The sequence below is a fragment of the Pleurodeles waltl genome, chromosome 3_1 (assembly GCF_031143425.1).
Source record: "Pleurodeles waltl isolate 20211129_DDA chromosome 3_1, aPleWal1.hap1.20221129, whole genome shotgun sequence".
Lineage (NCBI taxonomy): Eukaryota > Metazoa > Chordata > Amphibia > Caudata > Salamandridae > Pleurodeles > Pleurodeles waltl.
In genome coordinates this window covers 1,379,112,376-1,379,256,554 of record NC_090440.1, presented here as the reverse complement: position 1 = coordinate 1,379,256,554, position 144,179 = coordinate 1,379,112,376, and positions in this window count along the sequence as shown.

The following is a 144,179-nucleotide window of genomic DNA, read 5'->3' as shown; positions in this document are numbered from 1 at the left end:
CCTGGCGGGGATGGGGGGCATGTTGGGCATGGCGGGGGGCATGGCGGGGATGGGGGGCATGTTGGGCATGGCGGGGGGGCATGGCGGGGGGCCTGGCGGGGATGGGGGGCATGTTGGGCCTGGCGGGGGGCCTGGCGGGGATGGGGGGCATGTTGGGCATGGCGGGGGGCATGGCGGGAGGCCTGGCGGGGATGGGGGGCATGTTGGGCATGGCGGGGGGCATGGCGGGGATGGGGGGCATGTTGGGCATGGCGGGGGGCATGGCGGGGGGCCTGGCGGGGATGGGGGGCGTTGGGCCACTGGAAAGGAAAATGCTGAGAAACTTGAACGTGGTATTTCTCCCTCCCTGTACGTGTCACATAGGTCCGCGCCCATGAGAAGATCGGGATTTGGCGTGCCATCGCCAAGGAAGTCCGGGCCCTGGGGGTCCACCATCGACGGGGCACCCACTGCCGCAAGAGGTGGGAGGACATCCGCCGCGGGACCAAGAAGACCGCCGAGTCTCTGCTGGGGATGGCCTCCCAACGTAGGCGGGGTGCCTGCCGTCAACTGAGCCCCCTGATGTTCCGGATCCTGGCGGTGGCCTACCCTGAATTGGATGGGCGCGTGAGGGCAGCACAGCAGACACAAGGGGGTGAGTACAAGCATTATCTACTCTGTTGTCGCGCAGTGGAGGTGTCTGGGTGGGGGAGGAGGGCTGGGGGTCCCCCTAGGCCAGGGCGATATCTGTAGGCTGGGCACCCCCGTAAGCCCCTGTGTCCCCAGCCACCACCCTCAGTAGTTTGTCAGTACAGCCATCCCTGGGCCGTGTCATCCATGGGTGCAGTTGTCAACTCTAGGCGTGTAGGGCATGTTCCACGGAATGCGTAGCGTACCCCAAGTGCGCAACTTAGTGCAGGGGGCATCTGTGTCTGTCATGTCCGCTAACTGTACCGGAGATCCATGTACTCAATATCCCTTTATTTCTCTCTCCCCCCCCCCTTTTTGTTTGTCTTTCTGTGCTTGTGTGCATCAGCATCATCAGGCGGAGGAGAAGTGGCATCGGGGCAGGAGGGAGCTGCATCTCACATGGCCCAGGAGGGCCATGCCACAGAGTCAGACTGGACCAGTGAGACGGAGGGCGAGGGGAGCTCCACGACGGGGACGACTGGACCCTGCAGCGACACGGACACGTCCTCGGAAGGGGGCTCCCTTGCGGGGGTGGCACCATCCGTGCCCCCCGCCATTACAGGTACAGCCGCCACCCAGCGCACCATCTCCGCCCTCCCAGCAGCCCCTCAGCGTTCGCCCCGTGCCCGCTCTGCCAGGAAGCCGGGCATCTCCTTCGCCCCAGGCACCTCAGGCCCTGCCCCTGTTACCCCCGCTGCCCTCAGTGAGGAGGTCATTGACCTCCTCCGAACGCTCATTGTTGGGCAGACTACCCTTTTGAATGCCATCCAGGGGGTGGAGAGGGAGGTTCATCGCAGCAATGCGTACCTGGAGGGCATTCATTCGGGTCAGGCTGCCCATCAGCGATCGTTCCAGGCTCTGGCCTCAGCACTGACGGCAGCCATTGTCCCTGTCTCCTGCCTGCCTCTACTAACTCCCTCCTCCCAGTCTCCTGTTCCTCTGCCTGTCCCACCCACACCATCAGACCAGCCTGCACACACCTCAACACCCAAGAGAAGCTCATCCAAACATAAGCACCACAGATCACGCAGACATTCACACACGCAACATTCCGATGCAGACATGCCAACAGTCACTACCACCTCTGTGACCCCCACCTCCTCGTCTCCCTCCTCCCTCCCTGTGACGTCTACACTCACACCTCCATTCACCTCACCATCAGCCAATGTTTCCATCACCAGCACACCCTCCACTCCAGTCCGCACACGTGCAGTCACCACCCCCACTGCCATTTACACGTCCCCTGTGTCCTCTCCCACTGTGTCTGTCACCCCCTCTTCCACACCACACAAACGCAGACACCCACCCACCCAACAGCCATCCACCTCACGACAGCCTATCCCTCCTGCACCTGCACCCAAAGACAGCAAACGTGACTCACCTACAACCACATCCTCTCCCTCCACTCCCATTCCCACTGTACCTACCACTCTCCATTGTCCCAAGAAGCTCTTCCTCGCCACTACTAACTTCTTTCCTGACCCTGAGCCCCCCCCTCCTTCTCGTCGGGGTAAGAAGAGCACCTCAGCCACCACCAGCCCTGCAGCCCCCTTGACAAGGGTGCAGGGGTATTGGAGCCCGCCAGCCCGCATGTCTGGATCTTCGCCCAGCAGCAAGGGGACAGCCAGCCCACCCCCTGGGAAGAGGAGCAGAAGGCGGAAGGGTCGCCGCAGGAGCCCGCCTTCTACATCCCCCCCGGACACCACCCAGAGACAGTCACCAGCCACAGCTCCAAAGGGAGGAAAGGGCCACAGGCCCACGACTAAGGAGGGCAAGGGCAGCAAGTCGGAGAGGTCAGGCAGCAGGCCTGCTGCCCAGGAGGAGCCCACAACCCCCATAGCCGCTGCCCCGGGAGGAACCGGCACAGCTGCCCCGGGAGAGCCCACCACCCCCATAGCCGCTGCCCAGGGAGGACCCAGCCCAGCTGGCCAGGAGGGCCCCACCACCCACAGCCCAGGTGGGCAGTGAAGGAGCACCATCCCCGCTGCCCAGGAGGGCACCACCAGGCAATTAGCAGTTGGCCATAGACCGGCCGCCGTCTCAAGAACCGCTGAACTGGGCCCCGCCGTCTCAAGAACCGCTGAACTGGGCCCTTCAGGGCAAGAACCGCTGAACTGGGCCCCGCCGTCTCAAGAACCGCTGAACTGGGCCACGCCGTCTCAAGAACCGCTGAACTGGGCCCTTCAGGGCAAGAACCGCTGAACTGGGCCCCGCCGTCTCAAGAACCGCTGAACTGGGCCCCGCCGTCTCAAGAACCGCTGAACTGGGCCCCGCCGTCTCAAGAACCGCTGAACTGGGCCCCGCCGTCTCAAGAACCGCTGAACTGGGCCCTTCAGGGCAAGAACCGCTGAACTGGGCCCCGCCGTCTCAAGAACCACTGAACTGGGCCCTTCAGGGCAAGAACCGCTGAACTGGGCCCCGCCGTCTCAAGAACCGCTGAACTGGGCCCCGCCGTCTCAAGAACTGCTGAACTGGGCCCTTCAGGGCAAGAACCGCTGAACTGGGCCCCGCCATCTCAAGAACCGCTGAACTGGGCCCCGCCGTCTCAAGAACCGCTGAACTGGGCCCTTCAGGGCAAGGACCGCTGAACTGGGCCCTACAAGGCAAGGAGCGCTGAACTGGGCCCTTCAAGGCAAGGAGCGCTGAACTGGGCCCCGCCGTCTCAAGAACCGCTGAACTGGGCCCCGCCGTCTCAAGAACCGCTGAACTGGGCCCCGCCGTCTCAAGAACCGCTGAACTGGGCCCCGCCGTCTCAAGAACCGCTGAACTGGGCCCTTCAGGGCAAGGACCGCTGAACTGGGCCCTACAAGGCAAGGAGCGCTGAACTGGGCCCTTCAAGGCAAGGAGCGCTGAACTGGGCCCCGCCGTCTCAAGAACCGCTGAACTGGGCCCCGCCGTCTCAAGAACCGCTGAACTGGGCCCTTCAGGGCAAGAACCGCTGAACTGGGCCCCGCCGTCTCAAGAACCGCTGAACTGGGCCCTTCAGGGCAAGAACCGCTGAACTGGGCCCCGCCGTCTCAAGAACCGCTGAACTGGGCCCCGCCGTCTCAAGAACCGCTGAACTGGGCCCCGCCGTCTCAAGAACCGCTGAACTGGGCCCCGCCGTCTCAAGAACCGCTGAACTGGGCCCTTCAGGGCAAGGACCGCTGAACTGGGCCCTACAAGGCAAGGAGCGCTGAACTGGGCCCTTCAAGGCAAGGAGCGCTGAACTGGGCCCCGCCGTCTCAAGAACCGCTGAACTGGGCCCTTCAGGGCAAGAACCGCTGGCCCTTTGGCAGACGTGGCAGGGCAGGATCTATCTCGGGCAGGGCTGCAGGATGTCCTCTGGCCAACTTGCCTCCTCCAGTGGCAGTGGGGTCTGTTATGGACTGTATGGACTGTGGCTTTGCTCTCCCCAGGATGGCCCAGTGGGCAGGCCACCCACTGTATGGACTGTATGGACTGTGGCTTTGCTCTCCCCAGGATGGCCCAGTGGGCAGGCCACCCACTGTATGGACTGTATGGACTGTGGCTTTGCTCTCCCCAGGATGGCCCAGTGGGCAGGCCACCCACTGTATGGACTGTATGGACTGTGGCTTTGCTCTCCCCAGGATGGCCCAGTGGGCAGGCCACCCACTGTATGGACTGTATGGACTGTGGCTTTGCTCTCCCCAGGATGGCCCAGTGGGCAGGCCACCCACTGTATGGACTGTTTGGACTGTGGCTTTGCTCTCCCCAGGATGGGCCAGTGGTCATGGAGTCCCCTCGTGGATCTGGCGCCGTGTACTCAAGTGGCTGAGGTGCCCCCCCTTCCCTTCCCCCTGAGGTGCCTGTCCTATTTTCTTTCTGATGCCCCTGCAGTGTTCTCTCCGTGGAGTTCTTGTCGTGGGACTGGGCCTTGCCCCTTTGCACAGGACCCCTGTGATCCACGGACAGTGGTTGGACTACATTTAGTAGCTGTATATATTTTGTACATAGTTTATTTATTTATTGGGATTACTGGTGTACATATTTCAATATATCTGCCCGTTTATGATCTCTTCTTTTGGTCTTTGCATTATTTCGGAGGGGGGTGGTTTGTGGGTTGTGACAGTGATCTGTGGGAATGCATTGATGTGTGTGTTGTAGTGGGTGTGGGTGGGTGGGTGTGTGCCGGTAATCTTTCCCCTCCCCTGTGTCGTAGGTGCCGTACTCACCGATGTCTTCCGCGCCGCCGGGCGTGCTCCTGGTATATGAGCAGGAATAGGAGTGCGGGGATGACCTGCAACTCTGGCTCCATACTGCCGGAATCTCGCGTGGAGTGCGTAGAGGTGAGCGTTTTCCCGTTCGTAGTCTGTTTCCGCCGTGTTCTTATCGGCGGTGCTCCCGCCCCGGAAAAGGTGGCAGATTGGTGGGTCGTAATAGGGTGGGCGGTACTTTGTCTGCCGCCGGGCTGTTGGCGGGAACCGCCGCGCTGTTTGTTTGTACCGCTGTGGCGGTCGGAGTGTTAAGTTGGCGGGCTGTGTTGGCGGTTCCCGCCAGGGTCAGAATTGCATATTTTAGACCGCCGGCCTGTTGGCGGCTTGGCCGCCGCTTTATCACCGACCGCCAGGGTCAGAATGAGGGCCTTTATCTGTCAAGTCGATTGTTCATAGACTGTATGTCGTTATCATCTTTTTATGACAGAACACTGTTGGGGACAGATGGTGACAGTGTGAGAAGGTCTCCGGACGTCTAAAGAGGACAGTGTTTGAAAGGATGGGGCGCAGGTTGTTACAGAGTTGTACTGTTTTGTTATTTGTTGTTTCTTTTGTGTTCTTTCATTTTCTTCCTTATGGGAGGGGGTCTGTGGGGTAATGTTAAATCATTTGCTTAAGTTTATCAGTTAATCCTTGTCCATGTGGAGTAAAACATGGGGGGGATGTAGAGAGTAAGCGGGGAGCCATGCGGGCTCTCCCTGTTTGTACAACGTGCTCTGCGTGTCCGGGAGGGGCACGGAGCACAAGTATAAAATAAAGAGAGAGCTGCGGTGACGCAGTCTCATGTGTGTCAGCAAGCAAGCATGGTCTCCGAGTGCTAATTGTTAGGGCACCCCAACACAATTACACAGAGGAAGAAAGTGCCAAAAAAACATCATTTTTAAACATAAGCAGAAAATATGAAGCCACGCTCTGGCCCCAAACTGATGACTTGAAAAAAACTGGTCTTCTACCGAAGGAAACATTTTATGAAGGGCCACCGGTGAGCAGTATGCCATTTGTCGTTAAAGAAACAACAACCTTTTAACATTTGCCACCCTTTAGTTAACCAGTCATCCCCAGAAAACCGACACTGCCTAGCCTCTGCAATTTTTTCTAAGAAATCAGTTAAATGTTTCTGATCCCCTGGATAGCCTGTGCCAGTTCCCTATACTGATAAGTCTGGACCTAAAATCGCGTGCAGCACAAGATGAGTCTCCTGAAAAGGATCCTGATACTGAGATCTCAAAAAATGAGCAATCTGCTGGAATCGAAAAAAGAATCTCTTTCAGGAATCCTCAAACCATGCACTGATCTCTTGCCATGTCATCCATTTAACTATTCCTCTAACAGAAAATGTCCCAGCTCACAAAACCCACAAAGGTGGCAATATCTAATTTGAGGGGGATATAATAACATGCTCACATACCTGACTTCATAAAGATTCAAAAGTATATAGCTGATACAGTACGATTCAAATGATAGAATGCTGTCAAGCGAGCACTCCAACCCTATATTAGCTTGTATATATATATATATATATATATATATATATATATATATGTACATATATATATATATATATATTGTATATATATTTTTTTTTTTTAAATATTATTTTTGGGGTAATTTTGGGATCGTGATAAAAACCGGGATCCGAGTTCCAACATACTGAATCATTGCCTCCACAAAAAAAAACAATCTAGTGCATTCTCTCACTAAGGTGTCTAGAAAAGTTGTCTCCTATTACGTCTGAATATGGGGAAAGGCAAGCCCACCCTGTGCTATCTCAAACTGAAGTACGGAGTACTTGATCCTAGCTGCTTTCATATTCCACACAAACTGTCTAAACAGTGTGTCAAGCTCACTGAAATAACATTTACTGACTCTAATGGGAATATTTGAAAATAAAAACAATAATAATGGAAGGATAGACAATTTATTGAGGGCCACTTTGCCTATCAATGTCAGGGGAAGAAGAGTCCCGTTTTCTAGTAGTCCCTTAATTTTATGAAGCATTGGAACATAATTTTAATTGAAACAGCTGAGAAAAATTGTTTGTCACATATATCCCTAAATACCGAATAGGGGCTTGTCAATGAACCTGTGACTGAGGAGAGACAGGAAGACTGCTGACAGGAGTGTTGAAAAGAAGCAGCTCCCTTTTCTATTGATTCATTTTGTAGCCCCCTATATTTTGAAACTGCTCATACTTATCCAAAGGTATCTGAACGTTCATCGTCTCATCTTTAAATATAGCATGATATAATCTGTAAAAGTTTTCAGTTTTGTCTTCCAGAAATGGGGGCCTCAATAGTGTAATTAGCCCTGAACCTGATTGCCAGATGTTCTACAAAATAAGTAAATAGAATAGGAGAAAGTGGGCATCCTTGCAACGTCCCCCTATTGATGTCAACTAGTCCCACTAGCTGAGAATAAACAAATACCTTGACTGGGGCTCCTCCTTATATATTCACAAGAATATTGGTGAATTGAGAAGGAAAACCAAATTTCTCAAGAGAGGATAAAAAGTGCGTGTCAATTTACTAGATCGAAAGTCTTTATGGCATCCACCATAATGATTACTGCCCTGGTGTGATTGGCTGAAAAGTAATCCAATGCTTCTACTAAAAAGCTTAGTTTTTCTGGGGGTTGGATCACGGTTGCCACAGGGTGCAAATTCATGGCAACCAGTGTAGTTTTCTGCAAAGCAGGAGGGGTATAGTGGGCAATTATCCTCCTGCTAGGGGTCGGGCCAGGATTTTTGTTCTTGTTTTTCTTTTGGGTGAGTCATTTCTGAAGGAATATGGGGGGTAAAGGGGAGCTAGGATTCACTCTTAGAAGAAATGAGCAGATTTGACTATGATATTGTATGGGTGGGTGTAAGTGATGCCTGGCTATTTATTGAGAAAGAAAAAGGTACCATGACTATGGAATGATGCAGGGTTGCGGTCAAATTGAAAAATCATTGCCTATAATGGGATGTGAAATTAGACTTTTGTCTGGTAATATAAATGAAAGACAGAAATATGGGGGAGCGTTAAGCTGGCTGGTGGCCTTTCGCCCAGATGTTATATTTATGCAAGAAACGAATCGAAAGACTAATCACTCAAAAATCCATAATCCCAAGAAATGCTCACTAGCTTGTTTTTCTTCCGCAGGGCTTGCTGTTAGTGGGGGTGGCCATTTTGCTAGTTAGAGGGCTCGACTGGCAGGTCAGTGAAGTGATCAGGGACCCAAAGGGTAGGTGATTATGGTTGAAGACTGTAGTTAACCGTGTTTCACTAAACTTGGTGAATTACTATGACCCGGTGTATGATGAATCAACCTCATTGTTACAGATTTATTAGGCTGCTGTGGGTGTTGTCGGGTCTTTGATTTTAGGTGGCTATTTTACTTTCATTCAGGATATAGTTAGATAAATTGTAAAAACAAGTGAAATCCAATACTAAAAAGATTTTAGATGCAATTAAGCATGATTTTGCTTTAGTGTATCCTTGGAGGCATGATCATCCTGGCATCTCTCAATATATCTGTTTTTCACAATGATATCATTCCGCTTTCCGAATAGTTTTCTTTTTGGTCTTTCATGATCTAAAGAGACTTAGGGGGTCATTACAACATTGGCGGTAAAAGCCGGTTACTGCCGTGCAGAAGACCGCCAACACACCGCCGCGGCTGCGGAATTCCTCCACGGTCATTATGACCCACAGCTGGGAATCCGCCAAAATCCAGACACCCACACAAGTCCGCCACAACAAAGGTCAGTGATAAACTGGTGATAACAAAGCCGACACCGTCACACCAATAGGAATACGCCCACATTATCACGACCCACAAATCCACACGGTATTCCATTGGCGGTACACACCGCCGCGCTCAAAATACACACACTTTTACAAAACACTTCGAAATACACACACCTGCTACACATGCACACACACCACTCCCACACAACCAATACAATATAAAACACAAACCCACATCACCCACAAACCCTTACGTCAACAATTGCGAGTGAGGGCCAGAGGGAGACACCACCATCTACAAACTAGCATCCACAGGCACTCCACACCATCACTCACACAACATCCACGCACCACACACAACACACCTCTAAATATCACCCCACACATCACAACACACACCACCCCAAACATCACCCACACCACCCCATGGCACCGCAAAGACACCCCAGGTTCTCTGAGGATGAGCTCAGGGTCATGGTGGAGGAAATCATCCGGGTAGAACCACAGCTATCGGATCACAGGTGCAGCACACCACCATAGCTAGGAAGATAGAGCTATGGCGAAGAATCGTGGACAGGGTCAATGCAGTGGGACAGCACCCAAGAACTAGGGATGACATCAGGAAGAGGTGGAACGACCTACAGGGGAAGGTGCGTTCCGTGGTCTCAAGACACCACATCACGGTTCAGAGGACTGGCGGTGGACCACCACCTCCTCCCCCACAACTAACAACATGGGAGGAGAAGGTCTTGGCTATACTGCATCCTGGGAGCCTCGCAGGAGTAGCTGGAGGAATGGACTCTGGTAAGTCAAATCTTAACTATTACACCTCCACCCACCTGCATTTTATCACATACCCTCGCCCTCACCCCCATCACTCCAACTCCTCACGTATGTCCCAATATCACAAACCACACATCCCAAACTCAAGCGCTGCATGTAACACCAAAGCATGGACATCCATCACCAATGCATGGCCACTACACATACCCATACACCCCCCTAAACCATTATCACACAAGGTCCTACACAGGAATGCAAGCACTGGGGTACATGGTCACCCATCCATGGCACACCATGGCACACACAGATGCAATAATCATGCCTTTACACCCCTGCAGGACCCCTACCCAACGTCACCGGACAGGAGGGTCCAGATATGTCCACTCCACCCACAGAAGAGGCCCACAGTGATAACAGCAGCTCTGTCCAACTGGATCTAGATGACCAGCCCGGCCCATCTGGGACCTCGGGACAGTTGGTTCCCCTCACACTGGCACAGGCCACTACAGAGCTTGCCCCCTCTGGAAACACCAGCGCAGCACCCACCCAGCAGGCCCATACCTTTGTCCCCAGGACACGTCAATCAGCAGTGTGTCCACCACTACAGGGGACCCAGGCTAACCCACCACCCCAACAACACCAGGGACCTGGAGGCAGTGGCAGTGGGCACACGGTTCAGGGGATGGAGACCCAGGAACACAGGGGACCTGGGGGGGCTGCTGTGCGACAGGGGGGAGGACAGGCCCAGGGAACCCACTCTCCATGAGGCCCTCTCCAACATCATGGGAGCCTACCACCATTCCCAGGAGACGATGGCAACGGTACTGGCACCTCCGCCGGCGCTAGTGGACAGGAGGCACCGCCACAGGACCATCACACCAGCACCCCACCCCCTGCAGATGGAGAACCACCCCGCAACCGGTCCCTGAGATCCAGGACAAGACAGAGAATAATGCCAAGACCCCCGCCTAGAAATGAGACCCCCCTGATTGTCATCCTTCTGTCCCACTTTGTCACCCTATCCATACTTAAACTGCCCCAGCTCCACTTCCTATGCCCCTTTGGACAATACACCTGTGAGACTAATAGACTGGACTCTGCCATGGACATTCCTCCACCATCACCCCTGACCATTTTACAACTCCCTCCACTATTGAGCACTTAAATAAACACCCTTAAATCAAAAAACAATCTGGAGTCAGTCTGTGCTTTCGAAAATGTGTATTTGCAATAACAGTGGAAAAATGCTATATCAAATGTAATATCAACATACCTATGTCACACAGCTCTAGTCCATGCGGAAACAAAGCAGATGTCACACAGTGGGACCCACATCTGTGAAATCGTAAGGAAAGTGATAACTCTGTGACCATACATTGGGTGAATATGACAGACAGATGAGAGGTAGTAGAATTAAATCAGATGTAGCAGGCTGTGTTGTCTTCTTACCTGTGTCTCACTGGAAGTATTGCAGGATCACCGTGTTCCTGTTGTCTATGTCCTCTTCTTCTGCTTCCTCGTCTTCACTGTCCACAGACTCCACAGCTGCCACAACACCTCCATCTGGACCATCCTCCTGCAGAAAAGGCACCTGTTGTCGCAAAGCCAAGTTGTGAAGCATACAGCAGGCCACAATGATCTGGCACACCTTCTTTGGTGAGTAGAATAGGGAACCACCTGTCATATGGAGGCACCGGAACCTGGCCTTCAGGAGGCCGAAGGTCCTCTCTATAACCCTCCTAGTTCGCCCATGGGCCTCATTGTAGCATTCCTCTGCCCTTGTCCTGGGATTCCTCACTGGGGTCAGTAGCCAAGACAGGTTGGGGTAACCAGAGTCACCTGCAAATGGCGAGGGACAACTGTTAGACACACACTATCTCATAGGGACATCCCCAGACAACTATTCACACTGTATTGGGTCCATGTCCTCACTTAATAGCCACACACGGTGCCTCTGGAGTTGCCCCATCACATAAGGGATGCTGCTATTTCTCAAGATGTAAGCGTCATGCACTGAGCCAGGGAATTTGGCATTCACCTGGGAGATATACTGGTCTGCCAAACACACCATCTGCACATTCATCGAATGGTAACTCTTCCGGTTTCTGTACACCTGTTCACTCCTGCAGAGGGGACCAAGGCCACATGTGTCCCATCAATGGCACCTATGATGTTGGGGATATGTCCCAGGGCATAGAAATCACCTTTCACTGTAGGCAAATCCTCCACCTGAGGGAAAACGATGTAGCTCTACATGTGTTTCAACAGGGCAGACAACACTCTGGACAACACGTTGGAAAACATAGGCTGGGACATCCCTGATGCAATGGCCACTGTAGTTTGAAATGACCCACTTGCTAGAAAATGCTACTCTATGGTCCTCCAGACAAACAGGTAAGTACACTGTGATTATGCTGTATGGGCAATGCCTGTGTGGAGTGGTGTGGATGAAAGATAGGGGGGGGGTGAGAATGAGGCGTGCATGAAACGACGGTGAGTGCATGTGCGTCATGGCAAGGGTAGGGATGCGGGCCAATTACTGTGACGGTGGGAACGGTAATAACTTACCTTTTTCTCCAGTACTATTCCTGTAGGTCAGCGCCCACCAGAAGAAGGACATTTGGCGTGCCATCGCCAAGGAAGTCCGGACCCTGGGGGGTCTACCACAGACGGAGTACCCACTGCCGGAAAAGATGGGAGGACATTCGCAGCTGGAGCAAGAAGACGGCAGAGGCCCAGCTGGAGATGGCCTCCCAATGTGGGAGGGGTGCCCATCGCACCACGACCCCCCTGATGTTCAGGATCCTGGCGGTGGCTTATCCGGAGTTGAATGGGCGCTTGAGGGCATCACAGCAGCCACAAGGGGGTGAGTACACTCTCATTCTGCTGATTCAGCGCGCATTGTAGGTGTCTGGGTGGGGGAGGTGGGCTGTGGGTTCCCCTAGGCCAGGGCGAGTTTAGTAGTCAAGGTCCCTTCTTAAGGCAGGCCCTGTGGCACCCAACCCCACCTGTGTACAGTGCTAACTACACCTAGTCAAGCTCCTGTGACATCCATGTTTGCAGCAATCGGGCATAGCCTTGTAACCCATGTCCCTGGGATTGAATAGGGAACTCCAAGTGCGTGGCGTAGTGCAGGGGGCTTCTGTGTCTGTAGTGTCCGCCAACGGTAGCGGTATTGCATGCACTTAACATGTCTTTCTTCTGTCTCCCCCCCCTTTTTGTGGTCTCCCTGTTCTTGTGTGCATTAGCATCATCAGGAGGAGGAGCAGTGGCACCGGAGCAGGAGGGAGCTGCAACCTACATGGCCCTGGAGGGCGACACTACAGAGTCTGAATTTACCAGTGGGACGGAGGGCGAGGGGAGCTCCATGGTGGGGACAGGAGCTGACACCAGTGATACAGACTCCTCCTCTGATGGGAGCTCCCTTGCGGTGGCGGGCCCATCTGTGACCCCCGCATCTACAGGTACAGCCGCCACCCCCCCTACTAGCACCCCCCTCCCAGCAGCCCCTCAGCGTGTGTCCCGTTCCCGCTCACCCAGGAGGGTGGGCATCTCCTTCGCCCCAGGCACCTCAGCCCCTGCCCCTGTCACCCCTGCTGCCCTCAGTGAGGAGGCCATTGACCTCCTCAGGTCCCTCACTGTTGGGCAGTCTACCATTTTGAATGCCATCCAGGGTGTAGAGAGGCAGTTGCAACAAACCAATGCATACCTGGAGGGCATTCACTCTGGTCAGGCAGCCCATCAGCGAGATTTCCAGACTCTGGCCTCTGCACTGATGGCAGCCATTGTCCCTGTCTCTAGCCCCCCCCTCCAACTTCCTCCACCCAGACCCAAACCCCTGTACCTCAGCCTATCCCAAGCACAACATCAGACCGGCATGCACACACCTCAACACACAAGGGAAGCTCTGGCAAACATAAGCACCACACATCCCACAGGCACTCACGCAAGAATCACACACATGCAGACACACCAACATCCACTGCCTCCACTGTGTCCCCCTCCTCCTCGTCTCCCTCCTTCCTCCCTGTCTCATCTCCACTCACACCTGCATGCACTACATCCTCAGCCACTACCTCCATCACCAGCACAACCACCACCACACCCTGCTCACGTGCAGTCACCACCCCAACTACAATTCACACGTCCCTTGTGTCCTCTCCCAGTGTGTCTGTGAGGCCACCTCCCAAGGTACACAAACGCAGCCACCCAACAGCCATCCACCTCAAGACAGCCTCCAGCCCATGCACCTTCACCCAAAGTCACCAAACGTACACCTCCTACAACCACTACCTCTTCCTCCACTCCCAAACTCCCTCCATCTACCCATCCCAGTGTTCCTAAGAAACTTTTCCTGTCCAACCTTGACCTCTTTCCCTCACCTCCCCCACCCCTTCAGTCTCATAGGGCCCGACTCTCCAGGTCCCAACCCAGCACCTCAGCCACAACATCTGCGGGACCAGTGGTGCCAGTAGCAACCGGCTTCTGGAGTGCGCAAGGTAGCAGGGCAGCCAGTGTGGCAAGGAGCCAGAGCACGGACAGTTCCCCACCTGTAAAGCATAAAAAGTTGGCCAGTGCCCGGCGGGAGAGGGGAAAGAAACCAGCCACCAAAGCCGCTCCCAGGGGTACAGTTGGGGGTGTGGAGTCAGCTGCGCCACCATCCAAGGTGGGGAAGGGGCACAGTAAAACCAGCAAGTCAGGGAAGATTTGCACGGCGGACAAGACCGCCACCAGCCCCGCTGCCCAGGACACCGCCATCACCAGCCCCGCTGCCCAGGACCCCGCTGCCAGCAGCACCGCTGCCCAGGACCCCGCCGCCATCAGCCCCGCTGCCCAGGACACCGCCGCCAGCAGCACCGCTGCCCAGGACACCGCTGCCAGCAGCACCGCAGGCCAGTGAGCGCCAATGATTCCGACACTACTGAGGCCGCCACAGGCAGGATGAAGCACTCTGGGCACAAAGCCCCCTCCAGAACCAGTGGAGAACAGCATCCACTACCCCAGTCCTTGGCAGGATGTAGCACTCTGGGCACAAAGCCCCCTCCAGAACCAGTGGAGTATCACATCCACTCACACAGTCCTTGGCAGAATGAAGCACTCTGGGCACATAGCCCCCTCCAGAACCAGTGGAGTATCACATCCACTCACACAGTCCTTGGCAGGATGAAGCACTCTGGGCACAAAGACCCCTCCAGAAACCAGTGGAGAATGTTATCCACTTGAGAGACTGTGGCTTTGCACTCCCCAGGATTGAACAGTGGGCAAACCACCCACTGTAGAGACTTGAGAGACTGTGGCTTTTCACTCCCCAGGATATAGCAGTGGGCAAACCACCCACTGTAGAGACTTGAGAGACTGTGGCTTTGAACTCCCCAGGATTGAACAGTGGGCAAACCACCCACTGTAGAGACTTGAGAGACTGTGGCTTTGCACTCCCCAGGATATAGCAGTGAGCAAACCACCCATTGTAGAGACTTGAGAGACTGTGGCTTTGCACTTCCCAGGATTGAACAGTGGGCAAACCACCCACTGTAGAGACTTGAGAGACCGTGGCTTTGCACTCCCCAGGATTGAACAGTGGGCGTGAAGCCCCCTCGTGGATCTGGCGTCGTGCACTCATCCAGCTGGGGTGTCCCCCCTTCCCTTCCCCCTGAGGTGCCTGTTTTATTTCTATCTGATGCCCCAGCAGTGTTCTCTCCGTCTTGTTCGGGTATTGAGTGTAGGCCTCGCCCATGCCTTTTGGGCCCAGTGGTCCACGGACTATGATAGTGGAATACCTTGGACTTGGATTCTTGGTGTATATATTTCTTTATGGTGTGAATATCTTAATATATGTATGTATTTTTTATTACTGTCTTCGAATATATTACAATAATTCGACTCATTTCCTTTTGTCCTTGCATTCTTCCAGAGGGGTGTGGGGGGTGTAACTGTGATGTATCATGATGTATTAGTGTGTGAGTTGTCATGGGTGAGGGTGAGGGTGGGAGTGTTGCGTGTTGAGTATGTGTGTGTCACTGTTTTTCCCTCCCCCCTCCCCTGTGTCATAGGTGCAGTACCCACCGTGGTCTTCGCCGCCGGTGTTCGTGCTCCTGGTAGAGGAGCAGGAAGATAAAGGCTGGAAGAATCTGAAGTTCCGGTTCCATGGCGTCCTGGTTCCTCGTGGGATGTGTAGAGGTGAGCGTTTGCCCTTCCAAGTCCTGTTTCCGCCGTGTTTTTGTTTACAGTGTATCCGCACCGGAAAAGGTGGAGGATGTGGCTTGTAATAATGTGGGGGGTACATTGTCTTCCGTCTGTCTGTTACCGGTTACCGTCGTGGTGTTTGTTTGTACCGCCTTGGCGGTCGGAGTGTTAAAGTGGCTGTCTATGTTGGCGGTTTCCGCCACGGTCGTAATTCCATTTTTGTTCCGCCGGCCTGTTGGTGGTTTTACCGCCGCTTTAACACTGACCGCCAGGGTTGTAATGACCACCTTAATTCTGATGTTTGAGGTAACTCCTTCTCTGACCATTCGGTGGTCTTACGATTAAGCTGGACACTTTAAGGGATGAGAAGTCTAGGTGGCAGCTGGATTGGTCTCTTTTAGCTGATCAGGCATGGTTCACTGACATGGGCCGTTTTATCACAGATTATTTTTAATAAATAGGGGCACAGCTTAGATTATTTCCATTTGGGAGGCTTTTAAGGCAGCATCAAAAGCCCACATAATCACCTACCAGAGTTGCCAACATAAAAACCGTAAAAAGTAAGTTACCCTGCTTCGATCAGCTGTAGATCTAGCCAAGCAGACCAAAAATGTAAGGCCTCAGTGTTTACTGCCCTGTTCTACAGAACAGAATCTAAAAAAAGCCAACTAAAAGTTGAGGGACTATTTTATACTGGAGGAAATTAAGAGCTCAAGGGCATACTATCAGAGATTATGTGAGGAGAATCAGCAGTTTGGTAAATTTCTGGCATGGTCTTCTCAGGTCAGACAGGAAGCATCAATGGTCAGGAAACAAATAAGTTCAGTAATAGGTGAAATAGTTCCGATAAGGTTAGGGTCTCTGAATTCTTTCTGCAACACTATAAGAGTTTGTATGAGACTACTTATCAAACCACCCAATCCCATTTATCGAACTATTTTTCATCAATTGGATTCCCTCGATGGTCTAATTCTCAGGCTGAAAAGCTTGTTTCTTCGATCTCCATTAAGAAGATGTAGAAAGCCCTTGCTAGTATGCCATATGGAAAGGCAGTCGGAAACAATGGCTTTCCACTGGAATTTTATAAAGCTTTTGCTAAGGATCTTGTACCTTTTTTGACTGATTTGTTAAAGAAGGGGGCAAGTTATTGGGTTTATTTAAGGAATCTATCATAGTCAGGTTTTTAAAAAAAAGGCAAGGCGCTTCGGAAGTGCCATGGCAGGACTTCCTCTTCCGTTTCTAACTAAAACCGATGACTGTGTACCTCAGTATCTAACACATCTGTCTGAGGTCATGCAAGCACTGCTTATTTTCATTGCTAACAAATGCTCTAAAAAGGTCTCATTCTTCTGTTTGACATTGCCCAAATCATATGAATTTTTGTAATCCTTTTAAAACAGTGTTGTTTGAACTAGCCTTAAAAATCATTTGTATTTAAAAAGGTTTATTGTCACCTAGTGGTCTTTTGCCTCTGGATGTTCACTGTGTTTAGGACAGTGGCTCCCAACCTGTGGTCCGCGGACCCTCAGGGGTCCGTGACACATTCCCAGGGGGTCCGCAGGCCTGGGCTGGGAGGAAGGCACTTCTCCAGCTGGGGCCTCTGACAAACACAGCGTGCGTGTTTTCATATTTATTACTTCCTTTGTTGAGCATTTTTTAACACACTGCAAAGCTCCTTGTACTACAAAAATAAAACCGTCAAGCTAACTCAAATGATTAATGTATCTGCTGGAGAGAGATGGGAGTTTTGTGCAGTGGCAGTTTTGACTCAAAGGTAGCGCAGAAGGTTAATATTCCTGCTGCAAAGAACGTGTATCATGCAAAGAACAGTATTTTATGTGCATGGCACAGTGGGTTTCTGCTTTTGTCACAGAGCTTATTTTGTTACTGTGCAGTTCATAAACGTAATATAGTACAGTGAGCTGCATGCAAACCGCATGGCACAAATTAGAAAGTTGTTTTTTCCTAGTCTTTCATTTTCTGCTAAAAAAGGTTTGCTTTGTAGAAATATATTCTCATTGCTAACACAGTGCTTCATTTGTGCTTGTTTTTTGCGGTGCTGAGCACCAGCACTTATTTTTGAGGGCCGGGGCTTATTCTTCTGCCTCAAGCATTTGCTGCGAGCAAAAGACACATATGGGAAAGACGGAGGAAAGGAAAAACGAAAAAGCATCACAAAGGGAAAAAGTAGAAAGCTGCTAGAGTGAGCTGAAGTGGCAGCGAGTGGTTTTATATGGATTGAAGAGGCCTGAGATGGCTTCAGGCTTACGCTGCCTCTGTATTCCGTGTTCCCACATTTAATTGCAGCAGCCACGTGTTTAAGAGGAGGGCTTTGGGCACCAGCACGTCTTTATTTACAAATTAAGCACTGTGCTAACGTCATCACTAATCACTGTGCTGTGTTCTGAATCCAAGGTTTGTGCTTCTCTGGACCAAGCACTCTTAGAAAATGCCTACCAGTGTGGATGGTGGATGACATGTGAATCCTACACCTTGTAGTCCCCTATAAAGTGCCCTGACACCCTACAGTGGTATGAGAGGTGCTATAAAACAAATGAAGTACATGTGACACAGAGGATAGGATGAGATGAGAGGCCCTTATGGTTTACTTTTTTCCCCTTCACTTATTTATGTGAAAAAGCTGTCTCAGATCTTGCATACCTAAAAAATAAAAACAGAAATCCCTCCGGAAATGTAGAATCTGACCTGAGGATTCACCTTTCCTAAATAAAACCAAACATTGAAAAGGTAGTTGCCGAAATGCAGCGCCAACCTTCCCAATAAAATCTTTTGATTTTGGCATATTTTTTCAATATAAAATAATGTTATCTTTAGTAATCTGAGTATTTGTTTGGTGTGTACTTGGTAACTTTTTTGTGAATTACTGTTTTAATGTTTGAAAATTAAATCGTACAAACTGCTGGGGGTCCCTGGTTTCCAGTAATAATTCATTGGGGGTCCTCAGGAGTCAAAAGGTTGGGAACCACTGGTTTAGTTGATTGCTTTTGTTGTGCAGAATTTATTTATTTTCAATTCCTTGTTACTGTTACTGCAAATATAGGTCACATGACGCTAATTTGTATGGAATCTAATGGAGCATTAGTGATGACTAAACAAATGCTTTTGTGCTAAAACTAACAATAAAATCGCATACTTTATACTGGACTCTGAAGTCGCACCTTGAATAACTTAGTTGATCCTTAATAAATCAGACGAATGATAATAATGGGATGCATTATCCACTGCTGTACATTATAATGACATTGCAAGTCGCCAAGGAGTTCAGTGACCATATAAAGGAATGAGGCTAATGGTTAAGGGTCTTTAAAAGGTAATGGAACTCCGAGGTGACTTGCAATATCTTTTAATGTACAGCAGAGGATATTTTATTCCACATAACACATGGTCAAAACATAATTCTTCCAGCAAACCGCTCAAATGCTTGGTGTCTTGCTTTTTTATCTGAAAGAGATAATATTGTTGCAGACGAAGAATAAAAGCTTACTTTCTAGTGGGAGAATAAACACACCAAAAAGCAGTTAGTAATTTGCTACAAAAAATATATTAGGATTGGTTCAATGTAAGACAAATGTAAAACACTGTAGCTTAGATTGTGTAGAGAAACGTGCGAAAACAAAGATCATAAGAATAAAAGCTGGTTCTCTTTTCCATTGTTTAAACTGCAGCAGTAAGATATTATAAATAAAGAGGAAACAAGACTGTAGGAGAAGCTAACAGCTCTAGCAACCCAGAGTGATTGCTCAGTCCCTATGAACTGCTCCGTTAAGATGTGTGCAAGGGTAACAGAGGCAGCAAACTGTAATTTGCCTGGTAGATTGGTTTGGGGGTGCTCAAGTGATCCCACACACGCAACTGTGCAGGATGCACCTTCTGGCTAGTGCTGCACCTGGGCAAATACAGCAGTAAAGAGTTCAGAGAGGAGGTGAAGATCTGATGTAGCAAAAGGGGAAGGTTCACATGCAATTGGCACATAAAGAAAATGGCTCTTGCCTAAAATAGTAGATTAGTGGTCGTGAATGGGCAGTTAAAGGGTTCCTTTGTGGAGTGGAGTGTACCACGGAACTGTAAAGAAGAAATAAAAGTTAATTGAATTTGGACATTGTAATTTGTCAGCTTCCCTTAACTGCTGCCGTAAATCACGAACTCACTGGTGTGGAGAACCTGCTATCCTGTTCAAGTCTGTGAGATTTTCCTCCAGAGGTACCTCGCGGCATCAAGAATATCCAAGACTTGATAAATGACTCAATGAGTCGGGAAAGGGCTACCATTATATTCCCTGTTAATACTGTAGAACGAAATATCCCCAAATTCGCCCAAATCAATGTTACAGAAGACATCACAAACAATGCATTTTGTAGTTCTATGAGATCAGGTAACTCTTTACATACTGTTCAGGTAGGGCTACTGTTATTTTTCATTATGCATTGATTTATTTAAATGTTTTCTACAGCAGTGCCTTGTGACAGGAGCCACTTTGCAGCACCAGTGTGGCAGACTATGTGAAATATTTGCCTATCTCATAACTCTAAAATATGGGATTATATAAGCAATTGGTTAGGATCAACTCAAGTTTGTATGCTTACAATCTTCCTTGGTGTTAGTGTTCCAGTCTTCATTGTGCTGTACCTCTGGGCGAGTGGACAGGGGTTATCCAGGGAACTTCGATGAGAGGATGAGAATGCCTTTTTTTAAAATGTTTTCCCTGATTAAAGTCAGATAATAACAGTTCCTGAGATCTGCTGGCAGCGAATTGGACATTGTAATGTGTCAGCTGCCCTTAACTAAATCATAAGGTTCTCGCAAATTACATTTTATTAAAGGCTCCATCTAGTGTTAAAAAATCCTGAATCTCGAACAATCAGCAACAACAAGCATTCTAGAATATGGCTTTGTTTGCTTGGGTCTAGCAATGCATTATGACATTCACTGGCAGGACCTCTTAAGTTAGAGTCATGCTGCACACATCACAGAAAACAAGATGGCGGGTCTCAAATGATGCTGGAAATGGAACATGGCATTTATGGCAGATATTTAGGATAACAGAGGTTTTTAAGCAGTGTTAATGAATGACTCTCAGACGAGACATGAACCTGCTGGTCTAGAAGTACGGAGTTTAAGAATGCCTCTTGAACCATGAAAAAGGCAGCGGCAATGCACGAGGCTGTACTACACGTCCTAGGGCCCTAGGGGCACATGTACGTACCATTTTTCCTGATGCACAGAGCCCGATTCGCAGAATGTATGTACAAACCCTATTTTGCGATTCAGTAATCTATTTACTGAATCGCAAAATAGGTTTGCGAGTCCCAATTAGGAAGGGGCATTCCCTTCCTAATTGCAAGTCGCAGAGCGATGTAGCATTGTTTTGTGACCGTGAATGCGGTCACAAAACAATCACAGTTAGCACCAGTTTCAAACTGGTGCTAACCTATTCGCAAAGGGGCTGGCTCTTTGTGAATCGCAGCAAAAATATTTTTTCAGAGTGCCTGCTCTGAAAAAATGAAAAGAAAACTTTTCTTTTTCTTTTTTTAAATGCAGCTCGTTTTCCTTTAAGGAAAACGGGCTGCATTTAAAAAAGAAAAAACTTCTTTATTTAAAAGCAGTCACAGACATGGTGGCCTGCTGTCTCCAGCTGGCCATCATCCCTGTGAGGGCTGCCATTCCCAATGGGGTAGCAAATTGTGACCTACCTCATGAATGTTCATGAGGTAGGTCATTTGCAACCCCATTGGGAATTGCAAACAGTGTCAATGACACTGTTGTACATCAGGTTTTGCGAGTTGCAAAGTGCGAGTCTCTAAGACTCGCAATTTGCGAGTCGCAAAACCTAATCTTCATACATGTGGCCCCTAGTGTATGAAAGGTGGCCAGTGATATTTACCACATTTACAGATGCAAATCAAAACATGTCCCATAGGTAACATGTGGTGGACACCAAACAGCCATTGCAAATCAAAATAAATCCATATGAATTCATTTCTTGGTTTTCTGGGACACTGACCCTGTAAAGATGCGTGATAGCACATCTTCACATCTTGCAAAATAGACATTTGCTTCAAGACCTCACTTTTCTATATTTGAGGGGTAACTTTAAGAATTTAGGACCATTGCATAACAAGGAATATGGCCCTTCCACTCACATATTTAGGGTGCAATAGGCCCCTCACACAAACTGCAAAGGTCCCTTCTGAGCGAATGAAGCTGCGTGGTTGTTCCTAGATGCTATGATATTTGAAAGGGCTTAAATCAAAGAATACAGGGAAACATTTGGGTATAATGTGGACTCTGTGTTAATATAACTTTGTAAACTAAAGGGCATATTTAAGAGCCCTTGGCACCACCACACCGTCACTCTGTTTGCGCTATGCACTGCAGCGTATTTACAAGGTGGTGTTAAGCCACTTTTTGTGGCTTAATGCCACATTATAATTACGGCCCCTTCACACGCAGCACTTTGCTTGCCAGGGGCGTGCAATGGGTGCTGTTGTGGGTGTGCCACAGCAACACCCATTGCATTTTCAGCAACACCCATTACATTTTGAAGCTGCCCCAGGTTTATGAGTTTTCATAAACCTGAGACAGCGCCCAAATCTAACGCCACTGCAGCACACATAGAAAGAGCAAAACGCCATTTAAGATTATTTTTGTGCAGGAAGGTGTTCCTTCCTGTACAAAAACAATTACCCCCTCAACGCAGCCATCCTTGCACTATGGTGCAAGGGTTGCTGCGTTGGTGCACAGCAGCACATTTAGCTCCGGCATAGGGGAAACAAAGGGGTGAGTTGTATTCTAGTAAATACAGCGCATCCCTACATTTTCAAAATGACAGTGCGCGACGCTGCCAAATTTGGCACAGCGACGCGCACCGTCATTTTCTCTTAAGTCTGGCCCTAAATCTGCTGGGGATGATTTGCAGCGCTCTGTTTGTGACTTCCCAAAGTGATACTTATAAATGTTAATAGAAGTAAATGCGATCATTCTTAATCAAGAGTTTATGATGATTGACTTAGAGAAGATGTTACTATACACCTTTGAAGGTTTCTTCTCAGAAAACATTGTTCTTTCTTGGAGTGATCTGCTGTGTTTGCCAAAAGTCGGTCTAAAGAATACCGCAAACTGTCTTATCATTTAAAAATTGCAGTCAACTTCACTGTATGCTTTTATTAGTTGCTGGAGAAGGGCCTTTGACTCTGGGATTTCTGGGGTTCAAGAAGGTAAAACACAATTACATTGATTTAGCATTTCTTCCACGTTCTAAAGGTTATGGAATCTCATTTACTAAGTGGGTTTCCTGATTTAAACCAGTCTTAAGGCAGGTAATGGTCCCAACACATGATCTTTACACTGACTTGAGATAGTCTTATGTTTGTCTTAAATCAAGGGAAACCCATTGCAACTATGGTCCAACTGTTTTGTAGTTTTGTAGCAGGGCTAAAACTAATTGAAAATAATCTATATATGCATATGGCTAAGTCCATACAGATGTGGAATGGTGAGCAAAATTATTATGGACAGAGATGCGGCACGAGTAGTTTACCTGTAGCTGAGATTAATTAAAGCATTCCATCCATCACTTTTTTGTTTTCTTAACTGCGATCCCCTAATTGGGATGAGGATGCCCAGATGTGGATCCCGTGCAGACTGTGCCACTAGAACCAAGCTAAATCCGACTGGGGATCCCTAAAAGGGCAAAAACGATCTTTGGTCGCTTGTGTTCTGGTTCTGAGAGGACCTGGTCTTTTAATCCAGGCTGGGTTGTTCCTAATGGAGCAGGGCCAAGACTGGTGTGCATATGGCTGGGTACATACTCAAGTGGCATGGTATGCAAAATAATGTTAGATTGCTATGAGACCCTGAGGAACCAGCAGTGACTGTGATTAATTCAAGCATTCCTTCCATCACTTTTTGTACACTTTAGTCTTAGCTGAAGAAAGACACAGAGATTCAGAGAAAAAAGCCTGTTCAAATGAAGTAGTTCAAATCAGTGAGAGGTGGTTAATTGGAGTGAGATGCAGGTGCTTAACCAACTGAGGGATACAGCTGTAGCTGCAAAGGTAAATCCCCTATCGCTTTTCTGACTATAGGGGCAGGTGCACTTTTTGGTTCAAGACTTACTCTTGACTAGGCATGTGCATATGTTTATGATATAAACATAACTTTGAGTATATCCCAATTATTTGGCTACTCATCAGGTCAGTAATTTCCTGTTATCCTTATGCTGCACACTTAGCTTTCTCTTGAGGGTTGAGTGGAGCAAAAATGTCTTGCAGGATCTGTGAAACTGGATGTATGTGCTGTGCTAGCATCATTCACCATACAACTTATAGAAACTAAACAGTTGCAAGGAAAAGATACACAAGATCATTTATATTCAGGAACAGATGGTGAGATGAGAACAATAGTGATAGTCTCAATTTTCACTAGGAAGGCCACCCCTGTAGTTCAAGCAGGCATTATACAGGGATGCAAGAACAGACAATACAACTTTGCTTACATCTGCTTTTGGAAAGGATGTGTCAGACATTGTTATTTAGGTCCGGCTAATTATTGCTTCAGTGGCACGTCAAACCTCGAGTTATCAATATTTAAGAGCATCAACAGTGTATGAAGTAGGATCAATTGGAACACAAGCTCTTGAATCCTTGCTTCTTGGCTCACAAGGCATAGTAGATGGAGTGACTCCCACAAAAATAGGAGTCATATTTGTTTGGGCAGTGGCAAACACAAACTTTCCATTACCACTGGTACCATTTCCACCCTCTTCCCTAGCTTCATTGCTTGGGGGTGCAAGTTCGAACAGGAACACATTCAAAAGACTATCTCCAAAATCACTGTCAGTGATTTCACGCATGTCATTTAGTTCCTTTTGTTTTCCTTCTTTCTGTTTCTTATCCTTTTTCTTTTCCTTCTCTCTCTCAAGTACTTCACTTGAATATAGTCCAATTCCCTCTGTCATGTCAGCTCTCCACCTTTTCTATTCAGCATCCTATCTAGCATCCAGGAGGTATCCACAGATTTCTGGGCTCTACCCTGATATCTCTCTATCTCTGGCATGAGCAGCACATTGCCAAGCAATAAGTGCTTCGTATTGTGCAGGTCAAGGAGACGGTTTCATCTCATACAATAACCTCCTCAGATTCTCAATAATTCTCAAATTGAATGTGCCATATCGTGAAAACCTCAATGCACCTTCTTTTACTGTGATCTTGTGTCACTTGACTAAGTCAAACACATGTATGGAGCCCTATGTTAATTGCCATATAATGACCTGCGGTATCTTCAGGAGGTGCCTCTTTTCCCTCCCTCTCTACTACGTATCTGGCCATCTTCTCTAAACAAATCTTGCATAAATTCGAAACATTTTATTTTTCCCCAATCAAATCTAAATAATCACAATAGAATTTCATTTCAAATCAAAACAATGTTGTATCCACAATCCCTTCTTCCATAACGATGACCAATCTCAGTGCGATCTCTTATAACATCTTCAACCTATAGCGAGGCAGCAACACACCAACCGACCTATACCAGAGCGGCACAATGTAATGTCAATAATGCTTCTCGCAGCAGTTAACCCTCCTTTACCATCTTCACACATGCACTCTCTTCAACATTGCACACGTTTAACAAAATACAGTACAATAACCTTTGCCTACTCCACTAAAGAATCAGCAGTTTTGATAGAGCGTTCTGTCCTAATAAATTACCTGTATCTGGACGCTCTTAGGTCGATGAATCTTTTGACCAAGTGGGGCTCTCTTCACCCGAGAGTAATCAATTTAATCAAATCAATAATCAATAACGAACATAAGCGATGCCCTGATCAACATAACACTTCACAATTAATCCAGAAAACATTTCGGCGAACCATGACCTTTCGGCCATGAATAACCACACCAGTTTATTCAAAGTTAGTGAATTTATTTCCCTATATTAACAAAGCTAGCACGATATAAATGTGTCTCAACACCAAATGATATATGTAAATGAACATTAATAGCTGTCCATAACGGCGAAAAAGATGCAATCTATGCAGCATTTGAATAACAATGCATTCGATGATAGCAACGCAAACCACTAAAACTATAATCTGCAATGGGCTAATTGCATACATTAGTCAGCATAACAAGGTCTCAAATTGCATCGTGCAACAAATGAATCCTCATCTAACCTCAAATTAGCATCTGCATGTGGGGTTTCATGCAAAAACAATTTAGCAACATTGATTTGGAAAACTCCTAACTAGGGCTCTTACCAAAAATCAGCAGTTGGTTACCTAAAAAGAAACACAATGCAATTGTACATTTTCCTTTCATATTTACCAAATTCAATCAGCATTCAAGGAAGTCTTCGTCTCACAGGTACCGGTTTCGATCAGCATGGGACGGGGCAAAGGGGCAGGGTGGACGGGGCAATTGCCTCACAGCGGCAAGATAAAGGACAAAACTACTACTTTATGCAAAGGGGCAAATCGAAGTTAAAGTCTCTAGGGCGAGAATTACTTAAAGTCTCTTTCTCTCGATTAGAGAAAGCATCAAAGTCTCATTCAAAATGACGTCGAACATCAATTGGCATCGTAGAAGATGGCATAATGACGAGGTCGGCAAGATGGGCCATAATGGCTGCAATGTCCTGCAAATGGCGGGTAATGGCTAATGTCCGATGGGTAATGTCCGTAATGGCTAATGGCCGTAATGGCGGGTAATGTCTGCTTTCTTCTTGTGCACCAGGTTTAAATAAACAACAGTTCAAATCCAGTAGGGTCTTCCATTGGAGGGTTCATAGGTTGGCTTCAAATTGTCCAATCAAAAACAACAATTCACAAGCTTCTACCTAGGCATACATTATCCTTGGAGTCGGGAACGTAAGTTGCAACATATTTTTCCAATTAACTCACTTTCAGAGCTTCCATTGTCTGCACCTGCAGATTGACCTTGGAGCAAAGAAGAAGATGCCAGGCTGGCACGAAACCTTAAAGATAAGCATGTGAACCGATCTCACTGGAAAAGTACAGCTTCAAGCAAGAATACACGTTTTATTAGCACATTAGAAAAACACGAGCATCTAAGCCGTGAGACAAGGCAACTAGGCCGAAGCCTCCACTAAAGTTATGCTAAGTTAAAACATTTCAAACAAGCAAATCATGGCACACGTTTACGGTTGTGTCAAATTAGTACAATTCTAATACATCACGTTATATAAAGCACGCTTATAAATGTTGGCGAACTACTCTGAGGGCACATTTGTCCCCGTACAATCTTTATTAGTTCGGTTAAAGTCACACTTGATTATTGCGGCACTACGTTTATGCGCTAATAAATGTAAAACCTTCGTTTCAGCGTCATCAATCCCTCCTCTGATGACTATTTGTCATCACACAAAACCATTCCCACAAATTTTATTCCATTAAAATTCTGTCAGTTCTCTTTGCCTTTTAGTTCCCCTTGTTCTTGCCTTGTATTCTTCTGCTTTTCTTTTCATCATTTTCTCTTCCTTCCTTCTCTTAATTCTTGCCATTATCATTAGTATTCCCCTCTTTATTCCCCAAATCCCAAACATACAAATTAGTACTATTATTATTCCCTCTATTATTTTTAGTAATATTCCATTCCAAATTCCACCAATCCAATTTCCCACTGAAGCAACTCCCTTTCCAACCTTCTCCCAAACTCCTGGTTCTTTCAATTCCTTCAAGTCTGCACTCTCTTTTGTTATATTTGCAAGCATTGTTTTAATCTTCACACTGTTGTCTGGTATATACGTGCAACAGTGATGCGCACCAAGCATTTTGCAAACGCCGCCATCCTTTGCTAAAAGAATGTCTAGGGCAAGCCTGTTTTGAAGAGTCATAGCTCTTTCTGCTGCAAGTTCAGCATCCATCAGGATTATAGCACCTGAAAACTTTGTCAACATGTTATCCACTATAGTAGACAACTTTCTTATTTTGATGGAATTCAACACAACTCCCAATGAAGGAATCATGGCTCCAAATATATCTCCTACCACAGCAGCTGCGGTCTCTCTTTTCTGGATACGATGAGATCCAGGCGTCTTTGGAATCACCGATAGGTCATCCAGTTGATAAACCTTTGGGAACACTATACCCAAATAACATCTCCCCCACCATCCCTTTGGAAGACGATAATAGGCATTATGCCCGCAAATGTAATATACCCCAGGTATGACAGGGTCAAGTCCGTTCAGCATGAATGTCCATTTGGCCTTAAAGATAAACGTATGTTTACATTCACTCGCTCCCACAAAAATGTTATCATAATAAGACTCACCACGATATATACAAAATTTCCCTACATGCCAAGCGTCTAAAGCTATTTTCCCTTGTGTTTTTATTGCGGCAAAAGCATAATTATCTACTGAAGTCCTCTTACTTAGCTCTTTTTCTAATTTCGCATTCATTTGTGCCCTTCTATCATCTGTGCGATCTAAAAAGCTAATTTCTACTGCAGAGAGCGAGCAGGTAATGTTTTCCCTATGAGCGTGAGCTGTTTCAAAAGGTTGCATTGGCTCGAAAAATTCCCTAATTATTTTAGCATCCCAATCTTTAGCAATCTGGCTTAGTTGCGTTATTATAGGAACATATGCAAAGGTAACATCATAATTTGAGTAAAAATACTGTATGTTAGTTTGACCATAAAATCTAGAAGTTACTAAACTACATGTAATCCCATATGTAAGAGGCATGTGGTGATAAGTCACCCCTTCCGTTACCGATGTCGGTATCTGTGTACACACATAACAATCTTTCGCATCCATAGTCTCAACATATTCTGTTAGTAGGCGACAGAAAACATTATACGAAAGTTCCTTCTTATCATGCAAGTGTCTCTCATCTAATTCTAGTCTTTTCAATGCGGTTAGTTCAGTGACAGTAACAGGAGCAGAAGTAGAAGCATACATTTTCTCATTCTCACCCTTACCACGCGTTGCAAGCACTATTGCCATTATTATTAGTACACATGCAGTTATCAAGCCTATACACGCATATTTACAATATTTCACTCTACTGTTTTGTGTAGCGTACTTAGTCATGATCTGTATAGAATCAGAGAGCTAGAAGCACTTATAAAGAAACAATTTAGCAATTAGTTACAAAGCTGAACGAGCGCAATGTTCACACAGTTTTCTTCTGGAGCCCAGTCACTTATCGGTTAGCAGCATTTGTCTCAATTCGGCAATAACTCAGTCTTTTATCAGTTAGCAACGTTGTCTCAAATCGGGTTTAAGAGTCAATCAGGTTATCAAAGTCTTATCAAGTTAGCAAATGTCTCATCCGGTTTAGCAATGTCTCAGCTGGTTGTATCACGTTAGATTATAGCAAGCAATGTCATTTATCAGTTTTTCAGTCAATAGTGTCCATAAAACTTTTCTTTTCTATTGGTATCTCTTCTTCTTCGTTCTCGAGGCTAAGAGATACAAATTCGTCGGTCCAATCGTCATTGACTACATATGCCCATTCTGGACCGGAATATCTCCTGTTTGGTATCCTTTTCCTTTTCAATTTTGCATCTCTCTTTGATTCTGCCTCACTGGTACTTTCCTCTTTGGCCAAATCTTTTTCTTCACTTGATGTTGGTACCACGACAGACACTTCCTTTCTTTTCTCTTTCACTCTTGGCCCTTCACTGTCGTTCAACGTTTCTCTAGTTCTTACTTTTACTGGTGATATACTTGGTCTTCTCTTTGCACTGTGTCCACTTGATGGACCTGCGATCTCTTCTGAAGAAGTTTGAACAGTTTCGTTCTGTTCTGCCTTGTCCCCTCCTTCTGGGGAGTCAATCAGGTTTTCCTTTTCTTTTTCTGTACCGTCTGCTTCTGGGAAAGCCCTCCTCTGATCAGGCTCTCCTGCTTCTCCACCTCTTTCGAGCCCTTTGTCACCGTTACTTTCTTCAAGCTCTTTGTCACTTTCAGCTGCTTCAGGCTCTTTGTTACCTTCAGCTGCTTCGTCGCTGTCTGAGGTTTCTCCTTGGTCTTCCCCAAGTGAATCGGTTGTTTCGTCCTCAGAGAATATTTCTCTCTCCTCTATTTCTGCCTGTTCGCTTCTAGTTCTGTTCTGCTCTGTCTCAGCGCTCGGCACCTTGTTATCAGGTACTGGCAGTTTCAGCGCTTCAACTTCCTCATCTGTGGGACACAACACTTTCTTTGTATGACTGGCGTGGATCCAGTTGGGAACTCCCGTGTACTTCACAGCGGTAGTGGTCGTCAGGATCACTTGGAAAGGGCCTTTCCAACGGGGTTCCAGACACGACTTCCTCACATGCTTCTTTATCACGACCCAGTCACCTGCTTTCAGTGTGTGTCCTGGACCTTGGATCGGTGACAAGGTGGTTGCTTCCACCTGGTGAGAGAAAGAGCGAACCACGTCAGCCAGACCTTTGCAGTAGTCTAACACCATATCATCTGTAATATTCAAAAGCGCGTTTGCGGGAACTGCAGGAAGTCTCATGGCCCTGCCCATGAGAATTTCGTGCGGGGACAATCCAGTCTTTCTGTCAGGAGTGTTTCTCATTGACATTAACACCAAAGGCAATGCGTCAGGCCATTTCAAATTTGTCGATGCACATATTTTCGCCATTCTTGATTTCAGTGTACCATTCATTTGTTCCACCAGTCCTGAGGCTTCAGGGCGATAGCTACAATGCAGTTTTTGCTCAATGTTCAGCACTGCGCAAAGTAACTTTATCACCTCGTTATTGAAGTGACTTCCCCTATCTGATTCTAAAGAGATCGGGAATCCGAAACGTGGTATCAACTCCCTCAACAATAGTTTTGCAACTGTAAGGCTGTCATTTCTACGTGTGGGGTATGCTTCAATCCAGTGACTAAAAATGCACACAATCACCAACACATACTTCAGACCTCCATGCACAGGCATCTCAATAAAGTCCATCTGCATTCTGCTGAACGGGCCACCCGCCCTGCCAATGTGGCTCACGTTCACAACCGTTCCCTTTCCTGGGTTCATCTGCTGACAAATGACACAACGATGGCAAACTGCTTCTGCAACTTGACGGAATCTGGGGTTAAACCAATCAGTTTTGAACAATCTTATCATGGCATCTCTCCCTAGGTGAGCTTGCCCATGATAGATCCGCGCTAGCTGCGATAAGAGACTATTTGGTAAAACAAATTTTCCTTCATTTGAAACCCACAACTCATCTGGTCTCCTTGTACATTGTGACTTAATCCAGGAAACTCTTTCATCCTCCCTGACGCTATTCTGTAATGCTTTTAGCTCATCCATTGTATCCACGACCTTCAAGGCAAATGCTTCAGCTGGTTCGAGCTCTGGCTCACTTATCAAATTCCATTCATCCCTGAGCAATATACTGTTCAAGGCACAAAATCTTGCGACCTGATCCGAATATGCATTTCCCAGGGAAACATAGTCCTGTCCTTTTGTATGAGCACTACACTTTACCACTGCAATTTCGGCTGGCATCTGAATGGCGTGTAACAATTCCCTTATTCTCTCCCCGTTTTTCACTGGGGACCCTGAAGAGGTCAAGAAACCTCTCTGTGACCATAGTTGCCCAAAGTCGTGCACAATTCCAAACCCGTACTGACTGTCAGTGTAAATGGTAACCTTCATCAATGTAGACAGTTGGCATGCTCTTGTAAGGGCTACAAGCTCTGCTACTTGTGCGGAATAGACTCCTTGAAGCCAGGACGCTTCCAAGACACCTGTTACAGTACATACAGCATATCCTGCTTTCAATATTCCCAATGCATCTCTTAAACATGACCCATCAACAAAAACAATTTGGTCATTTTCATCAAGCTTAGTATCCTTAATGTCAGGTCGGGGTTTTGTGCAAAATTCAGTCACCTGAAGGCAGTCGTGCTCGACGTCTTCAGTGTTCTCAATTTCAGCATTTTCACCGGGAAGCAAGGTTGCTGGATTCAAAGTAGTGCACCTTTTCAGCTGCACATTCGGTGAGCCCAGAATTATTGTTTCATACCTTGTGAGTCTTGCTCCAGTCATGTGTTGCGTTTGGGAGCGGGTCAAAAGTATCTCAACTGAGTGAGGGACCATGACTGTTAATGGGTGTCCCATCACTATTCCTTCACTCTGAGTGAGGCTGATACCAACTGCTGCTACGGCGCGCAAACACCCTGGCAGTGCTGCTGCGACCGGATCCAAAGTAGCTGAAAAATACGCTACTGGTCTGTTTATGCCACCATGGGCTTGGGTCAAGACAGACAAAGAACATGCATCACGTTCATGACAAAACAATGTGAAAGGCTTTGTGTAATCAGGCATACCTAAAGCTGGAGCCATGCACATGCATTCTTTCAATTCAATAAAAGCATTCATCTCATCTCCTTTCAGCTCAATTTCATCCAAGGCATCCTTCTGGGTCAGTTTCAGTAAAGGCTTTGCTAGAGTTGAGAAGTTGGGAATCCACTGGCGACAGTAGCTCACCATCCCCAAAAACTTCCTCACCTCCCTCCTCGTCTTTGGTGGACTCATTTGAAGTACACTTGTTATTCTTTCCTTCATTATTCTCCGTGACCCTTTCTCTATTTGATGACCCAAATATTTCACCTTCTTCTGACAGAACTGCAACTTTGAAGGAGACACCTTGTGTCCATTCCTTCCCAAATGGTTCAGTAGGGCAATGGTGTCGGCTGTGCAGCCACTTTCTGTCTTAGATGCAATCAGTAAGTCATCAATGTACTGTACTAGGGTTGACTCGAATGGCAATTCTAACGCTTCCAAGTCTTTCTTTAGAATCTGATTGAAAATTGACGGTGACTCAGAAAACCCTTGAGGAATTCGACACCAACTGTAAACTCTGTCTAAGAATTTGAAACAAAAGAGAAATTGGCTGTCCTCATGAAGAGGCACCGAAAAGAATGCTTGTGACAAGTCGATGACTGAGAACCACTCGGCATCGCAAGGGACTTGAAACATTATCACAGCTGGATTCGGTACTACAGGGCAGCCTTTAATTATGATGTCATTTATTTTCCTCAAGTCCTGCACTATTCGGACCTTTCCACTCGGCTTTATTAGTCCCATGATTGGTGAATTACATGGACTGCTTAACACTTCTTTCAGTACTCCCTGTTTTACAAACTCGTCAATGAGTTGGGCGACTTTCATGAGGGTGTCTTGTGCCATGTGGTATTGTGGGGTCTGGGGAAAGGTTACATTGGGTTTTACGGTCACTTTCACTGGTTCCACTCCTTTCGCCAATCCCACCTCTTTTCCTGTCATATCCCACACTTCCTTTCCGACTGTTTCTCGTAATTCAGCTGGAATATCTTCTTCAGTTATCATCGGAAAAAGGTTAATCAGAGAATATTCTTCATCGACAGTTTCCATCTCATCCCCTTCTACACTGTCCTCTTCTTCCCCATCACTACTCGTCTGAATTCTAATTCCATCGTTCGAACACATAATCGAACATCCCAATTTGCACAATAGGTCTCTCCCTAACAGTGCTATCGGGCTTGAGTCACATACCACAAAACTATGTGACCCTTGATAGTTACCAATTCTGACTTGTACTGGATCTGTGATTGGGTTCGTCAGGTGCCTGTTTGCTACTCCCACTACTTGAACTGTTCTCCCTGAGAGTGGCAAATTTGGTACTTCAATGCTCCTAACAGTTGAACGTGTGGCTCCTGTGTCAACCAAGAATGAAACACGATGACCCATAACTCTTCCTTCCACATATGGACCCTTTTGATCAACTTCCAAGGATGCTGCAAGCACACAATTTCCCTCCTCATCTGAACTTTCACTCTCCCATACATTGTTTATTCCATTCTCACTGTGTAATGGGAACTGTTGTACTGTGCCATTTGTATTCATCACCTGACCCGAGACCTGTGGAGGAACCATCACTTGCTGCTGACTCATTGGTGCCAAAGGTATTTGCATTTGCTGATTAGGTACCATGGGAAACTGCTGTTGCATTGGCTGCATTTGCGTCATCTGCATACGGGGCATCTGAATCTGCTGCGGCTGCACGGGCTGTAATCCCTGCAGCTGATTTATGGTCTGGAAATTTGGGTTTGGACCTCTCATTTTCGGTCCCCTCATTGTCTGGAATGCATTGACATCATTGTTTTGCTGACCAACACCTGCACCTTCCTGCACCACCATCGGGCACTCGCGTTTCCAATGCCCGACGATTCCGCACACGTGACACGGCATCACCCTTTTCATTGCCTGCACACCATTCGGAATCGCAACAGTGTTCAAATCCGGACCATTACTCCCAAAGCCTCCTCTGCCTCTGCCTCTCGCCTGTGGCTGAAACACCATATTTCCCTGCGGCTGCGGCTGCGGTATCTGCTGTTGAAACCCTTGCAACCCTTGCAAACCTGTCTGAGCTGCTTTAAGTTGCATCATCATCACTTTCTCTTTCAACCTTTTCTGTTTCACTTCAATTTCGTCGCTACAGTATTTCGCATAATTCAACACCTCATCAATAGGTTTCGACTGCCAACAAATCAAATGCGTCTTTATCATCTGACTTATCTCTGGTCTTAGCCCTTCCACAAATCTAAACACAAAATGAAGCATGTCCTTCGCCTCTATTGTTTCCGTGCCACTGTAGTTCTTGAACGCCTTCAACAACCTCTCATAGTAACCATGAATCGACTCTTTAGCCTCTTGGGCAGTTCGATCAATCTTCTGCCAATCCACATTTTTCGCGGCAACCTTCGTCTTCAAATGCTCAATCACCTTATAGTACAAGCTCATTACCATAGGTGATGGTGCACCCGTATCCCTGTCTCTCTCTGGTTCACTTGTCGGCCAACATACAGCCCTTTTGCAGTCTTCCCACAAATCTGCCGGAACCACAATCTCAAAGAGGGTGTTCAGGTCTTCCCAAAGACATTTTGCAAGCTTCACAAACCTATCAGTCTGTTGATACCATTCAATCGGTTTCTCTCTCAGTTTGGGAAAATCATCCGTAAAAGACTGAATGTCGCTTCTGTGCCACGGTACATGTATTAATTTTCCCCCTGCTGTCTCCCTCATTGGTAACATGGTTATTGCATCACTACTCTGTGATCTTTTCTCGTTGTGCTCTGGGACACTGTCTTTCCTCTTTTCCTTTTTCTTTGCCCATCTGCTTTCCCATTTGTCTAAGCACCTCCACACTTGTGCACTCTGCAGCAATTCTCTAAGGTGCGTTTTCATGCCTGCTGACCTCATATGTTCAAAGTCTGTGGTCCCGAAATCCAATCTATAGCTCCTGCTCAAGTGTTTTGTCTTGTCTATCTCAACCCCGTTTTTGTCAGCTATTTCTTGCAACCTTCTATGTACCTTGTTCACTTCTCTCGTAATCCTAGGACATAGATACCTCAGCTCTTCTTCCGAGTAGGACTCTAACCTATTCAAACCCATAGTCCCTTCCACCAATTCTTCTGCTTCCATGTTCAACCTTACCCTATTCAGATAGTCTTCTCCCTTCCCACTGGCTGAGCTTTGTGTGGAATTCAGACTGTTGAACCACTGTGTCAGCTGTTGCGCATTCAACCCCATCAGCGTAGCATTCACATCGACTGCCATTGATGGTTGCGGCAACTTTTCAGTGTTCGATGATAGCGGTATCATCAGTGGGGGACTCGACCTCACCACTGTTGACTGAGCACATATGGGACTAAACTCCATCAAGGACCCAGATCCAGTTGGCTGAGCCGCTATCGGAGTTGTCTCTGGAGTGTTTTCTATGCACCTCCTTTCCGACCCATTCTGCACCACTGATCCTTGACCGCTCATACCTGAGTTAGGCTGAATGTACAAAGGTACCGGTGGACCTACAGTAATGGGTAGGGATATCGCATCTGGGTTCTGTCCATTCCCCAGGTTCTGAGGCATGTTCATTCCCACACTATGGGTCATCATTGCCGGCATGCTCGTCTGACTCCCCGTCATCTGAGCATGTGCGGTTCCCCCCTGCATCTGCTTTTGAGGCATCAAAAACTGGGTTGATTCAGCTTGTGCCAATGTTGGGTTGCGACCATTCTGTACTCCCATTACGGTTGGATCTAGAATCATTCCCGTACTGTTGTCACTGCTGTAGTACCTTGGGACCTGTGGCTGATAATTTTCTGCTGTTTTCAATATAGGCACATCTGGATATATTCTCCTAACCTGCGGTATCTGCGGGGTGAACAGTAAACTCGGGGTTTCATTATTCTGTACCGGTGCCGGAGGGGCAGAACTGGTACTTGGACCTTGTTCACTCTCTACATAAGGTGGTGGACGGTCGTTCAGCAATTGCATGATGAACTCCTCATCCTCTAACTCGTCTTCTTCTCTATCTTTGGAACACCTCCTGTTTGTTTTACAGGTAGCTTTCTTGCCTGTCGCCTCTTCTTCCTTAGCAATTGCGGGAAACAATTTTATCCCCTGCAATATATCTGACCTCCACACCTTCTGTGCATTATCCCACCTAGCGTCCGCTAGTGCCTTTTCTACCTTTCTTATCCTGGTCTCGAACTTCTTTTGCTGTTGCTGTCTAGCCATTAGTTCCCAAATCGCTAGAGCCTCAAACTGTGCTGGCCTTGGAGGTACCTTCATGTCGTACATCGCGAATCTCAAATTCTCTAGGATCCTTATACTGAATGTCCCATGGATTGGGAACGCTACGCTCCCATGTCTCTCTGTCAGCTTTTGCCATTGCTTTAGCCAGAGGCACGGAGCTACCCCCCTTTCCTCCATTACAATGTAAGCTCGTGTACCTTCGGGTGGCGTCTCCTCTCCTACGCTCGCTTTAATGTAAGACTCCCCCTTCATCGCACTCTTTAATGCTTTCAAAAATTTCATTTTCTCGTCTTTAATTTCACAAAATTTGTAATCAATAAGTGACTTTAATTCCCGGAATACTCTTCGCTTGCCTTTCCCCTTCCAATCGAGCCCCACGGACTGCGTCCAATCCGTGCGTGACCCTTCTCTGCAACCAACCTATCCCAGCGCGGCTCCTAGTGACGTCACACTCACACACTCTGCGGCTGACAAAGCCTCACGGCTTGTCCTCCTTCACTCAGCTCCTCTCGTAACAACTTCTAGCATGTATCGCGAGCAACCAAATAATAATAAAACAGATCTGTCGGTTTACTACAGGAAGGGTAACACAATCGCTTCAGGACCTTAGGGATTTTTCACTAGCCTCGGCAGTTATTCCATCTTTCTCGGTCCCCACTTTCGCAAGCAAATTCTGACCCGCAGACTCTGCTCTCAACTTGTCAGTGATCTATTCTAGTGCACTTAGAATTTGTCAAAGCCCGAAGTCGAAGTTTTCTTTCACTCCCTTAACACACGTACCGACTCGTTGACCACGCCCGGTCAACCTATTAAACCGACCAGACCACAACATAAAACAAGTGTCTCATACACTTTTCAACATACTCCGGAGTCTCTTGACCTCGCAGGGCCCGTCTCAACAACAACAACCACGTGGACCTTTTTCTGCACAAAGCGCCACATACACATGAAGTTCGACGACTTCCCTACTCTCACACTCGGAGTCGCACCTCCGCTATTCTCTAAAATCCTCGCAACCTTTTCAAACAATCTGCGGCAATAAGCTGTGCAAGCGCAAAATCCTAACTTCACTCATACCGTCACTAGTACCGCCAACGCCGATTTCACACCTCCATTCTCTCCATTCGCAAGCTCCGAGATCCCGGGAAAGTCGCGGGGGACTTAGGGCATCATCATTCTCTCAATCTGTTTTACCCAAGAAAAATCTAATTCAACACCATATACTTCTCGAGTGGGGTCCCAAAGGGCGAAACCGTCACCTCTCGAGTGGGGTCCCAAAGGGCAAAACCGTTACCTCTCGAATGGGGTCCCAAAGGGCGTAACCGTTACCTCTCGAATGGGGTCCCAAAGGGCGTAACCGTTACCTCTCGAATGGGGTCCCAAAGGGCGTAACCGTCCTCTGCTACCATCTACTGATAGAGCGTTCTGTCCTAATAAATTACCTGTATCTGGACGCTCTTAGGTCGATGAATCTTTTGACCAAGTGGGGCTCTCTTCACCCGAGAGTAATAAATTTAATCAAATCAATAATCAATAACGAACATAAGCGTTGCCCTGATCAACATAACACTTCACAATTAATCCAGAAAACATTTCAGCGAACCATGACCTTTCGGCCATGAATAACCACACCAGTTTATTCAAAGTTAGTGAATTTATTTCCCTATATTAACAAAGCTAGCACGATATAAATGTGTCTCAACACCAAATGATATATGTAAATGAACATTAATAGCTGTCCATAACGGCGAAAAAGATGCAATCTATGCAGCATTTGAATAACAATGCATTCGATGATAGCAACGCAAACCACTAAAACTATCATCTGCAATGGGCTAATTGCATACATTAGTCAGCATAACAAGGTCTCAAATTGCATCGTGCAACAAATGAATCCTCATCTAACCTCAAATTAGCATCTGCATGTGGGGTTTCATGCAAAAACAATTTAGCAACATTGATTTGGAAAACTCCTAACTAGGGCTCTTACCAAAAATCAGCAGTTGGTTACCTAAAAAGAAACACAATGCAATTGTACATTTTCCTTTCATATTTACCAAATTCAATCAGCATTCAAGGAAGTCTTCGTCTCACAGGTACCGGTTTCGATCAGCATGGGACGGGGCAAAGGGGCAGGGTGGACGGGGCAATTGCCTCACAGCGGCAAGATAAAGGACAAAACTACTACTTTATGCAAAAGGGCAAATCGAAGTTAAAGTCTCTAGGGCGAGAATTACATAAAGTCTCTTTCTCTCGATTAGAGAAAGCATCAAAGTCTCATTCAAAATGACGTCGAACATCAATTGGCATCGTAGAAGATGGCAAAATGACGAGGTCAGCAAGATGGGCCATAATGGCTGCAATGTCCTGCAAATGGCGGGTAATGGCTAATGTCCGATGGGTAATGTCCGTAATGGCTAATGGCCGTAATGGCGGGTAATGTCTGCTTTCTTCTTGTGCACCAGGTTTAAATAAACAACAGTTCAAATCCAGTAGGGTCTTCCATTGGAGGGTTCATAGGTTGGCTTCAAATTGTCCAATCAAAAACAACAATTCACAAGCTTCTACCTAGGCATACATTATCCTTGGAGTCGGGAACGTAAGTTGCAACATATTTTTCCAATTAACTCACTTTCAGAGCTTCCATTGTCTGCACCTGCAGATTGACCTTGGAGCAAAGAAGAAGATGCCAGGCTGGCACGAAACCTTAAAGATAAGCATGTGAACCGATCTCACTGGAAAAGTACAGCTTCAAGCAAGAATACACGTTTTATTAGCACATTAGAAAAACACGAGCATCTAAGCCGTGAGACAAGGCAACTAGGCCGAAGCCTCCACTAAAGTTATGCTAAGTTAAAACATTTCAAACAAGCAAATCATGGCACACGTTTACGGTTGTGTCAAATTAGTACAATTCTAATACATCACGTTATATAAAGCACGCTTATAAATGTTGGCGAACTACTCTGAGGGCACATTTGTCCCCGTACAATCTTTATTAGTTCGGTTAAAGTCACACTTGATTATTGCGGCACTACGTTTATGCGCTAATAAATGTAAAACCTTTGTTTCTGCATCATCAGTTTCCAATCACACAAGAATTTTTCCAAGCACTTCGAATGAAACCTCGACCTGCAGGGTATCATCCAGATTAGCATAAATTCACTCCGCGCATTAAGATCCACTATACCAATTGTCTCACATTCATACAAAGATAAGTCCTTATCTTAACTGTGCGTCGATGATGTCTCAAGATGAACACAACAAAACTTAGCATACAATCACAACTTGAGGTCTTATGTACCTTTTAATACTATCCTGGAGTTTTAGGCCATCTCAGACCCAATAACCTCTTCAACCCCTTTACAAATCACCACACCCAAACAACATTCAAAATATCTCCACAAGACGCCATCCAAATCCAACAAACATTGTAAACTAAATAGGAACCACTGCAATACACAACCCTATTGATACCCACAACTCCATTGCCAATACAAATCGCATCCAAATCTCCACAACTCTGCTGGTCCTTCAAGATCTGGACATGGGCACTAGGGACTGGGCTCTGATGACTAAGTAATCTAGAAAACAGGGTTCTAGCTCTCCTTGCTTTGGAGCCCTAACCATCACCAATCTGTTACCATCTGTTTAAGCATGGGGCCCATTCACTAATTTTCTAGGTCTGATTAATTTTTTAGGAGTTCTGAAGGGTAAAGCTAGACACATCAATATATTTTAATCAATTTACAGTGTAATCCATTTGGCCACACATTGAATCTCTGACATGAAATTAAAGCTCAAAAGATTTATTACAAATTCAAAACCAGACTTATGTAAATGAGTCTCAAAAATACTTTATAAGTACAGAATCACCAAAGGAAAGTTATGGCGTCAAATCAAATTAAATCGTGCAAGTATAAGGCATACAAAATATCTGTAGCGGCAATACAAAACATTTAAAACAACACTTGATGCTCTGAATCCAACCTTTGATTTTCCTGCCTAACCGCTGAATCTGAATGAATCTAACTATTCTAATAAAGCAAAGGGAAACACAAGAATTCTCCAAATTATGGAAATATGAAATAAATTAAAAGTGTCAGCATCACAGAAACATCAGTAGACGTTCTGCAGAAGAAAGATCTGCATAGCATAAAGCCACATCAGCCAAAGCAAAATAATATAGGTCTGTACCTCTCTGAGTCTCAAAGGGTCTGCTGTAGTCAAAGGGTAAAAGGAAACTGAATTTCTAACTAACTAAACACTAGGGGTTGGTGGAGCTCACAGAGTTCCGCCGAGTTGGTTTAAAACTCTGTGTAACTCCGTAGAGTTCCGTGAGCAGCAGATTGCTGCCTGCCCTAGTGGCACCCTGGCCTGAATGTGCTTGATCTCGGAAGAGCTAAGCAGGGTTGGGTCTGGTTAGCTAGGCCCAATCCTGCTTAGCGCTTCCGAGATCGGGCGCATTCAGGCCAGGGAAGTAGGCAGCGAAAGCTGTAGTTTCAGCCTCTTGTGCACCGGCCTGCCCTGTGTGCACTGCAGAGGCCTGAGCAAGCTTGTGCACAAGAGACCTGAAACAGCTGCTTTCGCTGCCTATGACCCTGGCCTAAATTCAGGCCAGGGCCTTAGGCAGTGAAAGCTGCCGTTTCAGGCCTCTTGTGCAGCAGTGTGCATAGAAGAGAACAAACAAAATGAGCACTTACCTTGGTCTTCCCAGGCTCGTCATTGCCAGCATCCTGGCTCTCTGCCTCCTTCTGCCCTCCTGCTCCCGGGCTGCTGGCGGAGGGAGGCCTGGATCTAGAGCTTGTACCGGCAGCAGCTCCATGCTGCTGACATCGGGCTGAGTGTGCACTGCAGCGCTTGCAATGTGTGACCCATAACTGGGCTGCAGTACGCACGTGGTGATCCCTGTTGCCGGAGCTAGCGGAGTTTTGGGTCGAACTCCATGCGGAGTGCCAACAACTCTGTTAGCTTCACCAGCGGAGCGGAGCTCACTACCCTTCCCTGCTAAACTCCACTTTAATCGCGGCAAAACTTTCAGTAGCTCACATCATTAGCAGCTGACATGCATTGTCATCGTGCACTGTCTGTACACAGATGAAATTTGAGACTACCATTAGCTTTTTTCACCTCTCGGATCAAGCATCAGAATGACCTTGGATCCCTCTCATGTCCAGGAATCCAGAGGAAGTTCTTCTTCTAGGCTCCTCGTTAAGACTCGTCGTCCTTGGCAACCTGTCTTCCCATATCTCTAGAACTAAGATTAACAACAAACTCTTTGTTAGCTGTACCTGTGCAGACACACCTGCAAATAAAGAAATATCCAACAAGAGGAAAACTCCACATTGAAGATGAAGCACAGAAAAACATTTCAGGCCTTACCTTCAGCCAACTTAACAAAAAATTCAACGCACATTTGAATAAATGAGTATACATGCATTTCTCATAAACTCAATAAATGAGGAATAACTATGAGAATATCGTTTTAAGAGATCATACTACCAACACATTTGAATACAATTTCATATATATGTATTACACATGACTTTTCTACATTTCTGCTTGTAGATAAACTTTGAGTATATGGCTTTTCAGTGCACCACATTTACAAGAACACATTTAAGAACACGTTATATGTGTCACTGAGTATATTTTCATGTCACTTCTAGGATGAATAATGGCACGGCCAAGACCCATGTGCACAAATCACTCCTTCCTGAACTGTCTTTGCAGTAGGATCTTTTGCCAGGTGCTGCACTTGGTGCTGAAGACGTCTTTCTGCAGACAAATTAGTCCATAGCCGCCTAGTTTCTTCTCCTAGGCGCTAGGACTCACCATCATCCTGTTTGGTGCCAGTTTCAGCCATCACTGGATCAAAGAAAGCTTGGAGCTCCTTCTGGCCACCAACTCTCAGCCTGTCCTCATCTTGAATTCATCCTGAAGGTAAACCGTCATTCTGAAGGTAAACCCCATCCATCATCCTGAAGGTAAACCCCAGCTGCACTAAGCACAGCCTAGTGCAGCTGGAGATTTGTTGAGGTAGGTTGTTGCATACCAAGACACCTTTTAAACATAACGGTCGGTATGACTGACCTAGTTTACCTCTGGTATGTGTTTTTTTGTTTTTTATCTGGGAGCACCTGTTAACACAGGGCTGCAACCTGAGCAGCCCTTTTTCAATTTTATATGTGTTAGTACTTCTCCACTTTGGTGCCTGTCCTCTTGATCAAACTATGTGATCTTCACAAACCCTTGTCCCTACTCTTGTCCTTCCACATCTGCCAAAATTGGGAGTACTTTGAAAGAGGGTTAATGCTGATAGTAATTAACATATTAAAAAAGAGCCATTGCCGAAACCAGCAGGCATGGCTTTCTAACTTTGCATTCACATACCATCATGTCTGCAGGCATCAATTTACTTATTGCATGTGTGTATGTTCCCAGTACACACATATGGACTTGCAGTATTGTTAGTCTGTGCATTCACTATAAGAAATCCAGACCCTTGGCTTTGCTAATGCTTGTTACCATGGGTATTGAAGTGCAAAGCACTTATTCTGGAATACCTCACCTCTTCTTCATTACTCTCCACTTGGCCTGAATTTCACAAATATTTGTTTGGGCAGGGTAAAAAGTGGTTTGTGGGTTGATGTTAGTTCAGTAATGAATTAGTGAATGTGAATGAGCATGTTATAACACTAATGGTATATGTATGGCATGATACATTGTCCCCCTGTCTCTTTTCTCCCCACTCTCTGTCAAGTTTATTTGAGGTTCAACCCACAGCCCTGCAAAGTCTAGTTATCTGACTGATTAGTTGTCTGACTGATTCTTTACAGTACAATGTCGTATGAGCCACGTTTTCTGCTCACCAAATGTGTCCATCTTCGAGGTGAGGTGAGACACGCTTTGGCACCCAAGATCTGAAGCTTGCAAAACGTGGGACTCTTTACATTGTTCTTCCATATGAGTACCTCTAAATATCTCCACTTTGCACTTAGTTGTTTTCTTGGTGGCTATTTAGTCATGTGATCAGTACTAGAAACTCTTGTATTTGAGGCACATCTTCCCTTAGGGAGCTTGTCTCCATTGCCGGTGTGAGGGGGCGATCAGCTTGTTGATACGCTCTGCGACGTTACCCAAACGTGAGTGAGCTTTCCTCCACAGATCTTTGTGGTTAGCCAAAATTCATATTGACTTGATGGGGAGCTGAAGTTGGAACTGGGATGGGCACCACACGATAAACCACAGCATCAAAGATAACATGGAGTTTGCTCAGTAAGAAACTGTAGATGAATGATGGCAGAGTGCTTAGCTTGCCAACCAGGTCTGGCAGACTTAAGCAATTTTAATTTAGAAATGTGACTTTATTTTATACTTCTTGATTAAACACTATATAATATTTTATTAATTAAAATTATGACAAAAATTGTCTTGACAGGAGACTATGGCAAGAAAATGATAGGGAAAGAGGGAGTCCAGAGTACTAAGATGGAATTGGTGTGAGTGATAACCGACAAAACAGAGCAGGAGGCTGGAGGAGGGCGTGATTGCCTGGTTCACCAGAATAGACCCAACTGGTATAGTGCTGTTACAGAGGTAGACTAAATCTCCTGCTGAGGACCTTTGTGATCCTCAATGGATTGTGACCGAAAGTGCACCAAAGGTTTTCAGATTGCAAGGCGCGCTCCTAGGTCGACCTCCAGGCCAGACCCTTCTACTTACTGCTACCCAAAAAACTTTCTTTCCACCTTTCACTCAGGTGAAATACACAATACGTGGCAGACTACCTAAAACCTTTACCGTGGTAAGAGTGAAGGTACATGGAACCTAAGTCTGAATTTGCCACTTCCACTTCCTGAAATAACAAGACACCTTTCATTCTCAGCTAGCAGTAAAGATTCAGAGCAATGTTCTTTTATATATGTAACTTTCATGAGAAATGAGATCTGTAGATAATGAGGCGATTCTACCCTCGTAGCAGATAATGTGCATCAATGAATGCCAAATGATGAGTCATGGGATGGATTGGACAGCCTTAGGTTAACTTAGCATTTTTTAATGTTTGGGTAATCAATCATTTGGGATGTGTGTTTCTACACGTTTCAGAGAGTGTTATTTAATTATCTGATGCTTTAAATAGCTCAACCTTCATTACATTTTGGCAGGTCAAACCTTCCGAAATTTTAGTAGGGAAATGTTTACGGTATTTAACATACTATGTGGAATTTGGAGTGTTAAACACCAAAATCTGCATGTGATTCCATGGAAACTAGTAATAGGCACCTGACACTTAACCTACCCTGGGGTATCTGTCTTTATGAGGTGCAATAAATAGCACCTTAACTCATAATCAGTCAATGAATGGACTAAAAAGGAAAAAGAACAAGGCAGCAGGCCTTTTTCATCTATGCAACAGGATCTGGAACAATCTCTCAGTATTAATGAGGGCTGCTCTAAGTGGCCCCATTTTAGGAAAGAGTTGAAGATGTATCTCTTTAACTGCCGGGTGCCTGGGGCGAGCTGGTCTCGTCCTCGCACACGGTTCCTGTGTGCCGGGGACGAGACCAGCTCGTCCTGCAACCGGCCCACAGGGGGAGCGCTAGCGGTGGGCCTCCCTCCCACACTCCCCAGTCGGGGATGGAAGAGGAATCGCTTCCCCTTCCACCCCCGACCCTCCCCAGTGACGGCTGATGATGTCAGCACGTGATCGATGCTGACCTCATCAGAGGTCACCTCCCATCGCACTGGAAGCATGCTTCCAGTGTGATGCGGAAGAGAAATGCTCCGCATTTCCCTTCCACTCGGGAGGAGGGGGCCGGCAGAGGCATGAAAGGAAAGGAAAGGCCTTTCCTTCCTTTCATGTCTCTGCAAGCATTCCTGCTGCCCTATCGTGATGCGATCGTGCAGCAGAAATGCCCACTAGACACCAGGGAATTATTTTTTCATGATACTGACACATAAGGGGAGGGGCCCCTTGGGCAAGGGCTGCTCCCCAGGGGGCTAAATTATTTATAGGCCATTTCTGCCCCCCTTGGGTGCAGATTGGACTAATATAATTAGGCCGATCTGCCCCCGGGGTGGGGGGCAGAAAACCCCTAGACACCAGGGTTAATTATTTTTTTATTTTTTTATTTTATTTTTTTATATGTGGGGAGCAACCCCATTGGCAAGATCTGCCCCCAGGGGGGACAGAAACCACTAGACACCAGGGAATGTATTTTTTTCATGCTTACGCATAAGGGAAGCGGCCCCTTGGGCAAGGGCCACTCCCCAGGGGGGGGCAAAATATTTTTAGGCCTTTTCTGACCCCCCCGGGGCAGATCGACCTATTATAATTAGGCTGATCTGCCCCCAGGGGGGCAGAAACCCCTAGACACCAGGGAAATACTTTTGTTTATGTTTACTTTTGTTTTTTATACATGGGCAGTGACCGCTTAGGCAAGGGTCGCTCCCCTGGGGGCCAAATTGTATTTAGGCCATTTCTGCCCCATCAGCCTATTTTTGTTAGGCCAATCTGCTCCCAAAGGGGGCAGAAACCACTAGACACCAGGGATTTTTATTTTTTTGTGTCAATTTCACGCAAGGGGAGCGACCTCTTAGGCAAGGGTCGTTCCTCTGGGGGGCAAATTTATTTTCGGCCATTTCTGCTCCCTTTGGGGGCAGATCGGCCTATTTCTATTAGGCCGATCTGCCCCTCGGGGGCAGAAACCACTTAGGCACCAGGGATTGGTGTGTGTGTATGTGTGTGTTCTGTTTGGGGGTCAGCCCATTGGGAAGGGTCACTCCCCATGGGGGCACATTACTGTTGGCCATATCTGCCCCCCTTGGGGGCAGATCGGCCTATTTTTGGAAGGCCCACCGGAGACCAGGGAAGAATTTTTATTTTTTCAAAATTAGAGGGTGGGGGTATGGCCAAACCCCGACCCAAATAAATGGGGCCAAAGTTGTTCTTCCCACCAGTGGGCAGATGGGGCAATTACCCCTAATCCACACCCCAGGGGGGCAGAAAGTCTACTAGATGCCACAGAATAAAAAATAAAAAAATTGTGGGGTGGTGGCTACCAACCAGTATGGGCCTGGTTATGTCCCCACCCCAACTGACGGGGGTAACAGTCTTTCAGCTCTCCCCCCATACACTAAAACATCTTATCCCACGGCAAGCAAGAGGACACCCTGGTTTACCCTGGATCTCAAATTTTTTAATTTTTCTTTTCTCCTTCTTCCACAGGCCTTCTGTTCTTCAAGGAATCTCCATGGTTTCCCAGCTCTGTAGTTCAGCTCTGCTCCTACGCTGGACAATGGAGAAGAAGGCAGTTGAATCATTTGTATAAAGTATAAATTTTCTTAATTATCGTTTCAAATAGTTTTGAACTCTGTGTATCCTTACCATTTTGGATTCCAGACTAGATAACTATAACTAACATGGGAATCTGTTGGCTGCCCAAGACTGTTTGAATAACATAATTTAACCGCCATCTTCCTTCTATGGCAGATGTGTTGTGTTTATGGAGTTGCTGAAAGCTATGATTATCTCTCTATATGATCTTCCCTAATTATTTCAACTCATCCAGTCATCAAAATACTAACCCACTTCCCCCAAGTTGTGAGGTTAATTATGTTATTATTTATAACCACCATCAATACATCTAACGCTTGGTAGACGCTGTAGTGTAAGCCACGAAGTTGCAGGGGGATGTTAAAAAAAAGCTAATTTGCCCACATTATCCCACTTATAACAACCAGAAAATGACATCATAGTGCAGACAATAACTTACAACCCAAGGGCAGTTAGTGTGTACTTTTTCATAACATATGCCCCACAGATAATCAATCTACTGATCCGACAAAACCATCGGCCAAATGAACCTCCTGCAGAGACTTGAATGTTCATTACACTTTTTTAGCAAATGACTCCATCTGTACACTGAGTTGATTTACTTTTCCTCTCCGTCTAGCAGATCTTTTAGCTTCGAGTTGCCAGATGAGACTTCTTTTGGTGGGTCACTCTATCAGGCATGACTTGGCCATTGTCAGTGACAACACATTCAATGCTAAGGCCTTTGGGTTGAAGCCCTTAGTAGACTTTGTTATAAAGTTCTTTCTGAATGTTCGTAGCAATAGGTGATGATTCCATGCTGTACTGCTGATAAATGGCTTGAAAATCATCACCAGCGGTGAAACCAAGGGCTAGCCTTCACTTAACCACTGTGAACCACCGTGCAGTGATGCACATGTGATGCACATGTACTCTGTGGTTCGAAAGCCGGTCCTCATGTCTTTCCTCAGGTGGGTGGACTGAACACCACTCTCCTTCAATGCTTTACCAACCAATTCAGGTACTTGATGGTGCAGTGCTGGCACTGCAAGAGTTGAACAACAAGTCTGACTTGGAACCTTCCATTTTGGACGGAAGGTCTCTACAAATTGCAGAATTACCTATTTCTGCCAAACAAAATTGGAGGAGGTAAACCACTGATGTTTTGTCTGGCTTCTCAAGGTGTAAATGCACAAGACTATAGGTTCGGTGGTACTGTGACTCCTTTCTGACCACAGACTTGACAAGAGATTGTTGTGTTTGTTTTTTACTTTGTCTGATCCCACTGCAGGTGACCTGAGGGGGGCAGGTGTGCTGCATGGGCGCTTTGGGGTGACTTCATCTATATTTCCCTTTTGCCATGGTGAGGTTGCTGCAGGTGATGACTTCACAGTAAGAGCAAAAAGGTTTCTGAACATGATGTCATCATTTTCTTCTTCACTACCACTACCTCTGTCTATGTGTTTGAGTTCTTCTTCTCTTTTGGCATCAGATGCTGTTCCCCCCTCAATTGCCTGTTGGTTTTTCAGATAGGCCAGTTGCTCCTGGTACCATACTGTCCACCTGGCTTACTATGACACAGTAGGTTTAAGAAAATTGTGCTATGTACGGTGTGTTTGTCTCCTCACTGGCTGCTTTTTTGGCACAAGCCTGCTTCTTTGGGCACTCTTCTTTACTTCTTCTATTCTTGGTCAGCCGCATAAGCAGAACACCTAGCAGAGAGGTCTCTGGTTTAAGCTAACTCTGAGTTCTGTCCATCTCAGTGGTGTTTCATTCTTCATCTCTGTGTTTTCTCATTCACCTATAAAACATAAGAAGGAAGGTATTGAGATTTGGCCACAGACATTATCCCTACAAAATGGGAGTCACCAATATGGCAAGTAAAGAAGGAGGCACGGAGAACAATGACAAATATTTGACACATGACATGCACACATACACACACACACACACTAATTTTAAATGTTGCTGAAAACACAACAATCACCGATCTCACATAAACACACACACAAAGAGATACAAAATGGTGGACAATCACATGGATTAGAAGATAGTTGAGAACAAAAGAAAATGCCTAGAACCACTGGCATGTACATCTTCGGCAACCCTACCCCAACCATCACCAGACACCTGCAGACAAAAAATAGCCTAAAATTGGCATGAATACAGGGCCATCCACAAGCCTCTAAAATAATAGAACATATCACCAACATACAGCAGTGAGATTAATACATTAAAAAAACATTCAAGATTTATGACTAGGCCCTACACAGCAAACATCTACAGCATAATGACAAATGTTGACAAGATGTACAAAACTACAAAGCAAAGGAGGAAAGATATATATACACACCTCCATCGTCCAAAAATGTCCAATGCCCTTACATGGCTCTCCCTTTATCCCACATGGGCCTGCCTGCACCACTTACTCTAAACCACCCAGCAACATTGGCATAATGAAAATGACACCCAGGCCTAGTGTAAACTAAACTATTCTGTGTATTGCAAGAGAGATGGTGCCTTTTTTGATGTATGTATGCATGTAGTTATGTATATAAGTTAATGGAATTTCTATAGTGTAAATCTAACCAAAAGGCAGCAGAACACTGTACATGGTCCAAGTCAAACATAAAGTGAACCGGTAATAAGAAAGGAAGATGGATTGTGGGTGGTTAATGCACTGTGATGTAGTGTTCTTTAAAGAGGTGAGAGACCTTTAACTCTTTCCAAAATTAGATTGCATTCGGCCGGTCCTGATGGATATGGAGACATTGCTCCAGATCATGGGTGCCTAAAAGGCAAAGGCCTGCTGTCTCGTTTTTTCTTTTATACATGTCTTGAATGTAGTATAATGGTGTCCTGGCTGTGGATGTGCTGAGAATGGCCAGAGATGATGAGCTTATCTGCAGCCTCTGTTCCTTACTGCGGTGCAGGGTTGATGACAAATTGACGCTGAGGGACGATGGGTGGAAAATCCAGACTCGCTGTAATGATGGATCGGTGGTGAAACAGGTGCTGCGTCGATTCTGCAGGCATTGCGTCAATTTTTCATCTGTGAGGTAGGCACTACGTTGATTCTGCAGTGGTTGCATTGATTTTTCCCACAGTGAGACAGGCACTGCATCCATTCTGCAGGCGTTGCATTGAATTTTCACTTGCGAGACAGGGGCTTCTTTGATTCTTCCAGGGCAGCGAGTTAATGCATGAAATTTACCAGTAGATCAAATAGCCCAATCATGGATACACCAATCACCAATACAATTTAGACAGAGAGCACTTGCACTTTAGCGCTGGTCAGCAGTGGTAAAGTGCCCAGAGTCCTAAAGCCAGCAAAAACAAAATTAAGTACAGGATCAAAAAAGGAGGTCAGAAGCAAGAAGACAGGGGGAAACCACGCCAAGAGCTGTCAGTTCTAACACCACCATCCAGATGCAAAAGCACAGGGGCTTCAGAAGTCGCTTTCTGGAAGAAACTATTTGACTTTCTGTAGAAGTGTGGTTCACAGCAGGCCGTCTGTGTTTTCTTTTTGGACAATGTGTTCTTTGGGGGTGAGGTTGGTGTTCAGTGTGAATCCATGTGAGATTTCAAGTGGTAAGCTATCTGGGATATATGATGTCAAGAGCACATCATCCACGTAGAGTTGTAATTTCAGATCTCCCACTACGGTGGTTCTTCCAGATATTGAAGTAGAAGACAGTATTGAGGTCTCCAACAATTCCAGGGACAACAGGAAAGGCAATGATGACAGAGGGCAGCTTTGCCTTGTGCAGTGTCAAATTGGTATCTGGTTCAAAAGAAAGCCATTACAAAGGACCTTGGCTGCTGGAGCTGCATATAGACAGTGGACCATCCTTAGGAAACTGGGACCAATGCAGAAACACTGCAAGGTATGAAAAAGATAGGGCCACTCCACCTGGTCAAGCACATTTTTGGCATCAAAAGAGAGCAACAATTTGGCATTGATATCCGCCCTCCTCTGCCATTTGGGGCCAGATTGGAGTGCAGGCTATACAAGGGGGTGGACAATATGTGGCTTCTGTATGCAGGCCCGAAATGTCATGAGATCTCCATAATCCTATTCTCCTGGAAATGTACACAATGTGGAAATCGACATAAGAGCTCCTCTGAGAGGATGGGGTCACCACCTCAAAGCCCCACTGTGGCATAACCCGGCCATTGAATAACAATTAATTGTAAGCCTTTCAGTTAGAAAGACTGGCACCTTAAAGGCATTCTTACAGTGGATCATGTCATAACTGATGGAGCTGTGACACCCTTTCCGGTCCTCTCAACCATATTCGACATGCACAAATCCCATTTTTGGAGGTATCTACAGCTGCAACACTGCTTTTTATCAATGTTGGAGACACAAAAGGCTCCATTTAGTGTCTTTGTTACATTCTTACTTGGTTTGCTGGGGCCACTTTAGGAAACTGATCAAAGGACTCTACGACCTACTTACTAACAGACAATTCTTAGCCCCACTGAAGCACGTCCTCTTATTACGGTGACAACAACCGCTTGGCATCTCCTATTCCCCAATGGAATGGATGCACTGCATGGCTGACCATGACAGAGAACTTCAAAATTCACAGAAGAAATGCAGTTATTTTAAAATTCTCCATGACTGGCACTGGTCACCAGAACGTCTCATTTGGGTGAAATTGGCACTCTCCTCTGACTGTTGAAGATGTGCCTTTTCTCACAGAGACATTCAGCACATTTAATGGTCCTGCGAATACGTTCAGTGCTTTTGGATGCAGGCATTGCAAATCCTCACAAACATGTTCACCTTGGGCCAGGCACCTACAGCTGCCCTCATTCTGTTACAGGACACTCGGGAATCTCCCTGATAACCAGGCACAGGAAACGATGGTTGCTACGGCTTTGGCAACAGCCGAGGAGTGTGTCCTCCTGAATTGGTCCGGGTCCTCGGTCCCTCCCTGGAGGCCTAGATGGATAGCATGGGGCAGATGGCAGCATGTGAACACTTGATTTGCAGATTGAATGACCAATCACAGATTTTTTTGGACATATGGGGCTTTGTTTTACATTCTTCTCACCAAGGATATCTTAGGCTCTCCATGTTTTTTCAGAAGGCGTCTGTTGACTAGCCACTTAACATAGACATCAAAGCAGATATACTACATCCTGGTATGCCGTACATTTAACCCCCTTACCCCCATAAGACCTGGTTAGGCTTCACCACCTCCCTCTATGTGATGTTTAGCTGACTTTGTCTTCTGCACTGTTGGTTTTGGGTGTTCCGATTAGACTGATCAATTAGTTAGCAAGGGTATGTCATTAGTCACTCCAAATCTGCTTAGTTGATGTTACACTACTGTCAAGCTGTCTCTTTTTTTCTCTTTGCATGATACAAAAAAATGCATGTGATGATTTGCTGGAAACTTTATTCTGACTGGTGTATCAATAAAAATAAAACACAAAACACAGGGTGGATACAAGTGACTTGGCATTGGGTGAAAGTTGCAGTTCGATGCAGTCAAGATTCATGTCATTGAGCCAAGTTTGTACTGTACCTTGTTGATATTGGTAAATAACAGAAATTCTGTCTTTCTAATGTTGAGCTTCTGGTAGACTCTGGACATCCAGGTGTGGATGGTCTGAAAGCAGTGTTTGAGAAGTTGTATATCTGAAGCACAGGAGACTGTCAAATATAGTTCTGTATCATTGTCATACCGGTGAGTCTTGATGCTGTTATCTGCGAGTAGAGCACCAGGCAATTCCATGTAAAGGATGAAGATGACAGAAGACAGGATCGAACGCTGGGGGACTCCAGAGGTGATAGGGTTCCTTTGTGACGTGGACTTGGTCACGTTGACAAACTGGTAAGACAACCAGTGAAGGACATTGCTGGTAAATTCTATTTGAGAGTCCAGGGTGGCAATGAGGGTGGGCTGGTTGACTGTCTCGAAGGGAGCTGAGACATCCAGCAATATCAAGATGCAGGGGTCCTCTTCATATGTGGTCACATATGCATTGTATACAATGTGTAAGGTAGTGGGCTCCATGCTGCAGCATGATCTAAAGCTAGACTGATGGTCAGACAAGAGATAGTTAAGATTAATGTGATCTATGAGTTGAACATACACTGATTTTTCAGTGATCTTGCTGATGAATGGTAGGTGAGTAATGGGACAGTAATTGACTGGGTCATCAGAGCCTAATGTAGGTTTCATTAGAAGTAAGAACATATACCTATTTTGAGCGCTTCTGGGAGTGAGGCATTGACAATGGTTAGCAGGGGTATGAGAGCATCCCCAAAGAGAACTTGGATGAAGGGCAATGTTAAGACATCGTCTACATATTGAGGGAGTTGACTATGTCAGCAAGCTACAGGAGAGATAAGGCTTTGAAGACTGACCATAGAGGGATTCTTCTGGAAAGGGTGAGGATAACAGATAAAGCAGGCTCTGTGTCATCTATGTGCCATCAGCTCATCTGTATTGTCTATATTTGTACACTGAAGAATACGTTAATTGCATTGCACTGTTCTGTGGAGTGAGGAATAAGTGGGTCTAGCAAAGGGATTGATGCAGTGTTTGTCTTGAACTGTGTTTTGCTACAGTTGGCGACTTCACTGATCAATGGATGGATATATCAGTTGGGCACAAAAACGGTGTTTAGTTGGGCTAAGTGAAAATTAACATTGCCCTATGAACAAAGCTGATGCATGTGCTCTTCGAGGAAAGGCCTATTGTTTTAGTGTTTCGTATTTATTGCCTTAGTATACTAGCAGTGCAAGATATTTTGTTTTGTGAACACTAATCCTGTTAAGATTAGATGGAACACACTAATGAAGCTCCCATGCATACCTTAATACCCTCTTCATCATGAGGCAGAAGGTAGAATCCGATCAGCTATTGCTGCCCTGTTGAAGAAAAAGGTTTTCAGTCCCAAGGTTAGCTCCTGCACTTTTTCAATTATGCCCATCAAAAAGCCTGCCAAAGAAATGTATTGTTGTGTGCAAGATGTGTGAGCCATGAAGGCAGTTGTGTTGCCCTGTTTGACTTTCATACCAAACGCAGATAACTTATTTCAGGCCTTTTGCCAACAGCCAACTGCTTTTCTGTTGTTAATGAATGTTCTCCCTTCTTCTCTATTCCGCCGAATCTGAAAAGCCAGTTTCCTTTTGAGTTCTCATTCAGTGGCCCCCAAATGGCGTGAACCTGGCTTCCACAAGGAGCATTCAGTCACTTCCACAAGCACTTAAGAAAGATTTAGATACTTTGGACTTCCTGTGTAGTTCTACCATGATTTAGTATGTTGATGGCTTATCGGTAGTGTCTGATTATGTGGACAAATGCAAATGTGACTCACTCAACACAACTGCTAAACTACTAGCTGAGAGTGTGCACAAATCCCCTGGAGAAAAATGACATATTTTTGCCTTATGTTTAATAAAGAATCCTACATAAAAGGATACTCCTCAACCTTTGTCCTGGTACATGAAAGCAGAAAAAAACTTTGAGTCCCTGAAAAATGCATAGATCCGGGTGGAGTTAATGGAGTTCTGCTATGCAGAAATCCACAAAGTGCTGAAAAAACTCTGCCATACTCAGCAGAGTTTCACGAGCAGTGGAGTGTGGCAAGTAGCGCAGCTTCCACTGATTTTTGGTGCCAGGAGTTGTCCTGCACTGTAAAATCAGTGTGAACGGCACAACGTGCAGTGCAAGAGGGTGCTGCTTCTTTCTGCAACTTCAGTAGATTTTCTACCCGAGCGGCAGCTTCCTCATTGCGAGCGGCAGGTTTCTCAATGTGAGCGGTAGCAAGGTGTCACGACCACCTGCATCAAGAAATCTCACTGTGAGGTGGTCTTGCGTGTGATTTTTCTCTCTCTCGCTCGGCAAGCTAAAGTTGTCGAGCCACGAGAGAGTAAAAACTCCGGTCTACACCGCTCCATGGAGTTTTTCAGAATTCCGTGCTCTGTATGGAGCTCGGAAGCTCCACGAACTTCGCCCGCGGAGCGGAATTCATAGCCCGCCCCTAAAAAACATTGTTTTTTGCCCTTGCTTAGGGCTGACCTGATTTCACAAAGCCCTAACTCTTCCCTCTCATAAAATGGACACCTTTGCCCTCAGGATGTTGACAAAAAGAATCCAATTGCTGATTATTCTTCTGCTCCTTTTGCTGTTGTTGTAGAGGTTCCTCGATGCCTGTTCACTGTAGTGGTGACTGTCAATCTTGTTGAAATCCCATTGTTGCTGTACTTCCTGGGGTGATTGTTCTGTGATGAACCACTGAGACACAACACCTTTCAATGCCAAAATTGTCAAGGTAAAATATTGTAGCTTTATGCATCACATATAACCTTGGTTTAGTACCATGTGCCAAACCTAGCCTCATTGTTTCCTAAACCCCTAGATGCAGAACCACCAGGCCTTCTACTCTCCACTGCTGATGTCACAAAACCTTGACTAGATCCCACAGATGCACCTTTGATTACCTTTGATATCATATTTTATGTTGATGGCTGTCTTAGAAGTGATGAAGGAAAGCTAGGTGTAGGACATACTGTCTTCACCTTACATGAAATACTTGTTTACTACGCTTACACTCTTCCCAAGTTGCAGAAGTACTTGCTTTTACCGTACTTGTATCCCATCTATATAGAGAAGTGTCACAATTTTTACTGACTTAAAATATGCTTTCAGAGTTGTTCTTGATTTGAGCTTCTATAGTTACTAAGGTTCTTCTTCACTTTTGTAAGTACTCCTATTTAGAATGGATCCTACACAAATGTATTATTTAATGGTCTCCAAGGAAGTAGCAATTTTTAAGTGTGTTGCCCACCAATCTACCTAAGCTGTAGTTCCTGATGTAAATTCTCTTGTTTATAATACTGCTAAAAATGGTCTAGCTCCCATTTCTGATGTGACTCCATATGTATCTTAAACTGCTGTACCCCCTACACCCACATTATTGGATTTTGCCATACATAGAGACTATGAGTGACCAGATATTGTGTAATTTGCCCATGGGCAATTATGTGAAATTTCTGAAAAATTACCCAAAATTATGCAAAATGCATTTGTAGCACTATATTTTAGCACAAAATGCATCCTCTTCTATAAGCATTGAGTTGTTTGCCGACATATGTGGTTGCTCAGTAAAATTGTGCAAAATTGAGGGTGTGTGTATTTAATATACTGATGTTAGTATCTTATACCCACTATGTTTTCTGTTCATGCTATCTTTGTTCACTGGGTGTGACTATCTTGAAGGAGAAGGAAAACACTCTTGGGTACATGCGATGTACAATTTGAAAAATAGCTTTCTGAGCCAAAACTGTTCCAATTGTTACTTAAGAAGATCATGTTCCAGTTCTCTGATGATCTCAGCTATGCACCTACTTGTGTCCTTGGCGAAAACAGTATTGTGTGATAAATACTAGAAACGTTTTATATTTATGTCTTGCCTTCCCTCAGGGAGACTTTCTCCATTGAGGTGTTGCCATGCTTTTTGACTTAAAAGACTACTCATTTTTGCAATAAACACTTTTCAGAAGCAGCTCAGACAACAGATGGAATTTTCTTGGACAACATGCAGGACTAAACTGAAATGTAATTGTGAAGTTTTGACAGTGAAGGATTGAACATCAAAGATGATGATATTCAAAAGTAACTCAAGTTTAATTAAAAATATAGTACTGCAAATACGGCACTACAATTCAATCAATTTCACCGACCAAGGGAATTCCACTACAATTTGAACTTTCAATGATGGCGTGGAAATTTCTCCCTAGAAACAGGTATCTCCATCATTTGTACATCCACTCTGGGCACGAACTCTCTTGCTAAAATGTTATCTATGCTTGTGTTAAATGGTCGAACTACTACTATTGAACTGCGTAATGGAAATGTATTTTTAAAGACATAGTAAATTGTGAATGCCCAGGTCATTTGTGCCAACTATAACGCTCTGGGTGTCCTACAATATGTTAAGATACCGAATGTATCTTCCTTAAAAGTTGGATACTCTTTCTATCTGGAGGTCTTTCACAAGACTAATTCCTCCACAATTGTTGGTGAACTCACAATGTACAAAGAGCAGTGGTGCAGCTACCAGTATGGCCCGAGTTAGCACTTCACTACGACAGACATGATGGTAGAAATAGGTTTCTCTTGGGTGGATGTCTTCCAATGGGCCAATGCCTAGTTGGAGAAAAGGAAACTGATGTGTTATGTCTCATCTGATCCCCTCTAAATCAGGTTGCCCACCTTCAAGATTAGTGTACATAAAATCAGAGGTTGACCAAGCTAATATGTTGAAAGACTCAACCTAGACAATGCAGATGTATTTCTGTAGTAGAACAAGCAATACTTCTACACCCCAGTGGCGCCTTACACAGAAGATGTAGATAAAATATGGCACCTCTGCTGTTGGCAGTGCTTTGTCACACTACAATCCGTATGACTTTGACACTGTGACACACTTGATTCCTTACATATGGCGTGAGATGCCTGAGATATATGCACGGCATTCTAGAAGAGATCACTGTGTTTTGTTGTTGCATATGGCTGATTGCCACATGATGGTTTTTACATCAGAGTGCTATTATTCCCATTGTTGGAGTGATGAGTGTTGGGGGAAACAACAATGCTGGACCACTCACAATTTCTCTTTACACCTCAATAAACAATCAGCCGGACAATCCACACTGAAATGCATTCTTCTGCCGCCAACATATGGGAAGCAGATACCAGAATAATCACTGGCATACTCATATGCTAATCTCCATTTTTAGGATTCGCTGAAAGGCAGTTTTATGTGTCTGTTAGCAACATACATATTGTATCCAATACAAACTTAAAATGGGTTTTGGGTCTGCCCCCAGTTCATGATTTGATGACTTGCTTGCCTATGTCAACCCCCTCATCCTAACTGGATGGCTTTCCTACCTATTTTTGTTTTTGTCTTGTCCAAATAACATTTCGGTTTCATATGCTTTGATTAGACAAATGATATATTTTCACTGCCAGTGTCAGCACTTTGCATTGCACTGCATGATAAACTGTTTTATTGCACTGTCTCTCAGTATTCTCTCTGCCTCCCCTGCTCCCCCTTTTTCTCACCCAGCCCTCGCCTTATTTATGATAAAGTTTTCTCCTCCCTCTCCATGCCAACTTATCCCACCCTCCCAAACCCCCTGTGCCCTGTCTGGACACTATCAGTGGGCAGCCATCTTTGCATATCTTTTACAACATTCCAAGATGACTGCTTTGATCTGTACACACATTTATGGAAGACATATTGGGATGCATTTTTCTTAAAGCAAAACAAAACATTCCAAGAAGGCCACCATGCATGCACATCAAAAAGCATTTCAATACAAAAAAACATTAACAAAGCCAAGAGGTCTATGACCAAAATCTCAGGTGAGATTCATTGTGCTGTTTAATCCTAATGGTTGTAAAATTGTGTTCCCTTGTCTTAAAGTGTCTGATTTATGGTGATTGAAATGTAAGTATCCTTGTCTGATGAAGAGTATCGGACAGTACAATGTGCACAAAATCATTGGCACAGGAAAATCAGCAGCACTGCTTCCTGGCATTCTCTTGGACAAACTTTTCTTGTGCTTGAAATGTGTGACGGGCAAGTGCTTAATTTGTAAAAAAAAAAAAATAATAATAAGTGCCAGGGCCCTTGCCCCACTTGTTACCCCTACCAGAGCTGTCAGTGACAGCGCCAACACACTTCTCATCATCACACTTTAAAAGTGTGACAATTCCAGGCCCTCAAAGCTATAAAAACAGCATGCGACATAGGTACTAGTCATTTTATTGTGTATTGAATTAATAAGCAGCTGTTGTACTCACCTCCAAGTTTGACTGACAGCACCACCATGTGTTAGACTGTCATTAGTGCCGGTGTTGATAATTAAGTGCCTGTGCCAAGCACAGGCTCAAATTAAGCCCTGCCAAGGGCCAGCCAACTTGTTTTCCAATTCATGTCATGCTTGCACGCTAAGCAGGGTGCTAATTATTAGCACCTGTGTGGGTGACCATCAGGATATTTATAGTTTAGCACTGGGAGGTAGGCCAAGCTCCCCACCATTCAATACCTTACAGGTACCAGCCACTACAGCTTGATCTCACAGCGACTCCTTACCAGTGGTCAAATTGGTTCCGTTAGCTGGAAGATTCAATCAGACACTACTACATTGGTGAAAATGCCCGTTTTCCCCTTCCAGAAAACGTTGTGATACAGGTAGTTGGTTGTACCCACTTGTAAACATGACATTTGATCAAGTCAACAAAAAACTAGTGATCAGCAATTTACAACTTGTCTCAGAAGGAGCCTTTCTGTGTAATAAACAGGTAGTCCAGGGGGTCAGACTTTGGAACTCTCTGAACCCAGGCCTCAGAGCTGACCCAAACTGCAACATCTTCAGGAGAGATATGAAAACTGCACTGTTGCTGAGTGCATTGAAGTAACCTGCTCACTTCCGGGCTGGTGACCGAGCAATAATGGACCAGGATCCTCCTTTTCACAGACTGTACTTAACTCTCCCTTTTGTCATCTAACACAGTGCTCTCATGTACCACTTCACTGAATATATATATATATATATATATATATACACTCAAGTAAACAGAAGAGAAGAAGTTGCAGAAATGGCAGATTGCAACCTCCTTCAAGATCATGGAACTGGAGACACTGGTTCCATGTGCAGGCTGGATAGGGGGGGAACTACCACACAAGGTGCATAAATAAATAATATATCACCGCAAAAAAACAGAAGGTCTTAATCTTCATTTCTAAAGCTTCGAGTATCACAATGCTGAAACAGAAACGCCATCTTATTAGCCCCAAGTGCGAGTTTCTGTCTTTTCTTCCAGAAGCTCATTAATCGCAGGTCACCGCTCAACAAGAGAGCTCAGGCACTTGAATTCTGCAGGCCCTCATTAGGCACCGAGCTGAACAGTATGTGTGAAATTAACAATCACCTGAGTACCTCTATAATTTCATAATTATTAGGCCTAATGGGTTATGCGCTGCCAAATGCTTTTAACCCGTTGTGGAGAGGCTGGCGAAACAGGCGGGGTGGAAATATTTTCTTTCAGACCCAGGTGCAGTGGAGTTGTCTCAGCTGGGCAGATTTTGAGAAGGAAGCAGGGAAAGAAAATGTTTTGTAATGCAGCTTTTGTTTTTTTAACATATGGTTTGCTTTGCGTGATTAATGCACTGTCCCTAAAAAAGGCTGTCTGAGAAGTGCAGCGGCTGGAAAGGAGGGAGAGACAAATTGGCTTTTCCAGAGCTAAAATAAATGTTGCAAAAAATAAAAGAAATGTAAGTGCAAATTGCGTCGATGCATTTTGAAACTTCACGTTTTTGGTACATAGATTTGTTAGAGGTTGCGGTGTTGTGATAAATGACAGGAGTTTGTCTTTCAGCGCCTTCTCAAGAGGCAAATTCGAACTGTCAGTCTTCGACTACTTCCCATGAGGTATTAGATCTCGCTGGTATGGAAAGAGGAAGAGTTCGAGTTTGAGATGGAGGGGCAAGAAGAAAGGCCTCAGGTGTGCAGAGATTTCCTTTTGGAATGTTCATACTTCACTGGAAGAGTGTGGGCATCTGGTTGGCTTGTGGAGATGGAGGCATGTTGAGAGCTAGCTAAGGCTGTGTCTGTGCAGTGGTTGGCCTCTTTTAGAGATGGTGGCCAGTGGTCAATCCTTGGCAGGGCAGGCTTTAGCGCTGGTGGCACCCGGTGCAGTAATCTTTTTTGCCACCCCTCACCCCATGACCAACTCCTCGGACTCCCTCACTACCACCCAGCAAAAGTGCCCCTCATCTCTTCATAGTCCCTCTAACACACATTTCATTTGTTTTAAAGTGCTGGTAAAGGCTGGCTTTATTAACCCACCCAGCTATCCACATAAAACATAGTTCTGTTCTTTACAACAAGCATATTAACCCTCTGCCTACTTTATGGAGAGTCAAAACTACCACTGGACAAAACTCCCATCTTTCTGTCTAGCAAGAATATTAATCACAAGATTTATCTTGGCATTTTAATTGCTTCGTGGAGGTTGGACGCACATGGAACTTTTCATCAGATGCTTTTTAATCGCAAGTTTTGTAAGTCAGTTTTAAGCACAGCGCCCCCCCAGAGGTCAGCGCCCCCCATCCAGGTCAGCAGCCGGTGCGGCTGCACCGGTCGCACCGCCCTAAAGCCGGCCTTGATCCTCGGCTTCTGACAGGTCTTCCCTGTTCGGGTCTGCCACAAGAGGCATGGCTGGCCAATTGTCTGAAAAACAACAAAGGCTTCCAAGCACAGAAAGAAAACTCCCCATGAATCAAGGCCATTGCTTTTTGCTTCTGTGAGACAAACTCAGGTTGTGCATTTGTTTCTGAGAAGCAACTAAAAATGTCGAGAAGGTCACCTCCACATGGTGGCCCATTCGGCATTTATTTTTGTCAAAAGTGTCAGAAGAAGCAGTTTAGTCAGAAATGATCTACCAATCAAGTAGACAACTTTAAATAGAGTAGATGATCCTCCATCAGATTCACAAAGGCAGACCCTTCCCACCTCAACCCGAATGACCACTAAGGTCTAATTAAACCCAGGAGAGTCTTCTTTGAAAGGAATACGTCTTGGTAGGGATGGTGTGAGGTGTCAATTTCAGGCTAAAGAAGGTTCAACCGTCCTTGGGACCTTGTTTCTTCCACTATAAATTAGATAGTGCCCCTTTTATTTGGGAGTGGGAAATTGTGGCTGTAGGGATGTACCTTTCTCTTTCCAATATTTTTGGAAGATGAGTAAAAGCAAAACACTCAGGAAGAAAGGTGGGTGTAGAGGTATTGACAGGACAGGGGCTGCTTGAACTTATAATAATACTTATGACTGCAGGGCACAGAACATGTCCATAGGTCACTGGTCCTTAACAGGACAGGAATGATTATTTACTTTATTTTTTCTTATTTGGCAAAGGGTTCATTTCTGTTTCAAATATGTACGCTATCACTCTGTAAAACGAACAATATGAAAAACAATAACAATTCAAAATAAAAAAACAACACAACTTTTTGAAGGACAAGCAAAAGTGCATCAAAGTTAAGGTGAAGCAAAAAGTGAAATTTCTATATTTTATTAAATTTAGAGTTACTGTGTAGATGACTGCAAGTGATGGATTTCCAGAATCCAAATATTCTTGGAAGAAGACACAGAGACCCAATGTTATGTGAAACCATCTCAAAGGATATTCTAGGACCCTTTTTTGTTCAGCTCCTTCTGATGCATTTACAGAATAAAGGCGATGTGGGTCGAGCAGACCTTTACAGGCCTCTGCACCTAAGTCGAAGTGGATCTAGATGCACACTGCATGTCAGTACAGACCATGGAGTATGGGATGGATATCTTGAATGCAAGCAATACCTTCCAGTTGAGGCTTCTTGTTTGGCTCTATCTAAAGTAAAATGACAAGTGCACGTGGAAGATCCACTTCTCTGTTGCCTGTGTAATAGTGTAATGGAAAGGATACTGAAAGTTTAAAGATAGTGAAGATAAAACCTGAAATTCACATGCACTAGTTTGCCCTCAGGCCTGCCCCTTCTCTGGGTTCTCTCCTTGAATTAACCGACTGGCTGCCCTCCTGTGCCTGGCTTGGCACCTTTGCAGAGGTTCACACCTTCATTCAAACATGCTGTGGTGTGCTGGAAGTTTAACTCACAGTATCCGCTGATCCTGGGTTTCCAATTCTGAATGAACTGATAATATGACAAATAGCCGGCTTGTGGTTTTGATCAAGTTTTCATTCCCGTACCCGCACAATCAGCGGATGTTTACCTCCATTATAGGTGAGCGGGCCGATGATGACTCGGGCAAGGCTCGAGCCACGGTTCTGGTGACTCTGGCTCCACCAATCGTCCTTTAGAACTCTCTGGCAAAAAGAGGGCGGATCTTTTGTTTTTTGTTTTTTCTCCTTTACACCTACTGCATCCCTCTCATACTTATTTGCTTATTTCCATATTTTATTTTACTGATCACACTAAAGACAGCAGAGGGTCAGGAAAGCGCTCCAGGAGGGTATTTGATTCCCCAATGTTATCATCAGGAGTTGGCGGGTGGAGGTCTGGACGGAGACATAGGCCCTCATTATGAACACAGGGGTAAAACCGCTGTGTTCATGCTGGTGGTCAAAACACTGACCGCCAGCGTACCAGGATCTCCGACGGCCGCATAAAAACCATTCCTGTGGGCCAGCAGCTGCACCCGTCTCGCAGATCACTGCCCAAAAATCAGGCAGTGATCTGCGCGATGGGACGCTGCACCAGGGCCCCTGCACTGCCCATGCCAAGTGCATGGCAGTGCAGGGGCCCCCAGGGGTGCCCCGGTGCACCCCTCCCGCCAGCCTTTCCCTGGTGGGGAAACCTGCCAGGGAAAGGCTGGTGGCTGAGCAAACATTATCCGATGGGCAGCACCACTGCCCTGTCGGATAATGTTTCCAACCCCCGCCAGGCTGCCTGACGGAGGCAGCCTGGCGGTGAGTGAGGGCTGCCGATGGCAGCTCTCATGGGTTACATTATATGGCGGTGTGGCCCGCCATGCCTGCTGGTGGTTTTACCCGCCACCGCCGGCATGGCGGGCCACACCGCCACGTTCGTAATGACCGCCATAGTTAAAGGTATCAGGAATTCGGCAGCTTTGTCCGTTCTTCCTAATCCAGACGTACTGCTGCAACAGCTATGTGCAGAGATTCACAACATGCAAGGTCATTTGTGAGAAGAGTGAAATTGTGTGTTTGTTCCTGTGTATGTGACATTTCATACTTGTCAGGTCATCTCCTGGGTGAACCACTAGACCCGTGTATCAGGGTAAGAGGTGATGGGGGGGGCAGGGCCCTAACGCCAGGCTCTGCGGTCCCTGACGCGCAGGGGAGGGGTCAACCCTGCAGGGGGCCCTAATACTTGAACAGGGCCCACATTCAGCCCAAGGCCACTGAATATCTGTCAGATATGGGAGACTCGGCAGACCCTCATCCCAGACTGGGGTGGGGGACATCATTCTGTGTTACACCACTGCAGGAGCGAGAGAGAGCTGCAGTGTTTATGTCCAGCGGGATCTAATAAGGGAAACTTTGTAATGCATTCAGTGACGTAAAGCGTTAGGCATTGTTTGCAAAGGTGAAAAATGTTTTCAAATGGCTAAAATTCAGGTTCCAAAATACGGAATCAAGCAGGCCATTCCCACATATTTACCCGGGCTGAACTGGGTCATCCTGGGCAAATCACTCTATCCGTTCCTTTGCCGCGCTCGATTCTGGTCTGCATCAAAACTGAGGGACGTTACAAAGAGAGGTAAGACAACATGTAAGCGCGCTGTTCAAACATGTACAATATCACTCGCACTCACTCAACCAGGAAGAACTTTGATTAACGAAGTACAGTTGTAAGACGCAAATTCATATAGGATGCACCAATTCACAGCACTAATATTTGTGTAATGAGCAACAAAATATTTAGTTGGTGTGGCTTTAACAATATTTTTTACAAACTAAATAAAAACATATGATGCTGGTCAATTACTTTACGTTTTACCAGAAAGGCACCCAATTTAATTAAAAAAGGCTTGACTGTGCTATAAACCGTAACTGTCTGAGGAAACGGTTCATTATTCCTCAATCCTTTAATGCACTATGCATGACTAAATAAAGAATGACACTAGAACTGAAACCGCATACAAAAATTGGTTATGATAATTGCTGTTTCAACAGTAAATGGACATTTTGCTTTTCTCTATGAGTTTGCGAAATTTGCGCAGTATGCATTCACATAATTATGCAAACTATTAGGGAAATTATACCAAATGACGTCTGATTTAGGTGAACTGCAAAATCAGTGTTTGAGTGAAGTTTTAACACAAAAATGTCCCCTTGCTGGCATTTTGGACTTGAGGACACATTTCACAATTGAACAATAATGCAAAACCACAAGTGCCACAAACATCAGCCACTAGCATCCTGGTTGCTTATTTAGTTCCTATGTGGTGGGGTTATATTCTCGTAAAAACAATAATTATTATTTTCTAGTATTTTTTCACGTTTGGCACAGTTATGGGATAGACGTAATTAACGTGACGAGTACAGAGGATCACAGGGCAGCATGTCGCTAAAGGCTCAGTTCACTTGTGGTTTCATTTCCGTTCACAATTTGCGCATCAACTACTTTTTGATATTGCGGATTAGTGGGTCATCATCCAGTATATTGTGTTCGTGACTTGTAACACCACTTTTGTAATTGCGCATGCATCATTGAATAACAACAGGCATGTGGCATGTTTTTTGTTTTCTTTTTTGTATTTGTGCAAATATCATTGAATAACACAATTTGATGGATTTACACGTTTGTTGCATTTTTTTACAGTTCCTCTGATGAAGGGTTTTACCCGAAATGCATTGGGATTCAGTGCTTAATTTGTGGTTGTTGTTTCCCGGGGTGAGCACCGGCACTTATTTGTGAGGGCCGGGGCTTATTCTTCTGCCTCAAGCATTTGCTGCGAGCAAAAGACACACATGGGAAAGACCGAAGAAGGAAAAACTAAAAAGCGTCATAAAGGGAGAAAGTAGACAGTTGCAGGATGAGCTGAAGGGGCAGGGGTGGTCGTAAATGGATTGAAGAGGCCCGAGATGGCTTCAGGATTACGCTGCTTCAGTATTCAGTGCTGGCAGATTTAATTACAGCAGCCTCGTGTTTAAGAGAAGGGCTTTGAGCACTGGCACCTCTTTATTTAGAAATTAAGCACTGATTGGGAATCATTGTATAAGTATTCAAATTTGTTTTTCAGATGAAGAAGGATTGTTGAATGGATTTCACAACTGACACCATCAATAAAGCATCGAAGGAATGAGGATTGAGGTTTCAAGACTGTTGCATCAAGACTACTTCTGACATGTTGATTGAGCCAATCCGGCCCCAGAGTGCCTGTTGGGACCAGAGCACATTGTGTTGGTCCTAGCTTTTGTTTTGGGGTGATATTCTTGCCACGAACAACACATTATGTGATGTAGCATAATAGCAATATTTTGAGAATTTTATGTGACAAAAGTAGCACGAAATTACAAAAACTATGTATGATTAAGCCGACATAATAGAAATATCTCCTGAGCATACTTTTTTCCTGTTAAGATTTACCTGAATGCACCAACTAGAATGTCCAATACGTTGACCATTTTAGCGCTTTTTTGTCCCAGCCGAGTAGTAAAAGAGAATAAAAGTACTGCTTATAAACCGTATCTAATATGCCCTAATTCAGAGCACTCATGTTTCACAGGTCCATACTGAGTAGCTCAGCCAATCCAGTAACTTTCTTTGAATTCTTGAGCTTGGGGTTCTATTTTTATAATGGCTTAAAAATGACTACAAATCCCAGCACGCAACAACAAATCGGACTGGAATAGTTGCTCACACATGGAACCAGATATTTTGAGGGCTATGATTCCCATTTGTTATTACATTCCACATTCATGTTTAACGTTCATATCTAGTGTCAATAATATGTATGTAAACTATTGTAACCATAAATCAAAATCAACATTAAGAGCAGATTGCATAACAAAGCACATGAGATAATTCACTTGTACTAAGGCTAAGGTGTTAAGAAGGTGTGGGCCTGATGCAGGCCTAACGATCAGTGAATGAAGACAGGTGTTTACTGCCTGTTGGCCTCCAGAGGGAGCCTGGAGTCCCTTTGCACAGACAGTGGTAAGTTCCCTTTTTTTGTATGCAAATTCATTTTTCCATTGTTTTCAGGACAATTTTTGGTGGCTAGTCTGGTGCATAGCCTCTTAGAGCCAAAAACATCTGCCTTGGCTCTGCCTTGGTTCTCCCCATTATTTCTCTGGCTTATAACCAGGGGCGTCGTCATCAAATTGCCAGGGGTAGCGAAAGCGACATCATATGCCATTGACATTTACTTTCACTCACACATACATGCTTACACATTCACACACTCTCTCTCACATAAACATTCTCACTCGCAAGCATGCATACAACATACATATAAAATCATTTTTATTTACCTTAGCTGCCAGATAATGTTATATTCCAGCGAATTGCACTCTATATTTATGACACAAATAGTGAATATTTTTTTTCACTATTCATTTACTAAACAAAACTGACAGAAAACAAAGACAGCGGAGCTTCAACCGATATCCACGACTGTGTTCCAGGCACTGATTTTGCCACCTCTGAGACCTGGGATCGCAAAGGCGGTACCAGGGGTCGCCAGAGGCAAGTCAGAGGTCACACCAGCGACCCCTGGTGACCCCTAAATGAAGTGCATGCTTTTAACCACATTCAGTGCTGGAAGCTGCATCATGCAGCTACAATATGTATTATAATTAGAATACTCCAAGCCACCAAGTAGGCCACAGTGGTGCTAGTCTGTGGCATTCCTACATGCCACCAGTTTATCACATCCGACAACCTCGCCGTTGGCCTACAGCCTGGTAGGCAGTGTTCGGCAATGTAGGCCTCTTTTCATTGGTCAGAACTGTACAGAGGATACAACAGCAGAATGCTTTAGAACAGGGATGTCCAATAAAGGTCCAGAAGGATGTAATGCTGCCAGATTTTCGAAGTGATAAATACAGACTATGAAACTGTGTTCCATTTAGAATGTACATTTATCTGACGTGCTAATTCTGAACATTTGGCATAGCCACTGCTTAATTTGTGCTTCTTTCCGGTGCTGAGCACCAGCACTTATTTTTGAGGACCAGAGCTTATTCTACTCCCTAAAGCATTTGTTGCGAGCAAAATACACATTTGGGAAAGACGGAGGAAGAGAAAAACAAAAAAGCGTCACAATGTGAGAAAGCAGAAAGCTGTCGCGTGTTTCAGAGGAGAGCTCTGAGCACCGGCACGTTTTTATTTACAAATTAAGCACTGGGCATAGACCGGGCCATATGCTGGGCGACACTGAGATAAAACAGCATGTTAGGGGTAGCTTAGGCTTTAGGGCTAGGATATTGATTTGTTAGAGTCTAGACAAATCTAGAGCCCATATTTATGGGCTTTGCGGCATAGAGCAGAGCAGAAATCACCTTGCTGTGCTGCCCCCTGTCACCTGGAATGGGCAAGAATGTGCCATACTTATCCAGTAAGACACATTCCTGCCCTTTCCCCCTGCGCTGGCACCCTTGTGGCAGCATAGCGCCAACAAAGACACCCGGGTTCCTGCATTGTAGGCAGGATTGTATTTGTCAGGGCTTGAGTAGGGAGTAGACAAAGGTACAAGGCGTCGACCCTCTTTTTTTACAGGGTGGACGCCGTCTACCCTGCAAAGAATGTGGGCCCCACAGAAAGATTCTAAGCTTGTCCCTGTGTAGGCTTTGTAATCCTCTGGACACTTTCAGCAGCACATGCACCTTGCCTGCTTTTCTTCCAAACAGAGACATGCAGGTGAGGAAGGGGCTTGTCTGTTTCCAACTGGGCCCATAACAAGGGCCAAAGTTAAGGGGCCATCAGGGCTCCTTTTGTTGAAGTATCCTGGCTGGGAGCTTTGGGGAGCCTCACACCTAAAATCAATGGAGAGGAAACAAAGGCACACAGCCCATCTCTTCACAGGTACTTGAGAGGGATGATTTTGACTTTGTTCAGTCTCTGTATATAAGAGGTATGCATGTGCTGTGTGTTGGTATCTCCCAGTATTTACACAAATAAAGATTTAAATACCACTATTTTGTTTTATTTCTTTTATAGCGCGTAAGCGCTACGCATCCCAAATGCAGGGTGTAAGAGTGCCTTACATCACACATACATATTATGCATTGACAATAAATCATATGTTTGTAAATTAATGTACAGGATGTGTTACATAAGACAGCAAGGGTCACAAGGTGTAGGAGTGAGTCCTTCAAAGCTCACTGTGACCAACAATTTAAGAACTGCAAGTAACAAAAGGATCTCTGGGTTAAAGCAATAACTAACTTAACCAGTTACATAAAATAAAAAATCTGTTATGTTACATAATGTGATTTGCAGGAAACATATTAACTCTCTATGCTAGTTTGATTCAAAACTGGGACTATGCAAAACACAGATATCTATCTCCAGCAAATGTGTGAACCACCAGAGTCATCTTACCATTATTATTAGTCCCTGAGATTTTGTTACCACATAAAGATCTCGGCAGCAGGCACCTCAGACCCATAAGATATTTTAAAATGCACACTTTGCACCTGACTAAGCAGAACATTTACTGACACATTTCTCCTTGTTTCCAATTTCTTTTTGGCAGAGTTTTAAAAAATAAATGTAAAAGTTGAGGCCAAGATTATGTGTTGAGGTTGCTTCACTTTTTTGGCACTACTCCGATTCAAAATCTTGTTTGTTAAATATTGTAATGTGCTCAAATGTACTCATGTTAGACCTGATAAACATAAGTGCGAAGTCTTAAGATCTGATGCCACTTCGTGTGATGTCAGTTCCTGAGAGGTCATGGGTTGTGATGCTTCTCCCTGTGATTCCACGTGCGATGTCACATGCTGTGATGTCCCGTGCCAAGATGTCACTTTCATACCGTCTAACTTAGTTAGTCCCCAACTTCTTTTTTCAGGACATGTTCCCTGGTTTATGTGCATGAAGGAACACTTTCTGCAAACAAAAACAACCCTGAGAACCCTTTTCCTATTTCTATGCAGAATGCAGCACACATTGAAAGAGGAAAAATGAGTAGAAATAAACAGATTTCTCCTTGTTACGCCTCTCCTGGGGAGGCATATCTTTTTTGGTGCATTCCTAGGTTTAGAAGTTCTTGTAACTCTGGGACACCTATCGAAATGCCTCCCTGGTGCTGAGTAATGTAACACAGCAATTTGCGCTGTGTTACATTACTCAAGATTTATGAAGCCATGTAGGCCACACAAGGTGGCCTTTTGTGGCTTCATAAATCTCGCTTTAGGAGTCTAGGGCTCTCTTTACTACTACATGCAGCATGTATGGATAAGGATACCTATAGCTTGGGGGTGTCCAATACAGATCGAGGATGTTGACATTCGCAAAACCTTCTGTATAACAAAGTTGCTGGTTATCTTGATAATTGTATATAGATAGGACACATCTGGGCGTATGTTGGACACCTCTGCTCCATCAGAGGATTGCAGTCTAGACACTTTAATGAGACAACGCAAGATTTTTCTTCTACGGTTCAGATAGAGAGGACAGGCAGTTTGACAGTCATCTACAAACGTTAATTTTGATTTTCCATATATCACTGCATGCCATTAATCTAGAGTTAACCTCATGAACAGGACTGAATTTTAATGTTTGAGGGAAGCACAGGAGTGCGTAATGCCTCACAGTGAATTTTAGAAAGCGGGGCATGTTCCATTTTGAAATGGACGCATCATACCGTTGGCAAACCTTTTGTATTAAACTTTATTCATGTTCCACTGATCTGTGGAATTCTGAACAACTATGCCAACAAGCCTTTGAAAGCTATCCTACTTCGCAATCACCCATTTCATCATCTCCAATGACTGTGCTTCAAGTAATCCTACTACACCTGTATGGATACTTCAAACACGCTAATGCCAATGGATACTCAGCAGGAATTGCACCTGAAGGGAATAACGTTTAATAACAAACTCTGACATCATAGTTTTAAGCTGGAGGGTTAATCCTTTGCCCGTACAAATAGTTCACCAAGGTATTAAAATTCCAGGTAATAATGCACTACGTGCCACCCCTCCCCCACCCAACCCCCTAATTGTTGCTGGGCAAAGTAGGACAAACCTGTCAAACCTTAGGACTCGGAAGGCGCCAGCAGGCCCTTTCCCCAACACAGGTCATACACCACCGACAAGACAATTAATTCGTAGGAAGAAGTATTTATTTAAATACTTTTGTTTAAGATCAAAATATCATTAATCAACTTTAAAATCATGAAAACATCTTATTCAAATTACTCTATTAATCGTTTTCACTGCACATCCTAAATCTACACGGATATATATATATTTTACATTTTTGTAACCATACAATTTTGACAGGATCCCTTCCTGTCCTGAACCTCCTTTGGACCACACAGGGACTGGTCGTCACCTGTATCCCTAGGGGGGGGCGGTACCCCTGCTTCCTCTGTTCCTTGCCCCCATGCTCAGGGTTCCGCCCCCTCTCCAAACACCAATCAGCCAAGGGGTGTACCGGGGCGGCCCAGGGCATGAGCCCCGTGACCACCCCAGTAATCTGGGCTCCCTACCTGCACATCCTAAATCTACACGGATATATATATATTTTACATTTTTGTAACCATACAATTTTGACAGGATCCCTTCCTGTCCTGAACCTCCTTTGGACCACACAGGGACTGGTCGTCACCTGTATCCCTAGGGGGGGCGGTACCCCTGCTTCCTCTGTTCCTTTCCCCCATGCTCAGGGTTCCGCCCCCTCTCCAAACACCAATCAGCCAAGGGGTGTATCGGGGCGGCCCAGGGCATGAGCCCCGTGACCACCCCAGTAATCTGGGCTCCCTACCCCCAATCTGGTGTGTCCATCCGCAGGTTGAGCCCAGGACTTCAGGATCCTATCTCTGTTGTTATACCGGGGCCCCACCCTTGGGGTCCCCTCTGTTGCTTCAGGTTACTTTAGTCTCTCTTCTTCCGCCACGAGGGCGACCAGGGCCCTAAAGGTCCTTCGCCCTCCCCACCAGAGAAGAGGCACCTAGCAAAGAACCACATATCGGCTATGAATTGGTCAGTACCAGCATCAGACAAATGAACCAGGTCCCTGTGAAACATTTCCAGTCCTTTTAATTGTCTATGAGGAATGTTCCACAAACGGCCTGGACCAGGGCAGAGTTTTGACATCTCTGTATTGAGTCTCCTAACGGACACATTGATTGTCCTTGGCTTAATTCCTGGACCCCATTTTTTCCGTGCCCGAACGTCCGGGCTGCCGCGCCAATAAGAAGAAGGCCGAGCCTTCAGTGGGGGTGCTTTTAAGCCCCCCACTGGCATGCGGCGGCCCAGTCCGGTTCGGCCCGCACGTCAGCCCAACGTTCCTCCTAAGAGGTATTTCCGCTCCCACGTCTCGCGAGGCGTGAGAGCGGAAGCCTCGGCCAGCCTGCGCACAACTAGTGCGAGGGTTAGGCCCCGGCGTCCCCGACCCCTAAGGGGTCGCGCTCCCCCCATGTTGGGGGGGCGCTCTTCCATAGTGCGGGGAAATGCGTAGTTTTTCTGATAAAAGTGAAACTTGGAGTGAGAACAGTAATTATGCATGCTTCCACATGATCGCTTTCCAGAGGAAAAACTAGGATTCTTTGGTATTTACCACAGCTGGTAAGAACTGTATCCCAGGGTTCCAGTTCTTACCACGTACAGTAAATATCCCAGCCTTTACCCTCACATCTAATCATGACGTAAAACGTCAAACCATTTAGGAACAAAGAGAAATACCTGATTTAATTCTTTAAGACACCATTGGTTCTACACTCGCCCGCCATATTTCTGAGAAAGCAATACACTTGTGTTTATGGGTAAAACAAATATTGACCAGCATGTGTTTGCCCTTTCTAATGAATAAAGGGTTGCCTGCAACTAAGAAAGTAGCAGCACAATAACTCTATGGCAAACAATATATTGGTATAACTGAGCAAACGTCATCCTATTAATGTGTTGGAGAATGACTTTACGACATTCTCGAGACAGCCCTGTGCTTTCACCAACCACCCAGAGGCGAGATATGCCGAGATCAAACTACCTGCAATGAGAAATGGAGAAAGGCAAATTCGACTTCACTGTCGCCAATCATTAATACACTTCTTAAAAGGCAATTCAAGAGGAAAAGACAGACAGAAAACATTTATCTTGTGGTCAGCCATGATAATTGAAAACTCCACAACGAATCCAAGGTTGATTGGGAGAGATCGTTTACCTGGGGTGCATCATTAGAGAAAAGATTTTGCGTTCACAATCTTAGTATATATGTTTCCCTAGTGCACACACTGACGCTATGCAAACTAGTTTCTAGCCGTTTGTTGCAATAAAAGAGACAACAATAGAAGCCTCAGCCGATGCTAACCTCTAAAGGTGACCTTGGCCGACTGTATATTGACATTAAAGTTCATATGAAGCCAGTACAGCCCACACAGTATGGTTCTAAATACTCATTGAGACAGACACCTGTAAGCAAGATCACAGCAGCACTTTGCGTTAATTTGACCAGCAAAAGAAAAAAAATAATAATAAAGCGTGTTACATTAGTAGAGACTCGACCCACAAGAAAGGATCAAGTGTTTGTTGTGATCGCACCAACTTTATTGGCTGGGGCGTAGCTTGGCCTGTAAGATTGTGGCGGTGCGAGCTTCAGATTTCCCAGCAATCATGCTGGCACATGATGTTAAAATACATTATATGATAAGCAGGGCGCACAGAGGCGCTTAGGGAGCAGTGAAAAGGGAGTATTTGTAGGGTACGAAGTGAGAGAAAGCACGTTATTTTGTGAAATAACCAACATTTTTGAAGTCTTTACAAACAGAGAGGGAGAGAATGCGTGTGCGTTTGTATCTGTGCGTGTAAAAATTCCTGGTGAAATCTGACAGACACCCCATCACAACCAACTGAAAAACACTTGTACCCAACTATTTATTACAAAATATATTTATTGGGGGTGCGTAGCACCCTGAAAGCTACGCCCAGGATTATTGGGTTCGTACCAGAGAGGCCGTTTTAGCTCCAAAAGGAAATACACCCCTTTTCAGAGAAAAAGAAAACTGGCAGGTGTCTCTCACGCCTCCTCTGATTAGTAATGCTCTAAAAGATGGTGGGTATTTGGAGTCAGATAAGCCTAATAGAGGATACATTATCTGCAGGTAATGTTAATTGGAACCCCACCCATATCCCTTATTTCAGTACACTCAAACAGTTGTTGATATTTACCCGTCATACTGGTATGCATTTTTTAGTATTTGCCTACATGATCATAATTATTCTGCACATCTCAGCAAATAATATTAATATTAGGGCAAATGTTAGGTAAACCCCGATCTTCTTTCACCACATATCCCTAGCCTCCTAGTCTCAGTGGCGTGACGAAAATTGAGGGAGGCCCTCATGCAAAGTACATGGAGGGCCCCCCTTGGACTCACTCAGGAGCTCTCAGGCCAAGGTACTGTGATGAGGGGGCCCCTTGAGCTCGGGTGCCTTTGTTACACCACTGGCTAGTCTGTTCCCTACCCAAATCTCCCTAATCTTGTCAGCCATCCAATTTATATGATCATATAATTTTACTAAGTTTTTATTATGGCAATCCATGACTTGTTTCCCGCATACTTTATGCTGTCATCGAGCTAACAGTCAGGATTCAGCTCTTCAGTATATTCCCTTCAGTACTCGATCTATGTGCATCAGTATCTTCTACACCAGTATTACTAAACATGCCATATGGAGCGACGAGGGCTTACTTGAGCTGCACTTCTACGTTGCTAAAAAAATGCTCAGTGTCCCTTTGCAAAAGTATTCAGAAGCTATGAAAGCAAATGCTACACTTCCATTCTCCCTTTCAATACTTTCTGCAATGTTATCTTCATTTGCAGTCACAGTTACAACATGTGCGCCAGAGAAGAGGACATTTTCCCTACTCTGCCTTGTTGAGTTGGAATGGTGTCAGAAAACAGGGAGCTTCTGAACTGGAAAAAAATGGTAATTGGACAAAAACTTGTCAGTATAAGCAAAAAATTCATTCATTTTTTTAGGTCCTCTGAGTATTACACACATCCTAATTTTAATTCCTGCCATGTCCACAGTAAATCAGGCTTGTTTTGCATCTAATTAGGTGAAGGTCTGGCCACACCTGACAGATTCTTGGTCAGTAGTCTACACAAGGCCCTTTAACCTTTGAGGTCATGTGTAGGAAACAAGAGTCCTGAACACTTCAGTGCACAGATAGATCTCCTGGTGACAGAAGACAGATAAATGGACACTTAAGTACATGGCCACAGCTCACAATACCCTTGGACCAGCCTCACTTGTCTGACCAGGGGCGACCCAGGATAATCAGTTCTGTTGTGTGTAAGTAACGCATGCACCCTAATTTTCCAACCACGGGCGACAATATAGACACCTGAAAAAACAAAAAGGAAATGGGCGCAAAATAAATTGCGTTAAATTATTAGCTACTTTGTACTAGTGAATCAGGTCACCACAGAAAAATTCCCCAACTTCTCTGGCAAGCCCATAAACTATTGCAAAAGCACCCCCTGCTCAAGTGTGTCAGTCTAACCTGCCAGTCCCAAATATCTCTCAGTCGCTTAGATCCTAAACAAGGACTCAGGAGTGCATTTGATCAAGTCTTTAGACGCTAAAAGTTCATTTTTAAAGAAGATGTTAATCTTCTTGGAATAAACTCAGAAGAAGAAAGAGGAGATGGGGTGGGGAGAGAGCGAGGCACGCTGTCTGTCACTGCTAGGCAACTACTTTATGAATCCCAAAGCCCTTGATGATGGCACAGATGCGCACGCTGTCAAAAGATTTCAGAGCCCGCCCCGGCACACTCGATTCACCAACATGACTGCACTGAGAGATCAAGGTAGTGGGAGGCGATGAAGGCGGAAAGGAAGAGGCGGGGAGAGGTAGAACAGGGGGAGATGCACGAGGCAGCCTTTTCATAGCAGTGACTTTAAAAGAAGAGAATGCTCTGCCGTTGGGTGTTCACCTTACCTCTCCTTGACATTTCTGCAGACCTGTATTAATGAAGCAGACCTGCCATCACCCTGTGCACAGATACGGACTGTGCCAGGAGAAATCATAGGCGGCGAGGAGATTTTAGAGTTATAAATGTTGTCTGACAGGCTAAGGTACCTCATAATGCATCCTAAGCACTTAAAAACATAACCCTTTCAGCCGGCCTTCTTTGGCATAGCTAATGTCTCCTTTATGAATAAATCATGCCTCCGAGGTCTGCGGGAAAGAGCAGCATCTCAGGAGTCAGGTGCCTTTGTCTCCATTGGTGCTGGGACAACAAGGAACCCACGGGTCTCCATCAGCGCAGCGCTCAGTCAGAATCCGAGAGTCACGAGCGCTGGGACTGGAGCAAGGAGGCCTTCAAGATGGAGGGGGGGGGGGTTGTATCCCTCGCGCTCCCACAGCAACAACTGCGAGTCATCTGACAAGAAGGCCTAATGGACTCCTAGAGATAGGGGCCTTGCTTTCCACTTCTTAAATAGGCCAAGGCCTGTTGTGGCTCAATGAAAGGCACTTGCTGCCGAAGAATTCCGAGCATTTCCTTCCCTGGTTAATATAGTCTTATCCTTTTCTTTCGTGCAGTTCTTTTGTTATTCTAATCGAAATGATTATCACATTTCTTATGCCAAAAAAACCTTACAAACGTATTGCATACCGGCACTTACGAGCACGAGTGTTGTGATTCACAAAACATCTTCAGGCGTTATTTTCTACAACCAGTGTGCCAGTGGAGATGTTATACCGAAGCACAAAGCATGTCTTCTTCTGCAGGTTTTACATCTGTTTTACATCTGCAGATTCAAACAAAGCCATTTCGATAGATTCTCTTGTTTATTCATTTCTCTTCAATTCTGATGGTTTTTCACATCAAATCTGAGTCAGGAGCTGGGTCCCACTAGTGAAGGGATGGTGGCCGAGCCGTAGCTGCCCCCACTGTTGTGATTACTCCTTACAGAGAAAAAATCACTGGTTTCCAAGTGGTTGGCCATTTTGTCTTACAACCAAAATCATGTATACTTGGAGATATACTGTTGCTCAAGAAGAATGCTGCCCTTCAGAATAAATCCTGTTAAACTATGAATTCTACATGGCCTCAGATTTCTGCAGTGTCTGTTTATTCGAGGAATCAACCTACACAGACCTCAAATGATGTACAGCAGCACAGAGGGTGCTGAAAAAGAGAAATCTACTGAAGGCCGTTATCAAATGACTCCAAGATGCACAGCCTAGGTATGTAGGCAGAATCCCTCGACCCTGTCGTACGTCAGAATTTTTTCTTGGGATCTGCAGCGGATTTTGCCCTCTGGTTAAGTCCTTGTTGTAGAATGCTCTGTGAGCCTAATAACCCGTGGTGCACAAATATATAGATCAGTTCAAATAGATTTCTATTTACGTATATTGCAGTTCAAACACAAACAGTGTTCCCTTACGTGTTTTGCACTTACAGTTTCCACTAGGGCTCCCCTTGGATCACCCATTGGTTCAAGCAGGATACAGCCCTGGATTTTACGGTTGCGCCCTTTTCACAAATTTCTTGGTTTAGTTAGTGATTTTCGGTCTATAGTCCTACCAAAAGAAGAGTTTGTCACCTAAGTTATTAGAAATTAGTGGTTGGCATTCTAAAATGATACCCAATATTCAAATACAACCCCCAACAGTGCATAGGCACACGACACTGCCTCAGGCAACAAGACAAGGATCTGAACTGTTTCACAGGTTTTCCCTATTGTTTAACATCTACTATATAGGTCTGGTTGTGAAAATATTCGAGAGTATTTTGGCATCGAGCGTACAAGTCAGGAAATACAAAGTGCGTGGGTTATATGTAATTAGTCAAGTTAAGTCCAACACTGAGACTGTCCGGTCAAGACTGTTTAATTCAGCACTGCTGTTGGAGAGTCGTCAAGTGATGTGCCGAAACTGAGCTTCCTGCTTGGATGTCTGGGTGCACCAATGCACGTGCATCTTACCAGCTGGCTGCACAGAGTTCATCAGCACCACACATTGTCATTGTGTTCCTGTGAAGCGCTGCCGATACCCCCGCCAGCTTGCATCGCTGGAGCCATGCCCAGCCTCACTTCCGATGGGGGAATCAGAGGCTCCCAGGGGGTCGAATATTTCAATTTTGCCCCACACTCCTCTGCCCTTTTGGAAAACAAAGAAATTTAAAGTATATGTGAGCATATGGCAACATATACTCAAACTGCCTATGCAGCCAATTTCCTGCATGTGGCCATATGGCGCTGCGTACTTAGCAGAAGCACAACTTGACGAGTTCTTTTTCCATATGAGGGTTATTGTGCCTTAATTAATAACACTGCAAAAAAACTCCTCTCTAAGGGTTTTAAGATTTTTTGCCAGCGTGGTTTCAAAGCGAACTTGAGTGCGGGCCCACGGAAGTTAAAACAGAACTTTAAGATATGTGCAAACCAGTGTGCCTCAGTTCCAATCACCCAAGGTCGCCACAGATGGCTCTCTAAGGCTACATGCATTAGAGACCAACTCCACTCATGGAACATCAGGTATGGGACCAGTTTGGGCCACAGCTGGAAAATGTTTCTCTCTCTGCGAGGGTTTTAATAATGCAAGTTGACATGAGAAACAGTCATCAAGGTCTTACCCCGCCTCTAAAAACATGGTGCAGTCCCATCAAGCATAGGCCACTAAAACAGCACATTTCCACACCCATTTTTGTAAATTATTTGTAAATTACGCATTATTTTGAAATCATTGAGGGCCACAAGATCAGGGTACAGCTGTGCTATAGAAAAATTAAATTACACCAACAGCCCCCAGCAGGGATATAGATTGCCACTTTGAAAGATGTGGCCTAGAATGCCAAAACTTCTGCTGTAACCACACCCAATAGTCTTTTTTGGGTGGCACACAAAGTTTTGTTTTAAAAACACAACTATTTAATTGATGGATGTGCCCAGATTGCAGTAAAGGGTAGCAAGCTGATGAGAATGCGGCCTGCTGGCGTTCGTAGACTCCGGTTCTGTGGTTCCGGTGAGCCCAAAACCGCAGTACACAAGTATCTCAATACTGTGGCAGACAGGAGCCACAAGCAACTTTCTTGAAACCAATGTCTGCAGGCAAGGGGAAACACTTTTCCTGGAATTTCCAAGCTCCTTCCTGCTGCTGACCACCACTGGTCCACTCCCAAGGGGCTTGACTCCAGAAAGGCATTCACTTGTCTGAAGGTCTGCAGATGCCCTTAATAAAGGCTCTGCAGGTTATCTGGTTCTGTTTTTTTCTTTTTCTTTTCTTCCCTTTCCCATAAGATTGCTTCTTCCTTCAGTTTCAATTAGGTTCCCAGTTCATCATGGGGACTGTCACGTCAGGACGTCACTTCCTGCTCCTGTCACTGTAACCTGAGGAAGGCTCAGCTGCCAGGAGCCAGTTCTTCATTTGTGCTTGTTGCTTCCGGTGCTGAGCACCAGCACTTATTTTTGAGGGTCGGCGCTTAGTCTTCTGCCTCAAGCATTTACTGGGAGCAAAAGATACTTATGGGAAAGACGAGGAAGAGAAAAACGAAAAAAGCGTCACAAAGGGAGAAAGTAGAAAGCTACAAGAGTGAGCTGAAGGGACAGGAAGTGGCTTTAAATGGATTGAAGAGGCCCGAGATGACTTCAGGATTAGGCTAACCCAGTATTCCGTGTTTGCACATTTAATTGAGCAGCGCGTGTTTAAGAGGAGGAGTTTGGACATCTGCACGTTTTTATTTACAAATTAAGCACTGCCAGGAACTAAAGCCTATAACCTCTAACTAAAGTGATAGATCTGCTGTCTAAAGCCTTCATTTGTGCCGCTTTGCATTCCACACGATTGCGCTGCTGTTTTAAGTATGAACATGTTCATTCTGTATAGCATGATGCATACCTGCTGGTTGTCTGGGTGACTGGGAAAGTTCTGCTGCCGAAAGCTTGTGACGTGTATATAACCTTTGAGGCGGCTTCCCTCTCTGAAACGGCACAATTATTGTTGGGCTGGCCATTCAGCCTGAAACAACACCAGACCTTCAAAACTACACCCACTCTATTCGTGCTGAACCTTGAAAACATGTATTCACTCGGCACATTTTACCTGCCTCAATACTTGTTAGCGCCTTTTTCAATCCTTTTTGACTTCTCAGAGGTCAGAGTCAGGGGTGACTTTTACATGTATGGGCCCCTAATGACTGTAGTGCCTGCGCCTCAACTGAACAGATTCTGCCTCATTAATCACTTCAATAAATTAGCATTTCCAATGAACCCTTAAATCACCGACTACAGCAAGAATGCTTAAATATGTCAGACGCCTTTGAGTATTTGCTGCCTCCTTGCCCTCTGTCCTGGCCTCCAATAAACACCTGCCTGGCCCCCTCACACCTCCCCTCTTCACTCTTAGCTAGGCTTTTGCAGAATTTCGATTAGGCTGGAGTATTCAAAGTAATCTCAGTAATTCAGCGTTACTCTTTGATGTGGAACTACCGATAATTAAGCAACTATTCCTCCTTGCATAATTAGGAGCAATTTGAGGGGAAAAGTCCTAGTGCAAGGGCATATTTGTGTGCTGCTTTCTTTACCACTATTTCTTAGCGAAAAATGCACGCTTGTATCCATTTTGGATGAAAGGGTGCATTTTGGGCTAAGAAAATGGTGCTAAGTGCCAGAAGTAAATTGGGAAAAAATTCTACCCCTGGAGCAGATTTCGTGAGCCCCCAGCTGCTACTCTAACTCGCTACTCATGTTCTGCTGCATTTAGGGGCATATTTATACTCCGTTTGCGCCGAATTTGCGTCGTTTTTTTCGACTCAAATTCGGCGCAAAACTAACGCCATATTTATACTTTGGCGTTAGACGCGTCTAGCGCCAAAGTATGAGGAAAGAGCGTCATTTTTTTGCGTGAACGCCTTCCTTGCGTTAATGAGATGCAAGGTAGGCGTTCCCGTCTAAAAAAATGACTGCGACGCAAATGCGTCGTATTTATACTCCCGGGCAAAAATCACGCCCGGGAGTGGGCGGGGCAAAAAACCCCGCATTTGCGCCGGATTTTAGTGCCTGGGTCAGGGCAGGCGTTAAGGGACCTGTGGGCTCAAAATGAGCCCACAGCTGCCCTCCCATGCCCCCAGGGACCCCCCCTGCCACCCTTGCCCACCCCAGGAGGACACCTAAGGATGGGGGGACCCATCCCAGGGACATTCAGGTAAGTTCAGGTAAGTATAATTTTTTATTTTTTTATATATATTTTTTTGGCATAGGGGGGCCTGATTTGTGCCCCCCTACATGCCTCAATGCCCAATGACCATGCCCAGGGGACATAAGTCCCCTGGGCATGGCCATTGGGCAAGGGGGCATGACTCCTGTCTTTACTAAGACAGGAGTCATGTAAATGGCGTCTGGGCGTCGTTAAAAATGGCGCAAATCGGGTGGAGGCGATTTTTTGGCGTCAACCTGACTTGCACCATTTTAAGACGCCCTAACGCCATTTTCCCCAACGCCGGCGCTGCCTGGTGTATGTGGTTTTTTTCCACGCACACCAGGCAGCGCCGGTCTGCTAGCGCCGGCTAACGCCATTCAATAAATACGGCGCCCGCATGGTGCTTCAGAATGGCGTTAGCCGGCGCAAAACTTTTTGACGCTAAACTGCATTAGTGCAGTTTAGCGTCAAAAAGTATAAATACGGGCCTTAGTGCTGTTTCTTAGTGCAAAATGCATCCTTGCATCCAAAGTACGTTGGGGAAAAGTCCTATATCAAGAGCACATTTGGACGCAAGGGGTCCTTTTTGTGCTACGAAATAGCACTAAATGCAGAATTATTCCTTTTACATAATTCAAGCGTAATCTTGCTGAATACTTAGATAATTCAGCATGTTTATGCTACACAGGATCACACAAGTTACTCCTACCCCTACCCAAATTACACATTGAGCAAATTAACCTATAACAAAATCATATTGGAATTCCACGCATTAGGAGTTCATTTCACTGTCAACAACTGTGGCATGCTATTAGATGCTAGCTCAAACACCACTGCCTGTAGTGGGTGTTGTTGAGCACATAGGCAACAAGATTTGTGTGCATAATAAGAGAGAGCAGTAAGAAGGCAATGAGTTGGGAGAAGTCAAGTTACTTTTGTTTGGGAAAACATTGACTTAAGGATCTAGAAACATAAGCACTGATGCATAATCATTACATTAACCAGTATTGTTACATAATACACTAAGGGGGTCATTCTGACCCTGGCGGTCCATGACCGCCATGGCGGAGGGCGGCGGAAGCACCGCCAACAGGCTGGCGGTGCTTCCTGGGCTATTCTGACCGTGGCGGTAAAGCCGCGGTCAGAAAAGGGGAACCGGCAGTTTCCCGCCGGTTTTTCCCTGGCCCAGGGAATCCGCCATGGCGGCGCTGCTTGCAGCACCGCCATGCGGATTCCGACCCCCTTCCCGCCAGCCTGTTTCTGGCGGTGTCCACCGCCAGAACCAGGATGGCGGTAACGGGTGCCGTGGGTCCCCCTAACAGGGCCCCACAAAGATTTTCACTGTCTGCTTTGCAGACAGTGAAAATCGCGACGGGTGCCACTGCACCCGTCGCACCCCTGCAACTCCGCCGGCTCCATTCCGAGCCGGCTTCCTCGTTGCAGGGGCTTTCCCGCTGGGCCGGCGGACGGCCTTTTGGCGGTCGCCCGCCGGCCCAGCGGGAAAGTTGGAATGACCGCCGCGGTCTTTTGACCGCGGTGCGGTCATTCGGCGGTAACCGCATGGCGGGCGGCGACCGCCGCCCGCCGCGGTCAGAATGACCGCCTAAGTGTGATTACTGCATCAACTGTCTAGTACTGTACACAGCAATGTGGGGGGTGGGGTCTTTATTGACTGCTGGAGACGGCAACCTTATTGTGATGGATTATCACATGCTGTCACTAGTGTTATTACATGTTACACCATGTGTGGATATTGCATTATACCCCCTGGTCTAAACACAGGAGATGGAGGAGAGGATACTACTAGCTACAAAAACTCGGAATGGTAAATGTATATACATATGTGCAATCTTGCGTGTACATAGGGGCTCAGTAGTTTGTTACTCCTAACACCAATAAACCTCATGTCCCCTGCAGCATCTCATGCAGGTTCATGGCACTATCAGCTCGTAACAGCTGATAAGTGGGAAAAAGAAAACCCTCTTCTCCATCAGCTCATAGGGGTCTGGGATAGGCCCATTTCACAGCGACCATTCAGACTTGAACCCACAGTCGGGACAGACTATTGGGCTGCTATGTATGTGATAGCCTGACACTGTTAGGATCACAAGGAGCACACCATTAAAACTTAGGCCTTGGTTTGGGCTTTTGACAGGAGGAATAATGCTCAAGCCTTCCTGTGTCTGTAGACTGACAACGGTCAAAGAATGAGGACTAATGTGGAAGAACATATTGGTTCTTAATGTGCCAATTTTTATTACACCACAACAATTTTGTCTAAAACTCCATTGTTGGGCAATTTGTATCCTGCATATTTTTTTTTCCATATGCCAATGCTGACCTCTTATGGCAGACTTGTTTTGAGTAGAAAATATCTTAAAGTGAAACGAGATGTGCTGCAGTCTCTTGTGCTTTGCTAGCACTATTCACCGTGTGACTTTAGAAACTAGATGGACACCTTAGTGGAGCGAGTACATCCTGGGCCTTTCCTTACTGAGGACATTGTGTAGTTTCCTTTGTGTTGCTATTCCTTACATGTATGAGCTAGAGTCTGGAATGCAGAGAGCGAATGATGCAATGGAGTGCTGGTGTGTGGTCTGAAGTGGAAGAGAGGAAAGATGAACAATTGGAACGAGGATTGAGCCCTGACGTGACCTAGCTGCTATTGCTTAAACCTAAGTACCTAATATTAAATACAAAATTTATCTCTTGCCTAAGTGGCTCCAGACCCTTGTCTGAAGACCCTGCTCTCTGACTACACATTCCTTGTTTGTGATTTTCACAAAGACATCCACCCAAGCATACATTTTATAAAAATCCAATTCTGCCAAGAATTAGACATGGAAAAAATGCAATACCGCCTTCTTCTATTAAAAATGTCCACATTTTTTAGACAGATTACCAAATATCCTCTGCTCAGAACCTAGATAAAGAGGGATATTCTCATTCCAACAATGGAGTAAATTCAACGTCATTGCTTTCCACGGTGTGCACCGCACTTCTTATAAGGGAAGCAGCATTTATATCACTTATCTGATTCGGGGGGTAGTATATCGTGGTCAAGTAACAACCTGAAAAATATTGAATGCACAAAATTGAGTGCTCCTATGTTGTGAACGTAAGTAGATGTGTAGAATAGTAAGTCTATGCCTCTCAACGTATACCTACTTTGACCATATTATGCAGTTGAAACCAAGCAGTAGATATTAATGATCTTGATATTGTGACATATGTCTCTTTATGTTCAAATGATAAAGAAATTACAGATAAATCGAGCATTCACCATAAGTACGAGTCCTGATTATCACAGTCCTCAAACAGCCAAACCTTCAAAGGGTACAATTTTTCCAAATTCACATTTTCTGCTTTTAAATCGAATGATCATGACTGTTTCCAGATCAAAGAAATTTAACCCATATTGGAAAGGATCAGGGAAATCTTTCCATTGCAGCATTTTAGAAATCTACTCCCTTTTCTACTAGGGCAGTAGTATAGTTTAATACAAATGTACTTGTTGCAGGTATGTTTTAGATTTATTTTTATTTAAGAGTTCCCTTTACAACGGTGGAGCACTCAGGCATGCTTCCATGATTGTTCTATATAGGGACACGTGTTCTCAAGACATAGGGCTTCATTACGAGTTTGGTGGTCTGTGCACCACCATGGCTGTGGTCAGACCACCATCGGCTTGGCCGTCGGACCACTGTATTACAGGACATGTGGGTCCATGGAGCAAAGGCTGCCATAGTTCCGCCTGCATCACCTGGCAGCGCAGACTTCTGCAGTGAGAAAGCAGCACAAATAGGCTGAAGGAGCCTGTGTTTTCAATGGACACATTATGAGGTTGCACACCTCCAATGTGACTGTGGCGGTCCAACCACCATGTCCCAGCAGGTGGAAATGGAGAGTATAAAGGGAGCAACTCACCTGCAGGCAGCGTTACATGTCCTGTGTAGCCATGGAGCCCATCACACACGTCCTGCCGCTGTTGTTGCTCATCGAAGGTGCACAAAATCCATGCCACTGTGGACACAACCAACAGTAAGTACCCACAACGACCTGTGTCATTGCGCTCAACAACAGATTGTCGCACCATCATCCACATGAAATAGGGGTCACGCTACAGGCACCAAGTATACGTATCATTGTGTACACAGTCAGAGTCATTCACAACAAACAACACATTCCCAGCCATTAAACGCCCTCTTTGGGCAGGTCACTCACACTGCACTGCCACACTACACAAAAACATATGTCTGCACATCTTAGGCACGGGGACAATAGTGTGCACAACATTGTGTCACACAACTCCAACAACACAGTAACGTCACATCTACCAATACAACTGACACCCTCACATTGCACTCATGCCACAGACTGTTGTCAGATTCAACACACATATGTATGGATGTGTCATGGAACACCAACACCCCTCCCATGAAACATTCCTTTAATGGACCCACGCATATCACCAACATTGCAGCACAATGAAAGAACAATAGGATGCACAATAGCCAGAGAGACACATATACAAAGCTCACTATGCAAACAATACCTGCACAAATGGGATGGGGGCATCAGGAGCCCTCAGGGAAGGATGCTGCACTGGGACACATATCACTTTGCACACGTCTCTAAAACAACATTTGCACAGGGACTAGCCCTCCATCTGCCTCAGAGAGAAACAATACTAGAGCCAAGTGACATACCTATCTGCAGAAGGTGGAAGTGCAAGTCAAGAAAGTACATACAAGAGTAACTGCATGGGACATACATCTAAATGAAGTAGCTGCAAGCTACACACAGCAAAATGGACACATGCACAGTCAAATGCAAAGGAAGCTAGCACAACTGAACACCCTCCATGTCTGCACTAAGAAAACTCAAGCTGCCACACATGAGATGAATATACAATCCATAGCAGGAGGACACATCTAACACCATACATGCTGACATTGACCCACACAAGATGAAATACTTACCATACCAAACATAACACAATGCAATGACACCCTAACTGCATTAACAAACACATATCCATACAGTCAACATCTACCCTTGTCCTGGGTGACACCAGCACTGCCCACAAAGTCAGATTCTCATAACAACAAGAAATGGATCAGCAATTGGGCTGAAACACACACAACTATAGGCAGAGAACACAAATTAATCAGGAACAACAAAAAGGTAGAAAAGGGATTGCAGGAAAAATGTGTACCCAAAAATCAACAACTTGGGTTAATTGAAGTGGAAATCCATAAGAGGAAAGGCCTTTAGCGAGTCGGTCTGTAGGTCTCTGCACAGTACTGTGCCCAAACGTTACTCCTATCACTGGCAGGGAACCGCCACAGGAAGGGGCATCAAGAGGGCAGGCAGGCACCGCAGGGATCATCCTCGAGTGGGGGGTCGGATTTGGGATGGGTTTGTTTGGGTTTGGAGGGGTGGGCTTCTTCATGGGGGGACGGGTATGGGTGCTTGGAGGAGGGCCAGGTGTGACAGGGGAGGACTTGAATGTGGAAGGGATGGTTTGGGATGTGGATCAGGCCTCTTGGGAGGGAGGGTGGAGGGAACAGGGAAAAGGGCAAACTCGAAAAGGAAACTCTCCTTTGGAACACAGGGACGTCATCAGAAGGGGTTGGGGATTTGGAGGTTGAGGGAGTGGTCATCTGTAGATGTCTTAGATGTGTGCATGTGTGAGGTATGCTTATGTTTGGGTGGTGTCTGTTCTGTGTGTGAGTGTGGGCGTTTGCATGTCTTGGGGGGCCGGGAGGTGGAGGTGCTGGGTGATGGAGAGGTGGATGTGTGTGTGTCGGCTGGGGTGGTGTCTGCAGATATGCTGGTAGTGGTGGAGTGGTGGATATTGTGTTGAGGTGGTGCCTGCAGGTATGATGGACATGGTGGATGTCTGTGTGTCTGTTGGGGTGGTGTCATTGGGTATGGTGGGTGTGGTGGATATGTCACTGGCTGTAGTGGTGGTTCCTGTGTGTATACTGGATGTGGTGTGTGGGTCGGGAGGGATGGTGAGAGTGTCTGCTGCAGTACTGGCTAATGTGGTGTATGTCAGTTACGTTGAGTGCCTGCATGCTGGTGTTTATGTTTATGTGTGCTGCATGTGTGTGTTGAGGTTGGTGCATGCGGATGTGACTGTGTGCTTGGGATATGCAGGGTGATGGGGGTTTTGGATTGGGAAGAGGGAGGGGGCCGAATGTGGGGGGTGACTGGCTGCCATCAATGAGGAGGCCACGGCCTCAAAAGATCTCTGTGGGACAGACATGGCACTATGAATGCCTTCCAGAAAAGCTCTGGTCTGCTGAAGTTGGCTGGCCAACCCCTGGATGGCATTCACAACAGCAGTCTGACCTACAGAGATGTTCCTCAGGAGGTCAATAGCCTCCTCACTCAGGGCAGCAGGGGTAACAGAGGCTGGGGTGGAGGTACAGACAAAGATGGTACATGAGTATGTCCTGATGCGTCTGCCACCACTAGGGAGTAGCCACTGGATGTTGAATCCAATGATGAGGATGTAGATCTGGTCTCCCCTGTGGCACTCCCCTCACCCTCTGCACCACTGGGCCCCTCCATGTTGGTGGTGTCTTGACTGGAGGTACCTTGTCCAGATGCTTCCCCACTTGGTTGTGCCCTGTCTCCTTTGCTTGCCTGGGATGATGCTGAAAATACAAAGAGAAAACGGGTCACCACATGTTTCTGATCATACTTGAACAACAGCCCTGATTAGCAAACATTACCATGATGTCAAGTAGTCCCCAGCAACAAACTCCACCAAAGTGGCCTCTACATGTGCCATACTATATGCATACATGCCATCTAAGCTGTCAACAGGTGCTCACAGGAAAATCAGGATCTCAGACAACTACAATTCCATTGCTAAAGTTGTGCAATCTTAGTTACAATTGAACAAGTAGGAGATCAAATCAACTTCAATGCTTTGGCTCAAAGAGCATACCTCAGTTACCTGTTATCATACAGTAGTAGCCTAATGCCAGCTTAATTCCCACAAAGTCACACAGACATTTATTTGTCACATACACAATAACACAACAATGTGAAATGATTCTCCCAGAACATGCCATGTTGCTGATAACAGGACAGTAGCCTGTAGAAGGTGACATGGAATTACTCATGTCACACTGGAAAAATATCAACAATGCACACTTCACCAAGTCTCAATGGAGCCATTGAGGTGGTGCTAATGTTGCTTAGGGATGCCACACTTTTGGCATGGAAAAGTACACTGTAGACATAATGTGCAAATTGAAAGGGAGTTATGTCCCTAAAATCCACAACACAATGAATCAGCTAGAACCAGGGAAATCACCACTAATATCTGGTACCCAATGCTGTCCAATAGGAAGATACATCACTGTCTCTATTTTGGTCCTGTACACCCAGATGGCTGTGGATGAATGGTTGTACCCAACCACATGTGATTACAGCATAACTGCAAGTCACTCCATGCTGCATGCCAACAGTCAAGTTAAAACTCTTCCCCATTACATATGTGCAGTGCATTTTGTACATGATGCCACATCAATGGCCTGAAAATGCACATTGTGGCTAAAACATCTGGTCATACACATCTTGTCCCTTTGGAACCACCTACCGCCCTGACGACTTCTGTCACTGATCACGAGTGCTTCCTAATGTCCAGTGGAGTATGTCAGGCAACCACCATTTTGGCAGCCTGAAATACTGTATTTGGCCTTGTAAACTCCATCACACCTACAATATATGTGATCTAGCATCACAAACATCCTTATTCTGTCTTGACATGTAGGTCCTTCTACATAACCACCAGTGTAGTGTGTTGCAGGATACAGATGGCATTTGATAACAGTGCATGGTCCACCACCGCCAACTGTCAGTTTGGCAGTCGGAATATACAGTCATATTTCAAGGAGCAGTTGTGTAGCACATCTTTGAGTTGTGCCCAAATCCATGTTGTGGACACATGTGTTGACAACCATGGGGTTCACATGCGTTCCTTGTTTAGTTGCTAGCTGTGCTATGTTCTGGGTGTCATGTCTGTCCAGTCAGAAATGCTTTTTCACATGATATTGTTGGCCTGCATCATGTATATTGCTTTGGACACATTGACTAATGTTAGAATTCATGTCTTGTCACACATAGGTACCCTGGGAGAAGGAGAATGTGACAACCTCCTGTCTACTGTCCACTGCCAGACCTTCAGAGCATGGAGCAACAGCATATAATTCAGTTATACCACCTGAATAGGCAAACAATAGTGAACATATGCCATCAGTTGGAGCCAGATCTTGATGCCAGCTATTAGTTATCTAACCTGCATACGACCCATACTACAGGCCATGTCAGTATTGCACTTCCTAGCCACAGGTTCCTTCCAACATTCAATGGCCCTATCTGCTGGTATGTCCCAACCTATTTTCAGTCTGGTATTGAAGGATTTCCTCTCAGCAATGTTAAAACACATTGAAAGCTATATGAGATTTGCCCGACTTGAGGATGTAGCCAGTGTAAAGGCTGACTTTTATGATTTTGCCTGCCTCCCACATGTGGTAGGGGCCATTGATGGCATACATGCAGGCGTGGTGCCACTGAAGGCCACTCAACAAGTCTATTGCAACAGAAAGAACTTCCATTCCATCAACATACAAGTTGTCTGTTTGGCAGATCTCTACATCTCACATGTGTGTGCCCATTATTCTGGATCAGCCCATGATTCCTTCATAATTCAGAACAGCACCATACCCCAGTTGTTGTCCCAACTGCACCCAGAGAGGGCCTGGCTGGCTGGTAAGTTACGGCTGTCCTGATTGTGTGTGAGCAATGTCAGTTGCTACAATCATGAAGTGAATGACTCATTGTTAACCTTCTGTCCCATTCCTTAACAGGAGACCCTGCATATCCAAACATCCTTGGATGTTGATGCCGCTGGGGAATCCAATTACACAAGAGGAAGTCCGCTTTAATGAGGCCCATGGCAGAATACAGTGGTCAGTGGAGAGGCTTTTGAGCTCCTGAAGGCCAGATTTATGTGTCTGGACAGGACTGGTGGAGCTTTTATCTACTCACCCGGGAAAGTGTGTCAGATCACAGTGGCATGCTGCATGCTCCACAACATCACCCTGCGGAGGAATATCCTGTGCATCCAAGAGGGGGGTAATCTCCAGTGCCACCGGGTGAAACTCCTGAAATGCCAAGTGTGGATGACAGTGGTGAAGAGGTAGGAGCTGACTTGTGAGAAGATCTCATCAATAGCCACTTCTCATGAGTGTAAGTATATTGTGTTGTAATGACTGTGACTGTACAATGAACTGTAGTTGCGAAAATGTTTGGAGTTGAGCATTTTGGAAACAGCTAGGGAGCTAATATTCTGCAATATTCAGCCAAAGGCTGCTTGATAAGATAGATTTTAACGCATACCTACCTTGCTTTTGTTTGCGTCAGTTACCTTGCAATGTACTTTGTTTTCCAGTTGCTTGCTATGTGACTTGTGTCATAGGTATGGTTTCAAGCTTATGCTCCTTGTTTTGTTCTTTGTACAGGTACCTTCGCCATGACATCTTTATGTGGGCATTTCAGAGTTGTGACATTGGTAGGTATCCGATGCTGGTTTAACATACAAAGTGGTCAAAGATTGTTCCAGGTAATGTAGGCCACAGAGTTTGGATGTACAAGACCTTGTATCAAGGCAGTTTGCAAGGTGTTTGGGTGAAGGTACAGAAGTGTAAATTGCACTTGTTTCGTGTGTTGTGGTGGGCCTGATGCATCATGTGTGTCATCATGGGGCCAGAAAAATGTAGTCCTAGCTTTTGATCATGTCATTTTTTCCTTCAAATTGGCTAAACACTATTTTTGTATGACCTGTATATACATGTAGATGTTTTTAATCATTGCAGGCCACAGTGCCTGTGCCACAACACTAACAAATGTTTGTGTCATACCACCAGATGCACAGGAATTGGATTTTGCTGTCCCTGTGATCAGGGAGTATTGTGCTGCCATCTGTCTGTATCTTGGATTACATGATGTTGGATACTTTTGGTGGGGTATGTGATAGGGCTCAAGGTGCTGACATCAACCACTTTAATGCTTGCCAATTCCATAGGACAATATCTAACAAGTCCCTTCCTTCCCTGGACTGGGGGCCTCTACCTGTAAATATATTCATTTACTTAGTATGAGTCTCTCAGTCTTGATTTCCAATAGTCCAGACACATTGACGGCCTATGTGCGGAACAATGTAGTAACATTTCTGGTTTGACCAGACACTTGTATGTATGTGGTGGTGTGTAATGGTTGTAATCCTGAGCTGGACACTGTGTACCTGTAACATATACCTGCTTGCACAAGTAGCTTGCATCTTCATCGTATGGTTCACATGGTCTTACATCTCTATAAAGCTAAATGAGAGTTGAATGCAAGCAGACAATGAGATTGTGATGGGTGAGTTTATTGCAATGCTAATACAGAAAATACATTTTGGACAGAATGTAACAAAAATGTAAAGTCAAAAGGTCAGTCATGGTGAACAAAATCATTGGAGTAGATGCCACACATTGGGAGTCCAAAGTCCAGAGTATTCTTCCTATTGGAACTGGTAGGTGGTTCAGGATCAGTTAACAGAGTGAATGTGTGGCACACAAAGGAGGTCTTAAGGAAGAGGTCACTTGTTGGCAGTGGTGGGTGTCTTGCCATCCGCACCTCCTGGATTCTTTGCTGGACATCCCCGCTTGCCTGGGCAGTAGATCTGCTGCTACTGAGGCAGGGGTGTCTGAGCTAGTTCTTCCTCCATCAGGGCCTCCCTTCCAATGACTGGCACTGATGTTGATGTTCCTGGTGTTGATACGCCAAAGGAAGGAGTAAACTGCTGTTGAAAAACCCTGCTCAGGGTGGTATGAATGCTCTTCACCACCCCTGTTAGAGAGGCTATGTTGTTATTGGGGCCCTCCATCTGTTCCCGCATGTCTCTGAGCATGTCCCTCTGTAGCTGCTTGACTTCCCGGAGTTTGGTCAACACCTGGCCCATCACACCTTGGGACTCCTGCTGGACCCCCGAGAGGTGTCCTGACCAAGATCATCCCCAGTGGCCTCACACCTCTGGCCCACAGCACCCCAACCACACACCCTACTCCCCAAGGGCCTGTGCCCTTGTCACAAAGTGGCCTCTCCAACTTGTTCCTGGACCCTCATTATTGGAAATTTTGTACTACAACTCAGGACTGGGAGGCACAAGATGGTAGACACTGTGCTAAGTACACAGGCTGGGGTTGAGTGGTTGTCTGTGATGTTGAGGCAACTGGGCTTGGAGGTGAAGTTGTGGGCACAGTGAGACTCAATGTTGCCATCTGACCAGGTTGCCCAGATGGGCCAGAACCCTCCTCCACGTCCATACATCCATGAGTGTCTTCTGAGGGCTTCATCCAGAGGGGTAGTGGCAGTCTGTTCTGTGGCCTCTATGTGCCCAGCAGCAGCTCCACCTGTTGGTGTAAAACGTCCAATGTTACTAGTTGTATGGTGACATCTACTTCCAACGGTATAAAGTTACAGCAAGCAGAGACCTTGTACAAAGTTAAGTTGCAGTTAATCCTATTGTGCCAAGTAACAATGGTATTGGCTGTATTGACATGACATGTGTGAAGCTTGGCAATTAATTGTGACTAAGGCAGCTGCTGAAATGTGCAGATCATTTGCACTTTGGAGGATTGCCTGAAAATGACATTTTACCACCAGCAAAGCCAACACAGTGGAGAGGCAAGATATGGCTTTGACCATTTGCAGGCCAAGCTAAGTGTGATGCAGGCAAACCCAGAACTTTATTTTATATGTGACTGGAGTCATTATGTGCACACTGCAGTGTGAATGTGTCTGCTGCCAATACCAATCTGGTGAGGTTTTGTGAGGCCTTATAAATATTTGCTATTCACATTGGGTAAGTTGTCATTCCTATACTCAAATGTTTCATACTGGGTTAGCAAGTCATGATGGAGCTATGTTGACAGATACGTCTCTGATTTGGGCATGATCAATGCTTGACCGCTCCCAGGGGAGTATACTCCATTTGAGAGTTGACACACAAGGATATTTAGACAAGTGGCCACTGTGCTGGCGGTTGGAGTAAGAGTAACAGGGCCTATTGGGCTTTGCAGTAATGTCAGTCCCTCTACTTCCCAACACTTGGCAAATTGTATCCTCCCAGGTGAGTACACTTCAATTGAGAGTTAAGGAACAGGGGTCTTTGCACAAGTGAACACTGGTCTGGTGTTTGTAGTAACAGAAACAGGGCCTACTGGGAGTTGCAGTCAGATCAGTCCCTCTGCTTCACACACTTGACAAATAGTATCCTCCCACATGAGTAAACAGCATTTGAGAGTCAACAAACAGGTATATTTGGGCAAGTGAATACTTGAGTAGTGTTTCTAGTAACAGAAACAGGGCCTGCTGGGAGTTGCAGTCAGATCAGTCCCTCTACTTCACACTTGACAAACAGTATCCCCTAGGTGGGTAAACTTCAATTGGGAGTTGCCAAACAGGGGTATCAGGATACGTGTACCCTGGTCTGGTGTTTGGAGATAGAGACACAAGGCCTTCTGGGAGTTGCAGTCACGTCACTTTCTCTATTAGATACACTATACACATGGCATCCTCCCAGGTGAGTACACTTCAATTGAGAGTTGAGAAACAGGAGTATTTGGACAAGTGAACACTAGGCTTGTGGTTGGGTAACAGAAACAGGGCCTCCTGGCCTTAGCATTCATGCACTACACACACTATGTTATTGTTTTTTTTGCAATTACTAAATGTGTGAGAGACAAATTTCCATGCATACGGAGGTCCCTCCCTGTAGACCCCAATTAAAGAGATTATTTAATGTTCCTGTCAAACATAAAACTCAGATGTACAAATGCTTCTTCCAAAATGTTCAACTACTTATATCTGCTTTAAAAGTTTGATGCAATCTAGGATAAGAAGTTCAACTTTTCTTGTTACTAAGTTTTGCTCTTCTCTTTAACAGCAGTCCTGTTTCACTCAATGTTAATGCTATTCTGCTCTCTTCTTTCTAGTTTTCTCTCTGCTTCTATTTATACAAAAATATATGCATATGTATAATACAAAAATATATGTACATATTTATCTATATTACTTACTTCATTAGTTTTTTGCATAGAGTTGTTCAAGAATGTGTGCTGTGGTGTCTGGCTGCAGGGCCAGGATTGTGATTAGAGCCTGCACCCAAGCCACACTTGGCAGGCCATCCCCCTCTGTGCATGACCAGCTGTGCACAACAGGGATTGGCTGCAGGCCCTGGCTGAAAGCCATACCATCCAATGGGCCACCATTCTCTGCTGCATTAGGCCTTATGCTATGCGGGGTAGGGGTTGGCAACAGGGCCTTCCTTATGGCCAATCCTTTGCATGTGACCATCCTCACTGCGCATGTGGGTTTGGTCTGAGGGCCTGGCCATTGGCCAGGCAATAGACCCAGTCCAGCGTGAATAGTGAACCACCACAGTGCACGGCCTATTGTCATGTGAGCTGGCATTGGCAGTAGGGTCTGTAACCTACAGCAGATGACCAACCACTAGAATGGAAACCCTGCAGTTGGAGTTGACACGTAGAGCTTGGCCTTTAGCCTGCCATACTTTGTTATTTATTTTTTGGGGATTTGTGGTTTATAGTTTAGAACCGCAAATCCACCGCAAGCATGATTCTGGGGTATCACAAACCCAGGACAAGTTTCTTTGAATCATGCCACCCTTTGGGAAGTTTGTGGTTCCAATTGCAGATCCGCAGCTCTGTGACGGAAGATACATAGGTCAGGGAAGCTTATACTGGGTTTGTGTACCCAGGACTGGACCTTGCCTGAATTTTCAGTATCCTTTTGGGAAACATAGAACCCCCAACACCTAAAATGGTGATAAGGATGAACTGTTCCCAGAAGGGTACCCAGGTTATGTATTTCATTTTGAATTGTACTTCTATTTCTTTCTTTTTTAAATCCACGTGGGAGTCCCATGGTGCCCCCACTGTGGCTTAGGGTTAGGGTGTTCCACAATGCCACTATGGCCTTTTAAAAAAAAATCAGGATATGGAGACCTTACCCCATATCCTAAAGTAGATTCCTTAGTTTTTGGTTTATATCTGTTCGGCGGTTTTGAGCAGTAGCCACAAGCAAAAATTCATATGGGAACTAAAATTGGAAAACAAATCTTATTTCTCCTCTCAACTTTTTTTCCCATGCACGTATATAGACACAAATTGGCATGCAAGTTGCTCAGTTGGCTATTCCAGACGATTTTCAAATTTCGGAATCGTCCAAGGGGGTCGAGTGTAACAGGAAAACCAAAAATGCTTTTTGAATGAAAGTGACATAACTACATAATTACAATGGGGGTTATTACAACTTTGGAGGAGGTGTTAATCTGTCCCAAAAGTGACGGTAAAATGACGGATATACCACCAGCCGTATTACGAGTTCCATAGGATATAATGGAATCGTAATACGGCTTGTGGTATATCATCACTTTACCGTCACTTTTGGGACGGATTAACACCTCCTCCAAAGTTGTAATAACCCCCAATATCTGAATCAAAACAATTTGAAACAATGTACCTTATTAAAATTTTCGAAATGTCCTATTACTGTGCCAGTCTTGCTTGTTGGAGAGGCATGCTGTTCCTTTTGTGTACAACTAGGTCAACTGGCACAAGAGGCAAAACGTGTTGTCCGATATTGCGTCTAGACTGTGGAGTGCAGGGGTGCTCGGGATAAGGAACTAGATGTACATTTTCCTAGCTGACTACAAAATTATTATGTCCATAATGTTTTTGAAAACCCAGTTCTTGATTTTGCCTTCATCATTTGTTGTTAAGGCTCTAGATTCCAACAGAAGAAGATTTGGTGGGTGAATCTCAATAAAATCTACAACAGTGTGATCATGTGTTAAGGAGACCGCAATCTGGTAGAAAGTCTAACAAAATCTAGGCCATAGCAGCAAGAGAGTTTGCAAGTGGGTTGGCAACATCAAAGAGCAACATCAGAGAGCAGAGATCCAGTGGGCATGTTCTCCGCCCATCAAACTTGCCTCACTTAACAAACTTTGTGGTTGGAGAGGAACACTTTGGGCCCTATTTATACTTTTGGACGCAAAGCTGCGTGATGCAATTTGCATCAAATAATTTAATGCCGGCTAACGCCATTTCTTTGCGCCCCTCGGGCATCAAATTTATACTTTGACGCACGGCGGCGCAAACCACTGGTGTGAGTCAATTTCTTTTACTCAAACCATGCATCACGTCGTAAAGAAAAACAACGTTAACGCAGCGAAAATGACTTTGAGCCGGTTTATGACGTCGCAAACCGGATACGTGCCTTTTTTGACGCAATTGCGTCAAAAAGCGTCGCAAACACTGCAAAATGTGCAAAGGAGAGCCAAAATGGATCCCAGAAGCTTTGAGGGACCCCAGGAAGATGACAACAGACCAGGAACCAGCCAGGAGGACCAACACAAGACCCAGGAGAGGGAGAAGTAGAAAAGGAAGTGTTGGTTCAGTGTAGAGGAATAGGAAATAGTGGTCAGAGTGGTGACGGAACCCTTGCAGCAACTTTTTGTCACCTCTAAATTGCCAATTGGTAGGAAAGAGGCAATTTGGCAACAAATTGTTGACAAGATAAAACAGTGTGGCAGAAGTACGGAGAACAGTCATCGAGTGCAAGAAACGCTGGCATGACTCCAAGTGCAGGACCAAGGAAAAGATGGCCAGGAACAGGAAGGCAGCACTGCAGATTGGAGGTGGGAGTCCAGCACCGCAGGAGGCCCTGGACCACATGGAGGAGATGGTGGCAGCCGTCATTCCGGAGGAGACTGTCACAGGGATTCAAGGACAGGACAACGTAGACTACCAGGAGACAACACAGATACAGGGTAAGTCGCATGGTGAACAAAAATGGCTATTTGTAAACTGTAAGCAGGGGGGGACCTACCTACTACACAATGCATGGAAATCATGATATTCAGGGAGTGGAATAGGCAAAGGGGCACGACATGGGGCATGGCTGTTCAGAGGAAACCTGGGGCACACTACTACACTACACCAACAACCTTAGCATTGGGGTATGCTGCCATGCCAAGGATGATGGAAAGGTAAAGCCAGTCCAGGAGGGTAGGGTACAATGTAAAACTGGCCTGCTGCCACATGACAGCTGGTATTGTCGCTACATGAACTAGGGCTCAATTAACAGTCTCAGGCCATATCCGCAAGTGGAATTTAACATTGACAACAGTTGCCACTACCACCTCTGCTGTGTGTGCAGGTCAAGTAGTTAATGGCAGTTACATGCCCATGGATCAAACACACCCAAATTAGAGGGTTCAGGATGACAACGTTATCAATCCCCTGAAATCAATAAAAATGTGCTAACCCAGTCAAATGTGAATGTCCATAGCTGCTACAAACATCAGCCATTGTCATAAACATTATGAGGTACACAGCAGTAATGTCATATCAATGCTGCATATGTCAGAGTCTACTCTGTGCCTGGGTCACAATAGCTGCAATGACACCATGCAACATCCCAACTGTTATACTGCTCAGACAACAGCATTGAGGGGGAGGACATATGTATCTGCCTAGTGAAATACACCCGCACACTCAGAAGAGGAACTGGAACACTGCTATGACCATCAGTGCAAACCAATGTAGCACACATCCCCCAACATCAACATTACACACTACCAATGCTGACATCTGTAGTGTGCCATGCCAATGTTATACATAGTATATGCTAGGTCTCAGAAACATATAGCTGGGTGTGAAATATCTGAGACTGGGGCAGTTCCACTTTGTTAAGTGTGGTGCAAGTGCCATCAGAACACCCACAGCCAGTGCAAGGCCATAACATGAGAATAGAAGTAGACGGAGGGTTGAGTAGGACAAGAAGGTGGCAACAAACAATTTGGGCTGAACCTACACCTAGAGGATATGATGCTGACATTGACCCAAACAGCCCACACTACATGTGACATGCAGGTGGGGCATAGACCTGGGAGAATGCTAATATGAATGACAGGATCAATGAACAGGAACCAATATCACAATGTGCAACTATTAGGAAGTCAGACACATCACATTACAAATGCCACAACACAGACACACTAATTGTACCATATCTCATTGCAGAGGACGATGGCTATCCTGGGGATATGCCTGTCCTGGACTTCCCTGATGACATGGATGACGAGCTGACAAACATCAGCCAGCAGACCCTCCAAGATGTCCTCGGAACCCTCCAGACCCCACCTTCAGTCACAAGGAGAAGCACAGATACAGCAGCCATCACAGAGGACCCACCCACCACCCCAATAGTACGACCTGCCAGCTCCAATCCAGCTGAGGACTCTGACGACACTGGCACCAGCTTTGAGAGAACTGTAGTTGGAGTGCAGTGGGAGCTGGCCAAGGAGGTGTGGGTGGGGATGCAAAATATGGCAGCCAGCCTAGAAGGGGTGCATTCGTGCATGATGACAACTTCAGCACAGGCAGCAGCCATGCAAGGGCGAACATCTATCTTGCAAGAAATGCAACAAAGTGTGAAGGAAATCAGCACAGCAGTAAGGGAGTTGAGACAACACCTCCAACAACAAACCTTACAAAGCGTGCACAAATGCAATATTGACCCCCTCGGGCCGACCTGGCAGCCTACCACAGTGATGTAGCTGCTGTCCTTAAGAACCAGCAGCTCCTCCTTGCTGCAGTACTGCCCTTAATAGCCCCACAGTTGGCAGCTACCGGGATTTCTGACTCCACGTCTTCAAAGACTGAAGTGTGTGTTGCCCCTTTAAACCCACCACCACCAGGGGCAGAGGAGACGACACACACATCAGAAGATGAAGATGTGGAACAGATCATCTTCACCCATAAGAGTACCCTGTAGCACAAGTCCATGCCACATGGCAACTTACAACAAAGGTCTTGTGCTTTGTAACATGCCAGTCTTGCAACAGCTGCTCACAAGCACTGTTCTCCAGCCCACTGTTTATCTTGTCACTCTGCCCTGTGATTTTCTCTCACTAGCTCATTGGCAATTCATGTCCTTCTGCACTGTATGACACTTCACCCCAGCATGTCCAATGACATGTCCTTTTGCACTTGTGTAGGATCACAATGGAAGGTGTCACACTAATGGACTCACAATCCTGGACTATTTAAAATAGCACTAGAGCACTTTAAAATAAATAGCACTTTCTCAACCACTGTGTCTCTGTATAATGTGACACATCAAACGTGAGGGAGATTAGTGATGCTTGCCTCATGTCAATGCCTGTAGAATGTCAATACAACTGGCCTGAAAGAATGTAGGCTGGTAACTATGCACTGTGGTCTGGATTGTACCATCATCTACCCTTCCTGAGGGTTAATTCTGAGGTAACTAGAAACTATACAGTATAATGCTGTGTTGGACAGAATAAGGGGGTCATTCTGACCTCGGCGGTAAAAGGCGCCTACCGCCGGTCAGAAATCCTCCATAATCCCGCCGCGGTCGCGGAAACCCGCCACGGTCATTCTGACCCGCAGAAGGCAAACCTCCGAAAATCCGACCGCCACAACAGACCGCCAGACCAGCGGTCGGCGGAAAGGTGGAGGTGACCAAACCTCCACCGTCACGCCAACAGAAATACGCCCATCCCATTACGACCCACGAATCCACGCGGCGGTCATTCAAACGCGGTATTCCATTGGCGGGACACACCGCCGCGGTCAGAATACACACAAACGAACAAAACTCAGCCACATTGGACGATTTGAATCCCACACACCTGATACACATACACACACCACTCCCACACACACAATACAATATAAAACACACACCCACATCACCCACAAACCCCTACGCTAAAAAATTAGTCAAGAAGGCAAGAGCGAGACACCAGCATCCAAAAAATAACAGCCACAGCCACTCAACACCATCACCCACACACTATCCACACACAAAACAACACACACCACCACACTCAACTCACTTAAATACACATACTCCACCCCACACATCATACACACCACCCCATGGCACCCCAAAGACAACCCCGCTTCACAGACGAAGAACTCAGGGTCATGGTGGAGGAAATCGTTCGGGTAGAGCCCCAGCTGTTCGGCACACAGATACAATACACCAGCATTGCCCGGAGGACGGAGCTATGGCAGAGGATTGTCGACAGGGTGAACGCAGTGGGACAGCACCCCAGAAATCGGGAAGACATCAGGAAGCGATGGAACGACCTACGGGGGAAGGTGCGTTCCATGGTATCCAGGCACAACATCGCCGTGCAGAAGACTGGCGGAGGACCCCCACCTCAACCCCCACAATTCACATCATGGGAGGAGGAAGTCTTGAACATCCTGCATCCTGACGGCCTCGCAGTAGTCGACGGAGGAATGGATACTGGTAAGTTGAAGCTTCAATACTGCTTCCCCCCCACCTGCATGCCAAATCAGACCCCAAACCTCACCCCCATCCTCGAACCCCACCCTCACCCCCACCCCCATCGTCACCCCCACCCTCACCCCCACCACCATCCTCACCCCCACCACCATCCTCACCCCCACCCCCAGCACACCTATTCCCCGCCAATGTCTCACCATCACAACCCACACATCCCAAAACCTAGGCCTGCATGCGTCCACTAAGCATGGACACCCATCACCAAAGCATGCCCAATGCATATACACATCCCCCCCACAAGCCACCCTCACCAAAGCCCCCACACACGAATGCCAGCACTTGGGGACACGAGAACCCACAGATACACCCATATGCCACACATTGAAACTATAACCATACCTCTATACCCCTGCAGGACCCGACCGTCAACACACCGCGGCGGAGGGGCCAGAATTCTCCACACCCCCCATCCAAGAGGCCGTCAGCGATGACAGCAGCTCTGTCGACCTGGACACCGATGACCAGCCCGGACCATCGGGGACCTCTGGACAGTCGGTTCCCCTCACACAGGCCCAGGCCACTACAGACCCAAACCCCTCTGGGAACACCAGCACAGCTCCCACCCAGCGGGCCCATGCCTCTGTCTCCAGGGCGCGTCAATCTGCGGTGTGTCTACCACTACAGGGCACCCAGGATAACCCACCACCCCAACAACAACAGGGACCTGGGGGCAGTGGTAGTGGGCACACCGGCCAGGGGGCAGAGGCCCAGGGAAACAGGGGAACTCGGAGGGCAGCTGTGCGACAGGGGGGGGAGGAGAGGCCCAGGGAACCCACTCTCCACGAGGTCCTCACCACCATCATGGGAGCATACAACCGCTCCCAGGAGACGATGGCGACGGTACTGGCCCGGTTCCAGGAGATCCAGGTGCTGCAGGAGGAACACTATCGGGGGTACAGGGAGGACATCAGAGCCATCAACACCACCCTGGTTACCATGGTAGGGCTGCTGCAGGACCTCGTCAACAACAGGGCGGACACTGAACAACACCCAAGGGCCCCTGCCACTAGCCTGGACCAAGAACAGCCAACCACCTCCGCCGGCGCTAGTGGACAGGAGGCCCCCGCACAGCAGCAGCCCACCAGACCCCCACCTCCTGCAGGAGAAGAACCACCCCGCAAGAGGGCCCTGAGATCTCGCAAGAAGACAGAGTAGGATGTCAAGACCCCCGCCAGCAATGGATACCACCTGATGTCATCCCACTGTCCCACATTGTCACCCTGTCCATCCTTGAACTGCCCATGCTCCATCTCTCCACAGGCCTCTGGACAATGCACCTGTGTGACTGTTACTCTGGACTCTGCCATGGACATTCCTTCACCATAGCCCCCACCCACTTGAAACCACCCATCCCATTTTGAGCACTTAAATAAACACCTATTTTGCACCAAAATATCTGGAGTCTGGCTGTGATTTCAATATATTGTAATTGACATGACAGTGCAAATATGTCCTTGTACATGGTGAAGTCAACAAACAGCTGCCACAAAGCTGTAGTCCATGGGGAAACGAAGCACAGGACTCGTAGTGGGGACCCCAGATCTGAAATAGGGAGGGAAAAGCCAAAACTCAGTCATCATACACTGGGGCAAATAGACAGGCAGCAGAGATGCTGGAGAGTAGTTAACATTTACTAAATTATCTTTGAAATGTTACCTGTGTCCTATTGGAAGTACTGTTCAATGATTCTGTCCCTGTTGTCTGTTTCAGCCCCGTCGTCTTCCTCCTCGTCACTCTCCTCAGGTTCCACCGCTGCCACAACACCACCGTCTCGACCATCCTCCTGCAGGAAAGGCACCTGGCGGCGCAAAGCCAGGTTGTGAAGCATGCAGCAGGCCACGATGATGTGACACACCTTCTTAGGTGAGTACATTAGGGATCCACCTGTCATATGCAGGCAGCGAAACCTGGCCTTTAGGAGGCCAAAGGTGCGTTCGATCACCCTCCTAGTACGCCCATGGGCCTCATTGTACCGTTCCTCTGCCCTGGTCCGGGGATTCCTTACTGGGGTCAGTAGCCACGACAGGTTGGGGTACCCAGAGTCCCCCACTAGCCATACACGGTGTCTCTGTAGCTGTTCCATCACGTAAGGGATGCTGCTATTCCTGAGGATGTAGGCGTCATGCACTGACCCTGGGAATTTGGCATTTACATGCGAGATGTACTGGTCAGCCAAACACACCACCTGGATGTTCATTGAATGGTAATTTTTTCTGTTCCTGTACACCTGCTCCCTGTCTCTTGGGGGAACCAAAGCCACATGGGTCCCATCAATGGCACCAATTACGTTGGGAATATGTCCAAGGGCGTAGAAATCACCCTTCACTGTAGCCAATTCGCCCACCTCAGGGAAAATGATGTAGCTCCTCACGGATTTCATCAGGGCAGACAACACTCTGGATAACACCTTCGAAAACATGGGCTGAGACATCCCAGAAGCAATTCCCACGGTTGTCTGAAATGACCCACTTGCCAAGAAATGGAGTACTGACATGACCTGCACCAGAGGGGGAATCCCTGTGGGTTGGCGGATGGGGGACATCAGGTCGGGCTCCAGCTGGGCACACAGTTCATGGATAGTGGCACGGTTAAGACGGTAGGTCAGGATAATGTGGCGTTCTTCCATTGTCGACAGGTCCACCAGCGGTCGGTACACGGGAGGATTCATCCGTCTCCTCGCCCAACCCAGCGGACAGTGCCTAGGAAGGACAACATGGAGCACACAGTCAAGCAACCCACAGGTACGTACTCACAGCTAGCACAGTAAACGATTCTCTATGCAGTGAATGGCGTGTCTGAGTGGCTATGCAAGGCCTAGGCCTGTGTGATGCTGCTGAAATTGAGCCATGTGGGCCCTGGAAATGGCGGCTGCCTGACCTGTGAAGTGTGACAATGGGATGTGAGGTCAATGCGCTGGCGTGGCACACCGCGGCGGGCGGCGGGCGAAGACCGCGGCGCAAAGCCGCATTGGTTAACATTGAAGCCTATGGGTTTCAGGAGCCAATGGCGAAGGGCGCCGGCGGTGGCGGGACGCACCGCCGCGGTACGCACCGCCGCGGACGTGACCGCCATTTTCTATCTACTTATCCACTTATCCACTTGCGACTTGAACTTTCACAGGAGAGGACCTATACTGCAAGTGTTGCTGTGACCTCGGTCTGGAAGGGACAATGGCTGCTGCGGCTGGGGAAAGGGCCCCTGCCTTCACTGGAGAGGAGTTGGAGAAACTTGTGGATGGGGTCCTCCCCCAGTATGCCCTACTCTACGGTCCTCCAGACCAACAAGTGAGTTTAATTCAATATGGATTTGGGGCCACTGGCTGGCTTGGGGGGCCTGGCGGGGGGCCTGGCGGGGATGGGGGGCATGTTGGGCCTGGCGGGGGGCCTGGCGGGGATGGGGGGCATGTTGGGCCTGGCGGGGGGCCTGGCGGGGGGCCTGGCGGGGATGGGGGGCATGTTGGGCCTGGCGGGGGGCATGGCGGGGGGCCTGGCGGGGATGGGGGGCATGTTGGGCCTGGCGGGGGGCCTGGCGGGGGGCCTGGCGGGGATGGGGGCATGTTGGGCCTGGCGGGGGGCATGGCGGGGGGCCTGGCGGGGATGGGGGGCATGTTGGGCCTGGCGGGGGGCCTGGCGGGGATGGGGGGCATGTTGGGCCTGGCGGAGGGCCTGGCGGGGGGCCTGGCGGGGATGGGGGGCATGTTGGGCCTGGCGGGGGGCATGGCGGGGGGCCTGGCGGGGATGGGGGGCATGTTGGGCCTGGCGGGGGGCCTGGCGGGGGGCCTGGCGGGGATGGGGGGCATGTTGGGCCTGGCGGGGGGCCTGGCGGGGGGCATGGCGGGGGGCCTGGCGGGGATGGGGGGCATGTTGGGCCTGGCGGGGGCATGGCGGGGGGCCTGGCGGGGATGGGGGGCGTTGGGCCACTGGAAAGGAAAATGCTGACAAACTTGAACGTGGTATTTCTCCCTCCCTGTACGTGTCACATAGGTCCGCGCCCATGAGAAGATCGGGATTTGGCGTGCCATCGCCAAGGAAGTCCGGACCCTGGGGGTCCACCATCGACGGGGCACCCACTGCCGCAAGAGGTGGGAGGACATCCGCCGCGGGACCAAGAAGACCGCCGAGTCTCTGCTGGGGATGGCCTCCCAACGTAGGCGGGGTGCCTGCCGTCAACTGAGCCCCCTGATGTTCCGGATCCTGGCGGTGGCCTACCCTGAATTGGATGGGCGCGTGAGGGCAGCACAGCAGACACAAGGGGGTGAGTACAAGCATTATCTACTCTGTTGTCGCGCAGTGGAGGTGTCTGGGTGGGGGAGGAGGGCTGGGGGTCCCCCTAGGCCAGGGCGATATCTGTAGGCTGGGCACCCCCGTAAGCCCCTGTGTCCCCAGCCACCACCCTCAGTAGTTTGTCAGTACAGCCATCCCTGGGCCGTTGCATCCATGGGTGCAGTTGTCAACTCTAGGCGTGTAGGGCATGTTCCACGGAATGCGTAGCGGACCCCAAGTGCGCAACTTAGTGCAGGGGGCATCTGTGTCTGTCATGTCCGCTAACTGTACCGGAGATCCATGTACTCAATATCCCTTTATTTCTCTCTCCCCCCCCCTTTTTGTTTGTCTTTCTGTGCTTGTGTGCATCAGCATCATCAGGCGGAGGAGAAGTGGCATCGGGGCAGGAGGGAGCTGCATCTCACATGGCCCAGGAGGGCCATGCCACAGAGTCAGACTGGACCAGTGAGACGGAGGGCGAGGGGAGCTCCACGACGGGGACGACTGGACCCTGCAGCGACACGGACACGTCCTCGGAAGGGGGCTCCCTTGCGGGGGTGGCACCATCCGTGCCTCCCGCCATTACAGGTACAGCCGCCACCCAGCGCACCATCTCCGCCCTCCCAGCAGCCCCTCAGCGTTCGCCCCGTGCCCGCTCTGCCAGGAAGCCGGGCATCTCCTTCGCCCCAGGCACCTCAGGCCCTGCCCCTGTTACCCCCGCTGCCCTCAGTGAGGAGGTCATTGACCTCCTCCGAACGCTCATTGTTGGGCAGACTACCCTTTTGAATGCCATCCAGGGGGTGGAGAGGGAGGTTCATCGCAGCAATGCGTACCTGGAGGGCATTCATTCGGGTCAGGCTGCCCATCAGCGATCGTTCCAGGCTCTGGCCTCAGCACTGACAGCAGCCATTGTCCCTGTCTCCTGCCTGCCTCTACTAACTCCCTCCTCCCAGTCTCCTGTTCCTCTGCCTGTCCCACCCACACCATCAGACCAGCCTGCACACACCTCAACACCCAAGAGAAGCTCATCCAAACATAAGCACCACAGATCACGCAGACATTCACACACGCAACATTCCGATGCAGACATGCCAACAGTCACTACCACCTCTGTGACCCACACCTCCTCGTCTCCCTCCTCCCTCCCTGTGTCGTCTACACTCACACCTCCATTCACCTCACCATCAGCCAGTGTTTCCATCACCAGCACACCCTCCACTCCAGTCCGCACACGTGCAGTCACCACCCCCACTGCCATTTACACGTCCCCTGTGTCCTCTCCCACTGTGTCTGTCACCCCCTCTTCCACACCACACAAACGCAGCCACCCACCCACCCAACAGCCATCCACCTCACGACAGCCTATCCCTCCTGCACCTGCACCCAAAGACAGCAAACGTGACTCACCTACAACCACATCCTCTCCCTCCACTCCCATTCCCACTGTACCTACCACTCTCCATTGTCCCAAGAAGCTCTTCCTCGCCACTACTAACTTCTTTCCTGACCCTGAGCCCCCCCCTCCTTCTCGTCGGGGTAAGAAGAGCACCTCAGCCACCACCAGCCCTGCAGCCCCCTTGACAAGGGTGCAGGGGTATTGGAGCCCGCCAGCCCGCATGTCTGGATCTTCGCCCAGCAGCAAGGGGACAGCCAGCCCACCCCCTGGGAAGAGGAGCAGAAGGCGGAAGGGTCGCCGCAGGAGCCCGCCTTCTACATCCCCCCCGGACACCACCCAGAGACAGTCACCAGCCACAGCTCCAAAGGGAGGAAAGGGCCACAGGCCCACGACTAAGGAGGGCAAGGGCAGCAAGTCGGAGAGGTCAGGCAGCAGGCCTGCTGCCCAGGAGGAGCCCACAACCCCCATAGCCGCTGCCCCGGGAGGAACCGGCACAGCTGCCCCGGGAGAGCCCACCACCCCCATAGCCGCTGCCCAGGGAGGACCCAGCCCAGCTGGCCAGGAGGGCCCCACCACCCACAGCCCAGGTGGGCAGTGAAGGAGCACCATCCCCGCTGCCCAGGAGGGCACCACCAGGCAATTAGCAGTTGGCCATAGACCGTCCGCCGTCTCAAGAACCGCTGAACTGGGCCCCGCCGTCTCAAGAACCGCTGAACTGGGCACTTCAGGGCAAGAACCGCTGAACTGGGCCCCGCCGTCTCAAGAACCGCTGAACTGGGCCCTTCAGGGCAAGAACCGCTGAACTGGGCCCTTCAAGGCAAGGAGCGCTGAACTGGGCCCCGCCGTCTCAAGCACCGCTCCGCTGGGCCCCGCCGTCTCACGCACCGCTCCGCTGGGCCCCGCCGTCTCAAGAACCGCTGAACTGGGCCCTTCAAGGCAAGGAGCGCTGAACTGGGCCCCGCCGTCTCAAGAACCGCTGAACTGGGCCCCGCCGTCTCAAGAACCGCTGAACTGGGCCCTTCAGGGCAAGAACCGCTGAACTGGGCCCCGCCGTCTCAAGAACCGCTGAACTGGGCCCTTCAGGGCAAGAACCGCTGAACTGGGCCCTTCAGGGCAAGAACCGCTGAACTGGGCCCCGCCGTCTCAAGCACCGCTCCGCTGGGCCCCGCCGTCTCACGCACCGCTCCGCTGGGCCCCGCCGTCTCAAGAACCGCTGAACTGGGCCCTTCAAGGCAAGGAGCGCTGAACTGGGCCCCGCCGTCTCAAGAACCGCTGAACTGGGCCCCGCCGTCTCAAGAACCGCTGAACTGGGCCCTTCAGGGCAAGAACCGCTGAACTGGGCCCCGCCGTCTCAAGAACCGCTGAACTGGGCCCTTCAGGGCAAGAACCGCTGGCCCTTTGGCAGACGTGGCAGGGCAGGATCTATCTCGGGCAGGGCTGCAGGATGTCCTCTGGCCAACTTGCCTCCTCCAGTGGCAGTGGGGTCTGTTATGGACTGTATGGACTGTGGCTTTGCTCTCCCCAGGATGGCCCAGTGGGCAGGCCACCCACTGTATGGACTGTATGGACTGTGGCTTTGCTCTCCCCAGGATGGCCCAGTGGGCAGGCCACCCACTGTATGGACTGTATGGACTGTGGCTTTGCTCTCCCCAGGATGGCCCAGTGGGCAGGCCACCCACTGTATGGACTGTATGGACTGTGGCTTTGCTCTCCCCAGGATGGCCCATTGGGCAGGCCACCCACTGTATGGACTGTATGGACTGTGGCTTTGCTCTCCCCAGGATGGCCCAGTGGGCAGGCCACCCACTGTATGGACTGTTTGGACTGTGGCTTTGCTCTCCCCAGGATGGGCCAGTGGGCAGGCCACCCACTGTATGGACTGTTTGGACTGTGCCTTTGCTCTCCCCAGGATGGCCCAGTGGGCAGGCCACCCACTGTATGGACTGTTTGGACTGTGGCTTTGCTCTCCCCAGGATGGGCCAGTGGTCATGGAGTCCCCTCGTGGATCTGGCGTCGTGTACTCAAGTGGCTGAGGTGCCCCCCCTTCCCTTCCCCCTGAGGTGCCTGTCCTATTTTCTTTCTGATGCCCCTGCAGTGTTCTCTCCATGGAGTTCTTGTCGTGGGACTGGGCCTTGCCCCTTTGCACAGGACCCCTGTGATCCACGGACAGTGGTTGGACTACATTTAGTAGCTGTATATATTTTGTACATAGTTTATTTATTTATTGGGATTACTGGTGTACATATTTCAATATATCTGCCCGTTTATGATCTCTTCTTTTGGTCTTTGCATTATTTCGGAGGGGGGTGGTTTGTGGGTTGTGACAGTGATCTGTGGGAATGCATTGATGTGTGTGTTGTAGTGGGTGTGGGTGGGTGGGTGTGTGCCGGTAATCTTTTCCCTCCCCTGTGTCGTAGGTGCAGTACTCACCGATGTCTTCCGCGCCGCCGGGCGTGCTCCTGGTATATGAGCAGGAATAGGAGTGCGGGGATGACCTGCAACTCTGGCTCCATACTGCCGGAATCTCGCGTGGAGTGTGTAGAGGTGAGCGTTTTCCCGTTCGTAGTCTGTTTCCGCCGTGTTCTTATCGGCGGTGCTCCCGCCCCGGAAAAGGTGGCAGATTGGTGGGTCGTAATAGGGTGGGCGGTACATTGTCTGCCGCCGGGCTGTTGGCGGGAACCGCCACGCTGTTTGTTTGTACCGCTGTGGCGGTCGGAGTGTTAAGTTGGCGGGCTGTGTTGGCGGTTCCCGCCAGGGTCAGAATTGCATATTTTAGACCGCCGGCCTGTTGGCGGCTTGGCCGCCGCTTTATCACCGACCGCCAGGGTCAGAATGAGGGCCTAAGTCTTCTTCAAGGGATGTCTAAGCAGAAAAATATTGTCTTCTAATTTTTCTTCCAGACAATCTTTACGTATGTGACATTTAATCCATTTCCAGGGCCCCCTAGAGAAGGGTGGGGAGAGACTGAAAACATGGCAGTGGCAGGACTTATGACCTGGGATGGACTGCGCAGGCCATGTCTTGTGAGCAATGCTTGTCATACCTGGGGCACACGTGCTATCCATTTGCAGCTTACATGGACTTCTTGTCAGACATACTCCTTGCAGAGATAGCTGATGTCACACTTACTGCTGCCAAGGGTCTGGTCATTCATTCCTGTTACCAATGCAATAGCACACCACACTGCCTCATGTATGAAGCAGTTTTTTACCTTATGAATGATGGTGTCTTAGTTGTGTGCCATATGCTGCAATGAACCATGTTGCCAACATGTATGTGTTCCATAGCTGTGGTCCTCAGATATTGACCTTCAAATGTGAAATGGACAGGATATATGTAATTTACACTGTGTGTGAAGTTGGCTGTACATTCATACCTATTAAATGTGATATCTGCAATGCTCCATGAGGCTAAACTCTGATTATGAATACTAGGGAAAATGTGATGCATAAATAATTACCCAGACCATGATTTAGTCATTAGAATAGGTGTTTAATGACATATGGTAAGACAGTGGTGACGGTGAGTAGAGTTAAAATAAGTTTTGTACAGTGTGTTGTCTCAGACACAATCCTGCTGCAGTGTTTGGATGGTCCCCCTCATGTTGATGGACAGCATCCTCCTCTTCCTCCTCTTCAGGCATTTGTGGGTCTGGTTCATAGAGGGGAATGTTCCTCCTTACACAAATGTTCTGCAGGATGGCACAGGTCAAAATGATCTTGCAGACCATTTCAGGTGAGTATAGGAGGCTGCCTCCGGTGATGTAGAGGCACCTGAATCTTGACTTCAGGATGCCAAAGGTCCTTTCTACTATGGTGCGTGTCCTCTGATGTGCATCAGTATAGGCACGCTCTGATGCTGTGCTTGGGTTTGTAAATGGGGTCATGATCCATAACTGAATCCCATACCCCTGATCAGCTGAAAGAGAAAATGAGAGAAAATATTTTGATGGAGCTTGCACCATGATTATCACTTTGCATGGCACTTGTTCTCTTGTGTTGTCTGTGACTCATCTGTGTTTGTGTTATTGTGTGGAATCCTAGGCTTCTAGGATGTACCATCAGCATTGGGATGTTTCATTATCTGAACTGGTGTTTGGCTGATTGACTGGATGTCAGCGGTATTTTTGTAGATTTGCAGTAGATTGTGTACTCCCATGCATTATGTCATGTGAAAGAGGTCTCCATGTGTCTTAACTGGGGGTGACATGATACTTCCATACACAGAATCAATTCCACAGTGGTGGTAACATGATTGCATCTATATGGCCTGGACATCCCATCCAATTTAACATATGCAATAGAATTTGTTAAACATCAGTGAGGCCCTTTGAGTTGGCTTGGTGACAATGTACAGCACATGTCCAAAAGTTGGCAGCACTGACGTGTTGAAAATTGACAATGCACAAATATCCCATGTGTGACAAGTTCTCTGCAGACCTATTTATCTGCCCTTACCGAGTTGACTCATGTTCAAACTTTTACCTACACTACTGAACCTGGTCCAGTTCAGCTGGCTAACTTGGTTGTGGGGTTGACGGTTTAAGTGTCAGAAGGCCCATATGCCAGTACATCAATTGTGTATATGTGTAATTGTCTCAAACCGTATGTGTAGGAATGTGCACTTTGCAATATTGTCACATCAAAATGTGTTCTTAGCACAGTCCACTTGCTTATTGGTAGTGGGCAATGTCAGACCAGGAGTGATGTGAGATGTTGGTACGGCCTCAATAACTCCATGTCCCATTCATTAGAGTCATCATCATCATGCTATGTGTGTCATGGTGTTATACCTGCAGCGAAACACATTGCATACCCCTTACACTGTACATAATGTTTGGAAGGATGTGTGATTGAGTGTTATTGATGTGATATTGTGAGATTAATCTTCCAAGTTGTACTGGCATTTAAGGCCATGTTATTGTCACTGTGTGGTTTTAAATTGTTCCCTTGTGTCTGGGGACTGGCATCTGTTGTTATTTGCATCTGTCATTTGTCCATAGGTGTGTATCCCATTGGGTGAGGATATCACACATGATTAGCAGTGTCACAACCTCAGTGTCTTCCTGGCCATGTGTCAATGTAGTGGTGCATGTGTTGTGTGTCCTACAGGGTTGCTGTGCTTCTGTGTATATAAGTAGGTTTTTGTACTCACCAACAAGTAGGCCATTGCCATATCGTCCATCCTGGAAGTGTTGATTGATGGTGCAGTGGCGGAAGACGAATGAATCATGTACACTCCCAGGATACTGTGTTACGATGTTGGTGATCAAACCCCGGTGATCGACAATGGCCTGCACATTGATGGAGTGTGTGTGCTTCCTGTTGCGGTATAGATGCTCGGTTGCTCCGTACATGTGTGCAGTCAATGGCACCAAGCATGTGTGGGAAGCTGTTGATGTGGTAGAAGCCCTGTTTGGTCTCCTGCTGCTTTTGCTGTGTGTTGGAGAAGCTGATGTGGCGAAGTCTGAGGGAGATGATGGCATCCAATACCTTGGGTAGGAAGGCAGAGAATGAGGACTGTGAGTTCCAGGCAACCAGGGCACCAGTGGTTTGAAACGAGCCACTTGCCAACATGTGGCAGCTTGGTCTCTCGTGGAATGATGTGGGGTGTCTGCAAGCTGGGTGCCAACTGTGGCTCAATGTGGCACAGCAGCTGCTGAATGGCTTGCCAGTTGAGTCTGTACCTCTGAATGATGTCTTGTTGCCTGAGTCCCAGAAGGCTTGTCCTGGTCTGGAATATCCTCTCCGGCCTTCTCCTTTGCCTTTTGGGTCCCTGCTGGTTTGGTGGAAGCTGCTGCTGTTGGTCCTGTGCTCTGCGTCTTCATGCATGCTGGATGAATAGCACCTCCATGTCTCCCTTTTTGAGCTCTGCTGTTGCTTCTGTGTGTTTTCCTTAAATACTGGTGTGTTTGCCCCATTTAAACACCTGCCCTTACCCAGGCGTTATTTTTCTACGCAAATCGGGCTGTGCGTCATTTTCCAACTCCACCTCCAAGCCGTGCAGGATTTTTGCGCAGTAGGATAAATATGGCGCACGGGTGTTTAAGTCATTTTTTGGATGGGAACGCCTACCCTGCATCTCATTAACCAAGGCGGTTTCACGCATCCAGAAAATTACTCACACAGTGGAATTTTGGCATTTGCTGGGTCAGGGGTCAAAGTATAAATATGGTGTAGGGTTTGCACCGAATTTGCATCGAAAAGTTTTACGCAAATTTGGCGCAGAGTATAAATATGCCCCTTTGTGAGTTGTGAAGAGTCCAGTGGGAAAGTTGTATTTCTTGAAAGATGGTTCCCTCGTAGAAGGACTTTAGCCGCACAAAGTTGGCAGGAGTAGTCTTGAGCGGGGGTCTCCCCTTTCTCTTGGCCTCTGTACTCCGCTAAAGTGTGATATAAGAGGTCCACACCACAAGTGAGGTAGGATGCTTCAGACACTCCTTGCAGCACAGGAAAAACATCAAGTGAACTACGATGGTCAGTTTAGCAGAGCTTGATGAAGGCGCTAACATGCAAACTTTCCCGATTTATCTGCTCTCGGTAATCCTGGGTCACCTTTTATCCAGACCAGTTTTACCGAGGTAGTATTATGGTCATCTAGAGAATTGATGGGTAAGCAAAATACGAAGCGTCAATATTTTCTGCCCTGTCAGACTCAATGCCAGATTTGCATATTAGGACTCTTGGTGATTAGTTCAGCATAACCCTCCAAAATGTTTTGTTCTTAGGCTTTTGCAGAATTTTATAGTGTGTGCTGACCTAATCCAGCAAACCTTCCATTTCGACATTCGTTGTGCTATACATTTCTGTGGAGACCTGTGGTTAATGAAAGAACAGTAAAATCCATGAATTCCCTTTTAGAATGTATATTTATTTTCTCTCGGCTATGAACGAGTGAGGTGGCACCCAAAGCAAAACTCTGTAAACTAAGCTGTCTCTGGGTTTCTTCTACCAGAAACACAACGCTTCGGTGTTCTTTTTAATGTTTAGTTCTAATCTTCAAAGTCGTACTGCACCTACATTTTTGACTGGTACAGGGAAACAATCTCCCAGGGTCACCCAATGTTATTTACAGGGTGTTGTAGTTGTCCAGGGGGTTCTGAGGCTTCTCGGGATAGGGCACGGGTTCCAATTATTGCTGTGACCAGGAGATTGAATATTTCAAAGATAGGATAACATGCTTACTACTGTTTGGTACATCTTAGCTATAAACTCAGGGTGACACATACAACAAGCATTGGCAAAGCCAATAGGCCTACTGCCGGACACCAGTCTTTTAGCAATTCTTGTTTGTTTTGTTGTGTTTTTTGCACACAAAAAAATATTGTTCGGGACGCCTTCAGGCCCTCATCAATCTAAAAAAAAACATCGGCTAACTGCAAAAATGGTGTTGTGGTAAAAAAATCACACCTTGCCATAGTACTTCTTGGTACCGAAGGAAAAAAAACCTTCTGTTTATGTGCTTCTTGTGAAGGGGCAGCAAGCCTTAACTCATAGTGAAGTCAGCCAATGACTTACATGGGCTGATACATTGTCTCTCTATGCACGCTAGATTCAATTGCCTCTCTGTGTATGCTGGATTCGATGGAAGAAAAATGTGAATGGCAGAACCACAGACTAATGGATGAAGTCTGGCTGAAAACTCATACAAGTAACTATGTTATGCACATTATATATTAACAACAAAATGTCTTGTCTAACATAGGCTTAAAAATGCTGAGGGAGAGAAGGCGATGGAGGGAAGGGAGGTGGGGGAGGGTAGGAAGGAAGGACATGGAAGACAAGAAGAAGGAAAGAAAGAAAGACAGAATTGCCAAGATAAAGCATCTTTATGAGCTTGTATTTATAGTTCAGTTAAGCTTCTTTGTTGCGAAAAAGAGGCAGTCAGATAAGAAAGGGCACATCCAAAGGAATTTCCAACATCATTAGCAGGAGACAGGAACTGATAAAGCTGGAATGTGTCCTGGTCTCTCATTTAATAGCAAATGTCCTGCTCTACAAACAAAGGCAACACAAAAGTAATAATAAAGTAAAAACAAACACACCGTCACTGAAGGGGACTAATTCTTTGCGGATCTGCTCCTTGTGAAAGAGTCACTCAAAGTGAAGTTAGCTGGTGCCTGAAATAGGCTGACCCACTGCCCCATGATGCATGCTGTAGTAGAGGGTAGAAGCACAATGCGAATGACACAAGAAAAGACGACTGAATGAAGTGAGGTGACTGAAAGCCCCTCTCTGTAATTATATTATGCATATAATGTTACTAAAATAAAAGGTATTTGCTAGTGCCAGACCTAAAAAGTAAGGATGCTAACAAGGGAGACACACGCCAACTCCCTGCCCAAGGGGCATTCTTGGCATCATGTTGAATGAATGGTCAAGCGCTATCTCAGTGGAATGCAAGATTTTTTTCTCTATTCTCTTGTTTCAGGCCCATGACTCGATCCATACTTTCTCAATGATATGTGCTCTGAATCATCAAATTGGAGCCTGGTTTTTTTTTATTTGCTCTTGAAACTGCCTTGGTCCTGATGGTGATCTCGTGGATGAAAAGATTTTGAGACCAAAACGGTGACAGATTGTCCATCTTGTTATCTTAATATTGTGGAATTTACATCTAGATTTGTGGACTCGATGCCAGCCACAGTCACTCCAAGAAGTGGGCATTTAGTATGTTTACAGATGTTAACAGCAAAAGGATTTCAATTTGAAAAGACACTGTCGGCGTACTGAAACATTCATGTTGTGCAACCCCTTTTCATTTATGTGAATGTTGTTCTGATTTATTGAACTTAAATATTAGATGTTAATTTCTTATTTGGAAGACACTTACTTTTCATAAGAGTTTTGCAATCATAATTTGTCTATCTTTTAGATGTATGTGTTTGATTATTGAATTGATATGAGTCGCCAGTAATATGCAACATTAAACAATTATACCTCAGCAAACACTTTAATAATATCATCCCTTGTTGGCATCAGATCGGTTTGTATTTTTTTACCCAAGCCCACAAGGGTATATTGGGTTGCCCTCTTGTATTATATAGACCTAAAAACTAAGCATGTCATGCAATCATGAGAGGAGATTTAACCTGCTGGCCAAACATATATGGTACAATAACTGAAAGCATCTTTACCCAGTGTGGTGGGGGATCGGCGGTACAGAGGACTCTGGGTCGTATGTAGAGTGAAAAAGGGGTTTATTTTGTTGTAAGATGTTGAAACAATAGGTAACGGAAGTTGATTTAATAACAAAACAAGTAAAGATTGATGATGAAACAGTTCGGCTGACTTCTTCTTGGTAACGTCTCTGATCTTTGTCTTTCCTAGGTCTCTTGGATGGCGCATACTCCCATGACCTCCCAGGTGGAACCGGAAAAATAAAACACAGAAGTGGAAACAAAGGTAAGTGGTTTGTGGGGTTCTGGTGTAGTTTGGGGTTTAGGTAGGTAGGGAGAGGGGAAAAATCCTGGAGACAGGGGTAGAGAGTGGTTATAGATAGACCCGGTAGTGAGGGTGTGAGAGGATTGGGGTATTTGTGATAAATATCTCTCTCAGTGCTTGGCCCAAGTCGTGACTCGCTTATATACACTCTTCCCTGTGGCTTCCTTCACACATGCCCTCCTCCGTCCCTCCCCTCTGTTCTCCGCCTCCTCTCCCCGGTGCTCGATAGGAAAAACAGGGATTTCATTGTCTTTGTAACAAGGACCGTACCTTGTTAAGCCACGACCCTCCAGGGTCGTGGCGGAAAATGCTCGTCTCCGGGTCTCGGCTCTCTCCTGTGCGTCCTCCCTGGATTGCTGGAACGTCGTCTGCTCCGGTCTTTTCCTTCTCCTGTCGCAGTGTCTTCTTCTCCTCCTCTCCCAGTGTCGATCTCCGAGAGAGCTCCTTCTCCCCGTCTCCTGAGTCCGTTGTCCCTTTTAGTGACCGGACCCGGAAATCCTGGTATTGCGCGTCCGTAGGCGTTCCCATGTTTCCATGGGAACGCGCGAGTCTTCCGGCTGAGGCACGCGAAAGGCGCCAGTCCGAGGAGCTGATAGGCGTGGTCGAGGAGACCCATCTACACTCCCCACCCCATGATCGGGACTGGTAGAGGACCGAAGAGTCGGGAAACCGGGACAGAAAATCGGCAGGGCCCTGCTGGGAACCTGGAATATGGCAGACCTGAAAAGTAAAAGGTTGGAGCTCCAGAAACCAACCTAATACCCTGGAATTCGTGTCTTTATGGGAGGCTAACCAGGTCAATGGGGCATGGTCAGTATAGAGGATGAAAGGCCGGCCCAGTAGATAATACCTCAAATTCTCTACGGCCCACTTAATAGCCAGGCACTCCTTCTCAATAGCGGGGTAGTGACACTGCCTGGGAAGTAGTTTTCTACTGATGAACACTATGGGATGTTCGTGATGTTCACTGTCGGGTTGAGTGAGAACCGCACCTAGACCGACGTTGGAAGCGTCCGTATATAAGTGGAAGGACTTGGAAAAGTCTGGACATTTAAGGACGGGATCGGTCGTGAGGGACCGTTTTAGCTGGTCAAAGCTGATGAGTTGAGAGTCTGTGAACCAGGGTAGTTTGGAGGGGTACTGTTTTTTAAGAGGTCAGTGAGAGGGGAGGCAATCGTGGAGTACTGGGGAATGAATCTGCGATAGTACCCCACCGATCCTAAAAAGGATCGAAGTTCTCTTTTGGTTTTGGGTATAGGTACTTGTAATATGGCCTCAATTTTATCTTTCTGTGGTCGTAGGATCCCGTTACCTATAAGGTAACCGAGATAGGCGATTTGTGTATTCCCTAAGACACTTTTTTTTGGGTTGGCCATAAGGCCAGCCTCATTTAAGATAAGACGCAGAACACCGTCTCGAGATGTTGTAGATGATCAGACCAGGTGTTACTAAAAATTACAATGTCGTCTAAGTAAGCCGCTGCAAACGCCTGGAACGGTTTTAAGAGTCAATCCATTAGGCGTTGAAATGTAGCTGGAGCCCCGTGGAGGCCAAAGGGAAGGACAGTAAATTGATAAAGGCCTGACTGGGTTGAAAATCGGTCTTCTCTTTGTCAGCAGCAGCGAGCGGGATTTGCCAATACCCTTTCGTTAAATCCAGGGTCGACATATATCGGGCACTTCCTAGTTTCTCCAACACATCATCTACTCGTGGAATGGGATATGTGTCAAAGAGAGATATGTCATTTAACTTACGGAAGTCGATACAAAACCGAACGGACCCATCTTGTTTAGGAACTGGAACCACCGGGGAGCACCAGGGGCTGGTGGATGGTTCGATAACCTTTAAGGTTAGCATTTTCTTTCCTTCCTCTTCAATAAGATGCTTTCGTGCTTTGGGAATTCGGTAGGGTCGTAGGCGAACGGTTTTGCCCTCTGGTGTTCTGATACAGTGTTGGACCAACGTAGTTCTACCTGGTATACCAGAAAAAAATTGTGAATGTTTATGTAACAGGGTGGATAGTTGGGATTTCTCATTTATACACAGACTTTCCCACTGGTCTTCGCTATTGGTAGGATAGAGGTCCATATCTAAAGCATTGGTTGGGGTGACTAAGAACCTGGAAGCAGAGGGGTTGGGAGTGTCTTCTGGTGTCTCCCATTTTTTTAGTAAATTGACATGGTAGATTTGTGTCCTCTTTGGGTGTTGATTTACTTCGATGAGATATGTGACAGGGGAAACTGCTTTTATAACTCTGTAGGGTCCTTGCCATCTAGCTAGCAGCTTATTTTCAGAGGTAGGTCGCATTATCAGAACCTGGTCATTAGGGTCGAAAGACCGTAACTTGGCCCCCTGGTCATAATAAGCCTTTTGGTTTGCCTGTGCCTTCTCTAGATGTTTCCGTACATCTTCCCATACCGTCTGTAGGTGATATTTCAATTTATTGACATACTCTAACAGGGGTTTTTCTTCCTCTCTTTCTTCTTCCCACCTTTCTGCGGCCATATCAAGTAAATTACGGGGTTGTCTCCCGAACACTAATTCAAAAGGACTATATCCCGTGGAGGATTGTTCATGAGTCCGGATGGCATAGAGAACCAGAGGCAGTTTCTGATCCCAGTCCTTTCCGGAGTCTTCCACTGTTTTCCTCAGCAGATTTTTGATAGTGCGGTTATAGCGTTCTACCAGACCGTCAGTTTGGGGGTGGTATACTGAGGTCTTTATCTGGGTGATCCCTAGTATTTTACAGATCTGTTTCATAAGGGATGACATAAATGGAGTACCCTGGTCTGTTAGGATCTCTTGGGGAAATCCGGCCCTGGAGAAGAAGTTTATCATGGCTTGGGCTACTGCCTTAGTAGTCATACTAGACAAGGGAATTGCCTCCGGGTATCTGGTAGCGTAGTCTACCAGGACTAGTATATAGGTGTGGCCCTTGGATGATGGCAAGAGTGGTCCTACTAGATCCATACCCATGCGACTGAATGGGATCTCAATAATGGGCAGGGGTTGTAAAGAGGCCTTCCTCAGGGCTCCTGGTTCTATTAATTGACACCTCGGACACTGTGTGCAGTATTTTCTGATTTGAGCATAAACCCCTGGCCAATAGAATCGTCTTAACAAATATTCCTCAATCTTTTCTCGGACGTAATGTCCACCCCCCGGCTGGTTATGGGCTAAAAATAGGACCTGATTCCGTAAGGCTCAGGTACCACTAGTTGTTTCTTCTCTCCTTTGGTGGATGTAGTGATTCTATACAAAAGGTTCTTATGAATTAGAAAATAAGGACCCACCTCCTTTGTGGATTTTGTTTTGGCGTTTTTCCATGCGTGACATAGGGTGGGGTCCTCTCGCTGGCTAGCTCTAAAAGAAAGGGTGGTGTTGTCGTTGCTGGCTACTATTTTCTCTGGTATTTGTTCAGTCCTTGATATCTGATATTTTTGCTTCTCCTGCCTTTTCTCCCTTCTAGGCAATTTAATGCGAACTGGGGAGCTCTCTATGTGACTGTTCGAAAATGGTGCTTCTGACCACCAATCAGGAGATGGCACGGGTGAGCTTGTTTTATCTAAGAGAGCAGTGAACCGGATATAGTCCGTACCAATGACACAGTCTTCTACCAATCTGTCCATAATCCCTACTGGAAGGAAATCGTGATATTCTCCCCACTCTACTCTGATCAACGCTAGCGGATAGTTCTCTTTATCCCTATGAATGCAACAGATGGTAACCCACTGGCTCGGGGTCGGGTCAGTTTGACTTATCAGGTCGCTGCGTATTACTGACTGGCTACAGCCCGAGTCGATCAGCGCTTCTACTGGGGTTCCGTTTACTTTAATGATCTGTTTGAACTTATGATGCATATCCATGGGTTCTACCCGGTCACCTTTTCTGGGACACACTCTCGCAATGTGTCCCCACTCTCCACAGCTAAAACATTGTCGCTGTTGCATGGGGCTTGTCTCCCCAGGTCTATGAGTCCCTGGTTCTTCTGGTGAGCGTTGAGGAGGATACTTGAGCGGACCCACTGGCGGCTTGATAATGTTCCTGGGACCTAATGTCTTAACATCAATAGACCGGTGATATGCGCAGGCTAGGTCTACAGCCAGTTCTGTATCTATTTTGGGGTGTTGTCTTATCCAGTTCCTGGTACTGCCTGGGAGGGAATCTAGATATTGTTCCAGGATAACAGCTTTAATGATATCTTCTTGGTCGGTTCCTAATGGTCCTAGCCACTTCAGCCCTAAATCCTTTACCCTGAAATAGAAAGTACGCGGGTCCTCACTCTGTCCCCATTTCACCTTTCTAAACTTCATCCTATAGTATTCTGAATCATGACCCACTCTTTCCAGAATACTACTCTTAATATCTTTGTAAGGGGTAGTACCCCCTGGGATTAGCGGCCTGGTATGCTGTCTGAAGGATGCCCGTTAGGCGGGGGCAATATACTGTCCCCAGCGTTCTTCTGGCCATTGGGCTGAGGATGCCACACGTTCGAAATTTGTGAAGAAGGAATCAGGGTCCTCGCCTTCTTGGAATTTTTGGAGGACCGAGCTCGGGACATTAGGGTGTACTTTTCTCGCTGCAATGGTATCAGTTAATTTCTGGAGCGCAGTCTCATGCACCAGCTGATTGTTAGCCATAATGGTGGCTTGACTTTTTAAGGCCGTTTGAAGGGCCTCTCGGTCTTCTTTTGCTTCTCTTTGATGAGCCTCCCATACCATTTGGAGGTGTCGTTGGCCTACCGCCAACTGCTTAATCATATCCTCTAGCATAGGTTTCTCCCCCATCCTGTTTACCTCTTTGTACCACCTATGCTTTCTAGGATCCCACTTCTGACACCACTGTGATGGGGGATCGGCGGTACAGAGGACTCTGGGTCGTATGTAGAGTGAAAAAGGGGTTTATTTTGTTGTAAGATGTTGAAACAATAGGTAACGGAAGTTGATTTAATAACAAAACAAGTAAAGATTGATGATGAAACAGTTCGGCTGACTTCTTCTTGGTAACGTCTCTGATCTTTGTCTTTCTTAGGTCTCTTGGATGGCGCCGACTCCCATGACCTCCCAGGTGGAACCGGAAAAATAAAACACAGAAGTGGAAACAAAGGTAAGTGGTTTGTGGGATTCTGGTGTAGTTTGGGGTTTAGGTAGGTAGGGAGAGGGGAAAAATCCTGGAGACAGGGGTAGAGAGTGGTTATAGATAGACCCGGTAGTGAGGGTGTGAGAGGATTGGTGTATTTGTGATAAATATCTCTCTCAGTGCTTGGCCCAAGTCGTGACTCGCTTATATACACTCTTCCCTGTGACTCCCTTCACACATGCCCTCCTCTATCCCTCCCCTCTGTTCTCCGCCTCCTCTCCCCGGTGCTCGATAGGAAAAATGGGGATTTCGTTGTCCTTGTAACAAGGACCGTACCTTGTTAAGCCACGACCCTCCAGGGTCGTGGCGGAAAATGCTCGTCTCCGGGTCTCGGCTCTCTCCTGTGCATCCTCCCTGGATTGCTGGAACGTCGTCTGCTCCGGTCTTTTCCTTCTGCTGTCGCGGCGTCTTCTTCTCCTCCTCTCCCAGTGTCGATCTCCGAGAGAGCTTCTTCTCCCCGTCTCCTGAGTCCGTTGTCCCTTTTAGTGACGGGACCCGGAAATCCTGGTATCGCGCGTCCATAGGCGTTCCCATGTTTCCATGGGAACAGGTGAGTCCTCCGGCTGAGGCGCGCGAAAGGCGCCAGTCCGAGGAGCTGATAGGCGTGGTCGAGGAGACCCGTCTACACCCAGGTAGGACCACCGCACATCAGGACAGGACTCTGAATGAAAATTAAATTTACGATTTGGTTCTTGTGTCAAACTTTTGTTCTCTAAGTGGGGCCAGTTTTTTGGAGGGTTATTGACTTTTCATGCAATCGTACAAATACTTTTAAAAATAGTATCACTTTATTTACAAAAATGTTTTTCTACATATTACATTTATTGGATTAAAATTGTTTTCTTTTATTCATTAAATGATTTTACAGAACTCAAACGCTCTTCATAACCTTGTCACTTTCCAGCTTGTTAAAATTGCTATCTTTCTTTTCTAGTGATAATGTCTACATATTAATCGTTTTCTTTGACACAGGCAGTGCAGCCAGAGAAGTTCTACGTTGATGGAAGATCTGGGAAACATCACCCAAGCAAAGTCTACAATCTAAATGATGTCACACTATAAATGCAGGTTGTTAATTCATGAGCCATCTTCTGCACATAAGCTAAAAGATTGTTAAAATAGAGATTTGGGCCAAATTGAAAAATACATATCTAGGGGTTAACACATCATAATAAGCCAGGGCTTCACAAGACAGCTGATCAACAAATGTAACCAAGGGGAAAGCCCAAAACACAATTTTTCCTTCTTTGTTCTCAGAATACGGAACATTGCTCCTCCATATATAACAGTAGGCTTACCTCATCAAAGGGCTACCAGTGCTTGCATCTTTTTTTCACTATGTATAGTATTCTGTTGCTCTAGGGGACAGATTTACTAACAATTTGTGCTGGGTTTGCGTCACAAAAGAAATGCAAGTGATGCAAATTGATGATTTGTGATTGAATATCCAGTACAAAACTTTATTTGCCTTTTATAGTAGCCATAAAGTTACACAAAGTAGTGCTACCACTGTTTTGCTTTGTGTTGGAAAGGGGATGAACCAAGGGTGGTACATGGGCGTTCCCATGCAGCCACCAATGCTTATTGAGGCAAGGCCCTGTCTAATGACATTTGTAGACAGGGTTACACACAAACAAATACCTCCTCTTTGAAGCTGGTATTAACTTAGAGAAATGTTTTTCTATATCCTAACCTTTTCAACTTTGCATGTGTGCTGCACCATTCAGCACACTTACAAAGTGGGGAAACTGTTAAATTATGTTTAAGCATGCATTTAGTACTGGAATTGTACTCTTCCAGTACAAACCCTGTGCTTGACCTCTGCATTGGTTCATGACAGTTTAAAGCGTGCTAGAGAGGAAAGCATGCCGTATCTGGGTAGATATGGCACTGCAAGACACTCTCCCTTTCACACAACACATTGCAGCAATTTTGATTGTTTTGCTTTACTGCGTGAAAAGTTAGTAAATATGCCCCCTGGTTTTACATAATAAAAAGGCTTCACAAAGAGACCTACATTCTAAAGTCACTTCTCTTCAAATAAATGGCGTTGTTGTTTGAATGTTCCTTAAAAAAGCAAGCGTGTCCTTCATCACACTTACCCAAACAATTGGGACATTATAAAGATCTCCCAAGATTGCACACAATTTACCTTCACGCTAAGTCAATTGTGAACCAAAGATCAACAGACATCAGTTACAATCAACTTATGGCCTGCATAATTCCATACAAAAAGGTGCTCAGCTAAAGAATGTGCAGTGATGCTATGGAAATGATTATTAGTGTTTTACAAATGTGAAATACATAGCATAACATACTCTGAATGTATGTGCAGCTTATTGCTCTCCTTGATTGCAAAACGTTACACACAGCCCTGGAGGCCTTTGATCAGGAATGCCAAACGTATACCACAAGCTAATTCAGCGATGCCTCTGCACTGCCTGCACAGTCGCCAGAGACAGACAAACGGATTTTGCAACAGTACACTTGATAAATATTTAAATTACACTATAATGTAGAACTTCACTGTAATGACCTCATCACCAATCGTCAAATTATATTGCTGTATGTAAACTGATATGCACTGAATAAATCTATGTAATCTAATGTTGAGGGTGAGGGTGAGATATACTAATGTTTCAGGCAACGCAACGCATCAAGGAAACTTGCTGTGCTGTGCTGCGTAACATGGAGAGAGCAGAAATGTGCCACAACTACTGATATATTGTACACTTCTGCCCCCTCCTAGTACTGGAGGACTGTGTACTGTCTAGCACCAGTGCAGGCACCCTTGCACCATGGTGCAAGATGCCTGTGTTATAGGCAAGATTGTTTTTTGTGCAGAAACGCATAACTTTCTGCATGAAAACGTCGTTAGAGGCTAATTCCTCTTTCCATGTGTGCTGAAGAATGCAGAATTCAGAATGAAAGATAAACTAACAAGGACAAATAAAGATATTTCTCTTCATTACGCCTCTCTCTGTTAGGTGCAATACAGGTACTACCTATACCGCTCAGGAGTATATTTCCCTAACACCAAGGACGTCTCCATATATAGGTGAATAGGGCACCTTAGCTCAATGGCAAAAGAACTTCACCCGCTGGCTAACAGCCAGCAGCTGAAAAATAAAACAATGTTTTATGAGAATTTTATTTTTGAGCTGCTGGCTCAGCCAGAAGGTGCAGGGAGGGTCGGGCTGTTCAATGGGAGGGGGAGTGTGGGGGAGTGGAGTCAGTGCACTCAGTGCACATGTCAGTTTGGCCGGTCGTCTCAGACAGACCAAACTGACATGCACACCTGGGTTTCTCCAATCCGGCTGTGTTGCACAGCCGGGTTGGAAAAAGTGCACAGACTTCCACGCTGTGTCTGAGCAGCAGAACAAGCTGCTCAGACCAATCCTGGTGCTGCTCTCATGCTAGATATAGCATGAGAGCAGTGCCTGGAGTGCATGGGTAGCCTGTGCTGGTGTCCCAGGGACTGCTGGGACACCATCAGAAGAGGAGCAAGGCGGCGCAGGAAAAGGTAAGTTTAATTATTTTTTGTTATTTTTGTTTACTTCCCCATCCCCACACCCCGCCCCTCCCCTTGAGATTTGCGGCAGCTGCCGCTGCCTTAGCTATACCAGAAAAAACTACTCAGGAGAGCTATTAAATAAGTACCTGACCTTGATACATTGGTGGCGCCATGTTATGTGGTTCCTACGCGGATAATAGAACTGAATGTTTAGAACGGCAGAACAGCAGAATGCCAGAGTGTGGGAGACTGAGTCTATCCACACCATGAGTGACTGTCGACTTAACTCATGGTTAGCTAGCTCACAGTGCCTCACCCAAACCCCCAAACCAACCAGGGTACAAGGTGATTATGGCAACCTGAACATGACACTCCCAAAGTCATGGAAACATATCTTACCCCTTTGGTGTTGTTCCTCGTGTATGACAAGACGAGACACAAATGATGCAAGATAACTTTTCAGTACATTTATTATAACAAGTGCAATCTGGCATGTAAAGAGTGAGCTGTGATAATTAGGCAGATGAAACAAAGCAAGATAATCAGCATTACAAACATTTTGAAAAAGATAAACAATCCAACCATGGTGTATGAAGTTCTAGGTGTTCTAGAGGGTCATACCTAACCCTAAATTAATGTTGCAAACATACCGGGTGTACCCTTCTGCCTGATCCAGTCTAAGAGATTAGCCCCCACCCCATACCTGGAAACAGTGTTAGGAGTAGGCCTATGGTGTAAGTGGCAATCCTCTTCGTAGGCTGGTAGGTTAGCGCCAGCCAAGCTGCACTTCGCACAGAATGCGTCCCAAGATCATCATGGCCGCAATGCCCTCTGCACCCTCTGGGTCAGTGCACCGTTTATATAATAAACAGTACTGTTTTAGAAGTACAGTTCCAATGCAATGCTGTGTCTAGGTGTTAGAAGCTGTCTCCTGAATGGGCAACATAAACTAGCATATTGTGCACAGTGTTCTTACCCTTGAAGAGGAAATCCTCATTACATGTCAAACAAAGGCTAACTAAACAAGCAGCTTGTTCCTTGTACTCCTAGAATAAAATCAAGTTGATAAAGATATGAAACAATCATTGCTAAAAGCAGACTCACAAAAAAAAAAAAAAAGTAAACAGTCAAACGAAGCAAAAACGTATGGCCAACTCGAGTCCTAGAGAACTTCACAACAATGTACAATGAGATGCGTTAAACATGCCAATTTAATCTAATGTTAAGAGTCAGATTTAGTAATATTTCAGGCAATGCAAACCCAAAAGGGAACTTGCTGTGCTGAGCTGCATGAAATGGAGAGAACAGAAATGTGCCACATCTACTAAGCTATGGCACACTTCCATTCCCTCCTAACACTGGCCGACTGTGTATTGCCTAGTGCCAACGCAGGCACCCTTGCACCATGGTGCAAGGTGCCTGCGTTACAGGCAGAATTGTTTTTGTGCAAAAGAACATAACTGCCTACATGAAAACAATCTTAAAGGCTCATTCCTCTTTCCATGAGTGCTGCATAATGCAGTATGAAAGATAAAATAACAAGGAGAAATAAAGATATTTGTCCACATCACACCTCTCTATGTTAGGTTCATACTTTTAGTGCAATCCCAGATTAACTGCTTTTTAATTTGGGATGCATCAGATTCCATGGGTGGATGCGCTTAATTTTGCCGATAGCATTTTAAGAATTTCCAAATACGCACTGTTCGAAAAATCAGTCCAGAAGAAGATCAAAGTCAAATAAGGCATACAAGGTAGCTGCAGTATTGGCCCCAGCAAATTCAGCAAGTTTTGCATTTTTGGGACAGCTTGCCACTGATTAGTTTCATCAGGTTTCTCCTGGAAAAAATCTGTCCTGGAAAACTTTCAGGTGTCCAGTAATTATCTCAGGGGGTAGATACTCTTTGCAGTAGTCATCACATGATGTGAAATTCCGATTCCTGCTCAGACTCCTGTCTGCTCAGGGATCTGAAATCACCCCCTAGCTTTTAATGGGGTCCAAACGTTCAGTGTGGTAGATGAGAAAAAAGAACCCCAATCGCAAAATTGTTATTGGTGAAATGGACAGAATGGTATCATTGACAAACGTGTTTGTGGAAATGAACTCGAAGCCCAGTGTCTCTAAGGTCTCCGGGTGAAGTGGCTGACTTTGCAGAAGGTGACATTCTAATGAACAGTGAAATCACTTTGGTATATTATGGGACTCAATATTTCTAGAGATTGTTCATCTAAGAGCTGCAAGTATCCACCTTAATTCGCACGGACTTCGGGATTTAATGATGAAGGGAAAGATTGCACATTTTTTCTCACATGTCCTTCGCTCAGATACTTATGTAATGCGAGCACAGATCACGCCACGTGTCATTTCCTGCGAGAATTACTTCTGATACAGATGGATGTGTGGATAGATGGACAGATGGATGGGTGAATGGTTAGATGGATGGACGGACAGACAGACGGAGGGACGAAGGAACAGATTGATTGACAGATAGACGGGCAGATGGCTGTGTGGACCGATGGACAGATGGGAAAATGAATGGATGGATAGGTGGACAAATGGATGGATGACGGATAGGCGGACGGATGCAGGTATGAAAGGATGGATGGGTCTACAAGTACAGATCAGTGAGTGGATGGAAACTGGTTGGCAGTAAATCAATAGATGGATGAACAGATAATTGACAGACCTTGGGGATTAACTGCAGAGAGCATTGATTTTAGAAGGAATGTTGGGGACAGAAGGTAGACCTACTGGCTGATGGATTCACAAGTGCCAGAGACAAGCTGACAGAAAGAGAAAAAAGCGCCGATCGTCCTCAAGCCACGCTTATTTTGCGAAAATAAACCCGTGAGCTCCTGCTGCTCTGGTGTACTCAATATCAATGTTGTATCTCTTTCTACGAGACAGACATGGCCTTTACGCCACGGTGCCGGCTGGAGGCGTGAGTGCTGCCCCAGAGGCCGGGCCTAATGAGTAAAAACCGATCTGATATTTCCATTCTGACAACTCATCAGACGGATTCCATGTTTCTTTCTTATCTGTTTTGTTTATTCAATTTCATTTGGCAAGCCAGCTGCTCTAGTTAACTCCAAAAGTTCAGGCTCAGTTCATGTTCTCTGCTCATTACTGTGAGGATTCTAGCTCCTTGGCGGGTGGGGGCTGTAGCTTTTAAACTGTGAGCTGCATGCTTCAGCCAGACAAGCGCGGTATCAGGCAGGGCCCTTGCTAAAAAGGGGTCTATAGTCTTAAGGTAGGGCCCCCACTAAATGCCTTCAGTCATTTATATCTCCTGCACATTTATTTTATGTATAGTAAAATGCAGTGGCCGTGAAACTGAGGCCATGGAGGTGTCCGTAGTTATTCCACCAAATTTCTTTGAAATTATGTGGCCCGAGTAATTACAAATGAGTGAGATTAATTCAAGCATTCCATCCATCATTTTTTATATATATTTGAAGGCTAGCAGCACATGCAGACTGAAGAAAAGTGCCTTTAGAGAGCTTCACTGCACACTTCTGTCATTTCATAAATAATGTAAACAACTGGTGTTACTATTACCCGTGTTGATGGGCTTCAATTTATTGACCATAGGGGGATGTGGGGCCTTGCTAGTCTCCCATTTAGTGATCTGTCGATCACACATTTCAGTGTTGAGGATTTCACTCACTGATCAATCTTGATGCCCAGACCCATCCGATGACATCACAGTATGTGATATCGTAAGACCTTTGAACCCAGTCACAACACAGAAAGTGACATCATTTGACCTTTTCCCTTGCTGACATCACAGGAAGTGGCACTACTGGTAAAATCAATAAAAATCAAAACATTAATCAAAAAAAGAAAACGCCCCTCTCTGTTAGCCAGGGTCCTGTAATCACGTGTTAGACAAAATGTATCACTTATCCACGCACAGCATCATATGCCACTCCCCATTTGCCTAGGCAGAATTGCTTGCTTAAAGGTCATAGGTCCAGCCATAGTCTCAAAAGTCCAAGCGTAGCCATCAAATGCCAAGACACAGGCTTGTTTGTCCAGTCACATCCTCAAATACCTAACAACTATTTACTGCCAGTAATAATAATAATAATATAAAAAGACAGAAAAAAGAAGCTGGTGTTTTGCACATAGCATTTAATCACATATTTTAGCCTTCATTACTATTAATCAGTAGGGGTGGATGCAATCTTCTGCTCCGCCCACAGAACTGGAGAAATTTGGAGACTCCATGTTACTCTTATAAAGTAATGTTCCAACCACATTCCGCCAATCACCACATTGTGGAATTTTTTTCACCTGCGAGCTTCCACAGTGGTAAGTTGGCAAGTGCAAGTGAGATTTGGCGTCCCCCAATTATGATTTCCAGTCGCTTGGAGGACATCCGGTGAGATTTTTCTAACGTGGGTGGCTGTGGGCAGTAAGAAGGCTGCCACCCCAATAGAAAATCTACTCGAGCTGGAGCAAAATCAACTTGTGTAACTGTGCTCTCATTCACGCTGATTTTTCAGCATAGAATGAGCTTCCAATGCTAAATCACAGAGTGAGCTGTGCGATGTGCCTATTTCCGCCCATTGGCAGTAGTCCGAGGAATTTTGCAGAGTTGTTATGTAAGTTTGCAGAGCCCAATTCAATAAGCGCTCCCCATCCCTACTAACTAGCCTCAAAAAGCCCAGGCAAGACCTCAGTACTGAGGTTGAACCGCCATGTAGATGTAGACTGGGATCATATTTTGGCTTCCACCTAAACTGGTATTCCAATACTGTGAAGTCCGTACAGGTCCCACAACACACTCGGTTCTGACTTTCATTGTGGATGCTACCAAAACACAAAGGCATTAAGAGAGTTCACACAATGCACATGAGTCCTTACTTGCCTTACCTGTGCTAAGACATCTACAGTGCTCTTTGCAATATGCCTGTCCTGATGTATCTTACGTTCACCTCTCAATGATGAAATATCTAAACAGATCTAGATTAGTACCTCAATCCTGGCCCAGTATGTATTTTTTATTCCATTAATGAGATAAGGTTCTCAGAATGCATCTCAATCTTGTTTTGCAGCACACAATGAGATCACAATACTGCAACAACCACAAAGCTCCTAAAATGTACCTGTAGTTAGATTTGCGTCAAACATGGCTCCATAAGTGTAGAGACATCCACAAGCCTCTTAAAGTGCTGCCTAACATGATTTTCAATGCACCATGCAATCACTGTACGCAAACATCCACATGGCTTTTGTAAAGCACTTGTATCCCTTCTAGCAGTATGTTCTTATCATATGTTACTGACACATTAACGGAGCTCTCAAAAAACACATAGTTTTGGGGTTTTGGCCTCAAATCGGATGCATGGAATCCAATTATATCGTTTGGAGGATTTATGTACTTCATGCATAGTTGTGTTTTGTGCCTGCGTGTGTGTACCTGCGTGCGCACGACCATCAAGTTATGCACATTTACCATAAACACATATCCCTGAAATAGCCTTGTTAACTCTTGGAGCTGTGTTAATTGTGGGGATCTATATCTATGACAGAGTCAAAACCCACAAATGAGAGGCATGTCTCATGCAAGTACCAGGAATTACATGGAAATCAGAGAAACACGCATGCTGAATAACACCCTCCCTGAATAACAAAGCAAAGCAGAAACGTTCAAGAACAAGCTGCCACATAGATGGAAGTGGCTTGAAAAAAGATAAGCAATAAAGTAATGAATGGAATGCTTGAATTAAGTACAGGCACTTGTATTTGTGCCGCATTTAGTTCATTGTTTTTGTTTTTAAGACCATAGCATCACATTGACCAGGGACTGCCATCTGCCAATCCGTCTTGGTGCCTATCTGAGGGGAACATGGAATGGCAGATGGGCTTAGACAGTTTCTATTGGAGCTGGGCCAAATCTGATTTGCATGTCACTGCTCTCTGCAATGGCACAGTGGGTAAAAGACAAAATGCAGTGCGAGCAATTACCAGTGACTGAGAGAAAACCAGCATTCCACATATGATTGTTTTGTTGTTCTACGTGGGCAACGTTGAAGCACCCACCGCCACAGAAGCCAGAGTGCAAGCACCATGCTCGGGGATACAGGGGTGAAAGTACTCCTCAGACAGACAGCGGAAAGTTGTCACCACAGTGGTGATATTACATGGTGGGAAAGAAACTTGACCAGGAAAACTGGCTTCATTCAACACAGTGCAGCAAGTAAAGTTGCTGTACTGTGTTGCATAAACGTGAGTGCAGAACAGCGCCATACCTCTCTCACTGCACTGGCACACTTTTAGCAGCCAAGCACCAACGCAGGAACCCTTATGCCATAGTCAAGGGTGTCTGCATTATGATCATCGGAGTATTATGCAGAAAGGGGGCTCTTCCTGTATAAAACTATGCTTTAAGGCATTTTCCTCTTTGCATGTGTGCAGTAGAATGCAACATACATGCAAAGAGGGGGAAACGATGAGAAAAGTAAACATTTCTCTTAATTGCACCTGCTTTGGGGAGGAGCAGGATTTTGGCACCAATCCCTGTCTACTGCTCTGTGTAGATTGGGATTTGCATCAAAGCTCATGGGTGGTTGCATGACTGCACCCAAGAACTTCCCATTGAATGTCCCTTTGATGCAAAGTAACGCAAGGCAGAGCATTGCTTGGTTTACAATGCAATTCAAATCACGGTTTGTGTTGGATTGTAAACCCCATCAGTAGATGCTGTGTAGGGTCTCAGTTAAAAAGTAACATAAACCGGACGTAAAGTCTTTGCAAATCTGGGCTTGGGTATCTATGGAGTGGAATCAGACTTGAGTAGGTTGCCAGAGAGCATAAAGTAAGAAAGATGTTAAACACAAAGAAAGTTGTGCCCGGTACATCCATGTCCACACGGAGGACGCTCCTGTGCAGGTGAATGAAAAGATGTGTTGGTAACGCCAATATTGGTAAATAGATGCACGACAATCCATTCTCCATTTTCATATTACTGTAGGGCCAACTATCTCAGGATTGGTGTTTCAAGGAGTGTTCGGTTGGAATGCTACCTTGAGCGATTGTCAGTGGTTAGATGTATTGCAAGCATGCCTCCGATCTCCTTTTGTGTGTTTGTTATTGCAAGAATTGAGTCTTTCTCTTTGGATTTGACACTCATTCATGTCTATGGCCCTTGTTTGGAGTTTGACAGACATGGTACTTTGCAACAAATGTGGTAGGGTACCCTGTCCACCAAATTGACAGTCCACTAGCACCGAAGGCATAGAGATCTCCACCAGTCAGGCAGAGATCACTCAATAGGGTGGGCAGTAGTGCACCAGGTCAGTAAAGGTTATTGACCCCACTCCCCTAGTGGATAGCAGTCCAACCTACAAAGGATGCCCTATGTCCTCTTCTGCCTCCATCTCTTGCAGAACTTTCTGCCCTCTTCCTCCATTGTCTTAACATTCTTGACCCTCACTGTAAGAATTGCTTGACTTGAGTCAGCCATTGCATTTGTATGATTTAATTCTCTTGCTGACATTTAAAAGATATTGTTACTTTATTATCTGGAACTCAATATCACACTAGCCAAGCTCGAAATCCCCTTTCTACATTTCTTTTTCATGCCTCCACATTCAATTTAATGTATTTGGATTAATGCTTTGAACTTTTCAAGGGAGAGCCAAGTGCTGTCATTGATTTAGGATTTGTTTTTTCAACTTTAGTTGAAGAATTTATGCAATATAATCGGGATTAAGTTATGCTATACAGAAGGATCAATTTTGTTAAAGAAAGACTATGTTGTTGTACTTTTAGGTGAGTTCTAAGAAGCACAGTATATTTGACTTTCCTTGTGGGAGAGTCAATCATAATTGGGATCAAGTGGTTCAAGACTATTAGTGTCCATGAAATCTTAAAAGGCATACCTAGTGGGTACAGTGTTTCTCCTCTTGAGACATCAGTGGTACTCCCAACGCATATAGAGAATGAGGAAGATGCTGTAGTTCATTTCCTGATACTGCCAGATGGTGAGGTATCCTCAAATCAAAGAAACTGGTGCATCTCCTTCTTGTCTTCAGATATGCCACACCCCATTAAAAACATTGCTGGCTATCATATCAAGCTCATAGGTCATAAACAAGACTGGCTTCATGCAGATGTCTGTCACAGAGCACCTGTTGATGATATGCACCCCCGTACCTATATAGCTTGCTGCTCCTCTGTTCACTATCATTCAAAAAGCTGCAGAATATTCATCATATTGCAGTCACACATGCTTTGTGTAGTTAAAGTGTTAGCCCGACTATCCTTGTACACGTCCTCTATAAATGAGCATTCAACATTCTTTGTGATTTAATGTTGTAGTGGTTTTGGACTTTTGTTACGTTGTCACTGATCAAGCAAAAAAGGGAAAAAACAGCAAACCAAACTCAGACAAGCTTGTTAATACCTTTCAAGCTAGTTCAATGATATTAAAAAAACATGCACAAGAACTGGATGAATCCTGAGGCTATGTCCCTAGAAGAACCTCAGTTTGCATTTAAGCAGACCAACACTCTGAATGGCCTGTTGGCATATACCAGACCTAAGGCCTAAGAATATTCCAGTTACTTCTCAAACACAGCTATGGTGTCTACATAAAACCACAGTCATCATCCCTATGGTGACTCTGGTGTGTGAAGATCACTGAAGCTCGCCCAAATCTAAGATTGGCAATTGTTTGGGAATTAAGCACATTTACAAATTGCCTGGGAGGTCTAGCCAGGTGGCAGTATCATCAGCTGAGATGGGCAGGTCTACACGATTTATCTTGTACATGGTGGCAAGCCTGGTTAATAAAAACAGAAAAGGGACTACAATGCAACATGAGAACGACGCACATTCATCAATGCCTGCCATGCTCTGCAGTACTGCAGGCATTGATGGATGTAGAAGGGGTGTGAGATAGAGGATAGAGCAGTGGCACCATATGGGTAAGTGCACAATCAAAGTTTTTGCACTACTGCAAGCACATGTGGGCCTGCTGAGTGGGTGACTGCTCAAAAGGGGGCAGAGTTTAATGAAGTCCCAGAACTTGCCACGTGTATGTACTTCCTGCCTTCTGAGTAGGGTATGTGAGTCACACTAGACTCTCCTTGCTGTGTATCTCTGCCAAGCCAATCCATGCCAAAATTCCTAGCCTGTCCCACCTGGTCAGCTAATGGCTTGCCCTGCAATTGTGCATACCAATCCCCAAGGCTGTCCTCACCAATCAACACACAATGAGTTTTGGGAGACTTATTCACCCTTGCATTATCACCAGGCCCATGTTCTGCCTCAAATGTCCCAACCTGCGTAGCCTTGCCCAACTTCTCAGCCCCCCACCCATCCATATTGCTATTTTGGAGTTTTTTCCATTAGATATTGCTGTCTAATTGTGGGATAAACATTTTGCAGATAAGAAGGTGATTTTTAATAGGGATAATATTGTGGTTGTCAAAACTGTCAACAGGCAGTGAGCATAGAATCTGAAAGTGTTGCAGCTTTAGAGGATTTTTGTATTGGAGTGCCTGTGCTACTCTGTAATGTTTAAGGCAAGGCATATTCTGTGACTGTAAGAGGGCATTGCGGATGCTGTATTTCATTCACAGTGGCAGAGATTGCGTCATTTGGAACTGGGGCAGATGAGGAGGTGAAGACGTAAATGCTGGGGCCCCTTTGAACCATAGGATGGGCCATGTGATGAAAGTGATCTCAGGCTCTTTGTTGGAATCCATAAAACAGGCATATAGCCAACCATGATCAGAGGTTTGGCTTCAGGCGATAGGAGTAGGAGTGAGGAAGGGGGCACTGAGAAACTGAGGTCGGACATGGTAAACTTTATACGTTGGTTGCTTGATAGAGGTTTGTCAGCAGTGACTATCTAAAGTATGTTAGCAAGTCCGGCTTTTTTTCAGAAGTGCTATTGGGGCTACGAGCCATCAGCGGTGAAGTCGGGAAATGGATACTTGAAGGTTGAGCGTGTGAATGGGGAAATAGAGGGATGGGGAGCAGGCCTGTGACATTGAGTCTTTTAAAAAGATTGGTCTGGCTCTTCCCTAATGTTTGTAGGCATTTACATGACTGTGCATTTTTCAGTGATCATGGTGTGGCTATTTTGTGGGGCTGTTAGGGTGGCTGAAGTGTGGGGTCCAAGATGAAGGAAGATTTGCAGTCAGAAGTTGTCATGGACAGGGGGAGTTTGGTTGGTGAAATCAAAAACAGATCAGAAGAGTCGAGGTAGATGTGTAAATTTGTGGCTTTATCCAGATGACCAGGTTAGTTACCTTCGATGGTGGAGGTTATACATAGGGAAAGCAGTGGTTAAAGTGTGCAATTGCTGATGGATCCAAGGTTCTGACATTGCAGGATCTAGGGGTCATGCAAAAGGTGTTGGGGCTGTTCCAGCCACCTCAGGCTGATTATGGTACACAGTGGTTTCGAACTCGGATGGCAACAGAAGATGAGTTAAAGGGCAGACCATGGGAGGGGACACAGAAAGTTGGGCATTAGAGGTCTGATTGTTATAAGCGCTATCTTAAATCTTGTTGGGCTTTAATGTAAATGTCATGAATGTACTGTCGTTATTTTGTTCTGTTTCAAGTTGTGTTGTTAGACCCCCAAAGAGAACACGTTGAGGGCTGGATCTATGGGCACTCATTCATAAAGTGGGAGGCATATCAAGCGGATACGTGAATGTTTGGCAAATAGTTGGGTTTTGATAACAGCAGGTTTCAAATTAAGTGATTTGGGAAAGGGGTGGTCAGTCGCACTAGCACAAGTTGTTGCCAAAGCTGGAATTGTTGGCACGAGCCTCCTCATGTCCAGCCATGTTGGTTATTCAGTTGGAGGAGAATCATCTAGTGAAGCTGAAAGGTTTGGCTCTATTGAAGTGAATGCATTTTTGTAACGAGAAAGGAATTTTTATGGTGGAAGACTCAGACATAAAGTTTGAAGTCCAGCATTGTTTAGGGGTGACAGGGTACACATATCGGTAATTGAAATAGAGCTTAATTTACTTCACTTGAGGAGTGCTTTGAATGATTTGTGGTAGTGCCTTTATAGACACGCAAGTATTGGTGCGGGACAGGAAAACAATAGAAGATTTTTCTGGTGGAATTTTTTTTGACAGAATTCAAAGTTTTTTCAAGAAAAGGTGTTTATATTTAAACCCAGGTTGAGAAGTGCTGCATTGGGAATCCTACAGGGCATTCTACAGAGCAGACTTCATACAGGAATCCTTAACGTACCGAAGAAAGCAGACTTGCTGAGGAATCTTTTGAGGTACCCTAGAGAGTAGACTGGATTCATGAATCCTTTGAGGGATTCAAGAGCAGTTGCTTGGTTCAGGAGCCAAGAGGAGAGGAGTTAGCATTCCGTGTGCTGGCAGAGATTAGGAACTTAGGACCAAATGTACAAAGCCGTTTTGCATTTCTTAATGGTCCAAATCATCATTTCGGGCCATTAAGAAATGCAAAACGGCCTTTCCTGATGTAGAAAGACCTTTAGGAAATTACAAAATATGATTTCTATCCTGTAGAAATCGCAATTTGCGATCCCCAGAATAGGAAATCGCAAATAGGGCCTAAATATTTGCGATTCTGATTCTGATGTACAAAGGATTTCCTAAATGCGATTTAGGAAATGCAATTACCATCGACTTGAAGTTGATGGTAACCATGTGCAATTTAAAAAAAGCGCCCCCAAATATTTTTTTTTGAAATTGCTATAGAGCACACTCATGTCCCTTGGTCATATGTGTGCTCTACAGGTGCACCTCTATTTTTGGGGTGCACCAAGGGGTGCCTTTTGCCTATTGCCATTCTTGGTTTTACATTTCCCAAATAGTGATTTCCTAGCAGGAAATCGCTATTTGGGAAATGCAAAACCGGTCCATTGACACAAATGCAATGGGATTTCTTATTTGTGATTTCCTAATAGCGATTCCTACTTTGTAGGAATCGCTATTAGGAAATCAGTATCTCTGTACATAGCATTTTGCATTTCCTAAATAATTATTTCTATTAAGTCGCTATTTAGGAAACGCAAATTTGCATTTTAGTACACCTGGCCCTTAATTCTGAGTCGATTATGTAGCCTAAAAAGACCTGAGGACGTAAAGTCTTGTCAGATTCATTACAGCAATGCCCCAGGAGTGGGGCGTTAGGGGGGTACCTATCTTACAATTGATGGCAATGAAGTATCCCACATTCCTTGATCATCTGTGTGGTTGTTGGGCCTCTTATGAGGCAGCAGATCGGCCTACACCACTAAAACCATGAAATATTAGAAATCAACAAGACACTCTTAAAAGGTGGGACTCTTCTTAAGACATGAGTAGGATTACAAGTTTATCCAGGGCCACAGGGATGCCTCTGATTTAAGCTGTAATATCTGCAGAAGTTACTCATATATATGGGTTAGGGTATGCAATAGTCATAGAGCAACAAACATCCTTCTAAGTTTCATTTAGCCATATGTATATATTTATCACTTTATTGTCAATAAGTAAAATCACAGATAAATAATCAACAAATACCCTTTATCCAGTACAAGAGTTATTTATGTATCAAGACTGTAAAAAACTCAAAATCAAAATCAGACACTGTACAAGAAGAATCTACATTGAACAACAATCGTGCTCTGTGAAGGGATCACAAAGCACAAGTGAGTGCAGTGATAAAAAAAATCATAACAAAGTGATCATCAATAGGGCAATAGGCAATATTGTGGTCCGTTACAGGGCTGATACAACAAATGAGTAACTTTAAAAATGGCAAAAAAACAACAATTTTCTTGTTATCTCCTGGTGGTCCAGCTTCTCAATGATATATCTTTATGCCCCCTAGTATCAATGGCACTTTGAACCAGAAGGTACTTATATGGTCTTCATCAGGACAGTAACCAAATTGTACAGCATGAGTGGATCCTAAATTGTAGGTTGTGACTCCTGATAAGTAGCCTGACCAAGTCCTAGATGGGAATTAAGCCTGAGTAGGCTCATAAATTGGAGAGAACGGGACCAGTCCATGGTAAATGACTCATGGGGTATAATCAGTATTGGAGTCATGAGCCAATGGGGGTGAGGGGGTGAGAATCCGATGCAGTGCGGGTATAGGATGGCAGGCTCAAAGTGCTAGATTTAAGAGCAGCCTGACTCCCATCTTCCTTTTACAGCTGGCCCAGTGGGAAGGGTTTGTATAAATGACTCTGCTACAAATAAGAGAGACTATAAAGATTTCATGTGATCATCTAGATACCTTGGGGATTCGAAGATATTCTTGGTCTTCAGTGAACGATAATGCACACCCACTAGAATTTAAGATTATCCTTGTGCTGCTTTGTACATGTTGCAGGTCATGTTTTAGGGTGCTGAAATGGGAAATGTGTTATAGTCAATGATTATTTGGACGATGTTCAATAAATTGCTTTTATAGAATGGTTGCTGATGTAAATAGCTGTATTTCTATTCAGCTCACTTGCTATACTATTTTAATGGCAAATCCCAAAAGTGGGAAAGGTAGAAATAAAACAAAAAGCTAACTTTAAGAACTTCTGTGGTCATGTGGCTTGTCAAACTTTACCCATCGTACATACCCAACTCTGAGGTGCCTCGGTCTAAGCAGAAACCACAATGTTTGGCCATTAAGGAACTGAAGTGTGCAGTGATGAAAAGGGCCATAGCTGACACACCTAGGTAGACCATGTGTATCTTGCAGATGTCTGTTGATGTGAATGTTTGTGGTTAAGCAAAATCTTGGTAACATCTTGGTTTTAGGAGGGACAACATCACATAGGGGGGACAGAAACCTTTGCAGTCTGCAAAGAGGCCATTTGGGTTCATTATATCAATTCTTGATACATCTTGAGCGGCTCGTTGGAAGAGTTGTCCAGTGCTGGAAAGCTTTTCTGGTAGATGGGCTTGAATGTACCCAACTGCTCTAAGGAAGTGGTACAGTCAAAAAGAAACAGTGTTTTTAGCCAGTTTCTTCCTAACTTTCTACCTCAACATTCCAACTGGTGCAATCATCAGTGAATCAAATGTGGGCTGCTGATTTATTAGAGTTTCCAATTTTAGATTTAAGAAATGGTCGATATGGTGGTTTCAGTTTTTAAGATTTTCAAAAGTAGCCAATCCACTGCTCTTGGATGGCAGCTATGGATGTAGGAATGCATGTAGAAAGGTGTATGGTCTATATTGTGGAAGTGTATGGTTGTAGGTTTTGATTTAACAGTATGATCTGTGAAGGATTTACATTGTTGCTCTATTTGGTCCAAGAAACAGGTTTACACTTTTCAATGTGCCACATGAAACAAAACATCAGGTTATGAAGGCCCCCACAAGATCTGTATTCTTGACCATTCTAGTAAATACCTAGGAGATACATTGGTATATATGTAATAACTAGATATGTATGAATGTGTGTGTAGTTAATTTAATATTGCAAACTTAATGGAGCAAAGGAGTAAGACAAAGTTATAGAAATGGCCTTTCAGCCCTAACTCTAAACTCACAGAGACTCGGAACAATTTTAGGCATGTCTGTGACATAGATGAAACAGCTATGCTAATGACATCAGCACTATAGCTAGACACCACAGCTATGATATTAAAACTCTCACATACCTTAGGCCCCCCATATCATGCTTGTGGTGCAATCTGAGTCGTACATGTCATGTGTGGATTTGTTACATACCTATTTCTAAGAGACTTCATAATTTTACTTTACTGTCTCATTTTTTTCTGAATGGGTTCTTTTCCATGAAATTTCCTCATCACTCTCAGCAGTTTCTTCTCTCCTCCTCAACCACCATCTTTAGGGAACAAATAATGGAAGATTCTGGTCAGTGGGCACATCATAGATTGCCACATTTGCAACCCATAGCCAATTTGAGCTGAGCTGGTCTCTTGCCTCTGCACTGTTTTAGAGCTGTAACTAAAACAGATGTCTCCAACCAGTCGATCCTGATCTACCAGTAGCTCCCAGACCACTTTAGAGTACCTCACAGCCTTTTGTTCAGTTGTATATAAGCACAGGGGCAATTGTTCCTTTTAAAGTTAAAGGAAGGCTGTGTTTAATTTACAATATTACAATATTATTATCAGGCTGCAGATAGCAGGGCCTGATAAGCAGTGCTAGAGTCAGATTTATTACCCAGGGCACCCAGGTGAAGAATTGAAGCACTAAGGTATTTAACTCTTAAGTAAAAGACTTTTTGAACTCAGTATTGGAATTGTGAGAACAAAATAATGTTTCTCAATGTTTTTAAATCTGAGAAAATTAAAATGAAAACGTACCTCATAATTCAGTTAACATTTCATTTTCATTTTCCAAAATTGTTTTTCAAAGTGTTACATTTACAAACAGAAAGCAGACTTCTTGCTCAAGTGGTCAGTAGAACACTGTGCCATATTTATAACTGAAAAATACAGTCATTTTCTAAATGGGAGATATTTCAAGTGCATAAAATGTTCCACGTTATGAATGTTTTGCATTTTAAATTACTCCCATTTAAAAAAAATGGTTGAATGTTTGTCTTGCATATTAAACAGTCTCACATATGGCAAAAGATATATTCTGTGCCACACAAACATAGTTTCTCAGTTACCCATACACACATATCTCATTCTTATATACGCTTGTTCATACATCCCAAAATACCACGTTCTCACTGACATGTGGCAGCCCTATCATATTGCCCGTAGTCAAAGTCTTTTATTCAAACCATAGTATCTGGCCCTATTGACAAAAGGCTTAAAGTTAAGAAAGCTGGCCCCTGGGGGTGTCTGGTAATAATGCACGAGTTGTATAGCCTTCGGTAGTTCACAATGATTTTCACTGACCAGTACTAACTCTTGCTACAGAAAAGGTTGGAGACCCCTGATCTAAAATTGCCCTTGAAACTACTTTCTTTTCGCTGTAATTATTGACAAAGATGGGAGGGATCTTTTGACGAGGTCCTTTTAATCTAGCAGGAGTCAATGCCATCTCTATCTTCTCAACATGGATATATTGTGAATCAGACTGTGCAGTATTACTCCTTTCTCACAATTGTCTCATTAATTATAATGGCTTTCTCACTTTAGTGATAACAATAGCAGTCTTTGTCTTCCTCTGGAATTCCCTAGGTACTTGACATAACATTATAAAGGCAACACAGCAAAGGTGTTCTGTTCCAAACCACTCTGGAGCTGTGGCAGGTGATGCCTCAGTCTTTACGCAGATGCTTAAGAAGATGTCATGGGTAATTCTGAACTACTTGTAGTTGTAGAAGTTTCTAGAGACATAAGGGTGTGCCTTGTCACCGACAATATTTGACCTATTTCTTGAATTTATTATCCATAGCAATCTGAAATGCAGCTGAAGGGCACTTCAAAGATAAAATTATATGTGGATTACATAGTCCTTTTTTAAAAAGCAGATGGTACAAACATTCAAGCGACTGTGGAAATCATTGATAATTTGGAGACAATGGAATAGGGAATATAGAAAACATCTATTGAAAACAGAAGTCTTCAGTGCCCAGACCACAGTGAAAGCTTCTCTCCCAATTGTGCTCCACCTCTGTACCCTGGGGAGTAATCTCCTGCTAATGAGGCTACAGTCTGGTGTTTTGCCAGACAACATTCATAATGTCTATAATCATAAATGACTCACATTCAGAGTCAAAATGTTACCTAAGGATTTAGTCTCAGAAGAATTGATAGACTTGTATGAATAAACCTTAATCTCATAAATACTGCAAGATTGCTTCTAGACAGATCACAACAGCTCCTCTTCACCATTAGAAGATATATTGCTGTAATAAAATTATAAATTATGCACCTATTTATAACTCCGTTCTCTGCAGCCCCTTATGTTTGATACAAAATGCTTTCCAGAAAGTGAAAAGTGCTATTTCTGGATTCAAAAGGGCAAATAAAATTACGAAACTAGCACTTTGCATCTCAAGGCTTCCTTAGGAGGATGGCAGATTAGCATTGCCTAATCTAAAATTATTTTCCCTAGCTGCTTTTGCATCTTATCGTGCGAGGTTTAAGATTGGGAACAATCACCATTGCTATTATACTGTCTTTATCCAGGAGATGATCAAGGACTTCTCTGTACTGCGTGTTGTCAAAATTGTTATAAACTCTAAGAAAGTCGGTATATAAGTTGTTACAACTGTTCTTAAGAAGAATGGATCCATTTTCTATATCTGCCATTAATGCAGCAACCAGATAGGACATCTTCATGAGAGATGTAGAATCTTTCATAGAAGCAGCAGATGCAAGATGGTGCATTAAAGCCATAGTTTATATGCTGGATTAAGCTTGGTTCTGCTTGTTATTAAGAGCCATTTTGCAAAGGTGGATTGGAGTAGTATTGAACAGTCTTCCAAATTAACGTAGCTAGCAAACAGCCAGCTATGGGTAAAGAGGCAGGTTATGATGAAAAATATAAAGTAACACGATCAACCCAATTGTAGAAAATAACAAGAAGATGGGCAGAAGAAATTGTTATAATAAATGAACAGATGTGAAAATCTATAAATAAGCTACATTTTTCAACAATACAAAGAGCTACGCTTACACATGCATTTTTTCCCACATGGTTGCATTATAGTACCCCTGATTCTCTCCACAACATTAGGTTAAACAATGTTCCAATATGTCTTATGGGTTTAATGGAAAAATCGGGTGATTAGCTCTGCACAGCATGAACATGTCTTCACTTAAAACAATACTGGGAGGACATTTTCAGCTTCTTTAGTCACCAGTTGGTGATTCACATCCCCGTTATATCACAGCTTGGCCCTTTTAGGATATTCAAGTGATATTATTGGACAGCAAAAAGGCAGACTAAAGTAATTTTTATATCAAATGTAGCAACTAGATCTGTAATTAGCCACCAAATGAAATCAGGAAACTCCCCACTGTTTTGAAGTTAGTAAGTCTTCTACTTATCAATGTATAGAGTACAGAATTTCCCATCTTAAATGTACAGTTGAAATCCACTGTCTGTTGTACCATTCCATTTATTTTTTACCAAGAACACCCCTTAAATCACAATACATTTATTGGAAAGTGAAATGATTCCTTGGATGAGCAGTGTGATACTGGTCTTTTTAAATGGAGTAAGGAAATATAGGCGGTCATTCTGACCGCGGCGGGCGGCGGTAGCCGCCCGCCACGCGGTTACCGCCATATGGCCGCTCCGCGGTCAAAAGACCGCGGCGGCCATTCTGGCTTTCCCGCTGGGACGGCGGGCGACCGCCAAAAGAGCGCCCGCCGGCCCAGCGGGAAAGGCCCTGCAACAAGGAAGCCGGCTCCGAATGGAGCCGGCGGAGTTGCAGGGGTGCGACGGGTGCAGTTGCACCCGTCGCGATTTTCACTGTCTGCTGAGCAGACAGTGAAAATCTTTATGGGGCCCTGTTAGGGGGCCCCACGACACCCGTTCCCGCCATCCTGTTCCTGGCAGTAAAAACCGCCAGAAACAGGATGGCAGGAAGGGGGTCGGAATCTCCATGGCGGCGCTGCTTGCAGCGCCGCCATGGAGATTCAGCCCATGCAGGGGAAATCCGGCGGGAAACCGCCAGATCCCCTTTTCTGACCGCGGCTTTACCGCCGCGGTCAGAATGGGCTGGGAAGCACCGCCAGCCTGTTGGCGGTGCTTCCGTGGTCCCCGGCCCCCATAGTCCACATTCCTGCATAGGAACCACATTATATTTTGAATCCAAGTCCCTTAAAGCTCATTAATTAGAAATCATACTGTATGGTTAAAAAATTATCGTGTTAGTGACAAGGTTCAATGACACTCTGTGGGTCATCAGTAAATCCAAAGCAAATTTCACTACAAACATAGTTTTAAAATGTTACGGTTCCTGGTCCTGTTTCATCATTTTATAATATGCCTTTTACAAATGCGAATGCTGGTGATATCAAATATGTGAATTAATATATTCCTTCTGTCTAAATTGTAAAGCCACAGCATATTTTTTACACATTCAACATTTTCAGCATCGATTTCTAGGATTTGCCTGCCTGCTCTTTTGCGTAATATGATGAATTTCATTTAGCTGCCACACATGCCAGGATTATCAGAACTCTTTCAGCCAGCCCATCTTCTGTCGACCACTGAGAAATACACTTGCATTGATATTTGCATTAAATGATTCAAGATATTGTGGCTGGATGATGATCATTAGACTTGTACCTTTAGGTTCCTCAATTGGTGCTGGAAAAGTACAATTTGCTTTCAAGGTGTTAATTTCATAACCGCTTATCCTTCCTCCCTACTTCCAGTTCAGAAAGTCTGAATAATTTTGTCCTGGCACCTATTAACTCATTAGCAAAACAGGTTGTTTGCTGTTCCAGCGAATAAGCACTGGTGGGTAACGTAGGTGGAAAGCAGACACCTGGACCTTGAAGAATGTGTGGCATCAGGTGAGCATTCCCCTCCTCCCCCGTCCACCCTGGTGTGTCTGCATAGCATAGCACCCAAAAATTGTGGGTTGAGACGATAGACTGACAGGTAAAACCTATTTTTACCTAGCATGCACTTGTGAGACGCCTGAGTGGTGGACTTTTGAGGTACCTGTATTGCCCTGATTAAGGCCCCAAAATCCTCCTTTGAGGGACCCAAAATGAAGCTGAAACATGTTGGCAAATATACTCTGAGGGGATGTCCAAGACATAGGCCCTCATTACGACTTTGGCGGTCTTTCAAAAAGACCATGAAGCCACGGGCGCCACTATACCGCCAGGGCTCATAATAGAGCTGGCGGCAATGTTGATATGCAGAAGGTGCAGCAGCACTCGTTGTTCATTTCACTGCCCGAAATTCAGGCAGTGAAACGCGCGGTGGGGCTGTGCCTGGGGGCCCCTGCACGTGCCATGCCAAGTGCATGGGCAGTGCAGGAGCCTCCAGGGCCACCCGAGTCCCCCTTACCGCCAGCCTTTCCATGGCAGTGTTTACCTCCATGGATAGGCTGGCGGTTGGGGATTATGACCTTCTGCCGGAAGCCTGGCGGTCAAGTGGAGGAGCCGGCGATATGGCCGTGGCTAATGCGCCACAGTCATAATACACTGCAGGAACACCGCTAGCCTGTAGGCAGCGTACCGCCGGCCGCCAGGGTCATAATTAGGCCCATAATATCTTGTGAGCATCCTTACATATTTTAATCCAACCAAGTGTATCCGGTAATAAATAAAATCTTTGAGTTTACACTGAGGTTGTTTTAAGACTTACTGGACTTCTTTGTTGACCAGAAATGTTATCTTCTGATCTCTCTCCCGAGGGAGTTTGAGACCACTGTGCTGGTGGTATCTTCACATGGTGAGTCGGACTGGCCGATGATAAAGCATGGCAAAAAAGAGTAGATGCTGCGTATCCAACCAATATCTTGATGCTCTTTCAGAGTAATTATCCTGTAGCACATACTTGTCTTTTTCCCTGAGAATATACAGAGAAGTAATTCCTGCCATACCAACTGAGTGGGTTATGATATAGAGTATGTGTGGCAGGTTTACCTCTGGCTCTTACATGGTGTGACATAGATGTTTGCGGTTTGGTGTCACTCAGAATATAAAAACTTTTGTATAATAACATGCTGAAA